The 144,179-nt window shown below is 41.0% G+C and overlaps 2 protein-coding genes, 1 long non-coding RNA gene, 1 other non-coding gene and 1 pseudogene across 8 annotated transcripts in view; 2 read left to right on the forward strand and 3 right to left on the reverse strand.

Moving 5' to 3' along the window:
• Positions 1-5,235: 5,235 nt before the first annotated feature.
• On the reverse strand, positions 5,236-51,887 carry Ccdc198 (coiled-coil domain containing 198). 3 transcript variants are annotated; one of them, XM_013155134.2, is made up of 6 exons: positions 51,326-51,887; positions 38,885-38,967; positions 25,701-25,787; positions 24,486-24,584; positions 23,158-23,317; positions 5,236-14,746 (listed from the first exon to the last, which is right to left on the reverse strand). In XM_013155134.2, the coding sequence occupies exons 1-6, from the start codon at positions 51,534-51,536 to the stop codon at positions 14,511-14,513; spliced, it is 876 nt and encodes a 291-aa protein (XP_013010588.1). In that variant the 5' UTR covers positions 51,537-51,887; the 3' UTR covers positions 5,236-14,510. The 3 variants fall into 3 exon arrangements, with proteins under 3 accessions (XP_013010588.1, XP_003472523.1, XP_063096854.1); XM_003472475.3 differs by having other exon boundaries at positions 24,486-24,587; positions 51,326-51,886; XM_063240784.1 differs by having other exon boundaries at positions 25,701-25,844; positions 51,326-51,383.
• LOC111757624 (small nucleolar RNA SNORA2/SNORA34 family) lies at positions 16,280-16,411 on the forward strand. The gene has a single exon (XR_002791926.1). It is a non-coding gene; the product is annotated as a small nucleolar RNA SNORA2/SNORA34 family (small nucleolar RNA).
• A 13,841-nt stretch (positions 51,888-65,728) lies between the features above and the next one.
• On the reverse strand, positions 65,729-77,450 carry LOC134474135 (uncharacterized). The gene is made up of 2 exons (XR_010044763.1): positions 77,204-77,450; positions 65,729-73,059 (listed from the first exon to the last, which is right to left on the reverse strand). It is a non-coding gene; the product is annotated as an uncharacterized LOC134474135 (long non-coding RNA).
• Positions 77,451-83,370: 5,920 nt separating this feature from the next.
• LOC100731476 (poly(rC)-binding protein 2-like) lies at positions 83,371-84,024 on the forward strand (annotated as a pseudogene).
• Positions 84,025-117,076: 33,052 nt separating this feature from the next.
• The window catches only part of Slc35f4 (solute carrier family 35 member F4), a 320,519-nt gene continuing 293,416 nt past the window's right edge, over positions 117,077-144,179 (reverse strand). For all 3 annotated transcript variants that reach the window (XM_063241314.1, XM_063241315.1, XM_063241313.1), the window contains 6 exons: positions 139,757-140,054; positions 134,923-135,142; positions 125,959-126,084; positions 123,691-123,883; positions 120,071-120,160; positions 117,077-117,517 (listed from right to left, as the gene is read on the reverse strand). In XM_063241314.1, coding sequence (XP_063097384.1) covers positions 117,276-117,517; positions 120,071-120,160; positions 123,691-123,883; positions 125,959-126,084; positions 134,923-135,142; positions 139,757-140,054 — 1,169 coding nt within the window. In that variant the 3' untranslated portion in view covers positions 117,077-117,275. The remainder of the gene's footprint in view (positions 117,518-120,070; positions 120,161-123,690; positions 123,884-125,958; positions 126,085-134,922; positions 135,143-139,756; positions 140,055-144,179) is intronic.

Here is a 144,179-nt window from a genome sequence, read left to right on the forward strand (position 1 = left end):
CAAATCACTGGCTCATGGAGTTTTCAAGCAGAGGTATCTGTTCATAAAATTGTGTCCTCTGCAGGCAGAGGCTTTCTAGTGGCCCTGTCCTGCTCTGTTGCCTTTTGCCTTCTCTGGGCCTCAGCCTGGCTATCAGGTAAGCTATTTCTCCTTTCTAAAGGAGATCCCACAAACTTTTCTAGTGTACCATTCTACCCCTGAAACACCCAAACAACCCCTTATACACATTGCATAATAGAAAGGTGGGATACTGTATAGGATGCTGGAGGCTGCTGTGATTAACGTTGTCAACCAGGGAGATAGAGAAAACCATCATTCAATTCTGTTCAACTTGTCTGGCTTGTTCTTGTTCCTGTAGCCACATTTAAGGCTGGCCATACTTTGTTGGATAACCCCAAAATGACTGGCATACAAGCAACAATTTTCTCCTAATGCCAGACAGAGGCCTCCTTCCTTTAGGAACAGGATATCTAGACCCCTTTGGTTTTGTAAGACCATCTCAGCCAATGAACTTAAAGAATTGTCTAATTTGGAGATAGTCTCTAAGGGCTGCTAGATCTTGGTCAATGAGTGCACTTAAGTGTCTATAATTTTGGTCTCCAACTATTAGACTGGACACTCTTAAACCTATTGACCCTGCCATCCCAATTCCCAGTAATACAAGTATGAGAATGGGATTTCTCTCCAATTGGACTGGACTCTTTAGGTCAAAGCTAAGGAACAAATGACTCCTACCATTATCTCCAGAGTACCAGTACACCTGGGGAAAGATATGCAAAGCTCAGGATGCTGGGTGAACAGGTGATGCATGGAACAAGGAGTTATACCAGAAGTACAGGCAAACCAAGTTCTGTTGGGAGCAACAAGGTGCTGATTAGCAGGATAGGAAAAATTATGAATTAAAGCTGAAGAGTTAAGATTACAAAGTGCAGCATAAGGGGAAGTGTGCAAGGAGTAGGACACAGAGTAAACACGGGTTCCTGGAGCACCTTGTACATTGTCCAGTGTGAGCAGGGGCCTAGCACCCCACCAACAAGTAAGTGGTGTCATCTACAGAGGAATTTAAAAGTTGATTTGCCATAATAGTCACAGGGGTGCCCATATAGAAGGAGGTTGAGATGGAAGGCATAGCCAGCAGTCAGCAGTGAAGTTTGGGGCACTAAGATTGAGAAACTGATAAGCAATGTTCAGAGGCAAGAAGGGGTCTAGGGATGGTGCAAAAGTGGCAGAGGGCAAAAAGTTCTCAGGAGCAGGAAGTCTAGTGGAGGAGGATGGAAGATGAGTGACAGGAAGAGATCAACGTGGCTGGGGAGCCTAAGGGCCTATGGACCTGGTGGGGGCTGTCCAAACAGGCTCAGGGAACAAACTGAATGGTAAAGGCCGTTCCTGGGTCATATCCGGAAATCCATAATATAATACCATAATGTAATCCTGCTTTCCAAACAGGATCAGTTGGGATTTTGGGTCTAAAAGTCATAAGATTACACTGGTTTAGGGTGCAGGAAGATGGGATCTCCCAAGTGAGGAAAAGGTAATGATCTCCTTTGTTTCCCTGCCAAGGAGATACGGATTCACAACCCCAATGTCTACAAAAATATTCTGTCTCTATGGACTGTGAACACCTCCTAGTGTGATCAGAGGCTGGCTGTTGCTCTTGGGAGCAAAGATACCAGCCAGAGGACTGTAATTTCTTTTGACTACGTGGGTCCCTGCAAGGCTCCATTAGCAACCAATCATGCAGCATGGCATGCAGACCGAACAATATTCTCTTCTGTCTAATTTTTGCTGGGGTGTTATTTAATAGGACACATAAATCTATCTTAATTATCCCTTGGACAGTAGTGTTGGCTACCAATAATTCACCAGTGAAATAGTCAGTAATTTTCCAAGTTCCAAACAGTGGATTATGAGGTATCTCCTTGGGGTTTCCATAAGGAAGAACACATAAGAACAAGATTATCATATACGTTTGGCAATTTTAAGCTTTAAAGAATCGTTGGAGGGAACAACAGTCCACTCATCTGTAGTTTGATCACTGTCAGAGGCTGGAACCAGCTTGAAGTGGAAATGATGAATCCAGGCAGGCTTTCTAGTGACTTTGATGGCAGTTGGAGTGCTGAGGACCACAGTGTAGGACGTGGTTCGAGAGTCTCACAGTGATGTCTCTTGATGAGGACTAGTGTCCCAGGTTCCACTGCAGGACGTTTATCCTCAGAGTGGACTGCAGGCGGAGGATGTTGTTCTTGGAATTACTGGTGGATAGAAGCCAAAACTAGCTGAAGGGCCTGGAGGGACTTAACAAGATCTTGATTAGCCAGGTTGCTAATTTTTCCTCAGATATCTTAGGAATAAGAGGAAGAGGTCTCCCATATAGAGCTTCAAAAGGGGAAACACCTGCAACATACATAGGGGGTACATTGCATGTGTGAGGGGGCAAAAGGAAGGAGACTCCCTCAGTTCTCACCAGTTTCCAATGCCATCTTAGTTATTACCATTTTTAAGGTCTTGTTCATCCTTTCTACTTGTCCTGAACTTTGAGGTCAGTAAGCACAATAGAGTTTCCAATCAATCTGCAACACTTGGGTTAGTTTTTGAGTTATCTGGGCTATAAAAGCTGGGCCATTGTCAGACCCCATGGATAAAGGGAGGCCAAATCAAGGAAACTGCTATCAGAGCTGACTCAGACTTAGTAGGAAAAGCTTTGACCCATCCAGTGAAAGTATCTACCATTACTAATAAGCACTTATTCCCTTGAAGTCCAGGCTTTCCCATTTTTGTGAAATCTATTTCCCAATGTTTTCCAGGCATAGTCCCATGATAACAAGTGGTTTCCATTTGTTGTGGTCGCTTTGGGTTCACTAACTGGCACTGAGGGCATCTAAGTCTCACAGATTGAGTAAGCTTTGATAACTGAGGGATGAAGAAATTATCTCTAAAAAGGGCAGTGAGTTTTGATGCTCTCGTGTAATGGACTGATTTCATCTCAAGGCCTCGAGGAGGAGGACTCGCTTATCAGGCAGTTGGTACCAGCCCCCAGGGATATCAGGCTTTGCTTGGAGTTGAGTTGCCAAATGCAAGTCTTTTTGAGTGTAAAAGGGCTCTGACAAAGTAGGTGGAATCAGCAGCAATGCCGGGGCTGTCTCAATCCCCACTGATTTTGTGGCCGCTTTTTGGGCAGCAGCATCTGCTAGATTATTTAATAGCCACCTTCCTTGGCATCCAAATGGCAGCTAAAAAATCCAAAATTTGGGGAGCATTTTTGATATTTTGGCCACCTGAAGTCAATGAACCCCATTCTTGATAAATGGCCTATGAACATGGGCAGTAGCAAATGCGTATCTGCTATTAATCTGACAACTTGAGGGCCTCAGTGAGGGCAGTGAGCTCAGCCCATTGGGCCAATGTTCCTGGCTCCAAGGTTTGTTCCCATAGAATCTGAGAGTCCGTAGTGACAGTAGCTCCCATGACCCACTTACCTTGATAAATGTAACTGCTTCCATCGGAGAAATATGATGGAACTCCCAACAGTGGCTCATCTGTCAAATCTGGATGAAGCCCCATGAGATTATCAATAACTTCCAGACAGGAGAGTAGCTGGGTTTAAAGTCACTGTCCCCTTGAAACTGATGGTAGTTGGATCCAGAAGTAAGGCTGAGTAAGGCATGGCTTGGGAGTTAGGCAGCCGTCTGGCAGAGCCTTGATGAGACTTTCCAGTGATTGGGAGGGGACAATTAAGAGTTTCCATCCAAAAGTCAATTTTTGAGCCTCCTTTACTAGGAAGGCCACTGAGGAAATCATCCACAGACAAGGTGGCCATCTGGCTGCCATGTTATCAAGCCCCTTGGAAAGATCTAAAGCCCATGGAAGAGCTTGGGACAGTCCTTTTGCCAGTGCCCCTCTTATTTGCAATAAGCACATTGATTTTTATCTAGGGGCAGAAGAGACTTCTCATCTGGCTGGGTGACTTTGTCGGCTAGCATTCCCAGCACTTTTGTCCGCTTCTGGTCTTTAGGGTCTTCCTGGTTGTCAAATATCTTTTAAGAAATCTCTAATAACTTACTGAGGGGCATTCCCTCAAATCCCTCAAGCCTTTGCAATTTTCGCTTAATATCAAGGGCCAACAGTTACAAAGGCAATATTAATGGCCTTTGCTTTTCAGGTGCTACAGGATCTATGGGTGTATAAATGTAATAGGCCTCTAGCAATCTTTCCAGAAACCCCGAGGAGACTCATCAGCCAATTGTCTCACCTCTGCTACCTTGGACAAATTAGCGGGGTTTTCTGGTGGCGAGCTTCCAAGAACAACTGGTGATACCGATCGAGCCTCCTTACCTTTGGTTGTCCAGTGGGGCAGGACAAAGGGAAAACACAGTTCTGGCTTTCAGTATCAGAGGATGAGTTTTCATCTGGAATGTACACTGCTTTTTATCTCACAGTGTGAATGTTTTCTCTCTCCTCTGCTGTAAACAAAACCTGCAAAATCGGGGCTGGGGATTTAGCTCAGTGGCTTAAGTGCCTGCCTTGCAAGCAGGAGGTCATGAGTTTGATCCCTGATACTGATAAAAAATAAAAAATTAAAAAAAAAACTTACAAAATCTACTGGCAGTCATCCCAAGTGGGGCAATGAGTGGAGAACACAGATTCCAGAGGAGAAATAAGGTCCTGAGGGTCCTTAGAAAAAGGGGGTTGAGGAAGTGGAGTCCGGCAATTCTGAATGCTAATGGCTCCTAGTCCAGACAGGACTGAGAATTACAGTCTTTTTTGGTTCTTATTTTCACTGACAAATATATTTTACATAATGGTCAATACTGACTTATCATCATCATATAAGCTTGGGATGACAAAGGGCTCTAGTTTGTCCTCCCCCTTTTGGAATATAATCTTATTTTAATGGAAACATTTTGCAGTACAGGTTTATTGATCCAGTTCTGTCAAATTCTGAACACATTTTTTTTCTCTGTTTTTTACTTATTACCAGTCAATTACCTTTTCTCTAGCTTTTTAGACAACATTAAAACTTTTAACAAAATCTTTGAAGTGACTTTCTTAGTAGTCTAAAATATATTGAATCATTTTATGTCTTTTTACCACCTTAAAATGTTACACTTTACAAACTGTAACTTTTTAAATTGGCTCAATAACAGTATGACCTGGCTTCACTTGATAAAGTTAATATGATTTTTAAAACCATATATATATATATATATATATATATATATATATATATATATATTTTAACCAGTAAGAAAAATACTTTTTAAAGGCATCCTGAAGTTTTAAGTAATCAGTTGAGGACTAAAACATTAAACAAGGTGCCACAAAAGACAAGACCAACATTAAAGACACAAAGGTTTTTCTGTCCGAGGTTTGGCAACCTAAAGGGAAATAAATTCATTATAACCCTTAAGTCCAATAAGCCACATGGAACCTGCAACAGTAGTTTAAAGTTTAAGAGAAATAAAAGAAACCTGAATGTTAGTACTGAGGTAACAGATTCAAACAAGCAAATGACTCCACAGTAAAAATATACCAAGTACAAAACCAAAGGACAAAAAATCCCAAATCACAAATGGGCTAGAAGCCTTTTCCTGGAGGGTGTCCCGCTCCAATGTAGAAGGGGCCAGGCTTGTCTGCAACTTCAAAGGTGCACACTCAAATTACAAAGAACAAAAGACTCAAATACTTACAGATGGTTCAAGCTGATTGATCAGTGAAAATAATGTGGAGAGTGGTCCCCATAGAATCCCAGACATGCCTCCAAATGTTGCACCCCTAAAACAAGCCCTGTGATGTTATCTGTTGTCAAGAAGGGAGCAAGACATCTAAAAAAAGAAGTGCTTTTATTTAAGATGGTATCAGCAGCACAGTGCAGATGGAGTTTGCAAAGCTGTGCAACTGGGTTAGAATTTTGACAGATTTTTATAGTTCATTTACAATTAGCTCATTGACCATTAAGTACATAGTAATAAGTAACAGAAACAAGGTGGGCCTTTGTTCCCCTTTGCTTGAGGTCAGAGGCATTTCACAGTGGGTGGTTAGCCAATTCATAGCCCTTGGTCTGCCAATTCCAGGAACATTTGTCTCTCACAAAGGGAACAATGGTTGACACAGCATCATTTGTCTCTTACAAAGGGAACAAAGGTTGACACAGCAAACAGGTTACTCGGGAGATAATGCATACAGAACAGCATGACAACGTGGTCAGTTAATCTATAACTATGTGGTTGGTGCTTCAATTACGTGGTTACTAGGGTAATAATCACAGCACAGAATGACAATTCTGCTTATAACTATCTTTTTAACTAAGTATTTTAGTTTTTTAACATTTTAGTACAACAGTGAGCACTGTATAGCTGGAGAGAAACAAATCCCTCTCTAATTGACTAGTTAACTTAGCACATAAATTAATTCAGCAAACATTAACTAATCTGTGCCAGATGTTTTTGGAAGCAGAGATGCCACAGGGAAAAGATGTGGTCTGTGTTCTCGTGTTGCTCACAGTCCAATGAGTTTGTGGAGGGAACTTTATGCAAGTTTAAGTGACAGAAATGTGACGAAGGCCTAATTTGTTCTCTTAGCTTCAGTGCTGGGGCTTTCCCGTCCCACTCTAAGGCTTCCACACCCACTGTGATGAACAAGTTGGGTTTATTGTTCCTCTTGAAGATCTCATCTTGTGAGAAAACTAGCTGTCAAACAGTGTATGTATTCCTTTACTGGAAATAAGCTTTTCATTTAGTATCAAAAAAAGGCACTCATGAAGAACTGCAGTAGATATGCTGAGGGCCTAATTGCTGTCAACTGGAGGAAAGCTAAATATTCCTTTTCTGAGGATCCAGGCATTTTATTTTCTTAGAGACTGGTCTGGATTGATTGAATGTCAAATTCACATAGTATTTTCCTTTATTTTTTCTTTTCAAAGATTTCCCATTGAAGGGTTAAAAGAATATTTTTCGGGTGCCTGACTCTCCCCCATGGGACCAGCCACCATAATGGAAGGACTTGGTAATCAGTCCTTTTCTCTCAAAAATTTCTTTTCTTTTTTATCGTTTCTTCTTCTTCTTCTTCTTCTTCTTCTTCTTCTTCTTCTTCTTCTTCTTCTTCTTCTTCTTCTACTTTTCCTCCTCCTCCTCCTCCTTCTTTTTTTTTTTGTCTTTTTTGTTTTTATCGGTACCAGGGATTGAACTCACAACTGCCTGCTTGCAAGGCAGGCACTTATGCCGCTGAGCTAAATCCCCAGCCCCCCCTCCTCCTTCTTTTCCCTTTCCTTTCTTCCTTCTTTCTTTTTTCTCTTCTAAATGGCTGGACAGAACTCCAGACACAGACAACTAATCCCATCCCCCAAACCTTGAGACCAAGCTCAGATAATCCCTCAAATATACCATACTTTCTTTTCTATCTAGTTTTTTAAAACTTTGTTCTCTGACCATCCTTTGTCCTCCATCCTTGCTTTTACTTACTTCCCAGTTATCTTTGTGTTATGGTTTGTGCCTGGATGTCCCCATAAAGCCTTATAAAGTCATGGGGGAAAGCTTCTAGAATTTGTGATTGATTCATCACCCAATGCTAGGATTATGAGTGTGAGTGTTACACTCATCTGAGGTGAGTAGCCTATATACAATATAAAGGCCAGAAAGAATCTTCTCTGAGCACTCATTCCTTTTTGTGCCCTTGCTTTTGCTGTTTTCCACAGTCAGAACCTTTTGCCCTCTGCTATGTGCCACCCTGCCTTGCAGCCAGCTGATTACGGACTGAAATCTTCACAAACTTGAGCTAAATAAACCTTTTCTTCTTAATTTGGGGTGCCAGGTAGTTTATCTCAGCAATGAGAAAAAGTAACCAACACACTTTGTTTAATTACACTATCTTCCCTAAATTTCCCCACCATAAGGTATAACCATTCTTCCAAGGGGTAACACTGCATACAAATTCCTAATTTACAACCAGTTCTGTTATATAACTATAGATTTGTTCCTATTGTCTAAAGTCAAAATCAATAGTTACCACAGGCTTTCAGTTTCTAAATTGTATTTCATGCTATTGTTATTGCTAATTTTACTATGTTAGCTAGGATGTCATATATATTATATCAGTTGTTTACCCCCTGTAACAATACTGGGAAGCTCTGGGGTAATCATCTTACCACATCCTTGCACCAAAGGACTGGGAACTGAATCATACAGATACCAACATCCTACTCTTAAATAATTGGGAAAGTAGGATTTTGGAGCAGACACAAACCAAGAATCTCCTATACACAGAAGATATCCTTGGAGACTTCCTAGAGAAGCCTTAATACTAGTGATATAGCTCTGTATCACAAAAACTCACAAGGATCATCACAGAAAACAAAATAATTTTTTAAAAATAGAAAATGACAAGATGAATAAACAAAATGCAGTCTCAGACCTCCAGCCTACCAGAACAAGTCCAGGAGACATCAACATAGAAGAAACACCTGAAATTTCTGAAATGATAACAACCAAAGAAAAGAAACAAACCAATGCGGTTATAGAGGAAATCAGATTAGAAATAATTTCTCAGGTTAAAAAAAAGAAATATCAACATTTATAAAGGAATTGCTCAGCAAATTTAGAGTAGAGCTGGATTACAGAACTAGATGATGATAGGAAGAGAACAGAGACCCTGAACAATCAATACAGGAAAGAAACACATTCAAACAGATACCCAGGAAATTAAAAATTTCATTGAGAGCTTGCAAAATTGCTTCAGTACATTGAAGACAGACTTTCTGATCTTGAAGACAGGATCACAGGTAGCAATCATGAAAGAAAAGACCTCTTGACAATGACAAAAGATCAGGAAATAATAATTCAACAGTTGCAAAATGATGCAAAGATAAATAATATAAGAATAATTGGTGTCAGTGAAAAAGCAAGAGACAACACAAATGACCTTAAAACTATTTGCAGAAGTAATAGAAAATTTCCCAAGCATGGGTAAAGAATCCTGACATACAGATAAGTGAGGCATATAAACTCCAAACATTCTAAACCAAAATAAGTCTACACCCAGACATAATAATCAAGATTCTAGAAACTCAGCACAAGAAGAGAACAGTAAAGGCTGTTAGAAAAAGAAAGGCCTACACAAGAAAGTCCATCAGAGTCATGGCAGACTTCTCCACACAAACCCTCAAGTCAAGAGGAACTTGAAGTATTTAAAGTTCTTAAAGAAAACAACTTCCAACCCAGATTGATGGACCCTGAAAAACTATGTTTCAAATTAATGGAGAAATAAGATACTTCCATGACAAATAACAACTGAAGAAATTCATGACCACCAAACCAACACTACAAAGGAAACTTAAAAGATATTCTAGACCGGAATAAAAACAACCATAATTCAAGAAACAACAACAGAAAGAAACCACTAAGCAGGTCAAGCAATTAAACAGAGAGGGGAAAGTAGGGAACTAGCAGCAGGAAAATAACGTGACAAGGATAAGTCAATACATAGCAGTTATAACTATCAATGTAAATGGCCTCAACTCACCAATCAAAATAAATAAACTAGCAGGATGGATTAAGAAACAAGTGCCAACAATATGCTGTATATAAGAAACACATTTAGCTCAAAAAGAAACTCATAGACTTAAAGATGGAAAACAATAGTTCATGCAACAGAACTCAGAAAAAAAGCAGGGGTAGCTATTCTCTTGCAGATAATGTAAACTCGAAGCTAAGACTGATCAAAACAAAGAAGGTCACTACATACTTGTTAGGATAAAAATTCAAGAGGAAGAGATAAATATATATGCACCAAATAAGGGAGCAACCAATTATATAAAACAAATATTAATAGACACGAGAAATCAAATAAGCAATAACATAATTGTAATGGGGGACCTTAACACCCCATTGTGACAAAAAAATAGATCAATTATATAAAAAAAAACAGCAAAGAAATTATAGAACTGAACCAAATCTATAAACAAATGGATTTAGTAGATGTTTACAGAGTGTTCCACCCAAAAACTTCAGAATCACATTCTTCTCAGCAGCACATGAGGCATTCTCTAACATAGATGATACACTTACTAACACATGAAACGTGCTTAAGTAATGCAAAGGGATTGAAATTATTTCATGAATATTATCTGACCACAGTGCAATGAAATTGGAAATTAATGACAACCCTCCCAAACATGGAAATTAAATAACTCTCTCTTTAGTGAGTCACAGATGAAATTAAAGAAGAAATTAAACAATATCTACAATCAAAAATGCAAATACAACTCATAGGAACCCGTGGGAGGCATTAAAGCAGTCACAAGAGGAAAATTTATAGTGATGAATTCTCACACCAGGAAAACAGAACAAGCACAACTAAACTAAAGCTGCACCTCAAGCTTCTAAAGAAGAGCAAGTCAAGATGAAAGCCCATAAAAAGGAGGAATTATAAAGATCAGAGGAGAAATTAATGCAATTGAGACTAATAAAATAATATAAAAACTTAATGAATTAAAGAGTTGGTTATTGGAAAGAGTAAGTAAAATTGATAAACCCCAAACTAACCTTATGAAAAAAAGAAAGAAAAAACTCAAATTCAAGCAATAAGGAATAAAAAGAGTGAGATCACTACAGATCCTGTGGAAATTCAGGTAACCAATTCCTGCTTTGAAAGCCTCCCTGCATAGATTGGAAAACACAGAAGAAACAGACAGATGAGAGACACATGAGATACCAAAGTTGAATCAAGAAGATATAAAACTTCTGAATAAATATCAGTTAAGAAAATTGAAAATGCTATTAAAAACCTTCCAACAAAGAAACGCCCAGGTCCTGATAAATTCATAGCTGACTTCTAAAAGAAATTTAGAGAAGATATAATGTCAGTACTCCTCAAATTTTTTAATGAAATTGAAAAGGAAGTACTTCTCTCTAACTCCTTCCTGGGCAAGTATTACCATGATATTAAAACCAGAAAAAGACCCAACCCAAAAAGAGAACTACAGACCAATCTCCTAATGAACCTAGATGCAAAAATTCTCAATAAAATATTAGCAAACAGAATGCAGCAAATCATTAAGAAGATTATATACGATGATCAAGTGGAATTCATCCCAGGAATGCAGGAATGGTTCAACATATGCAAATCAATAAATGTAATACACCATATCAATAAAATATCACATGATTATCTCAATAGATGCAGAAAAAGCTTTTGATAAAGCCCAATAGTCATTCATGACAAAAACCTTACTGAAAATTAGAATATATGTCTTTATCTTAATCTAACAAAAACCATCTATGATAAACTAACAGCCAACATTAAACTAACTGCTCAAAAGCTGAAAGCTTTCACTCCAAAATGAGGAACAAGACAAGGATGTCCACTAACACCACTCTTATTCAATATAGTTTTGGACACTTTAGCAAGAGCAGTGATATAAGAGAGATAAATAAAATGAATAAAGATAAAAAGGAACAAATTAAATAACTATTATCCATAGATGACATGATACTCTAAACAAAAGACCCTAAAAACTCTACCAAAAAACTTCTAGACTTAATAAGCAAATTCAGTAGTGTAGAGGAATATAAAGTTAATACTCAGAAATGATTAACATTCCTGTACACAAACAACAAGTTCACTGAGAGAGGAGTTAGGGAAAGAGCACCCTTCACCATACTATCTTTTTAAAAAAGGAAAATAAACAAAAACTGAGGAATCAACAGAGAAAATAAAAGATCTATGCTGAAAATTAAAGTACTTTAAAAGAAGAGATAGAGAGGATATCAGAAAATGGAAAGATACCCTTTGCTTATGGATAGGAAAAACCATTATTATGAAAATGGTCACACTCCCAAAACTGTTATACAGATTTAATGCAATTCTGATCAAAATGCCATTAGCAAACCTCAAATATCTAGAGAAAACATCCCTAAAATTCATTTGGAAAGAGGAGAGACCTAGAATACTAAAGGCAATCCTGGACAACAAAGTCAAGGCAGGAGGCATCATAACTTGAAGTTATACTACAAAACTGCTGTGATAAAATCAGCATGGTACTGGCAAAAACCAGACCTAAGGAGCAGTGGAACAGATTAGAAGATGCAGACATAAGTACAAATACATTCAGTTACCTTATCTTTAAAAGTGCAAAACATGTTCACTAGAAGAAATATAGCCTCTTTAATAAATGCTGCTGGAAAAACTGGCTTTCCATGCCAAAGACTAAAACTAGACCATGTATATCACCATGCACTAAAATAAAGTCAAACTGGATCGAGGACCTAAATATTAAAACAGAAATACTAAATCTACTGAAAAAGAAAGTAGGTAGAAACCTTGAAGACACAGAGCTAGGCAGAGACTTCATGAACAAAAACCAAACTGCATGGGAAGTACCTCAAAGAATCAATAATTGGAGCTCATCTTATTAAAGAGTTTTTCACATCACAAGAATCACCCACAGAGTAAAAAACAAACGCACAGAATAGGAAAAAGTTTTAGCTTACTGTCTCTCACACAGAGGACTTCTATCAGAATGCATAAAGAGTTAAAACATTCAAAGACCCAATCCAAAAATGGGCATCTCAGATGCATATACACTTTTCAGATGAAGAAATACAAATGGCAAATAAATACATGAAAAAGGTTCAACATCATTGGTTATTCAAGAAATGCAAATTAAAATAGCACTAAGATTCTACTTCACCCCAGAACAACTGGCTATCATCAAGAAATCAACTAATAACAAATGCTAGAGGGGCTGTGGGAAAAAAGGAACCATTTTTCACTGTTGATGGAAGTGTAGACTCTTACAACCACTGTGGAAATCAGTGGGAGAAGATTCCTCAAAAAACTAGGGTTAGAAGTCCCACTCAACCCACCTATCTCCTTTTTGGGCATTTTCCCAGGAGAATTATAAACATCATATCATAGTGATATATGTGCATCCATTTTCATAGCAGTACAATTTCTAATAGCTAGATCTTGGAAACAATCCAAATGCCCATTGACCGAAGAATGGATAAAAATTATCTGATATTTCTACACAATGGATTACTACTCAGCTATAAAGAAGGTTAAACTTGAGGATTTTATAGGTAAATGGATGCAACTAGACCATATCAGAAATAAATCAGACTTACATGCATAAATATTGTATTGTCTCACTAGTGTAAGAAACTGAAAAAGTAATTAAGATCCCAAATGCACAATAGATATAGTGAAAGGGAAAGAAACTACTCAAAAGGAAAGAACAGCTGGAATGGAGGAAAGGAGAAAAGGAAGGGAAAATCATACATATATCATGTATATGATAACTAAGGTAATTATACTACTAATTTCTATTAATTTGTTGAAAAGAATGGTTTGTACTTAATATTGTTTGATCAACTTTGCGTCTTATATCTTGCAATGTGAGCAGCTACCTTGAGGATAACAATACACATTACATTAACCACTGTTAATTTCCTATTGCCTTGTTTTGAATGTATCATTGCTTTTATTTTTGCTCTTTAAAATAAATGAGGGTGTTTTTGCTTTGTTTTAAACATTCTTGGAACCCTTCGGATTGCTTAGAACTCTTGTCAGACCATGCTGAACACAGATCTGACCTTTGCTCAAAGAAGTACTTGAAAAACTTTCCTTTAAAATCTAATTTTTATAAATGGAATAACTTTTGGATTGAAAAATTCTAAGGTTCCTTTTAATTTTAAAGAGCTGTAAGTGCCATATGAATCTAAGAGGTCTCAGTTTTGTGTTTGAATTCACAATGGCTTTCCACACTTGACATCATTCCATTCCTGTCTTGAAGCCTCTCTGTTATGGCCAACTCACAAAAATGTGGCCTAAAATGATTTCAGTGTCTAGTAGAGCATAACTGTGACTATCCTTCAAAAACTCTAATCTACTCTCTTCTTTTTCCTGTGATCTAATTCACTTGTAAAACCATGGTGTGGTGGCAGGAGTCCAATATGGATCGCAAAGGATCACACTTGGCATCTGTGCCCTCATGAAGACTCTTCATTGGCAAGCATCTGGCTGTATGTCTTGGGTTAGCCAACGGAACATGCAGGAAGTGATGCTGAGCCAGTTCTGTGACTGGACTTCTGAGTCCTCCTCTTGGGTCAGTTGCTTTCAGGAGTCCTGGGCTTATGTGAAGGAAATTTCACTACCCTGCTGTTGAGATCATGTGAAGAGGCTCGAGACCGCATGGAGAGTAGCCAGGGTCCAGCAGTGTCAGTCCTCGTCCAGCCTTCAGCTGACTCCAGTTCTAGCTGCCATCTAATTCCAACTACATGAGAGATTTCAAAGAGATCAGCAGAAGAACCACCCTGCTGACTCCAGCCACCCACAGAAAGGCGGTTTTGAGTAGCAAGTTAATAGCATAAATGACGAATTTGTTAACCAGGAACCTCCAAATGATAACCTGTTTACCAAAGTGAAATGCTTTCCTCACAGCAACTTATATATTAACTTGAAGAATTTTGTTTGAAAATCAAACGTATCCTTACCATCCATGTTCATGAGTAACTTACTTATTCCTGATCAAAAAACTCATCAAAAAGTGGAATTTTCTCTGTCCTGGTCCTCACCAGTGGCTGAGGTTTTTTCTCCTCTCTCCCTGGTTCCTCTGAGTCAGAGCTTGAACTGTCCCAGAGAAGATGCCCATCAGCCTCTTGTTCATGGAACCACATTTCCATTTTGCCCATTTTCCAAGGGCAATAGTTGTTTCTTGCTTGATAGTCCAAAAATTCGGCATCCTGTGAATTTCCTACAAACGTTGAAAAGTTATTTCAATTTAATTTTTCCTACCAATTTTTTGGGTTAGTTAAGTGCCTAGATTTTTTTTTTTTTTTTTTTTTTTGTACCAGGGATTGAACTCAAGACCTTGTGCTCACCAGGCAGTTGCTTATACCGTTGAGCTAAATCCCCAGTCTCTCAGCGCCTAGATTTTTATGAATAGAGAATAAATTAGTTTTTTTTCAAGACATATGCAAATATACATATGTATTTCCAACTGGTGTCTCTGTAAGCATCAAAAATTTTTAATTGTTATTTTGAGTATTTTTAAATCTTTTGAAAGTCACAAGAATGATATAGTACATAACAATACCCTAAGACATCCATAGCGTTTTGCACAATATTGTTCAGCTGAGCCACTTAAGATTGGTTACAGTCACACACCCTAGATATATCATCACAAATCTCATATGAACAAGGGCATTTCCCCTATATAACTATAGCATACTGATTTCACTAGAAAATTTAGTGCTGATATAATGCTATCTAATATCTTGGTTTATAAACTCAATTTGTTTTAAGATTTAAGGGAAGAGGGCTATGTTTATGTTTGTGTGGGGAAGATGGCTGAACTGTTTGCAAATAGAAGTGTTTTTGAACTGAGGTATTACTGTATATGATCCCTATTCAAATACCTATGGGGGCTCCAATAATGCTCTTTAGAGCTGGGCTTTTATTTTTTTTAGGTGCAGGATCCAAATTAGGGTCATGTCTCTATTTATTTTCCGTTTCTTTATCTTTTTTAATTAAAAGATTCTCACCTCTCCTTTTCTCTCAGTCCCTCTCTCCCCCTCCTTCTGTCTTCATTGTCTTAATTATTTTTTAACACTGACATTTTAAAGAGTCTAGGTTAATTATCTTGCAGAATGACCCAAGACTTGGGCATTTTGAAAATGTTTTCTTGTGGTTAAATTAAGGTTAAACATGTTGGACAAGAATATTGAATAAGTGCTGTTTTCAGTACTGTTTAGCATGTATTAGGTACATGATTTAACATTCACATCAACTGACTTTATAGAGAACTAGGAACTCATTCAGTTTTATATTTGTTTTTCATTTTTTCACTAGAAAAGCATTGATGTGAGATTTTACTTGTGTGAAGATATGTGTATTTAACTTTTTATTTAAGCAGCATCAAGCATCCTTAATATATTTAATTTAATTATATATTTATTTATGTATTTTTGGGAATTGAACTCAGGACCTTGCACTTTCCAGGCAGGCACTTGTGATGCTGAGTTATATCCCTAGCCCCTCTTGCATCCTTTTAGAATGTTCAGAGTAACACGGACTTTCTTGAGAAATGTTAGCTTTCAAGAAAATAAATCTTAGCTGGGTAGTGGTGCACATCTGTAACCTCAGCCTGAGAGAGACTGAGGCAAGAGGACTGATGCAAATTCAGGGCCAGCCTGGGTTGCCAGGTGAGTTCAAGGCCAGCCTAAACTGCGGAGCAAAGCCTTGTCTCAAGAAGACACACACGAAGAAACGAAAAGGAAAGAAAATCTTGGCCCTGAATCAAGGCTGGCAGTTTTCTGAAGCTGTTGGTTTCAAGCAGGAGCCTTAAATGGTATCTTCCTATGATCTGTTGGCCAGAACTTTAGAATTGTAATGGTCAGTTCATTAGAAAGAAACAACTCTCCCCTCCCCACCGGTGCCCCTGCTGCCATGGACTGAAGGAAAGGAAGCCACACTCCCAAGGCCCTGCTGCCATCAGGGAACGCTGAAGAGTAGCTGCCCACACCTCTCCACCACTCTGGGAATCTTGGATCAAAGGATGAAGGAGTCAGGCACAGTCTCGACCTCCAGCCCACGCAGAGCAAGTCCAGAAGACATAAACACAAAAGAAACTAGCAGGCACACACCTGAAATTTCTGAAATGATAGAAGTAAAGAAACCACTTGGTGCTTTCTTTGCATGCCTGTGTCTGGTGTCAGAGGATAACAATGTGCATTAGAATAACTCTAGATGATTCCTACTGTCTTGTATTTGAAATCCAATATTGTTCCCATTGTTTTGTTTTGTTTTGTTTTCTTTAAAATTAAAATTAAAAGAAAAGAAAATCTTCCCAACTACCTTTAAGCAGGAAAATAATACCAAGTTAAAGCCCCTGGTCTCCTCTACTGTAGATAAAACAGTCTGAATCATCTTAGTGATCAGTATCTATTGAAACTTTTGTCATATTTTATTTAAACTCTTGATAGCAGCAGTTACATTCTACTGTATAAGAAACCCACCATTTCTTATTTCTTTAGCCTCATTAAAAAAAACTATTGATGTGTGGCTGACATACAAAAAAACTATGCACTTTAAAAAAAAATACTGGGGGTCAAACCTAGGACGTTCACATTGAATTATATTCCCACTCTCTTATTTTTGCAGAAGTCTCACTAAATTGACATTGGGCTTGAACTTGAGATCTTTCTATTTCAGCCTCCCAGAATGCCAGAACATTTTAAATATACACAGCTTGATGAACTTAGAGTCAAGCATTTCGACGTAAAGATTTGTGCCTTGTGATTTCTCAGAGTTCCTTCAGCCTCAGGAAAGATGACTCTGCTCTTCCCTCAAGGGCCTTGGTTATTCTGATTGTTGCCTCGCTGCATAACCCTGACGGATCACTGCAGCTCACCTGTTTGCAACCCTGACCGCTCTTCTGAGCTACAGCAGGTTTTTTTAGAGCCGACGTTTCTGCTTTGCTATCCTCCTGGCCATGTGTCTGCCTCACCTCTGGACTCACAAACCTGCTCTTCGCAATGGGACCCAGCCCTGCCCTGCAGATTCTAGTTGCTGTGGGTCACAAAACAGCCCCAGCCTTGCCCCCTCACCTGCCCAGTAACTCCAGGGAACCCGGAAGTCCACCTGGCCTTCGTCCTCACTCTGTGTGCCCACCCCTGACCCATCAGTGGCGCCTGCCAACCGTGCCCCTACACATTGCTCTCTGGTTTTTCTCTCTGTTCTTACCCTGACATCGGTTCCCCAGCACCCATCCCCTCCACGTGTGCCGCTGCACTCTTAGAACGGTCTCCTGCCTCTCTTGGGTTTCGCTCTCCACAGTGTAGACACAGTGAATATTTTTTAAAAAATACCAGATTATACTGCTCCCTTGGCCTATCAATTTTCCCACTGATCTTAAGACAGAGTTCGAAATCTGTACTTGACACACCTTGCAAGGCTGCTGCTGAAGTCTTCGGAACCATCGCTGCCCATCCTCCAATCTCTGTCCAGTGTCTACGTGCATTGTGCCCCTCCCACTGCAGGGCTTCTGCACATCCCAGAAGTAGTGACATTTCTGAACATTCCAGCATCCCTGGTCTGCACAGTCACATGCACTCTTGCTCCTGCATGTCCTAGCAGAATGTCACTTCCCAATGGGACCCAGCCCTGCCCTGCAGATTACCAGCTTTTCCAGTTACACCCTGATGCCTGAACATTTTCTCATTCCTCACATGTTCTGGGAAGGCTCTGCAATTAGGAAACACATCTGCCTGGCTCCCTCCCTGTGCTGAGTGCCAAGGAATGCCTGGCACCTGTGTGTCCTCAATAGCTATGTGTTTAATAAGTAAATGAATCGACCAACACCTCAATAAAAGGTCAGAGAACTTTAGGAGGTAGAAGTAATGGTAAAATGGACCTGAGAAAGATTATTCACTGGTGCTTAGAGGTATCCATTACCTCTGCTAGGAAGATGGGCCAGGAACTGCTGGAGGCATCCCACAGAGTGAGAGGACGAATGTTCTAGAACACGTGACTAGAGGCAGAAGCTTTCAAAGAGAAAATGTTTGTTAGTCCACATGATACTAATGTGATACTAATGATAGCACACGTCCAGAACACCCTTTGTGTTAGGATAATTCAGGTCTGAAGTTATATTGTGAGCAAAATATTCAGTCAGCTTTGAAAATCAAACTTTGTCCCTCAGAAAGTCTTACGTACACAATTGTGTATACACAGCATTACAGTTTGAGAACTTCTGTGCTAGATGTTATGTTATATTTTTGTAAGATGTTTGATTTTCTGTGGTTTATAGGCTTAATATAAAAAAACACAACCTACAAAAATCTAAAAGGGTTTTGAGTGAAAAAGAGAGAAGTATGTTCTGCCAAAATTAATTTGGTGAGAGAGAAAAGCAACAGTTGCTTCTGTGTGTGTGTGTGTGTGTGTGAGTTAAGTAGTACAAAGTTATAAAATATGAAAAATATTTGGCAATTATATGTTTTATAATGTGTTTAGAAAAAGGAATCACTCTATAGTACACTCCCAATTTTATAGACAATCATATAATTTAAAAAATAAAGCTTTATAGAAAACTAGTATAGGTAGTTAGGTAAGACCAGAATTGAGCAGGTGACTTTCAAATGATGGACTTAGGTGACATTTCTGTGAAGCATTACAGTTGTTTAACTATAAACTATAAATTTCTACCTTAAAAGATTTTGTCTGTGTTTCTGTACCTTACTTAATGGCATATAAAATTTTCTAAGTGCTCTTACACATACAAGATAAATTTCTACATAAATCTTACATGGTAGACAATATTTATTTCCACTTGCACATGTGGAAACTTAGGTTCACAGAGATTCCATAACTGGAATTTAGCTGTATTCTCTCCTTAAAGGAAAAAACCATGCAGGAAAAATGTATGGTTGGTTTTTATTGGAAAACTCTAACGTGCCAGGGCCATCCTGGGCGACGAAAGCTGCCTGTTCTGGTGGAGCTCATCCAGTGAGTGCACTGCTGGGTTCCGGGAAGGACCTTGATTCTTACTCCAGTGCCTTTCTCCACTATGTTTGCACCGTGATTCTGAAAGTGTAGGGGCCACATAAACACACACGAAAACTCATAGAATTATACGCCCCAAAGAGTGAGGCTCACTTCGTGTACATGATGTGATTACATAAGTTATTTTGCTATGTTGTTGTATGAAATTTACCATGTAAATATGTGTGACATACAGAGTAGGTGATTAAAGAGGCAGCAGCAAGTTGATTTTATCTCACAAGACTGCTGTGGCTCTCATCCCACCTTCCAAAAGGGGAACAAGAAAGGGCAGCCACGTGACTGAGAGCGCCTCATCTGCCTCTTGGACGAGCCTGACTAGCCGGAAGCTCATGTCTGTGCATGATCTTGGCTCTACCCACTTGTGGGAAAAAGCAAAGTGAGCGACCTTTGGAAGGCAGAGGAAGAAGGTACAACGCTCTGCAGCAGAGAGGAGGAAGGAGTCCTTGCTAGAGCATCTGCCCAGCAAGTGCAGGGAAGTGAATGAGCTCACAGTCGGCACCCTGAACATGTGTCATCCCCTGAGCATCTTCCTGGGTCTCTGTGTGGCCTTGAACATGGATTTGTCCTCTACAGATCTGTAACAGAGAGGTGGAAAACGTCTCACTTCACAGAACCAGCATGCAGAGGGTTCTGTAATCCATTTAAAATGGTTAGAAGCACCATGTCACTAGTACCTCTGTCCACATTATCCCAATGCCCTCATGTGGATAGGACAGGACGAGAGTTAAAGCACAGAGGAGCGTGGCAGATTCTGTGCCAACACCAAAGAAACACCCACAGCTCCCTCCCGTCTACTTCAACAATTTCTCAAAAGGCGAGTGAGCTGCTGCAGCCCTCTTCCTCCATGAGACTGTGACTAAATGTAATTTCATAGGGAGACTTAGAATTTCTATCTCATACTAGGAAAATCTACCCCTTGCGGGCTCATTTTATGTGTATTCACACATGAACACACACACACACACACACACAGTCATTACAAAGAAAGATTTTTATAAAATTTAAGTGTTGAGGTAACTTTCAAGAGTTATCCAGTCCATCTAAGTTTGGCTAATCACCAATATCAATTAGAAAATTTTTAAAAAGTAGGACTTTCGCCTAAAGATCGGGTTCCTCTGACTCCTCTGTTGGTTCTGCTTCTGACCCACAGCCCTGCCACTAGTGCCACCTCCCCCCTGTCCGGTTGCTCCTGCCTGAGTTATACTTTGGGTGCCCACCCTGGGAAGGCGAGGGGCAGGAGAACATGCGGCCATCCTCTCCCAGCCCCTGCTTCCATGGGAAGGCTCAAAGTATAGCCTTCTCTGGAAAGATCAGCCAAAGATTTGCCTTATATATGAGTAGTGACCCCAGGGTTGTCCTGGATGGAGTTGCAAGTCCCTGGCCTCCTGCTGAAGCCACACCAGTGGGAAGTCAAGAGTCCTGGCCTTGAATCCTGCATCTGCCACAATGAAGTGAATAGGTACTCCTGCCTTCAAGGTTGTGAGAGGATTAAATGAGATAACACATGGTTAGGCAGACCATAGGACTGGCTTGTGAGCATTCCCCCAGACTGTGTGAACCAAAAAAGCTGCTTTAAAAAGCCTCAGGAAAGGAGAACAAAAACCACTTCCCTGTGGCCTCAGCCTTTTCCTAGTCTCTCCGGGCCATGGAGAGACTCCAACCCTCCAAAGCCAGTGCTGGTTTTTCTGGGCTTGCTCTCGAGTGATGACTTTAGCTGAGGCTGTGGTTTTGATGGTTTTACCAATATTTTTAGAAAATGTGTTTCACTATGTGACTACAAAGTGTATTTCATTCTGAAACTTGGGAGCATAAGGTTAAATGAATGCCCCAAGTAGATTTTCAATTATTCAGCCTTTTCTATTTAATTCACTTATTTTTTTAAAAATTACATATTGTTATCTTAGAAATAATTGTTCAAGCTACAAAATCAAAGCATAAAAAGTGGGCAGTCAAACAATGACAGTAAAAACTATTCTGTTGGATGAACTAATAAAAATTTAGTAGTATGCTGATGATCTTGAGGCTTTTATAGGTAAATGGAGGCAACTTGAGACCATACACGAAGTGAAATAATTCACTTATTGATTAAGCATCTTGTTGTTCTGAGCAGGGCGGCACATTTTTCAGCAGGCAGTTTTGCATTTTAGCAGTTGAGTACACCCAGGGGAGCGCTGAGGGTCCACAGCAGTGGTCAGTCAGGCTGGTGGAGGGGCAGTTTGCAGTGTGTGTGACCGACATAGCGCATCTGTAACTGCAGGTTTCCCTTGGGGACTACAAAGAGGGAACACACCACGGGCTCCCGCTAGCGAGGCAGTGCTGCACAGCGGTTAGGAAGCGGTTACCGACGTGGGTGTCTGCTGGGGAGCACGGCCTGGAGCAGTGGAGAGGCCTGGCCCCGCTGGGGTGGGAGAGCTGGTGTGTGAGGCGCAGGAGGCAAGAGTGGAAGGCGGGGAGAGCCAGGTCCTGAAAGGCCTAGGGTCCCATGTTAAGAAGCTTAGCTTTTGTCCTGAAATTGATGGAGAGTCACTGAATGATATTTTTTAAAGCAGGAGAATGATGCAGTCAGATTTTCATTTTACGAGATCCCTTGCCATTAGTGCAGCACTGGGGCACCTCAGTGCATGAGCATCCGCTGGGATTTTCCTGCCCATCCTGATTCAGTAGGTCTGGGCAGCCTGATGTTCTCATCTGGGAGGCCAAGAATGCTGGCTGTGGAGAAGCGCTCCCCATCAGGGTCCCTGAAGGGATGGCAGCGTCCCTTGGGCAAGTGGGGGTGATTTTAAACCCAGATGCTGGGCCTCACCCTGCAGCGTGTCTGGGTTCCACTAGCTGGAGCACCGATCCAGTCCCCCAGCTGATACTGACATGGAGGATAGGTGGAAGGGGGCAAGGCCTAAGGGCAGGACACTGCTCAGGTGGCCGCTGCAGGACCCTGGAGTGACTGGCTGAGGGCTCAGCCTAAGGTGACACCACTGGGAACAGAAGAAAGAGGGCAGATTTCAGCATCAGTGACCTCAGCAGGACTTTGTGACCTACCAGCTCAGCCACATGGTGAGGGAGAAGGGCTACAGAAGACCCAGAGCTCTGGCCTGTGTGGCCCTAGGCATGGAGGCCATACCCATTGAGATAGTGGATGTGACGGGAGGAGCCAGCCCAGGGAGGGCAGTGGTGCTAGGTTTATTTTAGTCATCCTGTCTGTGCCCAGGAGGGCTGACCTGCAAAGGGAAGAGTGCAGTCAGGGGCAGAATCAGCTCAGGCAAGTTTGCCTAGGGCGACGGCAATGCGACGCAGCTCCGCACGCTTCCTTCTCGCTGGCCATCAGATGAGGAGACTTTGCCTTTTCCTCATAGGGATGGGGCAAGGATTGCAATGCATGTAAGTCCTGTTAAACCCACACAGGGAAGGCAACATTTTATTGTAGAGCTTACATTTCTGTCTTTTCTGCCATGTGTCCACTGTATCCTAAGAGGGACATACCAGCAGCAAAAGTCCAAGGCTGTTTGTATCTTTTCACTGTGTTCTCTACTTCCACCCTGGGGATGTGTTTGATGAGGGTTCTAAAATGCTTGAAATATTTTACTAACAAAAGATAATATGACTCACCTAGACTTCTGCTCACAGTTTCGTCAGGCAACAGGGTTACAATGCTGCAGTCATCATTTCTGGGGAAATTTTGAAGTATTTTTTTGGCCTTATGGTCTCTCAGTTTTTGCTTATTCATTTTTGCTTCCCTGTGAAGACTTTTCTTCAGTTCCATTTGGACCTGAAAATGATCGTCCGTAAGTGGTTAAAGTTTTCCCAAGTTCCTTTTATGAGGAGAGACTAGATCGGTCACTGTGACAAGTGTAGATTGTCCATGGTCATCTGTAGCCCCCTAACCGCAACAGTTTTCTTTTTCCTGTGAGGAGCTACGAGGGGAGGGTTTCTTTATTCACAGGCTTATCAGGAGAAAGATGAGTGTGCACAGTCTCAAAAAGGTACAGCTCAACTAGGAAGAGGGTGACTATAGAAGCATTTCTCTGGAGACTGCCATGTTTGGAACTGTAGAAGGCACTAACCATAAACTTATTCTATGCAGAGAGAAATGTGGAATATGACAGTGTCGGGACATTACTACTAAGGAAGTTTGTTACAAGAGGTCTGCTTTAATTGCAGGTGTCTCACAAAATTCATGTTTTGGCAACTTAATGCCCAGATTCACACTGATGGTATTCGGAGGTGGAGCCTATAATAGATGTTTGGGTTATGAGGGCTCCTCCCTCCTTATAGACTGAGGTTAGTGTCCTGGGAGTGGGGTTAGTCCTCATGAGGGTAGATTGTTGTACAAGTGTGTTCAGTGGCTTGGGTTTCTCCTACTCCTGCCCTGTCACTGTCTTGTCAAATGCTGTCCTCTACCAAGCTAAAATATAGCAAGAAAATGTCACACACTGACCTTAGACTTCCCAGCCTCCAGAAGTGTGAGAAATGGGTTTCTTTTCTTGGTTGATTACCCAGACTATGATAGTCTGTTTTGGCAGCAGAAAATGGAGCAAGACAAAATCTTTCTTGTGAGATAATCTTGTGGCATGAGTTATAGAGAGAAAGAGAATAAAGACCAACTCCTATTCCTAGCCATCTCCCTTTCAGTTAACCAGGACAAACTGTCTACCCCATTTTCTTGCAGAGTGTCAGAGGAGTGACTTGCTTTTAAAAAGAAGACTTGAAGCACAGATACATTCCTGAGATTGCTACAAATAGGAAAGTCTTAAGAGGGCTCTTAGCAGAAGAAATCTCCCCCGTTCTTCCCAGGTATAGTAGGTGAATCTGAAGCCCCAGGTACTGCATTTGAAATGCCAAGAAAAGCTTGGACGTATAAGTTTGGCTATTTCACGTGGCAGTGTAATGACCGTGTGGTGTCAATTTGCTGAATATGATAGTACTCCCCTATTTACCTCTTGTCTTTTACGGTTCATTTCCAGCATTTGCATCTTATGTAAATACTGTCTTTTCCCAGATGTATACATTGGACTTTGCATTTTCTTTTCCAGTTCCTGCTATGAAAGATGACATAGCCATTAGTATGGAGTGATTTGTTACTGGTTCTGCAATCCACAACCTCAAATCTGTCTTGGAACAAAATGAGATCATAACCCATCATTATCCTCTGCGATCTCTTGTGATGAGAAGGTGGACCACTGTGTGCTCAGGAGAGTCCTTTGTATCATTATCAATGCTCAAGTGGCACTTTTCTGCTTTCTGCTGCTGTAGATCTCTGCAAACCCCTGCCAACAGATGACTATGACTGTCTCACAAGAAATGTGTTCTGGTTGATGAGAGCTTCCTTTTTCTCCTCACCTCTTCTAACATTTGCTGGCTGACTGGCTATGAAGTGAGAGGTAGCCTCTGAGTGTCTAAACGGAGCCTATTTTTGTGTAGTGTATTCTTTTATGAGCCCTTAGGAGAATTGCCACGGAGGATTTGACACTGATTACTTGTGACCCTGGTTATCAGAGTCATCAGCAGAGGTGACTGTGCTGTCCCTCTTCACCTGCTCTTGCAGGAGAGGGCAGGCTTGAGTTCAGAGATGCTGTTTTGCTGCCCCGGGACAGTGCTGTAAAAGCAGACGTGACCGCCAGGGAAGAGCCAACTCTTCAGTAGCGGTCAGCGCGTGGTCACTGCATGGACACGGCCCGGGCCTGGGGCACCTGATAGTGCCTGGACAGCTCTCGGCAAGAAGTAAGCTGGCTCCCAGCCGAGTCGAAAGTAGAGGATGTAGGAAGGTGCTCTTCCCTCACAGCTCCCATTTGCGCGTGCGTGTGCATGTGCACGTGTGTGGGGTCAGGAACAACCTGTAGGTGAAGTTTCTCCTACAAATTGAGGGTGAAAAGATTTAAACTGGTGAAAGAGAAGAGTTGTGTGGGATTTCCCACAGATTCTGACAGCTCCTAGAACCCCAGCCCCTTTTCCGCGCTGAATCGCTGTGATTGCGGGCGGTCTCCTCCGCGAGCTCAGCCGAGCTGCCAGCTGGGGGCGCGCGCGGGCGAGAATGTCGCTTCCAAATGCTTGTACCACGAAAGGCCTGAGCCGCGCTGACCTGCTCAGAGAAGGGAGAAGGTGGCAGCAGGGCTCTGGCTCCAAGGATTCCCTCTTCCAGACACCACACTCACCTTTGCTCTGTGCCTCATCCTGGCTTCTTGCGGGCGCGGGAGCCTTTCAGAGGTCATGACTTGTGGCAGGGCAGTGGGTTGAAGCGTCTGGAAGTTCAGCATTGAGAGTATTCAGCTTTCCATGCGCCACGAGAGCACGGGACACTAAAGCCAGACATGAAACTACCTGAATCCTCTGCAAACGCAACACTTATCCCTCCAGCATCGAGCGAGGCAGGCCTAACTGTCGCAGGCACATCTGTGCCAAAGCCTTTGACCTTGCTGGGTTCTGTATTCTTCCACCGTGCTGTTGCCAGTGACTCATGAACAGGACTCCTGGTCAGAGGACTGAGCTAAGGATCCCTTTCTGTCTGCACTGAGGGACCATGTTCAAAGGTATCGAAAAGCCGTTTTTAGCATATTACAATATTTATTTTACTCAGTCTTTAAGCACCCACCTGAGCTATTCTAGCCTGTAGGGAAGTGGCCCGTTTGTAAGATCTCTGGAGAGGCTCGCTCAGGGCCTTAGTGGTAATCACTGGTGACACTGAGTCGCACTTGGAGCTCAGGGAGAGACATCTTTCTAGCATAGCCTTGGCTTTATGGGAGAATTTGTGTAGAAATTCCCAAGGTCACTGAGACTGGGCATCAACTGACCCAGCCCTTCTCACCTTGGTCACCGCAGGCCAAGCACTGAGAAGTGACTGAGCAGACTTGGGGGGAGAAGCCTGGCTTCCCCATACTGACCTGCACTTTAGTGGTCACCTAGTGAGTGCTTACTGAAGGATCACTGCATACCAGGCCTGGGGAACAAAAATGGACACAGCACCTCAACAGATACTTTTGTGTGATTATTTGATTGACGATTATTAACAGTGATCAGTGCTTGAAGAATAAGTCTAAGAGCAGGATTATGACAGTATATAACTAGAGGATGCAACCTTGGAGATGAACAAGGGATGTTATGGGTAGAATTGTGACCCCTCTTCCCATTCATATGTTGAAGTCTTAATCCCTAGTACTCAGAAAGTGACCTTATTTGGAAATAGAGTCATTTCAGATGCAATTGGTTAAAATGAGATTTTATGAAAGTAGTGGGTCCCTAGTCTGCGGTGAGGGCTTTTTCATAAAATGGTGAAATCTGTCCCACTCACATGTGTAGGTACAGGAAAGACACCTGGTGGAGACAAAGACAGAGCTGAGGTGGTGCTTCTGTAAGCAAAGGAATGTCACAATTCCCTAGAGATGGAACAGATCCTCCCTTACAATTTCCAAAGGAGCCAGTCCTAAAGATACCTTGATCTCACACCTCCATCCTCCTGCACTGAGCTGCTGGATGGAATCTAAAGGGTCAGAAAGAAAAGTAGCTCACTGTTTGCCTATCTGCCTTCTGACTGCCTGCCGTGGGCTGTCTCTCCTCTGCCACTCCCCTCTGCCATGTGACCCCGCCTTGGAGTTAGCCAACTATGGCCTGAAACCTCTACAAACTGTGAGCTCCTTTAATTTTGGATGTCAGGTATTTTGTCTTAGCAGTGAGTAAAGTAAGACAGCAATTCTTAGGGGACTAAGTTCTTAGGGGGACTCTACCAGGCAGAGTTGACAACATGTGCCAGAGCTCTGAGGCAGAGGGCGAGTGTGATCTATTGAAGAAACTGAAAGAGGTCAACTGGCTGTGTTCAGAGCAAGGGAAAAAGCAGCCCAAAACACGGCTGGAGAGGTTGGGTGGGAGCCAGGTGTGCAGGGCTCACAGCCATTCTAAAGATGCTGGTTGGTCTCTTTAAGAGCAACGGGAAGCCACTGATGCGTACTGTGTTAAGCAAAGTAGCGATATGATTATCTATGCTTTTACCAATGATCACTCTGGTGCAGGGTGAAAATGAGATTAGAGAAGAGCAGTCATGGATGTGAAGAGGGTAGTTCCAAGACAAAGATGACAGAGGAAATTGGATGGACACGATGGATGCTTAAACCTGGGGGAAGAAGATCTGCTATGGTGGGAGAGCCAGAGTGAAATTCCCAGATGACACCCCAATAAAAAGGATGGACAGTGCTCCTGACTGAGATGGCGAATCCCAGAGGAGTGTGCTAGAGAAGAAAGATGCATTTTGGCTTGGGCAGGCTGAGCTGGGATATCTTTGAGACACGCTGGGGTAGATGCTGAATAGCTCATTACTTATACAGGCACGGAGCGCAGAGGAGAGGTCTTCTTTGGGGATGTATGTTTGCGAATAATCTCTTGGATGGAGGATGACTAAAACCAAGGTCATGGTTAAGGTCAAAAGTACCAGAAGCAGAACCAAGGGCTGCAGCCCTGAGGAGTCCGAAGTATGAGAGGCTAGTGGATGGGGATGTGATGACCAAGGAGACTCGGAAGTGACACTGTGAGGAGGAGGAATCCAGGAAGACACCGCGATACAACCAAGAGTGAGCACCTCTCTTGCCTTAGTCCAACACTACGGCAAATGATACTTTCTTAAAAAATTGTTTTTCATTTCAGTGTGCTTTGTGGCATCGTAGAGTTGGAAGACGGGCAGAAAGAGCAGGATGCTGAGGACCTCGCTCCGATAATGGGAAGCATCACCTCTTCCTGGTTCTGCTGCTGCCTTTCTATAGACCCACCGAGTCCCGGGCCTGGGCCCCGCTGTTCTGTAGGGAGCTGCCATCAGCCTTCTGATGGAGTACCCCAAAGGTGACCTGGCAAGGAAGAAAAGAAGGGTAAAGTGCGTGGAGATAGGGAAGAGACGTCGAAAGGCAGGCCTTCCTTCTGTGTTTTGGAAAGTTTGCTTTTTGTGGTGAGAAGGGGTGGAACTCTGCCATGCTCATCTCTGATGAGGAAATGGCCTTTAAACCTAATTTAGCAAGAGGCAGTGAGAAGTGACAGTACTGGTCAGGAAAGTTTGCCCTCTTTGCTGTCAATTTGCAGGACATGAAGATGCAATCAAATAGACTCAGGAGGTAGCAACTGACTGAGGCGAGCTCCAGGGAAAGGAGAAAAAGAGGAAATGGAAGGAGACCAACGAGAGGAGGCCTTCCAGGCACGCATGGTGGAAGTGTCAGCAGTGGCTGTAGGGGGGGAACAGGGAGTGGCCTTTGCAGTCCTGGTCATTGGGCAGTGGGTATTCAGGACTGGGTTTTTCTGATTAGGGCCTGTGCTGCGCACCATGCTCAGGCCTCAGTGTGTCATCCCTCCATCCTGTGTGTGATTAGAACCTGTGTTTGATGAGAAGAACTTCTGTTCCACAGAAGCCAAGGATGGGTCTGAGTTTGCCTAGCTAGAAGGTGGCATCTCCAGCACTAAAAGGCAAGTGTGCTCCTTCTCCTGCTATTTGATCCCCAAAATGGTTTAGAATCTTCTGGAATCAAGAAAAGAAATTTCTGGGAGATAGATTCAACAGTTCTGGGAGTAGCGCATTTTTAAACCTTCTGTGGCATTCTGATGGCTCCTTCCCAGATTGGACCCATTGACCTGCAAGTGGTCTTGACTGAGAACGGGAGCGGTCTGAAAACAGACCACAGAGGTTCTGCTCGTAGATTAAGGTGTTTGAAGAATTGAGTCTGAAGAAGCCGAGATATTTTTCTCATTTAAAATCATCTATGTATAAATTCTTAGGTTTTTGCTGTAATGGTATAAAAATATAAGCAGCCTTTTCTTCCACCCTCAATCTTTTTATTTAAATTCACAGTTCTGATAAGAGTTAAGTGGTAAGGGTCTTCAAGAACTCTCTCCAGGCAATTTCAAAATCACATTATTTCTCCACAAAAGCCACTAGATGGCAGCAACTGATATTGCAAATAAGATCTTGACTTGGACTTGCCCAGAGAAGCACTGCAAGAAAAGATATTAGGAAAATTGTTTCATCTCGGTAAAGGAATCAAATGGCATTACCTCATATGCACATTCCTTTGCCTTCCTTGGAACTAAAGTGCCTCAATTCATCACCTTGGAGAGAATACAGTGGAAGGAATTACTAGAAAAATGGTAAAATGACATTTTTCATTTATAACATTAAGAAATGTATTATTCATCTAACAACTCAGATTGACTGTATTTGACTTTGAAAAAAAAATAAGAATGGTAAGTAGGATCAGGTGGAGCACCTTCTAGGAGCCTGAAGAATCAACACCAAGTCATGCACAGACCACAGTCGCTAAGCTGAAATAGTTGCTTCTGTTAATGAAAGAAAGATGAGCTAGAGTAATTCACAGAAAATGTCAGAACTCTCTGCACCGTGACTTTCAAGAGTGTTCTCTGAAGGTTTTGGGAAGCAGGAAAAGTGCGTCCAGGATAGCTTTAAAATGAGAAACGGTAAGCTGAGGAGGAATTTCTGATCTAGGCATTGCAATGAGTTCACATTTCAATGATATTCTTTGCAGTGAACAGCTAGCAATGAAAAAACAAAGCATAAAATTAAAAAAAAGTATATGGCTTGGTTCCAATACAAGATGAACATCCCTCTACATTACAGAAAAACAAATATTTGGTGAAAGCGGATTCAAAAGGCACTGAGGCTCATTATCACTGTGAGTTATTTCTGTTGGTTAAAGGGGATCTAAAAATGCTCCATATAAAATGGCTCATGGTTGAAAATCAGGGGTTGTTCTCAACCGCTCCACCCAGGATGAACTAGGGGCAGGGCTTGGGTTGGGGCTCAGTGGGAGAGCACACTCTCAGCATGTGTGGGCCCTGGGTTCCACTCTTGGCACCCAAAAAACAAAACAAAAAAGAAAGGGATCAGCACATGTAAGATGGAAGGTATGTTTTACAAAAGTTGAATATGAGGAAGATCAGATTTTTATAACAGTAAATCTGAAAGCTTATCTAAACCAGTGATTTCCTGGAGACACAAACATTAGAATGAAGAGAATAAGATACCCAAATTAAGAACCATAAAAGAAACTCAGTTAGTAGAAAAATTTCTCATTTTCCTTAAAAGTCCAGGTGGCCAAAAAGGATTAAAAGGCCTATTTTAACTTGATACGAATGGATGTTAGAACTCGTGGTATAATAAATGTTTCAGAAAGTGGAAAAGAAGGAAAGGTGAACAACTCATTTAACAAGACTAATTCAATCTTAATGGTAAAGTTGGGGAGGGACTCAAGAATATCATCAATCCACTTCACTTCCTAAAACACACATGAAGCCCGAGAAAATCCATTTCAGAATCAATTTATATATGGATCTCACGATCAAGTAGGATTTATGCCAAAAATAAATGCACATATAATTCAACATGCTCCATCTGTAATGTATCAACTGTTTAAAAAGAAAATCTATATGACTGTTTTATTAGATGAGGAAAATCAATACAATTTAGCACCTTGCCCTAAGCGAAACTTGCGGTAATGAGTAAAGGGAACGTGCACAGTGACAGGCAAAGGTGCCAGGCCAGGACCTCTGTGTGTTTCTCCAGAGCCACCTGCTGTTCCCTGTTCTCCACCTGGGAGGGCTGGATAGTTCCTTGCCTCTGAGGAGGAGCCCAGCAGGAGGCCCAAGGCAGGAGGACAGGGAAGGCTCTGGCCCAATCTCTGAAAGGTCATCTAGGGGCTGGGTCCCTCTGTGGGAGGTCACTGCTACCCTCTAAGAAGCTTCCTGTGCCTGACTTACTCGTATCAGGATCTGGACATCCCTCCCTCTTGTAGTTCCTTGGTCTAGAAGGAGTCACCCTGGGCTGGCACTTGGGGCGATGGCAAAACTTTTGTGGTTTCTTGAATTCAAACCTCTGTCCCTCCATTCTCATAAAGAAAATTTTCCTGAATTATTGTAATTTGAATGCACCATGAATTTCCTTTGGGGACTCTGACTGGAACAACATCCATCCAAATCCTACTGTAAATATTGTACAGGTTGAGTATCTTGCATCTGAAACGCTTAGGACCGAAGTACTTAAGATTTTGGATACTTTTTCCCCAGATTTTGAAATATCTGCATATACATAGAGGTGCTTTGCAGATGGGATCCAAATCTAAACACAAAATTTGTAGTTTTATGTGCTTCCTGTGCACACAGCCTGAAGGTAATTTATACAATATTTTTAGTTCATCTGAATTTTGGCTGCCATACGTCACATGAGGTCAGTCATGGAATTTTCCTTTTCTGGTGAAACATTGTTTTTCAAAGAGTTTCAGGTTTTGGAGCAGTTAGATTTCAGATTTTTGAATTGGGGATGTTCCACCTGAATTTAGTTTCAGAGCTGGTCCCACAGATAAGACAAAGATGCCTGTTACTCAATATTTCAAGGGAAGTTCTTGCCAAAAAAATCACAAAAAGAAGTATAAGGAATAAGAACTGGGGCTAAAGGGACAACATTATTCTCATTTATTTATTTTTTTATTTTTATTTTGAAAAGAATAAAACCAAATGAGAAAAAAAATGGGTCATTCAAAACAAAAGGACGGACATAGTACATAATTTAAAACCACAATACCTAGGTGATCTACAGTGGTTACCATGGTGTCCATTATTCTCATTTATAAATAATATTATTTACATGGAAGTTTAGAAAAATCTATAGGCAATTAGAATTGCCAAGGTATGTCACCAAATTGTGGAACACAAAAATCATTAAGTTTGTATTCACAAATAATAATCATTTAGAAGTTTGAATGGGAAAAACACCTCATTCATAAGAGGAAGGAGAACTCCTGTAAGGTATTCGTGGGTCATTTTCATATATCTACTTGAATAGGCTACAGTCTCCTATTACGGTATCTAGGCAACCAACCTAGGTGTTGCTGGAAGTTATTTTGTAGATGTGATTAAAACCCACAGTCGGTTACATTTAAATGAACTGTTTGATGTGTTAAATAGAAATTGGCATGCTGGGAAAAAGATAAGATGGAAAAGGGTTAAGAAAACCAAGAGGGCTGGGATAAGGCTAGCAATCATCAGGGTAGGCCTCCTAGGAATGGTGAAATTTGAACACATTGTTGGAGATGAAGTATTTTCAAACTAATTGCCTAAGGTGGGGTAACCTACAGATAGGGGTAACCTTCCAACTTATGCTGGATCTAAGATGTTACATGAGAAAGCAATCAGGTCAGCTGTGGGACTGCTGACCAATTGTTCTGCACAGGCACGGGAAAATGTGATTCAAGATTCCCTGGCAAAGGTACTCAGATCTTCTCAGCTCCAAGTTAAGGAGCCAAAGTTCATGAGCTGACCCACACTTGAGAAGTAGATGTTCAGGAAGTGGTGAGTGCCAAATATGCAACTCAAACTATTTAGAATGCAATTAGATTTGGTTTAATAATTAAAAATACTTTTAGAATTTTCTTTGGCACAGAGCAGGCTATTAATTAGCATGTCATGGGAACCCAGCATTTATTATTCTCTCAAAACTCATGTGTGGGGGAAAATGTGCTGAACCTCATCTGTGAAGATAATTATAGTTGATATCTTTGGGAACATCTGCCAAGTTCCTGGTGATTTCCTCTTCTCTGGGAGCTAACTCCAGAATCTTTAGGGCAATTCCTTCACCCATGTTTTGCACACACATGTTCTCTGGTCACAGCTCTTTGAATCAGAGCTGGAATCATGAACAAAGCTGAGCCAGTAAAGTCTTGTCTCCCAAAAATCTGAAATTAGAGCCAACCAGGTCGGGCCGATCTACCCATTTGACTGGGATTATAGGTGCACTGAATATCTAATCCCCCATCTTCATAAACAAATACTGCAGAACATGAAAGATGCAATTACTACTAATACAGTCATAGTGGGGGATCTCAACACCCCACCATCATAGAGAGAGATCAACTAGACAAACAACCCCAATAAATTAATAAATCTATCAAATCTACATAGATTTAATAGATATCTACAGCATATTCCACCCCATTACAGCACAATATACATTCTTTTCTGTAACACATGGTACTTTCTTCAAAATAGATCACATATGAGTCCACAAATCTTGCTTAAATAAACATAGAGGAGTCAAAATCACCCCATGTTTACTATCAGACCATTGGCAGTGAAAATAGACATCAACCACAGAAAATTTAGAAGCACCTGGAAAATTAATAATATGCTTCTGGGTTAATGGGTCACAAAAATAAGGATTTTAAAATTTCTGGACATTAATAACAATGTCTATGCAACTCACTGGTGCCTCTGGAACACTATGAAAGCAATCTTAAGAGGAAAGCTCATTCCAGTCAGTGCTTTCATTAGGAAAACAAAACAAGCTCCAATAAATAACCTCATCAGAAACAATAAGATACCTGAGAAACAATAACAACCCAGGCCCAAACCAAAATGAAGGACAGAAATCATAAAGATTAGAACAGAAATCAGTGAGATTTAGACTAAAAAATACAAAGAATCAATGAGCAAAAGAGCTGGTTGTTTTGAAAGAATTACGAAAATACCAAGCCTGCTAAAAAACGTATACACACTTTGGGAAAAGAAAAATAGTATGTTTTTTCAATGATGGTGTTACCCTTGTGTAGGAAATCCTAGAGGCTGTTCTGTATCGTAGAAAACCCTACTACACTGCTGACAAGAAACTGATAATGCGCATGCAACGATCTCAGCGCTCACTGAGGAGTTTGCTGTACTAACAAATGTGTGGAAGCCGATGGCCATCACTCTGAGCATCTCTTGTAATTGTAGAGGCCAAAGGTATTATTCTCAAGATGTCTCAATAAATTTAGTATTAAAATATTTATACAAGGTTTTCTTTGCCAGAAGTATGTATACATGTTTTTTGGGTACTCTGACCATAAACCTTTTGCCAAATTTACCAAGAGAAAAAGAGAGAAAAGATTCACATCAATACAATTAGAAAAAGAAAAGTCACAACAGACACAGTAAAAATTCAGTCGATGGTAACTACTATGAAAAATTTTACTCCAAAAAATTGGAAAAATCTTGGAGAAATAGATTCCTAGCGCCATACAAAGTACTAAAGCTAACTTAAGAAGAAAAAAAGTGCTGAACAACCCAATAACAAGCAATGAATTTGAGCCAGTAACAAAAAGTCTACTAACTGAAGAAGTCCAGGATCAGATGGATTCACTGCTGAATTCTGCAAAACCTTTAAGGATGTTATATTACCTATACTTTCAGGCTCTTCAAAGAAATTGAAAAGGACAGAGTGTTTCCAAACTCATTCCTGGAAGCCACCATCACTTTGATCCCAAAACCAGATAAAGATCCAATTTAAAAAAACTATAAGCCAATCTAATTAATAAATATTAATGCAAAAATACTCAATAAGATATAAATGAATAAGATGCATCACATCACCAAAGAGATTGCACACCAAATAGTTTACATACCACACATATAAGGATGATTCAATATATACAAGTCAAATAAAATATACCACATAAACAAAAGCAAGGACAAAAATCACACAGGCATATCAATAGATGCATAAAGGCTTTTGACAAAAGCCAACACACATTTATGAGAAGAATCCTGAAGATAATGAGTATAGAAAGACTGTGAGCTATTATGACAAATCAATGGCTAATATTATGTTAAATGGAGAAAAACAGAATATGTTGTCTCTAAAATCAGGAAGAAGACAAGGGTGCCCCTATCACAACTTCTTTTCAACATAGTACTTGAAACATTAGCCAGAGCAATCAGGCAAGAGACAGAAATAAAAGGGATACATCTAGGAAAAACTCAAATTACCATTATTTGCAGACAACATGATACCCTCCATAGAAGACCCAAAGAATTCCACCAAAAAACCCTTAGAATCAATAACCATTTTTAGCAATGTGGCAGGATATAAAATAAACACATAAAAATCAATTGCATCTGTATACAACAATAATGAACTCATTGAGAAGAACGTATGAAAACAACACCATTTATGGTAACATCAAGAAAAATTAAGCACTTAATTTTTAATTAACCTAACCAACAATGTAAAAGACCTCTACTAAGAAAACTACAATATTCTGAAAAAGGAGATTTAAGAGGACATCAGAAAATGGAAAGATGTCCCCTGCTCATGGATAGGCAAAACCAAAATAATCAAAATGGCCATACTCCCAAATTTAATGCAATTCCAATTAAAATACCAATAACATACTTTATAGAACCAGAGAAAACAACCCTAAAATTCATGCAGACCCAGAAGAGATCTAAAAGCAAAAGCAGTCTTGGGAAATGAGAAAGCAGAAGGCTTCACATCATCAGACTTCAAGCTATACTACAAAGCAATAGTGATAAAAATAGCATGGTACTGGCACAAATGACAGACATGCAGATCACTGGGACACAATAGAGGATGCATAAACATCCCCAGGAACATTCAGTTATTTGATCTTTGACAAAAGCATATGATGGAGGAACGATAGCTAACAAATGGTGCTGGGAAAACTGGATATCTGCAAAAGACTGAAGCAGGATCCCTATCTCTCACCATGCACTAAACTAAACTAAAAATGGAACAAAGAGATAAACATTACAACAGAAATACTGACCCTAGTGGGAGACAAAATAGGCAAAACATTTGAAGTCATGAGCGTGAGAAAGGATTTTTAAAGCAGATCTCCAATGGCACAAAAAATAGTAATGAGAACCAACAAATGGGATTACATCAAATTAAAAATCTGAACAGCAAAGGAATCAGCTAGTAGAGTGATGAGACAACCAACGGAAAGGGAATTTTTTTTTTTTGCCAGCTAGTCCTCAAAATATATAAAGAACTCAAAAAAATTAGACAATCTAAAATAGAAGACCCACCCAGTCAAGACATGGGGAAGTGAGATGAACAGACACTTCTCAGAAGTACAAATGGTCAACAAGTATATGGAAAAAATGTTCAATATGCCTGGCCATCAGAGAAATTCAAATTAAAATAATGCAAAGTAAGGCAATCAGAGACAATAAAAAAGAATGGATAAGAAGGAAACAGGAGGACAGAATGAGGAGGGGTCCAGGAACAAAGGGTGAGGGGAGAAAGGGAGGGGCAGGCAATGTAAGTAGAATTAAGATATGTCACATACACCACACTGATAACCCCAATGAATGTAGCCATTACACGTCATAAACACGAGCATATAATACAGCAACAAGAATGAAATGGGGACCTTCCTTTAGAGGCAGGGGAGGGAGGAGGGGAAAGAGGACTAAAAAAGGAAGCTGGATTATGTCCATGTATGAGACAAATGTAAGCATCATGTGCAGCAAACTTGCGAAAAAGAAAAAAGAAGGTGCAAAGTCAGCATAGCAGTATTTCATCAAGCAGACTGAGAGCAGAGAAAGCTGATTTTCAGAGATTAAAGCAAATGCCCGAGGCAGAGTTTCAGAAGACCACTTAGCAAGCTCTGCCTCTCAAGTTCCAGTGCACAATTTTTCCTTGAGTCCTGGTGTCTCCTAGCTCTTGGGGTTCAATTTTAAAAACTCTATATCCATTTAACGAATGAATCGTTTGCTTTGGCTCATTCTCTGGACCTGCCACAGCGGGCAATGGGTCTGTGATGTCAAAGAGCATGAGCAGTGTGTCCCACAGGACAGGGGTCTCTGTGCTCTTCGTTCATCCATTCACTCATTCGTTCTCAAAGTTTTGTGTAGTGTATATCATTAATGGCTGAAGATTGTAATAAAAACAGTTTTTGTGCTTGCTCCAATAATTGATTTGTTTTGATTTTTCACTTTTAAGGTGGTTGGTTGTGGTTGGGGGTTGCTGATAGACTGTAAAATGCCAAAATTCTCTTTTTAGCTTTTGGGTTTTTTTGGAACTCAAAACCTAACCTTAGTTTATTTAGGGTTGATAGATACTAAAGTACTTGGAGAACTAGAGGGCTAAGCACATGTTTTTCATGGGTTGTACCTAGTACTTAGCATTTGAGTTAACTGGCTGAGAGCATTGGCAGAGATGTGTATTACATGTACTCCTTAGAAAGAAAATCCTTGGTTCAGGAATAAAAGAAGTCTTAAATCTGTTTAGTTTAGCCAGAGATGTGCTCAACAAATTTTACATTAGCTATGAATTTATTATATTGTACTTTATTCTTTGAACTAAACAATAGTTATGAGGTTTCTAATTTTAGGAAAAGATCCTCTTTTGGAACCAAAGGATAAAATCACTTCAAACAATAATTTAGAGTTTCTTAAGAAGACAAGTAAACACAAACCAGCTGAAACAGAAATAATCCTGAATAAATGAACTCCTGTGCCCCTGGGATTGGCCCGGGCATTGGGTGACTATGTGGCTGGTGAGACTTGGCTGAAATTCTGTGTCTCAAATGTCACTGACGCAAGAGAGCCTCAGATCCTCGTTTCAGAGAATGTTCATTTTCAAGGACCCAGTATGATATTTACCTTTCTAGGATGAGACTTGGAATTTATAGCTCTCTAAAAAGAAATCTGTTAAATGCTCACTGAGGTTAATGGGTTAAAAACTCCTGTTTTGTTGTCCTGGAGTCTAGTGTTTCTAATTTCGAGAACAAGATAGCATCTAGTATGATAAAAGATTAGAGACAGAAGATGTATAGAAGTCATGCTGATGATTGAGTGTAGATTTTAAACCATGCATGGTTGTACACGTCTGCAATCTCAGCATTTGGGAAGCTGAGGCAGGAGGATCACCATGAGTTCAAGGCCGGGCCAGCCTGGACTAAGCAGCCTGAATTATATAACAACACTTTGTCTCAAAGAGAAGGGAGGGGAAAGAGACAGAGAGAGGGAGAAAGAGGAAGAGAGAATACAGATTTTGGAGAGCTGGCTGGTATTTAGCCTCTGTGTGTCTTTTGGAAAGTTGCATCAGTCCCTGAATCATACGTGTAAGATAAAGGTTAAGATTTTCTTTCTCAAAGGGGACTAAGAGGATTAAATAAATGACATAAATAAATTGCCTAGTGATTTTCTCACAGTCACCCAGCTAATCAATGCTAGATCCAGGTTCCTTAGGTCCCCATGCCTCCATCCTTATTACTGTACTTGCTACTTTTTGTGGATTTTAAAAGTGAAATCAATACTAAAGGAAATCCTCAGTATTGTGGTCTTTGTAATTTGATACATTCTCTTTTTTAAGAATCATAAGGATTGAATGTAGGGCCTTATGCATGCTAGGCAAGTACTGTACCACTGAACTACATCCTCAGCCCCTGGCCATGCTCTTTTTCACATCATCTTCAATCAAAGTTTATCCAACTAACATCCCTCCTTATGACTGCAGTTAATAGGGGATATTACTGTCAATCCAAGAAATTTCTTATGAAGCCTTTTAAATTCATCTTACTTGAAGTCTTCGTGGTGGATGCCTTTTAATAATACTTGTTTCTCCAGGTTCCAGTGGAATGTCAAAACACATGGCCCTGGATGCTAGAAGGATTGGAGGAGAAACAAGTATAAACCATTAAAAATAATTAAATTAGGCACTTAGGATGATCATTAGTTAGTAGGCTTTATTAACACATTCTGTACATTTTCAATTATATATGTAACCTATAGGTTGAATGTGAAGATGAAACACATAAAGTTGGGTCTCTACATGAATGCAAACAATAACATGTGAGTCAAATTTCTGCTTTCCTCCTTTTCTGCCCAGTTATTTTTCAGAAGGAAATAAGCAGAATTGACAATGTATTTACTACAAATGTTACTCAAACACAGATTTGACCTGGGAAATAGAAACTTTAGATTCATATTAATTCCATGAAATTTTATCCCCCAAACATATAAAGTCAGAAAAAATTATTTTAAAACATAAACTACACCTTTTCAGAAGAAACAGGAAGTAGGTGGATACATGATGAGATGGAGAGAGATGTGACAAGGGAATGGAGCATGAGCATGAAGTAGGGACCCACAACGTGTAGCACTGAGTGATGACAACGAAATAGCTCCCCATCTAGGGAGAGTCCCACAAGTTCCACTATAAGACAGTACAGGAAGTATAATAATCTTTGATGAATGTTTGATTTAAAATTTATTACTTAAAAGACACATTCTCATTAATGCCCTTTATAATACCCTCTCTTGCTTCAAACACACTAAGGGAAACTGAGGTTGAATGGGAAAGGGAAGTTGGATAATGCTAGCAACAACTTCCAGTAATGCTAAATGCCATGTGACAAACGAGAATTTATATGAACTCTGAGGATTTGCAAATTAAGAAGCAGGATTAGTCACTGCTTAATAAGTGACTTCAAGGACAATGGCTCTAAGAAGTTTTTACTGAAATTCTAGGGGTGAGGATATCCAAAAGAGGCAAAGCTCATCAGATGCACAAGCTCATTGTAGGCATAAAAGACTTGAATGGCATGTGTCAAAAACAGATACACAAATTCATAGATTCCAAGCTGCAATGGGGTAAAATCATTGCTTATAAACTCCTAGGAAATGTTGGATTTTGTTATCTAACTGTAAAATCTGCTCCTGTGGCTAAAGGTGTCAGGTTAGTACTTACCACAGTTTGTCAGTAGATAGGCTGTTCTTGATGCTATTGTTATTGCTAGCTGTACTATTTTAGCCAGGATATCATACCTGTTATAATCAGTTTCTTTTCCTTGTATGACAACACTGTAACTGTTTGAGATCATAGTCATTACCATAGTTCAATAAAAATGACAGGGTATTGAATCAAATAGACAGCAAGTTCTCATCTTTAATGAATTGGGAATGTAGGTTCTTGGGATTAGACATAAAGACTAAGAACTGCCTACATCTAGAAGACCACTCTGAGGAGCAGACATTTCCCAGGGGATCCTCAATACTGGTAATAAATCTATCTACCTTAAGACATCTACAAGCATGAACACATAAAATAAAATAAAGCAGAAAATAGAAAATGGCAAGATGCAGAAGTAAAATGAACCTGCAGACCTTCAGTTCACCAAGGACAAGTCCAGAACACAATGAAAGAGAAGAAACAGGGAAGCACCCATTGGAAATTTCTGAAATGGTAGCAGCATAAGTGAAAAAAAGTGGAAGACACTGTAGAAAAAAAATAATCTCTTAGGTAAAAGAAAGAAATGATGATCAAAATGAAAGACATTAGAAGGGACACAGATTTTTAAAAATAGCATAGAAAACAGTGGATGCCATGAATTCTCAACACAGGAAAAAAATGGAATCCATGAAACAGATCCAAACAATATCAGGGAGATTTAAAAACTCCACTGAAGTATATGGGACAGATTTAACAAAGGCAAGGATAGAATATCAGATCTAGAAGACAGGAATCCAGCTAACGACCACATCCTAAAAATAGCAAGAGACCATGAAAAATCAATCCAGCATCTGCAAGGTGAAGCAAAGAGCAACATTAGATACATTGGAGTCAATGAGAAAACTGGAGTTAGCACAAAAGCCATTTAAAAAAACCTCTTCAAAGAAGTAATGGCAAAAAATGTCCCCAAACATGGATAAAGAATTTGATGTACAAATAAATGAAGCATAGAAAACTCCAAATAGCCATGACAAAAATAAATCTATACCAAGTCATATAATAATCAAGATTCCAGAAATTTAGCACAAGAACAGAATATTAAAAGTAACTAGAGAAAAGAAACAAATCACCTGTAAAGGAAAGCCCATTAGAATCACAGAAGACTTCTAAACATAACCCTCAAAACAAGGAGAGCTTGGAGTGAGGTGTTTCAATCCATAAAAGGAAACATCTCCTGTCTAGATTTGTGTACCCTGAAAAACTATCCTTCAAAATCAATGGAGAAATAAGATACTTTCATGACAAAAAAGGCTGAACAAATTCATGACAACCAAACCGGCTCTTCAAAATGCACTGGAGAATATATTAGAAAAAGAAGACCACAAGCAGAAAAACACCAACAGAAAAAGTCACCAGGCAGGGCAGACAGTTAATCAAAGGAGAAAGACACGGAACCAACAACAGGAAAATAAGATGAGAAAGATAAACTAATACATATCAGTTACTATCATCACTGTAAATATTCATAATTCACCAATCAAAAGAGACAGACTGGCAGAATGGATCAAGAAGCAAGACTTAGCAATACGCTGCATACAAGAAACACACTTATCAAAAAACAAATTCATAGACTGAAAGTCAAAAGATGGAAAGCAATACTCTACCTCACAGGAACACAGAAAAAGTGGGGATAGGTATTCTAGTCGCAGACAATGTGAACTTCAAGCCAAAACTAATCAAAAGAGATAAAGAAGGTCACTACATACTTGTTAAGGGAAAATTCGAAGAAGAAGGAATAACAATCATAAATATGTATGCACTAAATACTGGTGCACCCAAGTACATAAAATAAATATCGATGGATATGAAAGAGCAAATAAGCACTAACACACTTGTAATAGGGCATAGCAATACCCCACTATCACGGTTCGATAGATCAAGTAGATAAAAAAAATCAACAAAGAAATATGAGGACTAAACCAAACCTATGAATAAATGGACTTAGTAGATGTCTGCAGTGTATTCCATCCCACAACATTAGAATACACATTCTTCTCAGTTGCACACGGAACATTCTCCAAGATGGACCACATACTAGTCCATAGAACGTGCTTAAGTAAACGTGGAGGAACTGAAGGTATCACAGGCATATTATGTGACCATAGCTCAATGAAAATGGAAATCAACAGCAAAAGAAATTACAAAAAATACATAAACACTTGGAAATTACACAGCACCTTCTGAGCAACCAATGGGTCACAGAGGAAATTAAAGAAGAAATTAAACAGTATCTACAATTAAACAGTAATGATGATATAACATACTGTAACCTACGGGGCACAATGAAAGCAGTCCTACGAGGGAAATTTACAGCAGTGAGTTCTCATATTAGGGAAACAGAAAGAGCTCAAATAATGTAGAAAGTCAAACTTCTAGGAAAAGAAGAACAAATTAAACTCAAACATTGTATGAAAGAGGAAATTATAAAAAGAGCAGAAATTAATGCAATTGAGACTAAGAAAACAATGCAAAGAATCAACAAATTAGAGTTAGTTCTTTGAAAGATTAAATAAAATTGATAAACTTTCAGTCAACCTTATCCAAAAAAAGAAAGAAAAAGAAAAAAAAAAAAGACTCACCCTCATGCGATGAGGGACAAAAGAAGAAATCAGTGAATCCTGTGGAGATCTAGAAGATTATCAACAGCTACTACAAGAACATGTACCCCTATAAGACGGAATGCACAGAAGTGGACAGATTCCTAGACACATATGAACTGTCAAAACCAAACCAAGCAGATATAAAAACTTTAAAACTCAGTATCAGTTAGTAAAATTGAAAATGTAATTGAAAATTTACCAACAAAGGAAAGCCCAGGTCCTGATGGATTCACTGTTGAATTCTACAAGAATTTTAGAAATCCAATGCCAGTAATGCTGAAACTCTTTAATGAAGATGAAACTGAAGCAATACTTCCAAAATCACTCCTGAAGGCAAGTATTAACCCTGATACCAAAACCAGAGAAGAACCCATAGGTGCAAAAATCCTTAATAAATTCTTGACAAAGAGAATACAGTAAATCATCAAGAAGATTGTTCATCGTTACCATGTAGGATTCATCCCAGGGATGCAGTGACGGATCAACATACTCAGATCAATAAATGTAATATATCATATTAACAGAGTCAAAAACAAAAATTACATTATCTCTTTAATAGATGTACAATAAGCATTTGACAAAGTTCAGCATCCATTCATGATAAAAACCTTACAGAAAATTGAAATTGATTGTCTCTACCTCAATCTGATAAAAGCCATCTATGATAAACCAACAGCCAACATTATACTAAATGCTTAAAAGGTGAAAGCTTTCACTCTAACACCAGAAACATACAAATATGTCCACTATCATAATTCCTATTCAATATAGTTCTGGAAATATTAGCCAGAGGATTAGATAAGAAAAAGAAGTAAAAGGAATAATAATAGGAAAAAATGATGTTACATTGTCATTATTTGCAGATGACATGACATTCTATATAGAAGTCCCTAGAAACTTTACCAAAACACTTGTAGATTTAATAACCAAATTCAGTAGTATAGCTGAAGACAATATCAATACTCAAAAATCAATAGCATTCCTGTACACAAACAAACTTACTGAGAGAGAAGTTAGGGAAACAATACCTTTTGCAATCACATCCAAAATAATGAAATATTTAGGAATCACTCTAACAAAGGAAGTAAAATATCTATACATTAAAAATTACAGTAATCTGAAAGAGGAGATCAAAGAGGATATCAGAAAATGGAAAGATGACCCTTGCTTCTAGATAGGTAAAACAAACATAGTCAAAGTGGCCATTCTCCCAAAATTGTTATGCAGATTTAATGCAATCCCAATAAAAATACCATTAGCATACTTCACAGAACTAGAGAAAACAATCCTAAAATTTATTGGGAATTAGAAGAAATCAAGAACAGTAAAAGTGATTCTAGGTCACAAAGGTAATGCAGGGGGTGTCACAATCTCTGACTTGAAATTATACCACAAAGCCACTGTAATAAAAAAAAGTATGACACTGAAAAAAACCCTTAAGATCAATGAAATAGATTAGAAGATACAAATACAACTTCAAACACACTTATCTATTTTATTTTTGACAAAGGAGCCAAACACATTCAATGGAAAAAAGATAACCTCTTTCATAGGTGGTACTAGAAAAACTGGCTTTCCATATGCCAAAGACTAAAGCTAGACTCGTGTCTATCACCAACACTAAACTAAAATCAAAATGGGTCAAAGATCTAAATAGTAATACAGAAATACTAAATCTGCTGGAAGAGAGAATAGGCAGAAATTTTGAGGACATAGGGGTAGGCAAATATTTCATGAACACAACCTTGATCACGTGAGAAATAATACAAAGAATCAACAACTGAGATCTCATCCTATTAAAACACTTCCATGTAGCAAAAAAATCAACAGAGTAAAAAGACAACTCAAAGAGCTGGAAAAAATTTTATTCAGTTGTTCCTTAGATAAAGCACTTATACTTAGAATGCATAAAGAATTGAAAAAAATTAGACTTCTCAAATTTAAACACCCAATCCAAAAATGGGCATGTGAAATGAATATATACTTCTTAGATTAAGAAATACAAATGGCAAATAAATATATGAAAAAATCTTTGGCATCACAGATTAGTCAAGAGATACACATTAAAGTAACACTGAGCTTCCATCTCACTCCAGAAAGAATGGATATGAAGAAATATCAATAATGAAATCTAGAGGGGTTGTGGGGTAAAAATAAACCTTCTCCACTGTTAGTGGGAGTGTAGGCTGGTGTAACCACTGTGGAAATCAGTGTGGAGATTCCTCAAAAAACTAGGATTAGATGTCACATTTGACCCATCTATACCTTCTCACTATCTTCCCAATGAATAAAAAACATCGTACCTCAGTGATATATGTGTACCCACATTTATAGCAACACAGTTAGTAATAGTGAAATCTTTGAAACAATATAAATATTCATTAACTGAGGCATGGATAAAAATGATGTGGTCTTTTTATACAGTGGAATACTACTCAGCTATAAAGAAGGATGAGCTTGAGGCATGTCTGAGTAAATGGATGCAACTTGAAGTCATACTCTTAAGTGAAATAAATCAGATTCACATGTGCATATATTACATTCTCTCTCTTGTGTGAGAAACTCAGAGAGTAGAAAAGTTCCAAAATGTACAATAGATATTGTAAAATGGGAAGAAATTATTCAAAAGGAAAGAGGAACTAAGAAGGGGAATGGGAAAGGAAGGAAGGAAAAGGAAAAAGATGATTTAAAAAAGGGATAAAATAGAATCAAAGTTTTGTGAATAGGAAGTGGAGGAAGGCTTGAAGGGAGGAGAAGGGATTGAGAAAAAAGAGGAACCAAAATATATCTTGTACAGATAGCAATTTCCTGTAATGAATATGATCATTTTGTATACCTAAAATATTCCAATAAACTTGTTTAAAAAATTAAAAGTATAACAACAAAACTTGAGCTGGCTAGTCAGTGCAAGAAGCATCTCTGTAAAATGTGTAATAAGGGTATGCAGAAGAATCAATTTGCATAATTCAATTAAAGCAGCAACTGAATTGTTTTTGGAGGTGGTTGTTTCAGTTTCTGGTATGTAAACTTTTGTGCCCTGGGGAGTCACAGCCTCTTTACCTTGAGGCTCATACCCAGTTGACATTCCTGGAGCTAATGGTTCTAACATGCTGTGCTTATGTATTTTAGAGAAAACCCTATGTGAAGAAACAGGAGACCATCTGATGGCTCTAGAGATTCCATACCAGAACTTGGCTGGCCTTATTTGTAATATGTAGAGCCAACTGAAGAGAGATGGAAATACCATAGCCAGCTCTCTGCATATCAGTATAAGGAAATGAGTCTCCATGTAACCAAACTTGCAGCAATTGTCCTGCATTCAAGGGGAGTCCCTCGAGTTATCTCCCACACTTTCATAAAAACAAAACAACAATCATTAGCAAGATCCAGATTGATGAAACTGAAGTGGAATTTACTAGGAAATGAAGGGAGTCCCCGCAGGAGGAAATAACTATTAGGTAGTGGCAGTCAACTCTGGGATGCACTCAAATGCTTGTAATATACCCCAGTTATCCCCTTGTTCTTGCTACTTTATGAAGCAGGTCTGAAAGTCCTCTTTTGTGAGAGTCTTTATGAGATGTGATAAAAAAAATATAGTGAATGCTGCTGTCTAGTGCTGTCCAGTGGAAAGGCAGCCTCATAAAAACACCATGGTGTGTCCTCACCCACTCTATCCCCCAGATCTGCAGCCGTGAGGTTTCTGACTTTTCCCCCAAAGTCAAAATGACCATAAAAGGTAAATATTTTGAGTGGATTTATGACATCAACAGTACAACTAAAGACCCTCAGAAAAGACGACTCCAGAAAGTGCCAACAAGGGTGGGATGAGTGTGTGTGAAGTGAGAGGAAAGATTTTGAGGAGATTAATGACAATGTATTTTTTTTACTGTAATAATATTTTTCATTTAAACATCTGCCATAGTTTTTTTAAATCACAGCTGGTACTAGCATTTTTTCCCGATAAGGGAAGCTAGTCTCTGATAGGGGACAAGGAGGTACAACAGATCCACTGTGAATTTTGTATGTTAATTCAGTTATCCTGGGCTCTTGGAACTTTTACTGTAACCAAAGAGCACGAATGAAGTCCCAGCCCTAGGCTTTCATTTTTTTGCAATTTGGACACACCTCAATTTCTGGATTGTTTCCTATACTCCCTCTGCTACATTCCCACTACGAATTTTAAATGGGAAAATTCATGTGTAATTGTGAGCTTATGTTTTAAGACATTACACAACTAGTTTAAAGGCTTTGTGTTAACTTTTAGGGGGATTGAAAGTGTCCTCTTGTCCTTCACATGTTGCCATCCATGAGTAGGATGGAAATAACAAAATAAAATATTTAAAGCATAAATACATTGGCAAAAGTTTTTCAAAGGAGGAGAGGAGGAGGAGGAAGTCTTCCTCCTCATCCTCCTCCTCCTCCTTCTCCTCCTCCTTATTCTTCCTCTTCCTCTTCTTTTGAGACAGACACCAGGCTGGCCTTGAACTAAATATGTAATCCAGGCTGGCCTTCAAGTTGTGGCAGTGCTCTTGCCTCAGCCTCCCAAGTGCTGGGATTAGAGGCATGTGACATCACTTTTCATCTCTACTTTTAGGTGAAGAAAACTGATGAAGCATATTGCACAAGGTCATGTGACTTGTTATTTGACATAGCTGGGTTAGAATTCAAGTCCCTTAAAAATAGCGTTCCAAATGTTAGGAAAAAACAAAGGTAGGTAAGCTCCATTGCAGATGACAGGATCTGAGAATAATACTGGAGGGGCATACTGGCCAACAAAGACCAGAGCAGCCCGCTCTTACAGGTTCAGGGGGTTTATGTGGCATTTGTAACCTTTGATCACTAGGGTGTTACGTCTACATGTCTACATGTGTTCATCTGCTTAGCACTCAGTATTTTTTTAAATTTATTTTTAAATATTTTTACTTTAAAGAGATTAAGACTAAAGAGGACATAACAAAGCAGATCAGAACAGAACAATTTCACCACAATACAACCCAATATAACAATAGCTACCATAATGTCTCTTTCTTTGAAATAATTGAGCATACCTTCATATACATACCAAACATAACAAGATAATATAAAGCCATTCAAGAGAATGAACATATTACAGGGCATTCAGAACCAAATAACAGAAAATGAACAATGGCTACTATATTATCTCATTGTCCATAAAAAAATTGTTTATACAACACTCAGCATTTTAACAAGGGCTGGAAATGTTGGTCCTCTCATGGGGGTGGCAGTTTTGTCTCCCTTGGTTTTGACTCTTAACACGAACCACAAATCTTATGGGTTAAATCAGTTTTGACCTGGCTAAGGTGGCAGTGGTCTAATTCCTTCACAGAATGCCAAGCATTCCCTTGTTACTTATAATTTTGACTTTGGCTTTTCAAAAATAATGTGCCACATGGGCTTCAAAAGCACTAAAAACAGCTCTCACCATCCAATCACCAAAATTGCAAAACTCTGGATAGACAGTTTGGATAAAAAAAGAATCCAGTGAAACAAAGGGGAGAATTTCCACTAGTGAAATTAAGAAGACCATTCCCACTCATGTGTTTAAGCTGTGAGAGAATATTAAAAAATGGGCTGTAGAGTTGACAGTTCTATAGAAAGTAGCCATGAAGATCATTCTAGGCCATCAGGATGCTTGCTTCCTTCAGGTGACCAGTGTGGGCAGGGAGAAACAGCCAGACCTGCCCCTGTGTGTCTACCATCACTGGGATGCTTGCTTCCTTCAGGCAGCCAGTGCAGGCCAGGAGAATCAGCCAAATGCCCCTGTAAACCGGCCCCATCAGGGGAGTCATGGTGTTGCCATGAAGGCCAAAGAGAAAAATCAATCTTGCCGCCATGCAGCCATGGCCACTGGGAGAGCCTTGGTGTAACCACACGGGTCTGAAGAAGCTCACCCCATGCCCCATTGCCTCTCTAGGAACCTGGGTTTGGAGAAATCCAGGTGTCTGGCCCATTCTTCTACTCTGAAGAAGAGCAACCAACACAGGAAGCACCTGGGACCCCACAACCCACTTGTAGGGAGGAACCCAGGAAAATGTCAAAACAAGGGAGGAAAAGGCAATTTCAGACCCCCAGCCCACACAGAACTAGTCTGGGAGATATAGAGCTGGAAGAAAATAGAAGTCACACACTTGAAATATCTGAATAGATAGCAACTGAAGTAAAGAAACAACTTTCATGAGGCTATAAAGGTAATCGGATCAGAAGGAATATCTCAGATAAAAGAAGAAATCACAAGCATACTGAGAGAATTGCTGAGTATATCTAAAGAAGACATAGATAAAAAAAGATGAGCATAGGAAAATGATGGAAATACAGGGAAGAATTACAGTGCATGGAAGAGATTCAAAGAGATACTCGAGAAATTAAAAGTCCATCAAGAGCTGGCAAAACTGTGAAAGAGAGCGAAAATAAACTTTCAGACCTTGAAGACAAGATTGCAACTAGCAATCATGAAAGGAAAGATCTCTTAAAAATAACAAGGAACCAGGAAATAATAATTCAATAGTTGCAAGGTGACACAAGGAAAAAATTTAGACTGATAAGTGTCAGGAAAAACACAACAATCAACACAAATGACATAAAAAGACTTTACAGAAATAAGAGCAGAAAATTTCCTGAACATAAGGAAAGGATCTGACACACACTTAAATGAGGCATACAGAACTTCAACTGGCCGTAACTAAAACAAATCTATACCCAGACATATAATAGTCAAGATTCCAGAAATTTACACAAGAAGAGAATATTAAAGGCTATGACAGAAAAGAAACAGATCACCTATAAAGAAAAACCCATCAGAATCAAGGCAGACTTCTCAACACAAACCATCAGGTCAAGAAGAGACTGGAGTGAAGTGTTTTAGATTCTGAAAGAAAACAAATTCCAACCCAGAGTGATATACTCTGAAAAATTGTCTTTCAAAATTGATGGAGAAATAAGATACTTCCATGATAAAGAACAACGAAGGGAATTCATGACCACCAAACCAGACCTACAAAGAGCACGGAAAGATATTCTAAAGAGAGATAAAGATGACCATGGTTCCAAGAACAGCAGAGGGGGATTACCAAACAGGGCAGGCAACTGAATGGAAGAGAAAAGTGGGGAGCCAATAGCATGGCAAGGATGAGCCAGTACATGCCAGTTGTAATCATTAATGCAGACGGCCTCAATTCATCAGTAAAAAGAAACACAGGGTGAATCAAGAAACAAGATCCATCAAGATGCTGCGTAAAAGAACCACATTTAACTCAAAAGGAAATTCATAGACTGAAAGTCAAAGGAGAGAAAATAATATTTCATGTGACAGGAAACCAGAAAAAAACAGGTGTAGCTTGGATAAGAACAATGTGGCATTTTTATACAGTGGAAAGCTACTCAGCTATAAAGAAAGATAATCTCAAGGCTAAATGGATGCAACTTGAGGTTGTGCTCATGGGTGAAAGGTTCTGACATATTGGGTGAATATCATATTATCTCCCAAGCATAAAAAGCTGAAGGAGTTAGTGGGATCCAAATTGTACAATAAATATTGTAAAAGTGATGGGAGGAGGAAACAGCTGAAAAAGGAAGGTGGTAACCATTGTTAATTTCCTATTATCTTGTTTTGAATTCCTGTATTGTTTTATTAAGTTTGGTTTTATTCTATCTTGCTTTGTTTGATTTTATTATATTGATGGCATGGGCAGCTATTAGATACATTATGGTAGCTATTTTTGATTTCCTATTATCTTGTTTTGAAGTCTTGTATCATTTTCACTGGTCTGTTCTGATTGGCTTTATTCTGCTTTATTTTGTTAGGTTTTTATTTTCCTTAAGATAAAATTTACAAAGAAGAAAATCATTCTGATTTATCACCAAAAGAGTGCACAGGACATTGCAACCAAGAAGATGTAAGAAGAACTTCCTTGTTTATTGTTACAGAATGTGAAAACAGGAATACAAAATTATGTATATGGATTATACATGTACATTTCTCTTCCCTAGCTGAAATGTCTGTTTAATTGTCATTGTGGTCATCATAAAACATTTCATATATCTTACAAAATATCCCAGGATGGCTTATAACCACAATGGTCTCAGAGCTACCAGTCAGAATGGGAAAAAATTCTTAGCCCTGCAGATGATGAATACAGGGTTAGGAAGAGGTGACTCACTCACTTTGTGCTGTCGACAATCAGCTGTTTGAGGCGGTTCTAAAAATCATCTTAAAGGGCTGCTTTCAAAACCACAAAACCTGATGCATTGAACTGCACTGAAGATGATGTTCAAATAAAGAATCTAACAGAAAGATGATTACTATCATTTAATACATCAATATTTATATAATTTTAGTTGTTTGGTAAAACTAAGTATAAGCATTGAAAATACAGTAGGCTAAACTGAGACCAAGTGATTTTTCCTTCTCATTTGGATTGGTAAAAACAGTTTACACACTCAGTCTAATATGCCAAAACATTTTCAACTGGCAGACATTCAATTCCCAGTGAAAGCAGTTCTCTTACATCTCAATAAATTAAAGATTTTCTGGGCTTATGGAGACAAGTACATCTAGCAATGGCTCTCCTTGGTCCAGGTACGCCAATGTCATGCTGGGTTTTACACTTACCTCCATACCAGTTTTCCCGAAGAGGAGGCAGCTGCCCTTCCAAAGCTCTCTTCTGGCTTGGCGGTCTTGGGAACAAATGCAGATTCTCTTCTTCCAGGTTATGATGAACTACAAAGTTCAGAGGGCCAGTTGAGGGAGTCTCTGCTTCTTCGCTTTGCAAAGGTGCCACTTTGGTCACCTTATGGTGAGTCTTGGAGTAGCTCAGACCCATTTCCAGCTAAGGAAGTCCAAAGGGAAACTACCACAAAGGTAGTTCCAGGGCATTTCATGTAGCTCGTTTCAATTAAGGAATTCCAGAAGTTACCCTAGCTTTGCAAAGATGTCCTCTTCTTCATGACATGTTTCTGACTCTTTCACCACACACTAACTCTCTGGTCACTTCCTGGGAGACTGGTTTCCCTGGAGACTCCTACTTTGCCATTCCAGGCCCAAAGAATCCAGTTAAACATTGACCTGGTTAACTCTCTGAAAAACAGAGGTCGGAATACAAGACACTGTTGACCATTCGACAAATACCTAGCACCGTGAAGGCTTTTCCTGTTAACAGAAATGTAGACCAGAGATTTAAGAATGTCTTAAACTTGATCCTTTCATCACAGGTACCTTGTAAGAATGAAAAACTGAGAACAGTCAAGTTGTGCTTTGAAACAGGGGTGCACACTAATTCTGGATGCCTTCAGTAATCTTTAACTGAGATGAGAGAATGTGTCCTCCAAACACACGTGGAAGCGGTGGAGTGGCTGAAACTGTTTGACTTTTCTGTCCACAACTTGATCTAGCATGAAAGGTCATAAATACATTGCAGGAGGTGAGGAGACAGCAGGAATTATTTCCCTTGGGCAGGAGGGAATAAACTTGTTGAATAAATAGTCCAAATGTAATTGCTCCCAAAGATAGCCTATAGACCATGTTTTTAAAAAGTAGGAAAATCAAAAGACTGGAAAAAAATGTGCCAAAATGTTGAGCAGTGACTTTTGAACGATGAGGGTCTGGTTGATTTTTATTTTATTCTTTACTCTTAGAAACAGGACTCACGATGGAGTTCTAATTGTTCATGACCACATATTACATGTGTTCATCATAACTCCTTAGAGAAATTTAGATATGAACATTTCCTTGTCAGGTATGATGGCATCCGCCTGCAATTCCAGCACTCTGAAGCAGGAGGATAGAAAGTTCAAGCCCAGTCTAAGCAATTTAATGACTTACGGAAGTCTTGTGTCAAAGATAAAATAAACTAAAATAAAGTGACCAAGGATGTAGTTTAGTGTGAAAGGCCTAGGTACAATCCTTAGTAGTGTGTGTGTGTGTGTGTGTGTGTGTGTATTTTTTTCATTTTGCCAAAACCTATTTTCTCAGGATTAAAATGATCTTTGGAAAGTCTTAAAAGCAGTGAGAAGGATTTGGCTCTGATTTTTTTTCCTTAATTATTATTTAATTTTGAGAAGCTGTATCACTGTGGAATCTTATTAGCTGAGGATTGAAGAAATCTTCATATTTGTTTCTTTTCATTCTTAGCCACTTCCATGCTTTGTGACATCCTTAACTGATTCAATTTACTCATCTGTATAATGAGATTAAGATTAGTACTTCACAGAAAACAACTTATTTGGTTCCATTTCTAGCTCTGAGTGTAACACCTGGTGTGCAGGAGCTCACAGAAGCTTCAGCTGGGGTTGTCTTCATCCTAGGGAGCACTGCTCCATGGGTACTTGTCCATTAGATGGTCCTTGTTGCTTATCGGTCAGAATCCACTAAAATAGACAGATTCCTGTCTAGCAGAGTCTATACCTAAGTATAGAAAAGACCCTAGAGGGCCAAGGAGGGTAAATGCATTGAGTTTATTTAACCGAAACAAACAAACAAACAGTGCTTAAGAAATATCTTTTAAAAAACATTTTTAACCCTGAAAAATCTTCGTATGTTGAATGGGTGTTATTAAAATCTTGCTGAAATTTTTAATTTTATAAAGTGATTTCCAAACCACTAGAGTTGAAATACATTAAAAACTTCTCAACCATTGGACCCTAATCACTTCCCAAACTATCCATGATACTTTATCCATGAATTCCCCAGCCCCAAATGACTATGCCTATCTATCATTGCATGTAAAGATGATAAAATATGATGCTGTATGTAACGCAACTCTTGAGTATGAAATGAATATATGCATTTATAAATCTCTTTACATTAAGCTCAGAAAAGATTAGCTACATTTTTGTAACTTTAAAGATATGTCCAAACTTGGCATCGTGGTGTATGCCTGTAATCCTAGCTCTCTGGAGGCTGAGACAGGAGGATCGTTAAGAGTTCAGAGCCAGCCTGGGCTATATAATGAGTCCAATGCCAATTTGAACTACAATGCAAGACTCTGTCTCTCGTTCTCTCTCTTTCTCTTGAAACAGGGTGTCCCAAAATTGCCCGGGCTGCCCTTGTACTTGCAATCCTCCTGCCTCAGTATTCCCAATAACTAGGAGTACAGGCAGGTTTCATTACACCCAGCAAGGCCACTATTTCCACAGGGAGTACAGATGGCCCTGTACCAGTTCAGAGTGCTGCTGGTACCTTTCCTGTCAGGTGAAGGAAGCTCTCTCCTTTAGGACAGAGTGAGCCCAGCTTTAGGCAAAAACTGCAAATGTGGCATTTCATAGCCAGTGCTCTCAGCTTTATTGTTTTGCACATGTTTGCAGCATAAAATGCTTGTATTCCTTGTGTGGAGCTGGTATGTGTACACAAAATGTCTTCATTTGTTTTCACATCGCCCTTCCCTTCTCTGCCTCCCTCCAAACTGGCCTTGGGCAAAAACAGTTAAGCAATCTTGTTTAGTGGATTTAAATTCTACAGAAATTCATACATTCTCATAAAGAGATGTGGATTTTCCTGCTCTTTAATAAAGGAAAGTTTTGCGTTTGAATGATAAAAGATAAGATCTAGGCTTTTAAGTATAAGTTTGGTATCAGAGAGAAAGACAGAGAGAGAGAGAGAGAGAGAGAGAGAGAGAGAGAGAGAGAGAGAGAGAGAGAGTTTCCTCTGGGATTCCTTCAGTCAGTCTATGGCTGGATAATCTAGCCAGAGACAGCAAGAAGAGAGGTACCTGCTTCTGTCACAGGGCTGTGACCTGACAGACCCTGCCTTGATTTGGACGACTTGCTGGGAATGCCATGTCTCCTGGCCTCACACCGTGAGGACAAGGAGCTGCCTGAGGTAAGGAATACTTTTGTCTGGAGAGGGAAGAAAGGAGGGTTAATTTGCAGATAGCTCACCAGCTATTGTGTGAATCAAGGAGAAAACAATTGCTTGGTATCCGTAAGTTCTAAGCAGCTACATATAGAAACCCATTCCACTGAGATAAATAGGATAGTACTGGACAAATGAGATCTTCCCTCCCCCTGTCTCCTGATCACATGTGGTGTTTTATATATAGTTGCCCCTCAGTATCTTCAGGGCATTGTTTCCACAAACCTGTGGGTGCTCACATCCCTCATGTAAAATGGCACAGAATTCACACCTAATCCACCAAGAGTCCCCAACCTCAGACAGTGGAACCATACCGGCCTGCAGCCTGTTAGGGACTGGACCCCACAACTGGAGAGTGAGTTGGAGATTGAGGTTTTGTCTGCATTTGAAGCACGTGCAGTGCTGTTTGAGCTCCGCCTCCCACAGGATCAGGGGCCTTTGATTCTCATAGGAGCTCGAACCCTGCTGTGAAGGTACATACCAAGGATGTAGGCTTAAATCGTGCTGAAAGCTTCCCTGTTCATAGAAAAATGCCTCTCATGGAGCAGATTCCTGATGTCAGAAAAGTTGGGCGCTGCTGTTTGAAATCATCTTCAGAGAACTTACAATAACTAAAGCAAGACCAAGGCAGTTCGAGAGGAGTTACACTGAATCGATTAGGGAATGATGTCAAAAAACAAGCCAGAACATGTTCAGACACTTTAAAAGGTGTGTTTTTAGTCCACAGTTGATTTGATTCATGGATGCAGGTGACACGGAGGGCTGACTGTCCTTGACGGATGCCAAATACTGGGGCCATAGTCCTTAGGAGAGGCTTGTAGAACCAGAGGGTTACATTGTTTTATGCTCCTGCTTTTGAATTTCTTGGAAAAGCCTCATACAGGATTTAAAACAATGGGTACATAAATATTCCTTAGGGTGGGCTTTAATTTCACACATAGTTTAATTATTATACATTCAGTCAGGGGGTTTAAATCACGAATGTTTATAGGATTCCTAAAATTATGCTTCTAATATAGTTACAGCCCTTTCTGCAATTGATCTGCAGTGAATAAGCAATCATGGGGCCTTTTCGGCAATGTGAGTAACGTGTTTGGATGCAGCTAAGCAGAGCTGATATATGACCCAAACCTTAATTTTCCTCCCAGTGATGATTTCCCTCTGTGTTTATGTGCATGTTGGGTGTGAGGGTGGCAGGGTTGCCAAATCTACTTGGCTCAAGCAGAAGAAATGGAAAAAAGTGTTCTGAAGCTTCTTATATAAATTGCTAAATGAGATCAGTCAAATGAAATTTATATCTCTACTCTTTAAATGTAATCTTTAAGTGGATCATTGAATTAAATGCTAAAATCCGACTAACACATCCTGTGCTACTGTGAATTCAGTCACTGATGAGTTTCTTAAAATGCATTGCTAAGGGATTAACTTCAATGAAGAAACGTTCATGTATTTTATCTCTTACTGGGCACATCAATCTTCAGTTATAATACTTTCTTTTTTTTTTTTTTTTGGTACTGGGGATTGAACTCACAACCTTGCACTTGCTAGGCAAGCGCTGAGCTAAACCCCAGCCCTTATACTTTTTAAGACTTCTTTACAAAATTCCTCTCTCTCTCAAATCATACGTATTTTTCTCCTAAAAAGCCTACTTCTATTGATACCTATTAAAAACAAATCTTTTTCTTCTCCTTTTCAAGAAATTGAGACTATAGACCCAGAGATGGCCATGTGAGATTCTAGCTTCTGAGGCAGCATCAGATCAGGCTGGAGAGGACCATGCTGCATCAGATGTCTCCAAATTTGGGGTGGGTTGAGGTGGTCAAGTCAATGAAACTATATGTCAGCCTGACTGATGTTAGTGCCTGGGCTCCAGAAATCTCAATTGTCAGCCATGGGTTTTAAAATATTGGCTCTGAGACCAGTCCATGTTAGGTGTCCACCTGTTCTTGGAAAATCTCTGCTTTGATTCTTTAAAAATTTTTTTTTATTTTAAAAGCAATAAAACAGAACAAGACCAAACAGTGAGAACAATATTGGATTTCAGAAATAAATCAGAAGGAAATCCTTGTTAGTTGCTATATTGCATATTGTTATCCTCTAAATAAATGTAGACTTCAGGCCTGTACAGTCAGTCAAACAACACAAACATTAAGTTGTTTGTTTTTTTACTTCAGTTCCTGTCATCTCATCCTTCACCTGACTGCTTAGGGCTTGGGGGTGGCATTCTTTTTGTCTCCAGCCCACGCTGGCGGCTCACAGGAGGGCATGGGTTGGCTGCTTGGTTCTCCTCCCAGCCCACGATTGCTTCTGCCTCACTGAAGGGCATGTTTACTTTCATTTCTAAAAAGTCATGTTGATATAAAATTTATAGCACAACAAATAAAGAGGCAAATCTTTCAAATTCTTTTTCCATTCCTCTTTTTTTCTTTTGTTTCTCATTTAATGTAATGCTAAGCAGTATCAAGACAGCACCCTCCCTCTCTGCCCTTTATTGGGCAGTGGGATTCTTTGTTCAGGTGGCAGAGGGCCCCAGACCTGGCTCAGGTCACTCAACAGTGCAGTGAGATCAGAGGACATCCTGCTTTCTATTGTTATGGCATAGCATGTCCTCTAAGGTCTCTCAGGCTCATAGGTGGAGCTTTTTGGAGGTGACAGGATTATGGCAGTATAGCAGCTGAATGACCATTCTGACCTACTTATCTTCCCCCCATTATGTGACGTTGTCCAGTATTAACTCTGTGGTCTCTTGGGGGCTCTGCATGTTGTATTTTCTTTTGCCTTCATTTAATATAAGCAAAAAGCAAATCTAATGCTTGTTGAATAAAAGGATACAAGCAAAAGATATACGTATTTTTTGGCCAGATTCTTTGTTGGAAATTGGAGCCTGATAAAGCACAAGATATCCAAGTATATAGCTTTAGAACTGGAAAATAATAGAAGAGTGGGTTCAGTCTGCTTATCCTATCTGATTCTCATGAGAATGGGAAGCAAGGTTACATAGAAGTATAGGCGAGTCTTGGGTTCTGCTGTAAAGATTGTCTCCACCAGGCCCTACCGCTGGACACCAGCTCAGATCTTTCCCCATTCTGGAGTAGCCCAGCGGCAGTGCCCAGAGCCTTGCCTGTTCTTGACGCACTGCTGGTTGTAGCTCCCTGGCTTGTTCTGGGTCCACTCAGTGTGTTCGTGGGCATGGCTGTTTGTGGACAAGGCCAAGTGCTTACTATTTCCTGGTCTTCCATGGATCTTTTCCAGGCCTTCTTGGTCATTTTGTGGAAGGTGAGTCCCTGAACTCCCTGTCAGCTGAATGCTTGCTCAGACCACTGTCTCTTTAGATGTTTCCTGCTATTACTAGCATGGGCCCCTCTGCAGGGCTTGACATTCAGATTTCAGGCACTATCAGGCAGAAAGCAACACTTCATTTCTAGATGATTATTTGCCGATGACATAGCTAGATGCTTAGGCTCTGGATGACCAAGGTCTTGGCGGGGCGGTGGGGGGGTAACCCCAGCTTTGACTCCTGTTGCTCCCAGAGAAAAACTAAAGAGGCTGCTGGGATGGGACACCGGCCACTGCTCACTGTGCTCAGCACTACACATGGAGCTTCTGTGGTGAGTGAGGCATAGTGCTCACTGCCCTGACTGGATTCAGAATCCAGCACTGAGGGTGGAGGGCAAAGGGTGAGGGGACTCAGGTCTCGTTAGATGTTAATAGGCACAATTAGCTGTGCTCAGTGACCATCACACAGCTTCCCACCGCTCTTAATGAACAATCCCAGCTCATTAGCATGCTCTCTTGGTTTGGGTTCCCTCAAAAGCTTTCTGAAATAGGAGCAGGTGGCTTATTTGGGAGTCTTCCTAGGAAACCGAGGTGGCAGGTGGGAACATGGCTCAGGGGGACGGGGAAATGTTAATAATCACTAATCCAACCTGTTCTACTCTGAGCAGAACTTAATCCTGCTTCAGATTCCAGGACACAGTGGGGAATGCACACCTCAGAGATATCTTTCCCTCCGCAGGGCAAGGAGGTGGAACATTTGTCCCCAGCTCCTGTCAGCCCCTGGGGAAGAAGTACTGAGGGGAAAGAGCAGGAGGAGGTGCTGCCCTGGCACTTCTGGAGGGACAGGTGTGCGGGTGAGGCCAGCATGGGCCCTGCTTAGAGTAAGTCCTGAGGCACAGATGTATGCACTGGCAGCTGCCCTGAAGAAAGAGGCCCAGGAGCCAGGTGGGCCCCACAGTACCTGCTCCTGCCCTCTTACCCGTCTCCTCTCCCCTGCTTCCTCCTGACTCCGGAAGAGGGCGGCTATGAGGGGAGTTTGTGTCTAGGGAGAGGGTGTTACTGTAGGATGATGTTGTGGTTTAGAATGCACCTAAGATCTCTTGGGCTCATAGGTGGGGCTTTTGGGAGGTGATTGGATCTTGGGAGCTTATAGCTGACGTGCTGTTGGCATGGGAGTCTGGTCAGAAAAGGTGGGTCACTAGGAGTGTGACCCGGGAGACTTTCTCTCTTCCTTGCTTCTCTTTTCTCTCTCAGCAAGGCTTTCTGGAGTCCCTGATACGAGCAACTCTCCTCCACCAGATCTCTCCATCTGTGTTTAGATTAATATATTAACTTTGGGCTGAAACTTCTACAGTGTGATCCAAAATAACCACCTCCTTTAAATTTGCCGCTGTTGAATATTTTGTCTTAGTGAGGAGGAAAGAGACTAACTGCAGAGAGGGGTTACTGCTTGACTGCACCTGACCCGTGGTGCAGTCTTCAGAAGTCTTCAGCAGTGGTTCCTCCTGGTGGAACCTGTTTCTCTAGGCTCCAGACTGTGTAAGCTGGGGCAAAAGCCAATGGCTTCTCAGCTGCAGGTTCAGTCATCAGTCACACTGTGCTGGCTAGCACTGCGCTCAGACTGTGTCCTTAGATGAGCAGGCTGCATGTGAGCTGGGGACCAGATTCAGGGGACATTGATCCTTCATTGTAAGGCTTCCCTGTTTCCCTCAGGGAATCCACAGAGTGACAATACTTTGCTCCAACTGTGATTCCATAGGTCCATCTCGATGTCAATGCTGGACAATAAGACAGGGCTGTCAGGGTGCTGACTCTGAATGAGAGGGGCTGAGACTGCAGGCAGCCTTGATCTTGGTCTCAGTCTTTCTCCTCCTCCACCCCCGCTTCCTCCTTCTCTTCCTTCTTCCCTGTTTCCTCTTCTTCTTCCTTCTCCATCTCCTTTTCTTTCTCCCTTTCCTCAGTACTGGAGATTGAACCCAGGCCCTTGGCACCAAGCTACAACCCTAGCACTTTTTAAAATTTTGAGACAGGCTTTTGCTAAGTTTCTGGCTGAATTCGTGATTCTTTTGCCTCAGCCTCCCAGAGTGCTGGGATCACAGAAGCACACTTCAACACCCAGTTATAGCCTTCTTTTATACAGAAATGAAGCTGGCCATGCCCGCTTCCCTAGACGAGGCAGGTAAAGGCTTTATGACCTTATCTTTTGGGGTTCATCATGTAACAGCTGCAAGACTCATGCGGGTTTAAGGGTTTGGGCAAGCAGGAGATCGGGGCAGGGGGTGACAGCACAGCATGCTTTACCTAAGGACACCATTTCCTTCAAGGACACTCACCTTGATTCATTCCCTGAGGTTCTGGGTTCCTCTGTGTCTCTCCTGCATCTTCACAGGTCCTGAACGGTCAGCTTCCACTTGCAATGGGCCGTTATGCACCCAGTCCTGGCTGGGCCCCAGATAGACCCTCAAGTACTTAGGATTTCCCACACTTCACATTTTCCCACTGTCAGGCCTCGTGAGCTGCTTGGCAAACCCAAGTGTGTCCTGGGGTCTGGGGCCATGTGGGGACAGTCCAGGGTTGAATGGCTGCAGTTTCCTCCTGGGATCTTGGCAAGGGCTCCCCTCAGGCTGTCCCTGTAGGCTTCCCAGCATTGTCACAGTGTTTCCTGACATCAGATATCTGGGAGTGGCCCCTCTACTCCAGAGAGCAAGATGCAAGCGGTAATAACAGTCACTGTGGCTTTCCCTGCTGGCCCGCACAGGAATTGGGAGCACAGTGATGCCCGACCACCTGCCTGGACAAGACAGTTCCTGTCATTTTCCTCCCACCTGGCCCTCACCAGGTCAGCCTGGGGACATATCTGTCAGAGAGAAGAGGAATTGCCCAGACTGTTGGTCCAACACCAATATTATTTTGTTTCTGGCAGGCAGAATATGTTCTGCGTAAGAGGAAAGGGTTAGTATTAAAGAAAGATTTTAGGGGCTAAAGGAGACTGCGTTGTGAATGGTGGGGAGCTGGTAAAGTTAGCCTTGTAGTCAGCATATCAAGAAACTCTAGGAAAGCTCTTTTGGGTGTGAGAGGACCTAGCCCTAGGGAGGAAGGGCCAGGGCTCTGGGCGAGGTCAGCAGGAAGACACAGCGGGGCTCGGATGTGTGCAGTCTCAAAGTGGCCGCAAAACAGGCAGCATTGAAGAGAAAGTCATCCTTGGTTTGGGAGACTACATGGCTACTATTTGTTCTCAGATGGTTTTTTAAAAAACCTTCAATCTTAAAAGGGACTAAACTCTATCAAAGTATATCCCTATTTAAAAACTAGTTTTTGCCTTTATGAATAGCCGTAATTAAATGATTTTTATCTGCTTTTGGTTATTGCTAATGATAAGATATAACATATAAGGAGCTCCAGCTGTGCACTTGGCACTCCACAGAACTTTTAAAATACACGCTTTTATTTAATTTGTACAACCCTGTTATGACAGTAGGTCTGTCTTATATTAACAATGAGGAAATAGAACCTGAGGGACATCAGGTCACCAAGCCAGAGTCACACAGCAGGTAACTCAATAGAATTTGAATCTAGCAGTCTGGCGGTCTGGAGTCCCCGTTTGCTCTGTGCTGTCTTATGTAGAAAATCATGGATTCCAGAGGGCAAAGATTATATGGTCTCTCCTCTTTAGTCCATTTCCCACGTCCTCCTTCATTACAGTGCGGAACCCTCCGATCCAGGAGCTTTGAAGTATTTATTAGAAGAATAACTCTAACTCTTCCCCTCTCTTCTGCCCCAGACTCTAGGGAAACAATTCTGGGCTTCCAGTTGGAGTTAAATCCTCAGAATAACATAGAAAAAAAATTCCTTTGGTTCTCATTAAGCTCCTAATGAGTTTTATTGGAGACACAAGTGAGGAGAGGAGCAGTGGCCATTTTAGATCTTGCCACTGTGGATTTACAGTTGTCCTTACCATCACTTACTGCAGTGTCTCAAGTGAAGACTTTGGAGCCCTTTCCTTTGAGAAAATCTCTCTGGGAACAGTGGCTGCTGTTAAGAAGCCCCGCTGCACCCCGGGAGATGTGTGGTTAGGAGCAGTGCACTGGCCTTTCCTGGAGAGCGGAAGTGCATCTCCCTCCCACAGATGCTCTGTGCCTTCTGGACCTGCAGGTTGGCACTGCAGCTTTTGCCTCCATCTTAGGGCTGCTGCTGAGGGTGCTAAGTACTTCTGCACAGCAGAAACCTCATTCCTCGGATGAGGAAGGGAAGGATGCTGCGGGGCCCCCTCAATCATTCAGCAGAGTGCCTCACCATAGCTCCCCAGCTGTGTGGACCTGCTTACTGGAAACCCAGTGTCTTAGTTACGTTATGCTCGTCGCTGAGACAAAATACCTGAAGCCCAAGTTGGGAAAGGAAAGGTTTATTTCTTACAGTTTTTGGAGGTTTCAGTCCACGCTCAGTTGGCTCCCAGGCAGGTGGGCTTTGCTGGGCCGCAGTTCATGGCGGCTGTAAACAGCAAGTGGAACCAGCAAAGAGCAAGACACACCTTCTTCCTGCCATTACATCACATCCTGGCTCCACCCCTATGTGGGTGGAGCACTGACACCATCAATCCAAGCACTAGACAATGCACCATCACAAATGAACAATGCAAACTCATGAGGCCTGGGGGGCACAGACATAAACCATGACACCCAGCAAGGCCTGGAGCCACTGGGTCAGTTTTGAACATCTATGGTGAGCTCATCACTGTAGGTACATGAATCATTAGCAGGACCCCGGGACCAGAAAGACTTCTAACCCGGTCTAGTTATGTAGTACTTGACTTGGCTCAGTTCTATCAGAGAAAAGGAACTCAGAATATGTCTTAGATGTGTTTTGACTCTTAGGCAAAGAAGTCTCTCCCTGCTCTTGGGAAGCTCTTGTTCTGAGTCATGTGGGCCCTGATTCATCTGCTGAGACAGTGTTTGTTTCTTCTTGTTTTTCCTGTCTTTACCAGAGAAGCTCCAAACTAGGTGACCAACACGGCCTCATGTAAAGAAAGGGACCTGTATACCAGCAAGCTGCGCTCTAGCACCAGGCCATGCTCTAACTACAGTAGCTGCTTTTGCATCTTTTGCACGTGCAAGGCATTCTGTGACTGCATGCGTTATGCGCCCTGAATGAGCAGGCTGAGTGATTGAGAGCTCAGGTTCAGGAGCCAGCTGGCTGCTTTGAAGCCTGGTTGCGTTACTTTCTAGCTGTGTAACTTCGGTCTTGCTCTGGGATGTGAGACAGGTAGTACTAACAGCTCACCTCTGAGTGTTAGATGAGTCCTACATGTGAAGCACAAAAGCGACTGGCATGGTAGATGCTGCCACATTCATTAGCAATAGCAATAATAACAACAGAAAGAGCTTCACAACTCTTTGAAGCAGGCAGCTTTTATAGCTATCTCAAAGATTTGGAAAAAGCGGTTCAAAACACTTTCCAAGCTACGGAGAGAAGGAGTCAGGATTCAAGACCTTGATCACACCCAGAAGGCCTCCCTGGCTGTCAGTCTCCTGGACTGTAAGATACAGGGTCTGAGGGACTTTGAGATCTTTAAAACTCAGAGATTCTGCAAACTCACTGCCCTCAACCTTGGTCTGTCCATCAAACCTGCAACAGTTCTCTCTTCCAAGTCAAACAGACCCATCCCTCTCGTGTCTAAAACTGGTCATTGTACCCTTCTGTCTGACCCAGTTTCCTGTTCCTCTGGCATTTGAAAGGCCAGTTTCGAAGGCGCAGACACTGCTGCATCTGCCATTGTCCCTCCCCTTGGCAGTGCTGTGGCGCTTTCCTGAGGGCAGGATGACTCCCTCCTTTCCCATTCACACCGTTTTTCTTTGTTCTTCTCTGACTCAGAATCTTTTCAGAATGAGAACTGGCACAAGGTAATGGTCCTTTTTGTTCTGTCAGATTTCCCCTCCTCTAAAATCCTACATTAACCAAGTCTCTTTCTCTCTCCCTCTTTTGCCCCTCATACACACACAAAGCCATACACACATTTTCACCTAGTTTGTGATATAGTGACACTTCCCCTCCTGTTCACTCTACATTATATATTGGAGCCTTTCCCATATTTGCCCATGCTGGCTATACTTAATTCAGCATGTACACATATGTGTGACTGTTGTCTTCTGGGCAGACAGTAAGGATATTTCCAGTATTTTGACTACAAACAACACCAAAACAAATATGCCTGAATACACTTCTTGTACATAGATAAATTTTTTCTATCATAAACACCAAGGTAAAAAATTTCCATGTTATAAAGTTTTAGACTTTGATATATTAGTTTTCTTTACTTTAGCTGACACCTCTGAGCTCACCCTAGCTCAAAGCTAGGATTCAGAGTTGCTGTGAGAAGGGCCGGTTGTTAGGAGGTCACACTGCATGCAGCTGGGGAGTCACCAGAACTCTCAGAAGCTAATTTGGCTGCTGCCCACATCTGAGTGTGAGAACTCATCTGTCTGAGCTCCTACCTTCTTTTCTGCATGTCCGTGACTCTGAACTCTGTATCTGCCCCTGTGAGACACCCAGCTTTCACTGACAGGAGTCCCCTTCAATGACTGTTGAGCCTGCAGTCCTTCATGGACTCATCAGTTCTTGGCTCTGGCCTTGACTTAGAGGATTCTGACCCCATTTGTGCTTTTTACTTATGCCATCGTGCTGATACCATAGGTCCCATTAGAGTCCACATTTCCCAACTCCTGCTGTGAGATTAGTATCCTAAGATGACCCTGTTTGGCATCATGCCCTCTTCTGACATTTTGCTGGACTTTACCACTTACCAGCATGGTGGTTGCCCAGGCTCACAGCCTGCTTACTGGTTTTCACATTGTTGTACAATACTGATTATTTTTCATTTCTAACCATATTTCTGCCTCCCTTATCCCTGTTTAAAAAAGGACACCTTTCTTTTTCCTATATCTATTCTTTGATATTCTTTGAGACTGGTTTTTTCCTAAGCATTCAGCTCTGTAATATTTACCGACTCATACTTACCTAATATACTCAAACACCGCTGACTTCCAAGTCTACATACCAGCCTTCTTCCTTCTTTGTGCTCCAGGAATGTATTTCCAGTTGTCTCCATAACGTTCCATGTGGATGCTTCCGATCACTGCATTTTCAATATGCCTAAACTCACAGAGCCATCTGCTGCCACCCCACCCAATCTGTTCCCTTTCCACTTTTCCCTATCTCTGTAAATGACACCACATTTTCCTAATCACACAGACTGTAAATCTCAGAATTACGTCTGATTTCCTTCTTTCTTCACCTCCTCTGTGCAATCGATCACTAAATCCTCCTTTTTCCTCTTCAAAAACAACACATGGGTAGCTTCCAGTTGAAACAGGAATTACATGCACGCATTTGGTTCTGCTTCCTTCTGAAACATCACTTGAGTGGCTTTCAAAGTATTTTTTAAAAGCAAAAATTTATTCCAAAAACAAAAAGAAGAAAACCACAAGTTGGAGAGTAGATACATGACCGATAATTGATTTAGCAAACCTGAAAAACTTGGATTGTAAGGCAAGAACACAAAGATCATAGGAATATCCCAGTTTTATATCTCTGAACAATTCAATGGCCCAGAAATTAGAGGAACTATGGCACATTAAGAAGTGGGATATGTGGCTGCTAATCCTGACATGTCAACATCGTTGGATTACAAAACTAGCAGGAGCCCCCTCCAGGGCATGGCCTTGATCACTACAGCCATTCCTCACTCATTCCTCTGTGGAGCTGATTCCTTGCTCGGGTTTCTGGCAGCCATGAACTAAGCAGCTTTGATCCACCACACCTCTCTACCATGTTGTTTCTGCCTTGGAACCAGCCAACCACGGACTTATTCTCCCAAACCATGAGATTAATTAAATATTTTCTTCTTTAAATTGTGGGTGTTGGGTTTTGTGTCTCAGCAAAAGGAAAGCTACTAATACAGGGATCAGGGACTAAAGAGAAAGATAATCTGAATGCCTTTTTGATGCAAGGAGAGTCCTAATTGCTCTTCCCTTTTGCCCCTACCCCAGCCAAAGATTGGAAGTTCATTCTCTGGAATAGTGGCTTTATGGCCCCAAACACCGTAACGATGACAGGTGGTGTTCTAAACAGAGGTGGCTGGTGAGAAGCTTATGTGCTAGTGCCAAGGCCTTAGGTTGTCTGCTCCTGCCAACACTCAGAGATCAAGCTTTTTAAAGGCAGAAAGTGAAAAGTACCTGTCTGGAGACTCAGCCAGCTTAAGAGAAAAGACCTAGGGACACTGACACCAGATAAACCCTAGTGACTGACCATGTCACTTCCTAGAAAATCCCTCAGGCCCCCCCCCACACCACCCACCTTTAAAGCTTACAACATAGAGATTTATTGTCTCAGTTCTAGATTTAATAGCTGTTATAGTTAGATCTAAAATGTCCCCTACAGTCTCATGTGTTCAAAGGCGGGCTTTTGGATGGTGATTGGACCATGGGGCTTCTTATTGTATCAGTGGTAAATCTGCTTATGAGAGTGCAGTTTCGTAGCTCTATTGGCAGGTGATGGGGACAGGAGTGAAGGCTGGCAGAAGGGAATGGGTCACGGTGGTGTGACACTGAGGACTCTATCTTGTCCCTGGCCCCTTCCTCTTGAATTATTTCCTTTTACTTCTGCTTCTTGGTTGCCACTAGTGAGGGGCTTTATTCTGCCACACCGTTTAGCAGTGATATTTTTTCCTCACCACAGATGCAAAAGCAGTGTTGCCAGCTGACCATGGACTGAGCCCTTTTAAATCATGAGCCAAAACAAATCTTTCCTCCTTTATTTATAGTGCTGAAAAGCTAACACAGTGTCTAAAATCCACATGTCATCAAGGCATCTTTCTCTTAAATCTCCTATTTTAAAAATCTGCCTTCTGAATAAATAGAAAAGGATTACCAGACTTTTCAGGAAAGTCTTCAATATGAAAGAAACCAAAACACAGAGAAATTAAAAGAAACAGATCATGTAAGAGAGAAGAAAGCTGGAAAAAATATCTCAGCTTTCTATTATTATTCTTAAAATCCATATGAATATTTTACACTATGAAATAAGAATAGAAGTGCTAAGCTAAAAAAAACAAATGGAAATGTTCAGAGAACAAAAAAAGAGCTCTTGGAAGTTAAAAATGTGAGAAAAATTTAAAACTCGCTAGAAATTGTAGAAAATAAATTTCTAAAAGAAAAACTAAGGTGGAAAATAGATAAATGCTGGAGACCAGAAGAAGCAAAAACAGAAAAGAGGAAAATATTAAAGAAATAATTTGTGAAAATATCCCAGAACTACAGGACATGGGTGGCTGGACTGACAGGGTCCACTGAATGCCACATGATTTAGAGCACAAAGTATGGTCACTGTGAAACTCAAAGTGTGTGGGAACATTTGACTACTTCAGGAACAAAAACAAAGCAAAACCTTGTTTAAAACGATAAGAAACAACATGGCACTAAACTTCATTACAGAGTAGTTGGAAGCTAAAAGACAATGGAAAAATGTCTTAAAATTTTTAAAGGAATGTGATTTAAAACCTAGAATATTATACTTAATCAAACTAGCAAATTTTAATGTGAGATTATAATAAGACCTTTTCAGGCATGTCATGTTCCAAAAAATTGAATGCAGTTTTAAAAATAAGGATAATGGTGGATGCAACATACAAACATAAGTGAAAAAATGAAGAGAGATGAAGAACTGGAACCCAGGCAAGAGCGATCCAATGTATGACACAGACTAAAGTGTGTGCCGTGAAGCAGACCCGTCATCCTAGCACTGCTGGGAGGCTGAGCAGGAGGATCAAGACTGAGGCCAGTATGGACAACCTAGTGGGACTCGGTCTCGAAATCGATCAATCAGGTTCTGCTTCAGAATAAAATAAATAAATAAGAAATGGAATGGGGATGCAGCTCATTGTGAAGATCCTTGGTTCAATCCCCAGCACACACACATGCACACGCAGAGAGAGAGAGAGAGAGAGAGAGAGAGAGAGAGAGAGAGAGAGAGAGAATGAATGAATGAAGGAATTGGGATAAACATGATAGGAAAACTGCAGGTAAGAGTTGGGCAACATGTATGGAGCAGCCAGTCTAATTTGGAGCAAATCTGGGGGCTTAAGCAGAAACATCGCCAAGATAAAATTGATAGCTACTTTTATCCCCTTCCTCTTTTTCATCCTCTTCCTCTTGCTCTCCTTGTATTATGACACAAATCCTCTTAAATTATTTGCCATGAAATATTTTTCTTTCATTATTTCAAAACACTAGTTGACATTGTAACATATCAAGCAAAGACTAATAGCTCAAATGTTTGCTAAGTATTAAACACTTAAGTACATTTTATGTATTATCTCAATTAATATTCACCTGAATCCTATGAGTTAAGAATTTTGTGATCTCCACTAAGAAGATAGAATAAGACACAAAGAGGGTAAGTACTGACACCTATGAGAATCGGTAGAGTTGGCACTGAAACCAAACCTGACTCTGGAGTCCATGATCTTAACTGCAATATTATGTATTAAAGGGAAGCTGAATTCTCTGCATTGCTTTAAATTCATGAGGCAATCCTTGATTACAGTTTAGTGTGCATCTTGTCACACTTTTTAAGTTTATATGAATATATGAACATACATATATATAGAATTCTTTTCCATCTTAAAATAGTGAATGATGATGCATGTTTTTATTTTATTTCAACTGTCACTTACTGAGCATACATTTTGTGCTGACACCATAGTTAGATATTGAGATGAAAAAAGTTATAAAGCTTGTTTTCAAGATTAGTAGACTGAATATCCTGGCTTATTGAGAGTTATCATCATAAACACTATTTTTCAAAGAATGAAAGTGTAATCAGTATATTCAGTGGTAAGTTATACTAAATGCAACCTTCCACTGTAGGAACAGATCAAAATTTGTTCATCCATTTGCCTTTTGATGGGGTTGTTTTGGGCTGTTCTAGTCATTGGCTATTATGGCTACTGCTACTATGAATATTTGAGTTCAAGTTTTTGTGTGGACACAGATTTACTTTCCCTTGGGTGAATGTTTAAAAGCAGAATTACTGAGTTAGAGTGTTGAGTGTATGTTTAACTTTTTAAGAAGCCGTCAACTGATTTTTCAAATTTGTACCATTTTATAGTCCTACGAATAATATATGAGAGTTCTACGTACTCTCATATTCTTACCAATATTTGCTACTTTGAGTCTCTTAAATTTGAGGCATTTGAATGGGTGTGTAGTGGTATCTCATTGTAATTTTTGGGCATTGGAATGGGTATGTAGTGGTATCTCATTGTAATTTTAGTTCTAAGTTCCATTTGATTATTTTATGTCTTTGGTGAAGTATGTATTCCAAATCTGTTGCCCATGTCAAATCACTTCTGTCCATTAAAATGTTTTGGTTATCTTGTTCTTGTGCTCTGAGTGTTTTTATGTATTCTGAATGAAAGTATATTTTTATCAGAAATATACTTTTCTTCTATTCTGTATTAATCTTTCCATTGTCTTAGTAGTATCTTTTGAAAAGCAATAATCCTTAGATATCAATGATGTTTAATCTTTTTGAACTTATTCTTTTGGTATTATGGGCAATTTTTGCCTATTCTGCTATTTTAAGTATTTCTTTTATTGATTAAAATAAATTATTCATATGTGATATAACCATGTACTTAGAACAAAATAATCAATTTAATAACTGTGAGAGCTTAGGGGAAAATTAAATAAGGAAAGTATAATGGAATTCAGATCTTAACTTCCTTATGTAAGTATTGGTCCAAGAGCTTTCAGAATGGCCCGTATGTCAAAAGAGTCAGCTGAAGAGAGTTTGATGAAGAAAAAAATACTTACATCAGAGCATGTAAGGACCAACTTTCTAGCCACAGGAATTCATTACAAATTGTGGGGCTGAAGGATCAAAAGAATAACACAGTTTTTAGAATTCAAGGAGATCAATAGCTAAAGGTGAGGTCCATCCAGCAGAAGATGTGGTCTTTGGTGGAGGAATATGGCCACCGCTGGTCCACGATCCACCAGGGAGGGAGTCTGAATAACTGCACCAGTCTCTCCCCACTTTGAATCTTCTTTTCCTCCTAGTAGCTAAACTAAACTGGAAGCAGAGAGCAGGAAAGCTCAGCAAATGCTATCCATGAAGAGCAGTCCCTCAGAGATGACTGTTGGTTCATTGGTATAACAAAGCCAAACTGATTAGGGGAAACCCTCCAATTCCAATGTAAAGAATACTGACTGTGTTTACTGCTGTCGCTATTTCTCTCTTGGGCAGGGTGCCTTGTAGAACCACTAAGCTCAAAATTGCTGTGTCAGTGTAAGAAACAAAAATTTCTCATATGGGTTGTTAAACCAATTGGTAAGAGTAGCTACAACCCATTTCCATCCCTTACGTCCCAATCATGATCATTCTAGTTAGGAATGGATGGCGCTGTGTGTTGGCCTGGTCTAGTACATGTAGTAGGAAGGCATCCCACCTGCAAGACTTTCATTCTGAGCCTGGCTTTCAGAAATCTCAGCTCTGTAGCTACAAGAGAAATGGTACCTTTTAGAGTGCTTGTCAAAGTTTTCCAATAACCTTAGTGAATTTTTAGCTGGAAACATGACACTCTAACCTCATCCTTTCTCCTCTGAAAGTTCTTTGACTCTTAGAAACAAGCAACTTGTTACCTCTATCTCTTACTTTGTGGCTACTCTTTAAGGCAGGAAAGGCAAGGATAGGCTGTTTGAGGCTGGCATTTTTGATCTCTAGTTTTCAAGGTTAATTGTTTTCCAGCTAACTCTTATTTTTGTGGAAATGGTATCTTCTTTACCATTCTATAACAACTACTTGGATACTCAAAACTTTATCTTTTTTAGGATCTTGGCTTCAGCTAACTGTAGATAGTAGTCTAGGTAACTATTTTGTCAACCTATGCATGGATTATCTACTATCACATTTTACTAGTGGTAACATAGCCACTAATATCTTAAAATCTGTCTGGAACAGAGAAGCAATTCCAGATTCCTACCTCCACCATTTCATTCTCCTGAAACCAATTCCTGTATTTGAAGTTTTTCAACCAAATTTAGGCAGAAGAACAGAGGTCCTGTGAGACCAATGGGACAGGGCTTATTACGGGAATGTGCTCTTATGCAGCTATATAGGAAAGTAGAGAAATGGAAATCTGGAATAAGTTGGGGAATGGAACTCAGAGAAGGAGTCACCTTCCAGGCACTTTGAGAAGTAAGCACTTCCAGCTGCAAGACTTGTCACTAATAGGGAGTGTGTGAAGAGGCTCTGTCTGGCCAGCACCTCTGCTGGTCCAAAGCCAAGCCCTTGCCTGAAGTTGATGTTGGTCATCAGGACTGTCTAGTGGGAAGAAAAGCTGGCTGTGCATGGCCTGGGTACCTCCATGTCTAACTAACATAAAAGAAAACATTCAGAGAATAATGACTATGAGTTTACTTCTAGCTTCCAAATTTCTCATATACATCTCTCTTGTCTAATTCTAAAATAATACAGTAGAGAAAGGGGATTCTGGAAAATATAATTCCAAAACTGACCATGTTGACATCATAACACAAGCCACCATACATACAGACAGGTTTTTATAAAGTCAGCCCAGTGATGATTAGACTTTTGTCTTCTCAGATCAGTAAATTATTTTTAAATGAATATTATTTTTAAATGAATAGGGGTGAGGAATTGTGAAACCATTCTATTCTATAAAAGAAAGAACATTTTTAGTACCAAAATTAATGGAGGAAGTAATATCATAATATAAAATAATCCCTTAAATGGAAAACAATATAAATTTATGAAAATTCATTACTATTCTCTTCATTATTTTATACCAAAACTTCATTTCAGACCCATCCAGGGGAATGGATTAGATAATATCAGGGATTTTTTTTTTGGCCTCACACTAAAGCAATAACAAATTCAGTAATATTTCTGTCTTCATAAAGACCATTTCTTTAGTCCATTACTTGTGCAGAAGATGGGTAAGTTAACTGAACTTACCAGTATGATTTTAAATTTTTTGTCTCTAGGGCAATGGTAAGACTTCTCAGGCTAACTCGATTTTAGTAATCTAGAAAAGAAGACTGAGAAATAGATACAACTGATAAGCTCAACTCCTACTCAAGAGCATGTAATTATGTGTTTTTACCACCAGAACTATTCAAAATTGCAAAACTGGAGCATTTGAACTGGAAATTGTTCAATGGTTTTCTGACACCTCATCTCTCATGTGTCAATTGATCTGACTTCAGATTTCCAACTCTGGTATTAACATTTTTTAAAAACAAGAACATTTGCTTTGTTGTTGTATTTTGGAAGACAGGGTAGCCCATAGCATGAAAATGTGAAGCTATGGAGTTGTCCTAATTTTTCAAGGGGTCCTTCAGGATGGAACTTTTTGTCTCTAGGATATTCTTCTCTTTGTTCTCTGCTGAGGGCAGCTCTTGGTGGCCTGCTCAGGGTCCTGTTTTCTGTGTATCAGCGAAAGGACTCTCTTCTGCAGCCAGTGGAAGGCCTGCTCCACGTGGAGACAGGCAAGTGGCCTGTGGTTTGGGAGCATCCTCTTCTAGCTGTGCTGCAGAGGCCGAGGGCTCTGTGATGCCTGACACATGGCTGCTGCTCTCTTTACCTGCCATCTGGGCAAATTTCTGTTCTTTACATATCACAGGCAGCTCTGGAAATGGGACATCATCTTGTCTGCTAATTTGCAGGTGGGTGAGTCTTGGCATACCTCCTGTCTCTGAGGACTCACCTGAACCCAGTGTGAAGGAGAACTGCTGTTGAGTTGAAGACTTTCAATCAGATCAAGTTCAAAGGAATCCCAGTCATCATTTTTCATCTTTCTCTTGTTTTTTGTTTTGTGATTTACTTTGTGTTTTGATTTTCATCATTATCCTTTTGGATTTCTTCATTATCCATTTGACCACCCTGAAATGTTTTCAGCAGTTTCACAAGACCATTCAGTGTGCCTTCGGTAAGTTTTGGTTCATCTTTGGGGTACCTGTCTGGCAATCCCTTGCCTCCACGTATATTTTTGTGAGCAGTTGATTCTCCAAAGTCATTAGGCCAGGCTCCGGTGACACCTAGTTTGTAGATCTGATGTGGGTCATCCTGAAGTAGCTTTTGTAGGTTTGGCCCTCTCTTTTTCCCTTTAGGACCTCATGTGCCTTGGATAGGAAGGATGAGGTCACCTGAAAAACACACATTGCGTGACATGTCATCAAGAAGGATGATGTCCTCACAGAATGAGGAATCGTCACAGGATAAATAGTCCCTAGAGAGACTTGGTGTGGATTTGGCTTCAGAACTACAGTCCTCAGAGGGATCACTGCTAGAGGATGAGAATGCCGTGCAATTGAGAAGCATTTCTGTCAACACAGGAAGCTTCCAAAGGAGAAAAATTGGAGATATTGAGGAGAAACTTCACTGCCAACTCCTAGAGCATAAACAGGAAATGTGAGAAAATCTTCAGGTCCCAAGTCTCTGGGTAATTATCTAATAGGTTATAAACTATCTTCTATGACTTTTGGTTACCATGGCAACATCCAAACTATAGCCCGGTAGTGGGAATAGTGAAAACAAGGATAGGAAACCACAGTATATTCCCTTCCAAAAACACTGTGATCACACTCATTGCAGGCTAAGGAGTACCTCCTGAGGCCAGAAGGAACACTGCCCCAGGGTGGGGATTACTTTCCTCATGTCTTGGGATGTCTGAGGTCATTCCTGTCCTCAGAGAACTGAAGCCTTCTTTGGGGAAATCCACATAAACAACCCAGTCTCAGATAGGGTGGTTAGTGTAACAGAAGAGCCTAAAACTTGTGTTCTGATGATAGAGGAGAAATAAAACTCCCCGATAGATGTGCAATGTGCTGAGTTGTGTATCCTGAAGTCAAAGAATGAATTCAAAAAGAAAGGAGGTTAACAGTACAAAAGATTTACTGGGAAATGGGAATAGCTCCTGAGAGACAAGAGGGGTCTAAGAAATGATTGCCACCGAGGCCCTTTGGCAGAGGTAATTTATGCAGCAAAGTCACAAATGGGGAGACAACATGGGCCAAACTATAATCAATGTACAGGATTATAAATATCATTGTTTAGCTAATATTAATCCAATAGAGAAGCAGGGCATGTAGCAAGAGCATGTAGATGGCATCATTAAACTTGGCCTGTCAATGACTTCTAAAAAGGAGCATTTTGGAGAAAGGATGAGCCCAGGTGTTCTGGTCACCCACCCAGCTGTATATCTGGATTTAATGGACTCGGTGGTATAATCTAAAGTTTTGATTCAGCCCCTAGGAAAATATGTAAGTCTGGTCATTGCAATTTTAACTCAGCCTTGTCTTCTTCAGATGCCACAATTCTGATGTCTCTACCTTCACCGACTTCCTTGAGAGAGCCCAGTCCCTTTCGGACTGCGTATTAGTTTTTACCTAACTTAGTTATCTATACTATTCCGCCCTGTGAAGAGGTATCCCAAAGCACAGTTAGGGGAGAACGGGCAAAGTTTCAGTCTAGCTTTTTCAAACAGAGAAGGGTCAGTGTAGGGCCCTTCTCCAGGAAGTTAATCCATGGTGGGGTTAGTATTATAAGGTCACTCTTGTGGGACCCAGTAACAGCTTATTGCTGGTTACATTTGCATGCTCATTTAGAGTCTGGCAGTTTCTAGGCAAAAATAGACAATTTTTTCTAAGAGATAAAAGCATGTATGATCAAAGCGAAGCACTAGAATGGACAAGCAGACCAAGGGAAGTGTCACATCCAGACCCTGCTTTCAAGAGACTGGATAATGATTGTAACCAGCTAGCACAAGGTTTAAATTTTATGATCTCATCTAGGGATTGAGCACCTGGAAGTATATAGTATAACCAATGAACTGTTATTACTTTGCCAACCATGCTTGTCTTAGAAGTTGAATCTCTGTAGAATATTAGCAGATAATAATTACAAAGCTTTATAGAGAAAATTTGAGGTTTAGGGCCACATACTATTTCAACATGACAATCATGATGACATTGTATCTCCAAAAGCACATTTAAGTTCCATTTTAGTATAAAACAGCTTTTTGTCAGTTATCTTTATCTACTTGTAAGATATTAAGTGACATAAAGAAATTTTTTATCTAATTTATTACCTTTTAACCATGTTTTGGTAAGAGCAATACTTCAATAGAATGTATTTGTTCACAGATGTACTTTATAGATTATTACTGTCTATCTATCTCTAGTCATTAGAGTACATTGTCTGGGCTGCACATGTTAAGGTACCTTTCACTGTTACAATGCAATTACATAACAAAAGCACCAGCATGAATCTGGAAATTTACTGCATTATCTGGCTGGTGGCTCATGCCAGGTACATTTTATCACAGACGGCTGGAATACAAGTAAGGGAATGCCAGATATCTTGCCTACCACCATAAACAAGAGGGTTGGCCAGTATTACTAACATTTGGGACTGAATACTCTTTGTAGTGGGTGGTTATTGATGCATTGAAGACAAAGAGCGCATTCTTGCCCCTCTGCTCAGTAAAGGCCAGTAGCATTTTTCCTCTAGTTATGACAACCAAAATATATCCCCAGCATTGGTGGAAATAAAGCAGCCTCTTCTTCCTCACTGAGAACCAGTGATCTAACTTTAACCTGAATGCAAATATAAAAATATGGGGGAGGGTACATGAGCATCCTAGACAGAGATGGAGAAATCACTTCAGGCTGCTGCCCTTAGCAAAGAAAGGAGAAGAGTAGGCACAATGATTAACTGTTGAAGTGGACCAGGCACTTTCTGATGTCTGGTTCACGGTCCCTCGGCCTGGTTCTGATGGCAAACACAGTGGACAGTCCTATTGCTGCAGGCAGCTGAATTAGTTAGAAATATTATAGGCAGCAAGACAGGGCTGGGTCCTCCAAGGAGAACCTTACAACTATGGGGGAGACAGACACCTCCTGCTGTAGTCCAGGCCTCAAGACAAAGGATCAAACAAATGCACCCATGTCCTATGGACTGATATTCTAAGTAGTTCCCTGTCACCCTGAGGAAGTCAGGAGTCACCATTCCAATCTCCTAGGGAAGAGTCACTGCTCTCTAAGCATGCCTGCTTTCTACACAACTTGCTTCCCCATTTGTCTCTAATTTAGTCAATTTTACCGCAACTATTAATCTTATTGGTTAACCATAGTTCTGTCCCACCTTATGCCCATCTGCCTTGTGAGTTACCAGTTTTCCCTGCCTTAAACCTGTCTCACCCCGTATCACAGTCTCTGGCAACCAGCCCGGGACCCCTTCTGTCTCTCTCAGACAGAAGCTTTCTTTCTCTCAGTAAATACGTTCTGCTCTTAACCTTTGTTGTTCCTAAAATTCATTCTTCAATTTTAGAGAACATGAACTCGTACTGGATATAGTAGGTCAGGAGTTTCATTGCCCTGTTTCAGTATGTGAGTGCAGACTCAACTTTAACGATGTTGTCCCATCTCTGGACACACCCTGTAACTTTCCATGTGCTTTCTCACAGCTCCTAGGAGCATGTGTGTGGTGTGTTGAGAGAAGGGGAACCATGTTAGCAGTGCTGGGTAGCTAATAGACTCAGAAGCAGGCCCTATACCCTTTGTCTCCTCGTTCTTTGGGCAGACAATCTGGGAGGCACTCTAGATTTTTCTCTAGAATAGAACCCCGATGCCCTGTCCAGACACCTCAGTGTTGCACCCTCATGGTAGGTGGCTCTGTCTTTCTCATCTCTCCCTCCTCACCCTCAGATCACCTTAGGTTTAACCTAAGCTCTATTTTAGGGAAACCAAAACTAAGACAACAGGCTTTGTGGTTTGTATAGTGAGTTATATCCACCATACTTCCATTCAAAGTTCAGTTCACAGAGGAAATTGTATGTTGTTGTTCTTCAGCTAATTTCCACAGCAAACAGAAAGGTTCTGCCAATGAGATAAAATGACATTGTTTTTCTTTACCCTTTCAACCTACTGCAAGTCATCAAATCCATCTATTCATCCAATAAATATTTCTTAGGCACGTACTGGCCTAGGAGCTGGGGGATATACACTATTAAATGAGGTAAGCAAAAATATGTCTTCTGCAGCTTGCAGTCTGGTAAGCAAAACTGTAATCCATGCAGTTCAGTCATGGTTGTAGGTTGGACAGTGGAAGAGGCTGTTGGAAGCGAGACTAATTGGCCTGGAACTCAAATCTCCAGCTCAGTGTTTCTCTACCTATCTGTGTTGGTCTCCTGCCCGCTTGCCCAGTCTTTCCTGGCATGCCCCATCTTTGACACAACCCCACATTTCTGTCAGATGTGTGTTTTTCTCCCTGTTTTTCCAATAGCGTTACCTTTCCTGCAGATTGAAGGTCCCCCCTCCTCTAGCAGTTTCAGCAGCTCCCAGCTTCAGCCACTCCCAGGGACTCCTTGAACCCTGCTCAGTTGTTCTGTGAGCTGTGATGAAGCTTCAGCCTCCTGTATTCCCAGTACATTCCCTTCTGCCGCCAGGCCCCTCTCGCCTCTGTCTCTCGCCTCTGTCACATGCATGCACCACTGATGACACAGCCCTTGCTTTGGATCCTGATTCGTGAGTTTACATTTTCCAGGGAGTGAATCTTGAGCTGGGTGAACTGCATGAAGCAGTAATATCTCACTTGATAAGAATTGTGCCAGGCTTCTGGGCCAAGGGGAACATGCACAGTTGGGATCTATAAATAGAAACAGCAGCAGGAAATAGACTGACCTGGGGGCAGGCAGTGATTTGCAAGTAGACCTCACATATTTTCCTTAGGGAAATTAGCAGGTCTCATTTCTGTGCCCAGTGGGATTTTAGAATTAATTCTGTCTTAGAAACAAAGGATGATTGTCAAGGTAAAGATCAATCAATGTCCTCTCCTCCTTGACTGGGGAAATTGGTGTTTTGTGTGCCCTGACAAGGGTGAGCTTAGTAGTGGTTTGAACTGTGGGTTCACATTTTACATGCTCAGGACCCATGGAAATGGATGCTGTCCTGTGTATGACAGCAAGCTTCCGGGTAGTGCAGGGCAAAGCTCACTGGGTGGCTGGAATTATGCTTTGGAACTTGTCTAGCCCTGTCACTCGGGGTGACTGGGGCCAGCACACAAGAGCGGTGTGGAATGGGGTGGGAAGGCAGCTGGGCCTCCCTGACAGCCCAGGTCTCGATGTTCACAACCATGACACTCAGTGGGAGTGGAGGGAAGCGTCCCAGGCTCAGGCTCGCTTTTGAGTTATCTCTTGTCTGATTCCCACAGTGGGGGCACATCTCTACCCCACCTCCGGCTCAGAGCATTCTCCTGGAAGCCTGAGGAAACGGCGAAGTCATCGGCACAGGCTATGTTCCTGTTCGTAGCTCTTACTGATGTCTGCAGAATGCTCCTAGCAGCTGTGATTTATTTCATAGTTCAACCCTGGGATAGCTTTTCAGATGAGGAACTGGGTCTAAGAGATCATAAAGGGAGTATATAGAAGATTTAGGACTTCAGATCTAAATCTGACCCCAGAGTCTGAGCTTTCTACACCACATCACACCACATTTTGCCTAAATATTTTCCAGTCATTCATTCTGAGGCTGTTATTTTGTCTAGGAGTTTGTCATTCTGATGTGTCAGAAATCTTTTTTGCAGGAGGAGAAGCATGTTCTATTTTAAAGTGCATTACATTTAAAGTCCCGAGTCTCAAATTCAAGTACTATTTTGGCCACTACATGGCTGTGTGACCATGAACCAGTCTCTTAACCTCTTTGGCCTTACATCTGTTAACCAAGAGGCTGAAACCTGATGTTGTTTTGGGTTTTCACAATTCATATACTCTCGGGGAGCTCCATTGTATTAGGGAACACCCCACGGGGCCAGGAGGACATTTCTTTCTGAAAAATAAGCCCTGGCTCTGAGGGTCTCTCGAGGATTGATTTGTATCAAGCAAAGGTTCTGACTGATCATCCTGGCCAGTTTTAGTTACCTGGCGCTTTGTAACCCAGTGTGGCTTAAACACAGAAAGGATCGGCATCCTCCCTTGGGCCCTTGTGTGTCCACGCTCACTGGTGTGTTCATGATGGTCTCGGGCCCACACTGGATTCTGTCTGGCTGCTAGCTGGGGCTGCAGGGCTCCCTCGTTGGCTTGTTTATCAAGCAGGTTAGCTGACTTCTTTCCATCGGCAGATCAGAGGGAAAGGGCAAGCCAGCTACAGGGTCTCCTAGGGTCTGGGCTTAGCAGTCATGCAGCGTCATGTCTGTGCATTCAAGGTAGCTGGAGCCACATCAGGTGAGAGAGAAGGAGACGGGGGATGGGGGGTGGTACACTGATACCTTTACCTTTTTTCTACCTCTTGGTGGAAATGGTGATTTAGGACCATTTCAGAAGAGTGAGAAGTGTGTCATCCTTTAAAACAGTGAGCAAAAGGAGAAGGAAAACATCCCTGAAAGAATGGGTATTACAGCATGGGAGATGGGGGGAGGGGGGAGCTGCATGTGCACCACCCGGGACAGTGATGATGAACTTTCAGAACCAAGCACCCAAACTGCAAGCCCAACCCCATTATTTATCACAAAGTGTCAGCATGCAATTAACCTGAATACTGAGGTTTTAGTTCAGAAAAAAATGACTCATACATTAAGACAAATAACATACATGCCACAGGTCCACCACCCCTGACCTAAATTGTCCTTGCAGCACACGATGAGGACCTGACAGCTCTGTGGGCTCTGGAGTGATGGATGCAGGGTGATCAGAGCCACCTGACAGCTCTGTGGGCCCTGGAGTGATGGATGCAGGGTGTCAGAGCCACCTCATCTCCCCATGTGGACCTTCCCCTCTCTTCTCTCCTTTCTGAGAGAATTTTGGGGTGGCTGAAAAGATAAGAAGTATGAAATATAAATGACCTTTATTTTAAGAATGTGGGGAGAGACACCCCCACCCCCACCCTCAGGGTCCAGCATTCTCTCCCCCGGTGTGGGGATCTCTCCCTTGCACATTTGGGGTGGAGCCTAAGGGGCATTAGGGATGTGTAGGAAGCCCATTGGTATTCATTTCTCGACACAGGTAAATTGCCTAGGGGCCAGGAAGGTGGAGCCACAGGTAAATTCTTAGGGGCGGGGAAGACAGAGCTCCTTGGTGCCGCCTCCAAGGCTTTACGGGCTACAGTGTCTGGCCTAGGCCAAAATCCTTTCACTTTCTCCTGAGTTTTTCCCCCTCCAGTCACCACTGATTTTCCCAAACCATGCACTTAATTTTTCTGAGGAAGAAAAGGTCTGGTGGACAGTCACCTCCTCTACACCCCAAATCTGTGCTCACGCACACAAGACTGAGGTCCTTGGCCTGTCCATGCAGAAAGCCACCTGGGAGCCATTTGCAGGGGGTTTCTTTGTGAACATTGGGATTTGGGTTCTTTGGCTGTCAAATTATGACATGATCCTGAACAAAGGCTATTGTCTTACACTCAGGCCAACTCTCTTTCATTTGTTTTTGCTATCTGGCAGCCTCTGGAGGTAATTATACTTGTATCATAGATTCAGTCCAACACACAAGTTTACAGACAGGTAAGAGAAATGAAGCACAAAGAGGTAAAATGATCAGCTTTTCAGAACAACAAGAACCTGACCTCGCTTTCTTATTCATTACCTATCTTTATTCTTTCACAACCCCGTGGTCAAGCCCATAGATGAGGAAGTCAGTATTTGGGGAATTAAAACCCTAGCCCTCCCGACTCCTCTTTGTAGTATACTTTTCAGCACAGAATGTGGGGTTGGCTTGCAGTTTAAGGGAGAACATATTTGCCACCATTTTCCTGGAATCCCATGTGACACAGGGACCTTTGTTATCAGAACCTCTACATATGATATTAGGAAAGTATTGTAAGTCCAACCTGTAAGAGTTTGTCTTCTCTAAAATCGAGGAATGAATTCTAGGAATAACAGAGATTGCAAGTAGAAATACATATTGAGGAATAGAAAGCTCCTGCCAGAGGAATAGAAGCGGACACCTGGAAAGTGGGTTGCCTGAGGACCCCACTTATCAGGGGAAGTTTTAAGGTGATCAACTATGTGGGTACAACATGGGTTACAGCTGTGATCAACCAATAAGATTATAAGTCTAGCTGCTCAGGTGAAGTTGATCCAGTGACGAAACAAGTCATGTAGCCAAGTGGGCATGGAAAGAACAAAGAACTTCTCAGGAAGGTGACAGATCCTGGGCTCTTGGTTGCCCACTGAGGTGACTGATACATCTACACTTTGTTAGACCTGGTATTACCACTTACCTCACCCCTGTGGAGTGTGTAGGCCTTACACACTTACACACCTTTACTGACACTCTCTAGTCACAGTTGTAGTGTGTTTCCCCCTTTTGTCTAGACTCTCCCTTGAGAGCCCAGGCCTCCCTGGCTGCCTGTAACATTCTTACTTAAATTAGGGTCTATAATGATGGAAGCATCGTATGTCTTCAGAGGCCTAAACTTTTGCTACAGAGCAGATATCATTTGGTGTCCTTGAAAAACCCTAAGCAAATAAAATTGTTTGCAGATGATCACCTTATTATCTTGAAGCAAATAAAGCAAGCCTGAGACTGAAAAGGGCAGTATTACTCTGTGCGTACACGGCAGGATATGGTGTTTCATCTTGTTACAGGAAAAACTGCTTGGGGAAAGGAGAGGGACTTGTCCACTGCAGGATCCCAGGGCGACATCAGGACCCCATATATAGGATTTCTCGCAAGCTCACACGAGGACCTGGATGGCACAGGAAGAGGACTGGGCATCTTGGAGAGACGCTGTCCTGTGTGAGTACACAGTAATCCACGCTGCCTGTCTCAGAAACGGTGTGTACTTTTATTTTTGTTTTTTATGATCTTTTTTCTTTGTTCAGCCCACGTTCTCTCTGCAGAGTTAGTTTTTCCCATACCTTTTTACCCTACCTTCTTTGAAATAAATGTTTTGACACCATTATTGGCTTGTGTTTTCCAATTCTTTGAAACAAGAAGGCCTTGGAGTATTTTTGATTGGTGAGCCTCTTCCAAAGGAATTGCCCTGTACTAGTTGTTGGAAGCCAGCCAAGAGAGTACATTTTGGCACAACCAGTCCCCACCAAAAAGAACATTTTGGTGTGGCAAGGAATGGCAGTAAGGCTCAAGTGAGGCCTGTGTGGGCACACTTGCGGTTTCTTTCTCAAATGCCTGAGATTTCTTTTCTCCTTCTCCTGGGAATCAGAGGGCTCCCCTCGAGGCACCAGAGAGAGGCTTCCAGGGCAGCCACGGAGATGGGGAAGGGTACACAGGTGTTTGTTTTTCTTTCTAGCTGCTTGAGTTCGCTCCACAGGTATGCCTCGTCTGTGAGTTTCTCGTATGTTAAATTCACCTGGTCTCTGTGTATTTGTAGATGGCTTTTTCCTTGGTTTGTGCTTTGGTTGGGAATGCTGCCGTGTTGCTGTGCCCTGTGGCCAGTAGGTGTCTTGTCTTCCTGCCTAACTATGCGTGACTGGCACCAGCTGCGGCCATCTTTTTTCTCTTTCTTTTTCTTGCTTTCTTTCTGCTTTTTTTTCTTTCTTGCTTGCTTTTTTTTTTTTTTTTTTTGCTTCCTTCCTTTTGTCCTTCTTTAAAAATAACTGACTTTGTGAATTAAGCCTCTGATTTTGGAGGGCATATAGGCTTATGAAAAGTAAGAGAAGGAAAGTTTTTCTTTCTCCCAAAGCTAAAAGTAAAAATAGTGTACTATCCCTTTAAGAACACATAAGTTGAAGGAGGAAACTTTAGCCACTGCAGCCCAGGGCAAGTGTGGGTGCTACTGGGCAGATGCCAGTCTGCAGGCAAAACCACAGGCTCACTTCCGTCTAGGGGTGTGTTTAAGTCTTACCCCAAGGGTGTGTGTGTGTGTGTGTGTGTGTGTGTTTGTGTGTGTGCGTGTGAAATAGAAACTCAAGAAAAAAACCTTGTTTTAAAAGCAGAACCAGGGATATGGCTCTGTGGCACAGCACCTGCCTGGCAAATGTGAGATCCTGAGTTCAAGTTCCAGTTAAAGAGAAAAAAAACAGAATCAAGCAGGCCAGCAACACTCTGGTCCAAGAGCCTGCCAGAGGCTATCCTCTCCTAGATTTTGTGCTTCCCTGTTTAAATGCAGATAAGATAAAGACCCATGTCTGATGCCCGAACAGCTAATTAAAGCAGCAAAACACATTTTTTCCCTAAAGTTTCATAAACATGAGTGCATCAAACCCACTTTACTCTTGAGATCAGCTTAGGTGCAGCCAGAAGAGCTGCAGCCGCACCCTCCACTGCCTTCCTGCGGCCCTGACGGCTCTCTCCCCTTTCCTTCTCCTCCACCCTACTCTTCCTCCTCACCTGCCTGAGGGGCCCCCTTGCCTTCCCCTCCATCCCTGGACTCCTACACTTCCTCTTCCTACCCCTCGTCTTTACCCCTCAGTTGCCAGGAGCCTGCAGTTACTGGCTTTGACCCCCATCAGAGACCAAAGACTTGACCACTCAAAAAGTCCAGCTCCCCATAATACCCAACATGGACACTGGTGTGATTCAACATGGATTAAACGTCATTCTCACCATCCAGCCACTTCCTGTCATCGGAAAGAAAGGAGAGTCAGTTAAGAAGGTAGGTGAGAATAGTGCACATACCAACACCTCAGAAGGGAACTGTCCTGAGCAAATTATCACTTTGGCTGGACCCACTAATGCCATCTTCAAAGTCTTTGCTATGATCAGTGACAAATGGGAAGAGGACATCAGCATCTCTGTGACCTTCCTTCTGGCATAGCTGCCATTAGGCCCCGGTGACTCTGAGGCTGGTGGTCCCTGCTAGTCAATATGGTTCTCTCATTGGAAAAAGTGGTTGGAAGAACAAGGAAATATGAGAGAATACAGGGGCTCAGGTCCAGCTGGTGGGAGATATGCTTCCCAACTCAACTGAATGGACCATCACTATTGCTGGCAATCCATCACTGAGTGTGTCAAACAGGTCTGCATGGTCATGTTGGAGACTTTCTTCCGGTACCCACTGAAGGGTGTAAGCATACCAAACCAGCCCAAAACATCATGTTCTACAGTTATCTTTGCAAGTGGTCAGGCCTATACCTTTCAAGGACAGTGTGCTATTCCACAGCCAGATTTGACGAGGCTTCACAGTTGGAAATGCAACAGTGCATGGCAACATTGAATTCAGGAGCACTGAATCTAGCTCTCCAGAGGTGAAAGGCTATTAGGGTTTGGGTGTGACTGCTTCTCTTTACTTCTATTGCTATTATCTCAAAATTTCAGGTGTGATTTCTAATTTCATCTATGTGTATGTCTCCTATACTAGATCTAGATAGGGTAGTAGTTTGAGATTGCATTTTATTCTTTCATTTTGGTATTTTCCTGTGTTCTTCCTATTCAGCTGGATAAGTCCTAGTTGCTTCCTGTGCTGGTAGCCCATCCAGCAGGCCTCACTGAGGGTTCCCAGGTGACTGTGGGTCACTTCTGTGGACTCCTGATCCCTACAAACTGCAGGGATAGTTCCCAGGTCTGGGTATGTTGCTGGGCTAAGGCTCCCAAACCCCATGGGCCTCAGTGAGGATTTCCAGATGACTATTAGTCACTGGATGCAGCTTCCTAGTCCTCAAGAGTCTCACCTATAGCTCCTGGGTGGCAGGGGGATCACATAGCTGCCCGGTCCCTGTGGACCTCACTGTGGGTTCCTGATGACCACAGGTCTCTGAGTACAGCTCAGACCACTTCTAATGAATTCACCATTCCAAATGAATTTGATTGACCGCATAATTGGCTGTCAAGGCACCAAAATTAATGAGTTCTGTCAGATGTCTGGAGGCACAGATCAAAACTGCAAGGCCAGTGGAAAGATCTACTGATAGACAGGTTACCATCACTGGATCTGCTGCCAGGATTAGCCTGGCTCAATATCTAATCAATGTCAGGCTTTTCTCAGAGATACATGGCATGAGGAGATGATAGAACAATGCAGATTCACCCATCACCCTTTCTGTTCATCGCCACCCATGATCCATCTGTGTAGTTTCTGAACAGTCAGCAATTCCAGATTTTAAATAGTTTATAAATTTTCAGTTTCTACACACTTTGTCACCCACTCATGACTTTTTAAAGTGTTTTTAATTTCTTTTTTAAAAACCCATTTTATTTTTTAGAATTTTTCCATTGATGAATTATTAAACTATGAGCACTTAACAGGAAAAATATCACAAAATTGCTTGCTGGCGAATGTCTCTGGGTCCAGGGAGCACTGCCATCCCAGCCAACGTTGAGAGGAGGGAGCTACCCTGCGGAGGCCTGCTCGGGTCTTGCTGGCAACCGTCTCTCAATCCGGGGAGTGCCACTGCCACTGCTGCTGTCTGGAGGAGGGAGCTGTGCTGTGGAGAAGGTTTGGGGCCTATATAGGCCACATGGGTGACCTTTCAGCTCCGGGGAGCTTTGCCACCGAGGAGCTGGATGCCTGGGCAATATCCGATCCTGGGAGAGTTTGAGATCCTTGCTCTGGGTGGTTGGGGACCCACCCGGCTTGCAGCCACACTAGATTGGGCTTGGCAGGATTCAGGCCTGCCTGGACCTTGTCTGGTAGCCATTTTTTTTCAGTCTGTTTTGCTGTTGGAAGGGGGAGCTGCACAGCTTGAGGAGGCTTTAGGCCTGCTTGAGCTTCCCCTGGTAACCTTCTTTTAATCTGGGGGCCTCACTGCCCAAGGAGGGAGCTATGCTACCAGAGGAGTCCCAGGAGCCCAGGACAGAGGAGACAATTTCCAACATGCCCAGGGGAAGCTTTGGAACAACACTTGAAACACAGGAAAATGACAAAATGAAAGACCAAAATGCAATCTCAAACATCCAGCCAATCGCAAGAAAGCCTAGGAGCCTTAAATATATGTCATATGCCTGAAATACCTGAAATAATGGTAACTGAAATAAAGAAGCAACTTCAGGGAAGCTTTAAAGGAATTCAAACTAGAAATAATCTCCTAGGTAAAAGAAGAAATGATAAAAATAGTGAAAGAGATGCTGAACACATCTAAAGAAGACACAGTTAAAAAATTAGAGGAACAAAACAAAAAGATAGAGTCCCTGGATGAGCAATATAAGAAACAAACAGAATACATAAATCAGATTCAAAAAGATATACAGGAAATCAAAAATTCCATTGAAAGTTGTCAAAACCACCTCAATGAAAGTGAAGATAGAATTTCAGATCTCAAAGACAAGATTGCAGCTAGTGAACAGGAAAGGAAAGATCTTTTAAAAATAACAAGAAATCAGGAAATAATCCAACAGCTGCAAGATAATATAAAGAAAAACAACATAAGACTGATAGGGATAAAGGAAAAAGAAGGGGACAACACAAATGATATCAAGAGGCTATTCACAGAGGTAATAGCTGAAAATTTCCCAAACATGAGAATGAAAACTGACATCAGAATTAGTGAAGCATATAGAACTCCAGATAGCCATAACCAAAACAAAACTACACCCAGACATTTACTAATCACCATTCCAGAAATCCAACATCAAAATAGAATATTAAAAGCTACTAGAGAGAAGAGACAGATCACTTATAAAGGAAAGCCTATCAGAATCACAGCAGACTTCTCAACACAAACAGTGAACTCAAGAAGAGCACGGAGTGAAGTATTTCAGATCCTAAAGGAAAATGATTTCCAACCTAGACTGATGTACCTTCCAAAAACAGTCCTTCAAAATTGATGGAGAAATAAGATACTTCCATGACAAAGAACAGCCAAAGAACTTCATGATCACTAAGCCAACCCTGCAAAGAATAATGAAAGACAGTTTAGATACACATAGGAAAAACCACTTAAACAAGGCACACAATTAAACAGAATGAAAAGATAAAGATACAACAGCAAACAGATAACATGTCAACAATAAATCAATATATAACAGTTATAACCATTAATGTAAATGGTCACAATTCACCAATTAAAAGAAACAGACTGGCAGAATGGATCAAGAAACAACATCCAACCTTATGCTGTCTACAAGAAACCCATCTAACGCAAAAGGATACTCACAAACTGAAAGTCAAATGATGGAAAACAATACTACATGCAACAGGAACCCCCCAAAATGCGGGGGTAGCTATTCTGTTTGCAGACAATGTGAACTTCAAACCAAGAATGATCCTAAAAGATAAAGGAGGTCATTACATACTGGTTAGGGGAAAACTTCAAGAGGAGGAGGTAACAATCTTAAATATATATGCACCAAATTCCAGAACACCCAGTTACATAAAACAAGTATTAATAGAAATGAAAAATCACATAAACAATACCACAATTATAACAGGAGATCTTAACACACCATCGACACCAAGGAACAGGTCAACCAGACAGAAAATCAGCAAAGAAATAACAGAACTGAACTGTATTCGTGAACAAATGGACTTGATAGACATATACAGAGTGCTCCATCCAACAACATCAGAATATACATTCTTCTCAGCAGTACATGGAACATTCTCTAAAATAAACCACATACTAACTTACAGAACATATTTAAATAAATGCAAAAGAATTGAAATTATCACATGCATGTTATCAGATCGTAGCGCCATGAAACTAGAAATTAATGATAAAAGAAACTGGAAAAAACCCTCAAACACGTGGAAATTGAATAATACACTCGAGCAATCAGAGGGTTATAGGGGAAATTAAAGAAGAAATTAAACAATACCTACAAGCAAATGAAAATACAAATACAACTTACCAGAATTTGTGGGATGCAATGAAAGTAGTCCTCAGAGGAAACTTTATTTATTTATTTATTTATTTATTTATTTATTTATTGTCTTTTTCCTTTTTATTGGTACCGGGGATCAAACTCACGACTGCCTGCTTGCAAGGCAGGTGCTTAGCTGCTGAGCTAAATCCCCAGCCCCAGAGGAAAATTTATTGCACTGAGTTCCCACATCAGGAAAACAGAACACATACAAATAAACCACCTGATGCTACACCTCAAACATCTGAGAACAGCAAGTCAAGCCCAAAACCAAAAGAAGAGAGGAAATTATAAAAATCAGAGCAGAAATTAATGCAATAGAGACTAAGAAAACAATCCAAAGAATCAGTGAATCAAAGAGTTGGTTCTTTGAAAGAATAAATAAAATTGATAAGCCCCTAGCCAACCTTATTTAAAAAAGGAAAGAAACAGCTCAAATTCATGCAATAAGGAATGAAAAAGGTGAAGTCACTAAGAATTCTGTGGAAATACAGAAGATCATCAACACCATTTCAAAAACCTCTACTCCCACAGATTCGATAACAGAAGAAATGGAAAGATTCCTAGAAACACATGAAGTGTCAAAGCTAGGTCAAGAAGATGTAAAACTGCTGAATAACCCAATTTCTATTAATGAAATTGAAAATGTAATTAAGACCTTACCTACAAAGAAGAGCCCAGACCCAGATAGATTCACTGTGGAATTTTACAAGAAATACAAAGACTTAATACTGACACTCCTCAAATTCTTCAGTGAAATCAAAAGAGAAGCAATCCTTCCTCAGCCATTCCTGGAAGCAAATATTACTCCAGTACCAAAACCTGAGAAAGACCTGACTAAAAAAGAGAACTACAGGCCAATCTCCCTAATGAACACAGATGCAAAAATGCTCAATAAAATATTGGCAAACAGGATGCAGAAAATCAAGAAGATTATACACCATGACCAAGTAGGATTCATCCCAGGCATGCAAGGATGGTTCAACATACATAAATCAATAAACGTAATCCACCGTATCAATAAAACCAAAAATAAGAATCGCATGATCATTTCTATAGATGCAGAGAAAGCTTTTGATAGGATCCAACACTCATTCATGCTAGGAACCTTACAGAAAATTGGAATAGATGGTCTTTCCCTCAATATGATAAAGGCCATCTATGACAAACCAAGAGCCAGCATCATATTTTTTTTTAACTTTTTAAAATTTTTATTTAAGGTTAAAAAGACACAGAAAAGAAAAGCAATACAGACAAGCAACAACAGAAACCAAGTACATAGCTGTGTAGGTTTAACAAGATGATAGGAATTTGACATTGGTTGTAATATTGCATATTGTTTCCTTCAAGAGGGTTGCTTAGATTAACGGATGAGAATTTTAACTTTCATTATTAGTGATAATGGTAATTTTTTCAGTCCTCCAAATATTGTTAGAAGCAAGTTGCTTTCTGTATATGGGAAGACTACTTTATAAATACAGAAACAGAAAATGTCTTTTTATGTTTAGTTCTATTTCACATTCCTTTAAATGTTAAAGAAACTGAATAGGTTTTTTTCTTTTCTTTTTTTTAAAATTTCATTTAAGAAGAAAAAGAAAAAAAAGCCAGAAAAAGGGTACAAGTTATACAGAATTTCAGAAAGAATGAACAGCAGGAAATCACTAGTTAGTAGATTACATATTGTTATCTTAGAAATATTTGTTCAAGTTATAAAATTAAAGCATATAAAGTGGACTTTCAAACAGCGAGACTGCAAACAGTTCTGTTCAATGATGCAACAAAACTCAGTAATATGGTTATCTATCTTACACACTTAAATTTATATGCAATTATATCCTTTAGAGCACTTTCTTTTGTATAATGACAATTACACATTTTGGGTTTTATTACTCCCACAGTTCTTATTACTTTTTTGAAGAGAGTAAAACCAAATGTGACATAACAGAACAGAGTCAGTCAAATCAAAAGGATGGACATAATAGATAATGTAAAAACAAAATACAAGGTGATCAACAATGGTTACCATACTGCCTCTTGCTATCTTAAAAAGAATTGCCTATATCATCAGTTATAATAAAATTGAACAAAACAGTAAAGAATAAAACCAAAACATTGGAGACATTGCAGGATTTTAAAAGAAAATAATAGTCAACCAGAATGGGCATCATAATGATTCTTATTGTGTTCACAGTTATGCCTATACTTTCGAACTTGGTACTATCAAGCAAAGCAGAATAGAGGAAAATCAGTCAAAACAAGATGGTGAGGGCAATACAGGGTTTCAAATCAAGTTAATAGGAAATCAAAATGGGTTACTATAATGTATCCTGCTATTTTTTATTTATTTTTCCCTTAATTAAAAAGATAAAAATAAAAAAGTAAATAATTTTAAAAAGGAGATTGAGATAAAAGAGGGCATAACAACAAAACAGTGCAGTTCAAAGCATAACCATTTAAGCAAAATAGTGTTTCACCACAAGATATCCTGACATAAAAGTAGTTACCTTAGTGTCTCTTTCCTTGAATTCTTTGAGTATAACTTCGTGTACTGTAGCACCAAACATATCAAAACAATGTAAAACCATTCTCTTGAATGACAGTATTATAGGGTATTTAGAACCAACTATCAGAAAATGAACAATGGTTTCTGTATAATCTCCTTGTCTATAAAAGTTTTTGCTTATATTATCACGTATAATAAAATCCAATAAGATACAACCTGTTAAGACCGATGGAGACAGAAGAATAAAAGCTTGATGGGACTTCAAAACAAGATGATACTAAATCAGTACTAGCTATTATGATGTCTTATTTTCTCCAAAATAGCTGTTCCTATCATCCAATCTTCTCTGCCTCGTTTCTGTTGAGCTCTTTTTCTGTTGTTTGTTGTCAGTTTGTCTTCTTCATTTCGCTTTCTGCTCCATTCATTGTGGCCTCTCTGCCACTGTTTCTGGAATCTTGGTATTTTCCTTTTTTAGAATATCCTGCAGTATTGTCTGTAGAGTTGAATTAGTGGTGGCAAATTCCCCTAGTTCCTCTTTATCCTGGAAGCACCTTGTTTTTCCATCAATTTCTAGGCACAGTTGTGCAGGCTATATCAATCTTGGCTGGAAGTAATTATCTTTCAAAGCTTTAATTATTTCCCCCAATGCTATTCGTGATTTGATGGTTTGTGCTGAGAAGTCTGCTGTAATTCTGATGGGTATGCCCTTGTAAGTGATCTGTTTCTGGTCTCTGACGGCTTTTGATATTCTGTTGTTATATGGGATTTCTGGAATTTTGATTATTATATGCCTGGGTGTAGCTCCGTTTGGGTTGTAGGTGGCTGGAGTCCTGTATGCCTCATATTAAATGGCCAAAAACTGAAGACCTTTACCTTAAAATCAGGCACAAGACAAGGATGTCCCTTATCACCACTCTGCTTAAATGTTGTACTGGAAATACTAGCCAGAGCAATTAAACAAGAGAGAGAAATAAAAGGGATAAAGATAGGAAAAGAGGAAGTTAAATTATCATTATTTGCAGATGACATGATACTCTACATAGAAGACCCCCGAAACTCCATTGAAAGACTCCTAGATATAATAAATAAATTCAGCAATGTAGCTGGATACAAAATCAATGTTCAAAGATCAATAGCATATATATACACTAACAACACAAAATTATGGAGATAGAAACAAGAGAAGCCACACCCTTCACACTAGCTTTCAAAAAAATGAAATACTTAGAAATTAATGTCATGAAAGAAGTAAAATATCTATACAGGGAAAACTATAATACCCTGAAAAAAGAAATTGAAGGTAATCTCAGAAAATGGAAAGACATCCCTTATTCATGGATAGGGGGAATAAATATTGTGAAAATGGCCATCCTCCCAAAACTGTTATACAGATTCAATACAATCTTAATGAAAATACCATCAACATACCTCATAGACCTAAAAAAATCACTCCTAAAATTCATCTGGAACCAGAAGAGACCTAGAATAGCAAAGGCAATTTTAGGCAGAAAAGGCAAGGCAGGAGGCATCACAGTCCCTGACTTGAAGTTATACTACAAAGCTACTGTTATAAAATCAACATGGTACTGGAATAAAAACAGATCTGAAGATCAATGGAATAGACTAGAAGATACAACCACAACTACAAACATGCTCAACCATCTTTGTCAAAAATGTTCACTGGAAAAACGACAGTCTCTTTAATAAATGGTGCTGGAAAAACTGGCTCTCCATTTGTTGAAAACTAAAACTAGACCCATGCCTATCACCATATCCTAAACTAAAATCTAAATGGATCAAAGATCTGAATGTTAAAACTGAAACACTAAATCTGTTGGAAGACAAAGTAGGTAAACATCTTGAAGACACTGGGGTAGGTAGAGAATTCATAAACAGGAATCAAACTACACGGGAACTACTTCTCAGAATCAATAACTAGGATCACATCTTATTAAAATGTTTCTGCATGTCAAAAGAAATCTCTAGCAGAGTGAAAAGAAAACCTACAAACTGGGAAAAAAATCTTAGTGAACTGTCCCTCAGACAAAGGACTTCTGTTTAAAGCATATAAAAATTTTTTAAAAATCAGATCCCCAAGATTCAAAGACCCAACCCAAAAATGGGCATCTGAGATGAATACACAATTCTCAGATGAAGAAATACAAATGGCAAATAAATACATGAAAAAATGTTCATCATCATTGGTCATTAGAGAAATGCTAATTAAAACAACACTGAGATTCCATCTCACTCCTGAAAGAATGGCCAGGATCAAGAAAACTACCAACAACAAATGCTGGAGAGGCTGTGGGGAAAAAGGAACTCTCCTGCACTGTTGGGAGTGTAGACTGGTACAACCACTGTGGAGTTCAGTCTGGAGATTTCTCAAAAAACTGGGATTGGAGGTCACATTTGACCCAGCTATTCCACTTCTGGGCATATTCCCAGAAGAACTGAAAATATCATACCACAATGATATATGTGTACCCATGTTTATAGCAGCACAATTTGTAATAGCCAGATCTTGGAACCAACCTAAGTGTCCATCAAATGCGGAATGGATAAAAAAAAAAACTGGTATTTTTATACAATGGAGTACTACTCAGCTATAAAGCATGATCACATTGAGGTATTTATGGGCACAACTTGAGACCATACTCATAAGTGAAATAAATCAAACTCACATGTATAAATACTGTATAGTATCCCTAGTATAAGAAATAGTAAGAGTACCTTAGAGTTTATGATAATCATGATTCCCCATTACATTGTTTTGAAACCTTAACATGATCACATTGTGAGTTGAAAGGGATTTGTCCTTGTTTGTTTGATTTTATTAACTGTGATGGTATGAACAGCTAATTTGAGGGCAACAAGTCATTATAACAGCCAGTACTGGTATAACATCATCTTACTATGAAGTCCTACCCTGCTTTTGCTCTTCTATTTCCATTGGTTCTATCATGTTGTACATTTAGTATAACAAATTTTCTATGGAAAATGATATAATATAGTAGCTATTGTTTGTTTTCTGTTATTTGGTTCTGAATGCCCTGTGATACTCTCATTCTCTTGAATGTTTTAATACTATTTTGTTATGTTTGATACTATTGTATATGAAGTTATACTCAATTATTTCAAAGAAAGAGACATTGTGGTAGTTATTGTTAATTACGGGTTGTCTTCTAGTGAAATTCTGTGTTGCTTACATTGTACTGTTCTGATCTGCTTTGTTATGTCCTGTTTTGTCTTAATCTCTTTAAAAAGTATCACAAAACTAAAGTATTATATTTTTAATATTATTGTTTATAAAAAAGCATCAAAATTTTCAACATTGATGTACAGAATCTAAAAATGAACAAAAAATAAATTCTTACATCAACCATAATGAAAATACCAATAGTATTGTGCCAGTTACTTTTTTCTCATTGCCGAGACAAAATACCGAACACCCAAAATTAAGGAAGAGAAGGTTTATTTAGCTCACAGTTTGTGGAGGTTTCAGTCTATAAGCAGCTAGCTCCATGGCAGGGAGGCATGGCTCAGGGGCAACAGTTCACGGCAGCAGGAGATAGAAAAAGCAGCAAGAGCAAAAAGGAGGGAGAAGCAGCCTCTTTTCCTCCCTCGTCTTGTAGGCAGGCCACCTCTGTAGGTGTAGAACTCACACCACCTCCATGCCTCTCCTCTTGCACAGGCTGAAGATGTTTGCAAAGTGAGGACTCTGGATCATTGCTGAGTCACTTAGCTAAACTTCTAAACTTGTCAAGTTGACAGAATGTATCAACCATTACAAGCACTCTACAAAAAATTAATGTTTACTTCAATTATCACATGTAAGGCAATGTTCACATGTCAGCAGCATGTTCCATACACACATATCACTTACATTTACAGCATATGTGTTTTATTTATCTGGACTTTTTGTAGGACATACTTGATAGCTTTCTGGTCTTGCTATTTTTTCATGAGTTTCCTATTATCCAATGTATAATTAATAGGAACAGAAAACATCAATAAAGTATTAAATTCTGAATAGGTATTGTGCATTTAAAATGAACATTTTCACATCAGTTACTTTAAGAGATAACATTAGAAATAAAAACCTATGTGACCTACAATGTAAACACAAACAAATGTCTGCCACAGAAATAATCTTTGGTTCAACTGCCATACTCATGGCAGCCTTCACATATGAAAACTGCATGTTTCATACACAAGTATCACTTATACTGACAGCATGCATGTTGCCATCATTGTTTTTTCCCTGTCCTTTTATATAAGGCCCACTGACATCTTTTTTATTTTCCTACTGTCACAGTAGGTCTTTGAGATATTGTGCCTGCCTATTCACTTTTCAGCTCACCAATGAGGTCCACAATTTGTGTTTTGCATAGTTCTCTAGGCAGAAACATTTTGTTTCTTCCTGTGATGTAAATGATCTCTTATGAGTTCCAGTTCCAGTCCTCCAAGAAAATTGCTCTGTGATATTTTTTACTTGTTATTTTCTATGTAAACTATCAAACTCTTTATGCCACATGTATTTAGGATTGAGTAAATACAACCATTGGCCAATACTTTGTGTTTTGCGTGACATCACAATTGTTGCATAACTCATCAGTAGCATCTCCTCTGCCTTTGGTTTTGTTGTAGAAAGGTTTCAACTCAGGCTTCCATTTTGTTGAGGTTTTCCTATCAATATTTCCATCATGGTGCAGTGTTGACCTCATCAATACCAATTTTATTTATTTTTTGTCTTATATGAAGCCAGTGTAAGTCTTCCTGAAATTCAAAGGTTGTACTGTACAATTGTCTGTTTTGAAATTGCAACTTTTCACTTGGAATTTCTGCTTTATTCCTGTGTATAGTTTCTGCATTGGTCAACTTATTCTCTGTTAGCAAATGTAACATCAATTGGAAACTGGTAAACTGATTGTCAAATATACATTCTATTAGTTTGGGAGATTGAAGCAATGAATCTGTTCACAACATCATTTGATTTATTACTGTGTGAATGGGGACCTGACGGCTGAGTTTCAGGATAATTTCTAAATTTAAAGCATAATAAGTCTTTGCATCTTCAAGGGCATACATTTTTATGCCATATTTTGACCAATCACTTTTCCATAAGTTTTTTACGATCCTGCAATTACCATGAGATAATCCTTGCTAAGTTCAGCAGACCTATGAATGCTTTCACTTCAACTCATGAGGTGTTATAATAGATACATTTTTGAATGTGACCATTGGTGCATACAGAATGTTTTAATTATAGTTCAACTTTTGTGTATTTCACAGCATCTTGTAGCATTTAATCTGTTATAATTTCCAACACTGAATGGCAGTCCTGGGGTTCTGTTCAGTACTTTTGACCCCTGCCAAGATCCTCATTTTATATTTGGACTTAGTTCTGACATTGAATCATTCCATTTGGTTGTGGGACCATTTCACCTAATCAAATATGTACATTGCTATTTCCTTCATCAGCTGAATCGAGAAGGTCTACATTTCCGGTGTCTGTATCAGACCATCCTTGCTCAATTTTACTGTCACAGGAACTTTGGCTCATATGACTAATGTCATGGTCATCATCATCATCATCATCATCAGACACCCACATCGCTCTTCTGTGTAAACATAATGGGTAATCTTCATCATCCATACATGAGTAATCTGATGATTCACTTTTGACCGCCTCCAAAACTTGCAGATCTTGTTTTGCATGCATCAGTGTACTGAACTGGGCTACTTCCAGAAAAATCAAAAGAAAGCTGTTTTAAAAAACACCAACAGCAGCAACAACAACAACAAAACATAAATCCTAGAGCATGGTGGGTATATTACACCTTTTCTGATAGTCAGACCTGTTCTAGATGAAGCATAATATCGGTGAAAATCCTGGTTTGACACTTCTGCACATGTGTGCACACCTTACCTTTTATAGTACCAATGGGTAAACACAAAGATTGCTTCCTGTATCCCTCAGGCAAATATACTGAGATGCACAGCCAGTTACTATTATGCTAAAGTAACAATTTACAGTAGAAAAGTAAGGGATGTGTTTGTGGAACCCAGTGATATGTATTGTTGGTTAAAGTAATCGTGACTGTAAAAACAAAGCCATCCCAACTGTTAGCACTTCTTTCTGCAAGAGACACTGTTTCCATATGGCTTCTAAGTGCAAGTTGAACCATCAAGTAAGAGGTTCAACTAGTGGTTAAAAGAACTTTGGGAAAATTCTGTCGCTACTTTATGGGAATTTGGACTAGGCAAGGCCAGCAGATGGCCCATCCTCTTTCTTCCTAATGAGTTAATGGGTCCAAGTATGAAGATAAAAGCCCTTAGAGAGGGGTCTTTCTGCTGTGGTTCGTGATAAAATGATACTAGCATCACTCCAAAGTTCTCGGATAGAGACATCTGCCAGGTTTTGTAAAGTTACACAAGGGGCACCTTATGGACTTTGGGTCTCCTCTTTGTGCGTGGGATATTGCCTTAAGGAGCAGAGGCCTTGTTCTTTCCTTTCTCTCCAATCCCATAACAAGCATAAGCAATCTACTGGACTCCATCACCATGCAGATTTCACCAGCTTCACCACTAGGTCATATTCTTGTTGAACAGAACAGCACTGATCTTGACAATTTAAAACAAGAATAACTTATACACTATTGTATTATGGTCTGAGTTCAGTATGAACTGGGAAGTGCCAAACATGAGTACAGGTTGGCACTCTAGACTATGAGACTATTGTCCGGTTACAGTGTTTCTGCTTGAAACATAAAAGGTGGAGTGAAATGTCTTATGTTTGGGCTTGGTTTTTTTATAAGAGGGTTCAAACTCATGACCTCAGGCTTGCCAGGCAGGCGCTTGTGCCGCTGAGGTATAGCTCCAGCCCTATGTTCAGGCTTTTATGACTTTTTATCAAAGGGAAGGTTCAAAACTTAGCACAAGTCTCCAAGGAAGACAAAGTTAGCCTGCATGACCTCACTCTAAGGATCTCATTTGTCTCTCAGGGGGATCTCTGCCATGCTGGTCTTTCTTTAGGGAAGATCACATACAAAGAAGTCACCTTGATCTCTCTCTTATAATCCTCAGAGCAATAGATTAGGTCTATTCCCTCAAAATAACCAGGAGACTTCACTAGAGCCCAGTACTCTAGAGGAGCCCAGCATTATTCTGCTTTCTCGACAGCCTCCTTAGACAGCCCTAATTCTCACTGGAATCACACAGATGGCTTTGAACCCCACAGATGGAACCCAAAGTGGTGCTTCTTACTATTCTAGTTCACAACTTGTCCTGCCAGGGCCAAGAGAAGTCCCAGGGATGAAAGGAAATACTCAGCTACAGATTCCTTTCTCTGTTGTAGATGTCCAACTGTGCAAGGAACAATACAACAGCTATCAGAACACCCTAGTAAGGTTGCAGACAGGCTTCAAACTTTGGTCCTTGCTTTTATCATGGTGAGATGCCCAGTGCATCTTGGCCACTTGCTATACCTCAAATGAAAAACAAAGAATCCTGAAAGAGGCTAGAGACTATGCAAGTGAGAAATGTGCCTTGAAAAGGGAAAGAAACCACCCTGGAGAGGCTATTCTCACTTTAAAAGGGACAAACCGGGACTATTATTCAGCAGGGACTAGAAATGACGTCTAGTATGGTAGCTGCTCAGAGTATTGTGAGGATAAAAAGGTAAATAAAAAATCTGCTAATTATGATAAAGTGAATAGGGTTTTACAGAGCACAGGAGAGAATCTAATTTTGTTTCATGACTGATTAGCAGAAGCCTTTCACAACTATATTAATATAGATTCATCTTCTAGGGAGGGGTAGACAGTAATGGGATAACATTTCATTTATCAGCCAGCCACAGATATTCAGTGTAAGCTATAAAAAACTTCAGATTTTCTGTATTGAACAATCAGGACCCAGAGGAGAGAAAAAAAGAGGAAGGCTAGAATTGTGGCTGTTGAAATTGGTGATGCTGTGAATCCACTCAGGTCATCTAAGGAAAAATCCAGTGACAACTGAGGGAAGGGGTCCCGTTTCAGTGCAAGAAGCCTGGACACTCGACAGTGAGACTACACCAAACCCTTTCCTGGACTCTGCTCCTCATGGGAAGCAGCAAATAAGTCTGACTCCTGACCCTGGAAGATTGACTGACCCCACTCCCAGAGAGAGAGCATAGGCCAGCCAGAACCCTCATTTCCTGCTCTGATGACTGAAGAGGACTAGGGGAACCTGCAACGCCACTGGCCCTGGACATCACCATCTCCTGCTCGGAACCCTGGGTAAATGTAGACAACAGGGATAAGTTAATTCAACTGCTTATTGGCACAGGGGCAGCTCTTTCTGTTTTGATTTCTTTCTATGGAAAACTCTGCTCTAAGTCTGTAGCCATAGTTGGGGGGGGGATTCTTTATTCCTCCCCAATGTGCCACTTTGTCAAATGTTTGCCCTAAGTTTCCAATTATCCCACACTGTACTACTTTCTTGCTAAGAAGAGATTTACTAATAAAACTGGGGACAATTCTCAAATTTCAGCAAAGACCAAAAAGAATTTTACCTATTGAGACTACACCAGGTCTCCCTGATCAAATTAGCCAACAGCTAAATCCTAAAGTTTGATATAAAAAATACCTGGTAAGGCAAATTCAGCTGTGTCAGTCATTGTAAGTCATCTTCTTAAGCAGGTCACAGTCATGCACTGTAAAAGACACCAGAGAAATATCTGAAACCTTGGAAAATCGGAAGGCTGATAGAGAGGCAAAAAGGACAGCCCTATGGCCCCTCTACTCCAGCCCTTTTCCCAATACCTAAGGAACCATCAAAACCCACCTATACTCCTAAGAGGACAAAGAGGACTTAGGACCAGACGGAATTAAAAAGGGATTCTGGTGGTATTTTGGAAGCAAACTGGCCCTTCCCCAAGGGACCAAGCAGGAGGCTGTTTCCTTACATATGGAAGAGAGACTGCATTGCAAATGGTCATTTGAGTTTTCACAGGACTAGGACCTGTGATAACCACTGCACAGGTCTGCAAACTCACCCACTCTGTACCTCCAACAACTCAGAGAAGCCCAAACCACCTCCTCCATTAGAACCTGCACTGAGGAGAGGAGCAGGCCCTTGAGAGGACTGATAACTAGACCTTACCCACATGCCATGTTTGGAAGCTTTAAACAGATGCCTGCCCTAACTGACCCCTTCACAGGGTGGATTGAAGCCCTTCCTACCAGTTTAGAAGAGGCTACAAAAGTGAGCAAGGTGCTTCTGAGAGAAATCACTCCTAGATTTGGACCACCCCAGTCTCTCCAGAATGACAAGGAGCTGCTTTTGCCTCCCAGATAACTCGAGGAGTGACAAGGCTTTAGGAACAAAGTCCCACTTTCATTTTGCTGAGGAAAGCTCTATCTGGAAAGGTAGAAAGAGCCAACCAGACCCTTAAGTGAGCTCTGGCAAAACTTTGGAAACTCCAGAAGACTACTTAAAGAAACACTGGAAAGGCACCTTTTCAATGATCTTGCAACACTCACTGCAGTAAAAGCAGCAAAGACAGATAATTGGATTCATCTTTCAAGAGTAAAGCTATTTGCAGCAGGACTGTCTAAAGAACAAAACCACCCAGCTACCCCTGTGAGTCTCTCTTCAGAAAGCAAAGCTCCCACACTGCTACAGATGAGTAAACAATACCGTGGAGGACGCGGCTCTCACTTTTTGATAATCTATCTAACCTCTCTAACAGACTTTCTTCTCCACAGGCAGCATGGAAATCCGACTTGCTCCTCCCATCTGGGCTACTGGTCAAGTTTCTTCTGTCTATCAGACAGCTTGAGTGTCACTAACTCTTTTCTCATTATTTTCTGGCAGGATTTTCTTCCCTCAACCCAGCCAATGAGCCACAATGCCCCAAGGTAGCTGGAGAGGTGAAGTGTACAGCCCTTCCAGCAGGCGGAAGCTACAAAAGACAAAGACCCCTCAGCACCCCATAAAGCTGTATAGGATTCACGTCTGGGGTGGGGACGTTACAAGAGATAGAGCATGGCAAGGCTGGCTAGGGAAAGAGGCGGGATTTGTTAAGTGCAAGCTCCTAGGGCAGTGCGGGGACCCCTTTGCAGGACTTCTTCCAAGCTCATGTGAAGATGCAGATGGCATAAAGGAAGAGCGGCTGTCACGTAAACCCACTATTGTGCGTGAGTCTGTGCAGCAGCCCACATCAAATGATGCGTACTTTTATTTCTGCTTTTTACTTGCTTTTTTTCTGTGGCCTAAGTTCACTGCAGAGCTGGTTTTTCCCCTGCACATTTTCCCCAGGTTTTTTCCATAAACTTTTTGGCATTGTGATGTTTGTCATGTCCAATTCTTTGAGACAAGAAGAGCCTGGAGTCCTTTGGACTGGCGAGCCTTCTCTAAAGGAACGAATGGCTCTACTTTGTTCTTGCATTGTACACACAGAGGAGGAGCTGGGTGAACGTTATTTGCATTTATAAGCAGAAGATAGACAATAATAGATGCTTGCTAAGGATCTGAATGCATGGATGAAATTTAGAAGCCCTCTGAGGAGACTTCTTGTCTCCTCTATGGGTATGTAGTTACAGACGTGGGGTACTGACCGGCTCCTCCTGCAGTTGGCCGTAATTGGAGACAACACATTTAACTCCCCTGAGCCTCTGGTCTCTAAAATAAGAAGGCTATAGAAAATAATCTCTTGTGCTCTCTTAGGTTCAAAGTTTTATAACTTTCATAAACTATTGGTCAGGGAAATGGGAAAAGTATTTTCTAAGTTTCAATGTCAGTTTCTCATTGCATGAAGTTTGGAGTTGAAACTCTCCTACCTAAGAGAAAAACCAACCAGTGATCCTGACAGACACCTTTGGTAAATGGTGCTCAAGGTAAAGAAGCACATTGCCTCATGGTAGCTATTTGAGCAATGTTCTTGTTTCCCTCTTTTTTTTTCATTTTTATTTCATTCACCCAAATTTTGAAAAAATGAGAGTTTGAGAAAAGAAAAGAGCCCATGAATTTGTATAATAGTTCCACTCCTGGCAATACTGCACCTACGACAAGAACAGCTGTCAAACTGGCAAAAAGTTTAGACCAGTAAGTTTATAAACTAGAAAAAATTATGTCTAATTATTCTGGATGAATGAAATAGGTGCTTGTTGAGTGTGCTAATGTGAATAGGGCACAATGCCAGGGACCTATCTGGCCTTCAAGAAAAAAGACTGCTGAGTGAACACTTGCGTTAAGGAACAATCTATGCAATTCATTCTTTTCTTCTACTTTAAGTAGGACTGAACAGATTAAGTTTTCTTCACTCTTCCTGTCTTTTTCTCTTTCCTGGTCTGAAACTGGTTTTCCTGACATCTGATTACTTTTTTTTGTAGATACAGAAAAATGTAAATCTTCTTAAATTTGATTTCCAATTTTACACTCTCCTCCAAAAAGACAAGCAATCATTATTTTTCTGTGAGAAACAGAGTAGCTTTTTTTTGAGGCAGGACCTCACTCTGTAGTGCAGACTGGCCTTGACCTCTCAGGGGTCTTCTGCCCCAGCTCCCAAGTGCTGGGTGGTGTTTGCCACCATGCTGGCCAGAAGTAGATTTTCCATGTTTCCAATGAAGCTGACATTCAGGGCCTTTATATTTAGCACGATTTAACAAGTGCAAAGCTAATTACCATATCTATTCTCTTGCCTTGAGGAGGTGTAACGCACATGTGAATAGCTCCGCGAGGTTCGTCAGTTTATATAGACAGAAATCTTGAGAATATGTGTGGGTGTGGATATTGAGAGAGTGTGATTAAGGTAGTAGAAATATAAAGTTGGAAAACATTGCAAATAAGACTGAGGTTTCAGAAAGAGAAGGAGAAGGGAAGAAGAGGAAATGGAGAGAACAGAGGACAGAGGAAGAGAAAGGAGGGGAGGGGAGTAAAAAGTGGTCCTTTTTGACCACGACCATGTCCTGGGCCCACAGATTCCAGCCCACCCAGGATCTTCCCTTCCTGATTGTCTTCCCTATGGATTTTGTACTTACTTATCAAACAACCAGGTTCTGGTGAGGAAATTCTTATTATGTCTTAGTGACCTGGCTTTCCTGATTGCAGATGGGTCAAAGTCCAACCTGTCCCCTAACTTCAAAGTACATGTATCCAAACTCTTCTATTCCTGCTTTATGGTTCTTTTCTACTTGATTAAGCTCTTCAAACATTCAGAACATTTTTATTTAGGAGTCTTTAACAAACTATTCCCTTATTTTGTGTTGTTGATTGTGAATTCTCCCATAGCTGAGCTGAACTCCTTTCCGGCATGGTGTGTGACGTGTGTGACTGGAACTACAACAGCAATTGTTCTGCGTTCAGTAGTAGAGCTACCTTCTTCCTGAGTCACCTCTAGAGAGGCTTTACCAGGGACCCAATGAGTTCTCAACTGTTCAGACCATTTCATACAAGTAAATTGCCCCTGAATGTCTGCATTCTTGCAAGCAGGCCCATATTGGCCACAAACTTGGTCTCCAGTATTTATGGTCTCTTCCTACTCACAGAGTTCCAGGCAGATGGGAAGATTCCTTCTTCTGTCTTAGGTTAGGGGACAGAATTTTTATTTGGGATTTTGAGTGTGGTTTTAGCCAGGTAGTTCAATTTTAAGTTCAACTACCCATGGGACCTGGGACTGGAACCCTCTTCTCAGAGTTTTGGAACCCAAATCTGGTAACTTGGCAAGTTTCTTGGATTCAACTTCTCACACCTCTGACTTTTTGTTCATTATTTTAGACATCTGTGGATTCTCTTTCTTGTTTTCAAGTCATTATAGTGTAGTGATTGAGAAACAGCTGGATTTTTCACATTAGTTTGATCCACTATATTTACTAGAAATTGCTCTCAGTGTAGTCCAAGGAAAATTATAGCACATCCTTAATACTATTTATGCTCGTTTACAATTATGTCTATGAACATTATTTCTTATTTATGTTTATGGGTCATTTCAAAGGTTTTCTTGGAAAAACCTCTCCTTATTTCCCTGATAGTCTGCCCTTTCCTCCTCGCAACATACTCTTCATCCAGAAAGTATTTATCACTCTCAGACATGCAAAGAGTACAGAATTGATTTTGGAAAGCGGGGATGATCTTCCTCTTGCTCCCAGTGCTCGTCGCCCTCAGACTTAGGAATAAGGCCTGGCAGCGCACTAATCATTTGAAGAACCAGAGGTCAATTTTATCCTTATGCCCAGGGCCAGTTTGACCCTTTTTTACCCTTCGAGGAACTTGTGCTCTGATTATCTTCCCCTCTGTGAAGGCAACAGCACACTGAGAGGGTCAGAGACTGAGCGGGAGGTAGCTTGTATTCCTTTCTGCTCTCCTGTCCTCTCCCAAACTTCAGACCCTTCCTTCCCACACTGGGAACAGATCCTCTGGTGTGGAGGGAGGTCCCTTAAAATCCTACTAACTCAGAAGCCTTGAAGCTTAAATGAGCATTTTTATTCTTCCACTTAGGTTTATCCCCAAATGACAAGGCCATAGCAATGGGAGAACTTTAGAGCACAGCTCAACGCCAGGAAGAAGAGAGAAACTCTGGGATTTAGTTCTTTTAACTAAATGGCTTTCAGATATTTTTCCTGAGGGCTTCTTTCATTTCCTTTACTACCATGAAAGTGTGAATTGGTCCCTCCATTCCCATCCACTTAGGGGCACTGGAAAACACTGAAGGAACAAGACAGGTGAGATGCAGGCAAATCAGAACTCTGGCAAGGAAGATGAGGCAAGGAATTGGGAGTGGTGGGAGGGACAGAGAATATGAGGAGAAGAGAAGAGAGTAAACTGATAGAGATTCTCCTCAAGAGAGTAGCACTGAGATCATGTGCCCAGGAGCATGCAGAGACACAGTGAACAGCCGAGATGTCAGCCTGTGGACCTCATAGAGTTAGGACTTGTGGGCTTTTTTTCTTGAAGCAAAGACTGAACTTTCTCTAGGATTCTGTAGATGTACTTTACTGGAGACAGTAAGATCATTTTGTTTTATGTTTAACTATCTCTTCCTTTATAATGAAGATCACACTGGCAAGGTTATAGCTGAAAAAGAGATGCTATATTTCAGAGTACAACAGCATAGGTCTGGAAGCTTCTATGTCAGTCACACAGCTTCCAATACCAATCCCACTTGATGATTTAGAGCCCTGCCATCAAGGGAAACATGCCAGATCTTATGGATGTGAGCACCTGGCGTAGAGTTGTGCTGTATTCACCCTCTGCTCCTGCCAGCACCGACATGAATAATTTGTGCAGCACTTAACACTCAGGAAAGAATGCAAGAGTTCATTTTCTGCAAAGCCTAAGAGAGACTTTTTGGTCAGTCAGCTATTATTTGATCAATTGATCCCTTAGTTAACCATGTGCATGGTTTAAAAAAGTTAATGGTGAACCTATACTGGAATGTTTCATGGATCAAGCCACTCACATCAGAAAATCTTCACAAAGTGCAAGACTTTCATAAATTACTCCTAAGCAAATACGTCCTTGTAAAAATATTTTTATGGACTGTAGCCAAAATCTTCACCTTTCTGTATTTTAATTTTATAAGTGGCATTTTTTAAGGGTCATGGTACTTTACTTACATTGCTTGGTATGAAACTTTCCTGTTCTATCTCTAATAGCAGATTTTTTCCTACTTTCTCATTCAATTAGAAGGAGTAAAAAAGAGGAGAAGAGAAGGGGAGTACGGAAAATTAGGATAGAAACAAGCAATATGCAAGGATTAAAGATGAAACTACCAACATGTGCTTATCAGTTTGCCATTTTTTGGAGTACATGTTGGTACTGAAATGTGACAAATGTAATTTGGAGGAAAGACTGAACGCTGCTACACATTTCTATCTTTATCTTGCCCAGTGTCACAGTTATATGTAGATAAACCCAATGCCTAACATGCGTACAGGTGGGGCTTTTGGGATGTGATTGGATTATGGCTGCCACTATGTCACTGGTGTGTGACCCTGGATGGTGTGGTATTGGAAGGTGGAGCCTGGTGGGTAGAGGTGGGTTACTGTGCACAGCCTCCTACAATGTATGCCCTTCCTCCTGCCTCGGTCTGGTTCTCACTGCCACACCACGGGCTGTTTCTCCTCTGCTGTGTCATCTTGCACTGGATCCAGCCAACTACGGACTCAAACCTCTACAAGGCATGAGTCAAAACAAACTTCTCTTCTTTTAACTTGTGGATATCAGATGTTTTGTCCCAGTAATGAGAAGTAACTAAGAAACTCAGAATGAGGTGGAAAGTTATCCATGGTGAAAGAGCGTGGACTGAGTGTCAGACTGGGCTCAAGCCAGAGAAGGACCGTGAGTCTTGGGAGACCATGTCTCTCCCCTGAGTTTCCATTCTCTGTAGGGTAAGGTGGGAGGACTGACTCTGACATGGTCTAAGAGTCTTTCTTACTCTGACATCCTAAAGTTCCTTGTGACGGATCCAGGTTTCTCAACATTCCCGCACTCTGAGTCGTAAGTGTGGGAATGGACAGCATGTGTGTGCGTGCATGTGTATGATTACCCACGTATACTTTTCTTTCTTAGCTCCTTTATCCTTTTTTGTTGTTCTGGCAACTGAACACAGGGCCTTTGCCCTGTGTTCTGGCAACTGGCCTTTGCCCTGTGTTCTGCGCCCTGGCAATTGAACACAGGGCCCCTCTCCCTTAATAGTTAAGACAGTATCTCACTAAGACACTGACTTAACTTGTCCAGGCTAACCTTGAACTTGAAGTTCCCTAACTTCTGGGACTATAAGTGTGTGTCACCTTCCCTGCTCCTGCACCTTCTTAGCAAGATGACATAGCCTCCCTGGCGTAGGCAGCTTCTAAGGTGATCCCTGATGTCATGCTCTGCCTCCCAGGGGGCTGCATTTACTGATCACCTCTAACAAATAGAATGCAGCTAGAGGAGTAGAACGTCCTTCCTGATAGCAGATTACTGAGAGCCTGGGGCTTCTGTCTTGCTCATCCTTCTTGCTCAGAAAAGCCAATGAGCACAGTGGGGTCTGCCCTAGGTGAGGCTCATGCGTGGCACAAGGGACGAGCAAGGACTCCAGCCTGCTGGAGGTGCCTGATCCTGGAAGCAGACTTTCTCTGTGCACCAGGCTCCTGACCATGAAACCCTGAATTGCACAAATGTCTGTTGTGTTAAATCACTAAGTTTTGGAGTGATTTTTTTTGGTGAATATGTAAAATTAGTTAACTAATATCTGCACTAAAGGCTTTATGTTCTTTGATTCATCATCATTTTTAAGACTTTATTCTTAAATCAAATCGAGTTTATTTACAGGCAAGGGAAAATATTGGAGAGTGAAAAAATAATCTTATATTCTAAATTTTTAATGAGAATAATAACTTACTTTTATTGAGTATTTCTTAGGTGCAAAGCACTAGTGATGACTCATTGCAGTTTTTTGAGGATTAGTAGTATTAATAACCTCATTTAACAGATATGGAAATGGCGACTTGGAGAGGATAAAAAAATGTAGGATGAGCAAGATCTCAAATAAGCATGAAGTGAGGGCAGTGTGATACGGATGAGGGAAACCACACAATTTTTACATGAAGGCTGCATGGCTGCAGCACCAGGACAGCTCGCAGGGGGCTTGGGCATTGGGCACAGCTGCACGGGCATTTATTGAGGAGTTCTCCAAATAAGGCTTTATGCTGGGGGATGTTAACTGGAGTTGTGATGAAGTGCTTGGACTTACAGAGTCCAAGGAGGAAGGCCAAGAGAAGGTGTGGCTCTTCCTCTTGGTCCACATTCAGATGAATCAGTCTTCCCTTCCTCCCCTCATACACCCCCAGCCAGGACTCTTCCAAAGGCACTAAACTAAATGTCCTGTCTGAGAATTCCATCTCGCTGTGGGCTGGTTCATGAACTCTGGGCTAGATCAGAAATAGGCTGTGTCTGTGAAGAGATCTGGGGCCGTTCTTCCACATCAGCCTGGGCTGCTGCATGGAGAGCAGCCAGTTCTCTGGACCAACTGTGTGTTCATTATTTTTAGCCTTTGTCTTTACTCTCTTTCTCTCTCTTTTTATGACCCTGGTTCTTGCCAACACAATGAGAGATGGAATTATACGCACTATAAAAATATCAGTAAAGATTTGCTTAGAAAATAGATCCTTGACTTGGCAGGCTAAGATTTCTTTCTTCCTTCCTCCTACTTCTTTCCCTTTCACTGAATACCTACTATGAGCTATTGCTGGGCATGAAAAGATGAACAGAGTCTCTCTTCTCAAAAGAAAATGGCAAAAGCAATTACTTAGTCCCATAGGTGTTGGTTATTAAGCTGTCAACAAATGTCAGAAAAGATAGAAGGCGGTTTAACAAGGTAACGAGGTGACTGAATCTTAGTGTCATACGATATATTCTATAATTACAGCATAAGCTGTCATTTTTTGTGGATCAGCAATGGATTATTTCCATTAAGTAAATATTCTCCTTACTCTAAATGGTTCTCATTTAGAAGGGCTGGATTACCAGTTCTAAGAATTATAGTCCATTCAAATAGATCAACTCCAAAACTATAGTGAACAGCAGATTTTCTTGCTTCAGAAGAGCCTCTGGATTTATGCATAGAACCATAGGAAAACTGCCAAATGAGGAAATGAGGGTGAAGAGATACAGTGATGGGGCTGGGGATGTAGCTTGGTGGTAGAGTTTTGCCTTGCATGCTCTAGGTCCTGGGTTTGACTCCCAGCACCACACATACACAAAATAAAATAAAATAATAGATAAGATACAGATGTGCCAGAGAGGCCCTGGGGAAACTGAGCATGAAAAGTTAACACAGTTATCCTGATTAGATATTAACAGTGACATCCTGAAGACTGAATTCTTTCCAGCCCATGAACAGGAAGGACTGCAGGTTCTGGCTCAGGTACAATGGGATTCACACTTCACGGAAACAGACCTCTCAGCCAGGGGCGTGTGACTGGCAAGGAGCAGTGAGCACTGCAGCTTCATCCAGCAGCTCTCGGCTGCTAGCTTGTACCTAGGAGTGAGTGAAGAAGAGGCGAATCTTATGTGGAAGGAGGAAATTGCACAGGTGTTAAGTCAAAATGTGGGTTAAGTTTTAAAAGCTCAAATCATAATTGGGTTTTGTAGAAAGCTTTGTGAAAGACTATGGAAACTGGAAATATTTCAATATAAACATTTAATGGAAATAGAAACATAACGATGTGGAAATCTTGGTGAAAGTGGAGAGCTAAAACACGTAAGATACAATCTGTTGGAAATGGAGAATACCTATGTTTATGGAACTTTAGAGTGGGGGCTACTAAGGACACCAAGGGGAGCAGAGCAGAGGTCTGGACAGAGACTGAATTTTAATGTGTCGATGTCAGTGGTCTAGGTTAATGGAGCATCTAGTTGGGTTATAACAAGAAAACTCATATGTAAGGGAAGCAATGAAGTATCATGTGTACTTGCGTCGACCACATGGGTCATAACCAGCGTCTATAATCAAGTATTGGCAAATCTATGCTATCTACCTGCTAATGTCTTTAGCTTAGATCTGGTAGAACATGTTCTTTTAGTGGGTGTGTGACTGGAAAGAGTTGCCCAGTTTGTTCTTCAGATTTTTCTCCCTATCACTTATTATCCCACTGGCACAAACCTATCACCACAAGAAGGTAGGAATTGAAATGGAAACAAAATTTAAAAAGGGGAAAATTTGAATCACACCTGACACTCCATGTTTAGTTTCAGGCTCAAAAAGCAATCTTTACATTAATATTCAATTTTCCAAGTACATTTGCCTCTTAAGTGGAGATTGTACTATCCTTACTTATGTAAGGATTTTGATCCAGGCAATTGTTCAATTTGTGACTGTCAACATCTACTTCATGCTTATGGACTAATGGCCATTCATCGGTTGATTTTAGGCTTTATCAGACACTGGAATCTCCTGTGTAATGTGAGCATGAGTTTAACTGTGTTTGTTGGACTGTTTGAGACTAGGTTAGTGCCAACACCAAGCTGATGCTGATTGCCACTGGTCTAGGAATCACACTTAGGGACCCCTGGGCTAGTCATTAGGGCACAAACAAGACAATTTCTGGTCCCCCAGTGCAGAGGACCAGACCCAAAATATTGGTAATTTCTGGATAGATGTCACATTACGAAGTTTTCTAATGTCGAGCTAGCCAGTCTCTGGAGGCTGCCCTACCTGAAGGAGAACCTTCCAATCACTGGCCAGAGTTAAGTTACTACCTATTGGTCAAATCCGTGCTGATCTTATGATTATACCAGGAACTGTGTGGTACATATAAGCAATGGGAAACTCTTAGTTGTAAAAAGGAATACAGTCCTGTTATTTGCTACAACATGGATGAAACTGAAGGACATTGCATAAAGTGAAATAAGCCAGGCACAGAACACAAGTGTCACATGCTGTCACTCGCACGTGGAATCTAAACACATTGAGATCATTTCTGAGAATAAAATAGTGGCCACCAGAATGTGAAGAGAGTACTGAGGAGGGAGAGACAGGGTAAGGTTGATTAATGGGCACTAGATTACAATTAGATAAGGAAGAGAACCTCTGGTACACGGCAGATTGATTAGCGGTCACAGTAATGTACTATTATTTTAAAAAGCTACAAGGGAATTAGAAATTTTTTACCATAAAGAAAAGATAAAATGTTTGAGGAGATAGTTATTTTTATACATGAATACACATAGCAAAACATCCTATAATTTCTCATTAATATGTGCAATTTTTATATATCTTTGAAATATAAATCTAAATTAAAAATTAATAATTTTCTTTTTTTTTTTTTTGGAGACAGAGTCTTGCTTTATAGTTCAGGCAAAACTTGAACTTACTATGTAGCCCAGACTGGCCTCAAACTTACTGCAAACATGTCTCAGCCTCTGGAGTGCTAGGATTACAGGTGTGAGCCGTCACCAGGTCAAAAACTAATAAATTCTTGACTTTATTTATTTATTTATTTATGTCTTTTTGAGACAGGGTCTCACTATGCAGTCCAGGCTGGCCTTAAGCTCATTTTGTAGCCCAGGCTGGTCTCGAACTCACAACAACCCTCCTGCCTCAGCCTCCGGAGTGCTGGGATCACAGGTGTAAGTCACCACATCTGGTTCATCTTGACTTTAACCTTGAGTATTTACATTTGCTGTCATAAGTAGGAACTCTATTACAGTAACTTCTGAGGAATATGATCTAGCATCTTTCCTGCAAGTTAACTGACATATCTGAGTCTTCTGCTTTTCACTCTAATCCTCAATATGATCTTTTTACTTTTCATTATTTAAAGCAGCTTCTAAGCCTTCTGCGTTAGAAGAATTGGTATCAGCTGAAGTTTCCTTGCTAGTTTCAACACACTTCAGCTCTTCCCCATTTCTTGCTTGGTCGACAATTTGAAACGCCCTCTATGGCCACTAACGATGACATGGCAACCTGCTTGGCTTGGAAGCCAGCCCGGGGACCTGTGGGGATGTACTGGGTGTGACCTTGGCGTATATATCAGATTCCTGGACCTTTCCTCCCTGGAAGTTTCCCTAGCTCTGCTCCCCAGTCACCACGAACTAAGCAACTGTACTTTGTCATGCCTTTCTACCATGCTGCTCTGCCTTGGAGCCAGCCTAGCATGAACTGAGTCCCCTGAAAGCCTGAGCTGCTTTAAACCTGGCCTCCTCTAAACTGCAGGTGTCGGGAAGTCTGTTCAGCAATGGAAAGTGACTAACATGCTGTCTTTCGAGGTCTTCCCTCGGCCCTGGCAGTCCTCACTTGCTTGACATAAGAAGTCAATATATTTTGTCTTGACTGACAAAATAGGACCAACTAATTATTTCCTTCCAAAGCTGTTCTGCCTCTCTAAGCTTTCCACTATTTTTTCCATCCTTCTGCTGCGGTCTGAGTGTTTGTGTCTCACCCCAACTCACCTGTTGAAATGCTAACACTGAAAGTGATGACTGTAGGAGGCAGGCCCTTGAAGGTGATTAGGCCTGAGAACTCGCCTTCATAAATGGGATTAGGGCCCTTAGAAAACAGGCTTGGGGGCTCTTCTGCCATACGCAGACTCTGAGAAAATGTCTTCTGTGAGGCAGGAAGCAGGCCCTCATCACACAGAGAAGTGCAGCCCCATTTGCCAGCCTTGGGAACTCAAAATTACACATTTGCTTTTTTGATCCACTGAGGCAAAAATATTTTGTTACAGTAACAAAAGAGATGATCCAGTGATTGCTACGGGAGTAGTGCTACTCATGGAAATATAATTTGAGCTGCAACATACGAAAACATTCTCATTCCAGTATACAACAAGTATTAAATAACAACTTAACTTTTTTGGGGGTTTGTGAAGTCTTCAGAATCTAGTGTGCTTGACCCAACACATCTCAGTTGATACTTGTGCCACAATTCAAGAGCCTCATGTGGCTTGTGTCTAGTAGAGGACAGTGTAGTTTTAGGGTCATTGCGTTCTTGGAATTGATTCCTTCAGAATAAAGCAACAAGTTCCTATTGTTTTGAAAACTGTCAAAAGAGTCTTGCAACAGCCTTGAAGCCTTTATGTGCAGCTCTGGTCAACAACTTGCTCTTCAGAGTCCTGAAACCCTGAAGGGTATGGTGTTCCTGCCCCCACCAAGCCATCTTCCTTTGGTGGCTCCCATGTGGGGCAGCCTGGCTGATCAGCGCTGAAGCGTGTGCTGTGCTCTTTCGGCCTCTGTGATCTGGGCTCTAGCACCTCCTGGTATCTCTGCTCTTACTTTCACTCGAATTGCCACAGAGGGGGAGGAAATGAGAACAAAGAAATAAAAAGCATTAGAATTAATAGAGACTTCTTGTTCTAGCCTGCCAGACAAACAGCACGGCCTGTGCTGCGTGTTCTTTGTGGTTCTGACAGGGGTTTATGGATAAATGAGAAAGAGGATTTGTACCTAGATATCAGACACATCCAAACGCTTGACTGGCCACCCCGCTCATTCTTTTGTCTCTTGCATTATCCTTCTCCAAATCATTTGTCCTCTGTATCTTGACAAAGTGCCTGCACAAATTAAAAGGCATGCAAAGCCTGGATGAGCAAAATTGATTTGCTTATAATCTGTTTGTGAAGAGATCAGGACGTGGTTGAAATGATTTTAATTTCAGAGCCAAGTTGCTAGTCTGTCTTTTTTGTCAGGCAATTAGTTCCAATGACTGGGCCAGAATGCTAAATGCAAAATACCAAGGGAGCCAGGCAGATGGAGACGGCAGAGCTCTGCTGCTTCCTTGGCCTGGTCCTCGTGCCGGGCTGCTTTTGTCTCTCTGGTTTATTTTGGGTAGAATTCCATGCTCAGTGCCAGCGCTGTGACTTTGTGAGGGCAGGGTGGTGAAATTGAGGTCCAAGGAAAGGCCCAGGAGTCAAATCTATTTCTGAAAATTCTTGATGAGGACCTGGGGGAAGTGGCAGGATTATTGGTCTGGTTTGGACCTTCTGGGAGTGTGATAAAATTGTCATACATTATTTTGTGTAGTTTTTGCAACAATCCTAAGTGACATTAATATCCTCACTCATTTATGTTGACATGGAGGAGCACGTAAGAGGCTGGCACTTTCCAAAGCCACACTTAGAAGAAGTGCAGGCTGGCTTTGATGTGTGGGTGCTCTTCAACCATGAACCACCTGGGCTACTCATAAAAGCCGCTACTTCCTGCACCTAGAATGAATAAGATTCAGAAAAAGAGGCAGAGCAATAGTGGCCACAGCAAGGGCGGGGGTTTTGTCTTGCTCCTTGTGGTGATCGACATTGATCTGTCAACTTCGTTGGACTCGGAAATGCAAGAGCACGTTCCTGGGTGTGTGCCACGTGGTCACAGAGGCAGAGTCCTGGGTGCTGGGTATGGTTCCTGCCCCTTCCTCGGGCACTGCTCCCTGCTCTGCTCCCGGCTCCCATGAAGTAAGCAGCTTTGGCTGCATCTTTCAGTGTGATGTTCCTGCCTGGGAGTCAGACAGCCGTGAACTGAATTCACCTGAACTGTGAGGTAAATTAAACTTTTCCTCCTTTAAATTGTGAGTGTTGGATATTGTGTCTGAAAATGGGAAAGCTGACTGATATAGTGAAGTTCTTCAGTATCATCCAGATCCATATAGATTTGACTTCCTGAAAACACAACATAGTCACAATCATATTTGTTCAGTGACTGAAATACCTTATCCGATTTGATTTGCATGATGACAGAAGAAACAACAAGGAAAGATATTGACTTTATTTATGGCTTTTGCGTGAATTAAAGGTAACACTTCACATTCCCACAGCTGATTTAAATAAACATCTATGTTATTTTAATTGTCAAAGAGACAACTTACCTGGAAAGGTTGTAAGCTCCCACAGGCAGGGATCCTTTTTAATATTTGTGTACTGTCTCTCCCAGCATCCCACCCATATCCCCTACACAGTTAAGACCACTCCTGTGGTCACAAAATTTGGTACATAGTGTTCCTCTAGGGGCAAATAGGATCCACTTAGTGACATTCTCACATTATATCCCACTATAAAGCCAGATGTACAATTTAATAATTTTTAATGAATAAATGAATGAATAGCATAATGGAAATATTTTCTTAATATAGACTGAGCTAATTATGGTGGTCAGTCAGTTGAATTAGTGTTTGCCAGGCTGGCTGACTCTATTTTTCAAAATGAATCATCAAAAATAGCAAAACAACTCATTTCTCATTTTGACAAAAATGTCAAAATGCAATTTTAAATGTCATGTTAAGTAGTGGCAAGATGTCGGAGAGGGTTAGTCAGTGCTTATTGCTATTTCACAGTCATTTAAAAGCAAGACAAGAGCAATGTTTATACAAATAGGGCATTTAAATAGCAAAATCCAACTCCACTTAGATAACAGATTAATTCATATTTACTAATAACATATTGCATTTACTTTGTACCATTCTTTGTGAAGCTGAAAATGTGTCATGAAGTTTAAAATGTGTGTGTTGCTTTAGTTAAAATCATGTCATCTATCTATGCCAGAAAACTGGCAGCACCTCTTCTAAAAATGACAGAGAGATCAAATGCTTGGCAGGTTGAGACTTTTATTTCTTGTGATGCCTGGCCAGCAAGTGTGACTCTCTGAGTTCCCTTCTCTTGCCTCATGGTGGTGTCACCTTGTACTTTTAGGGATTCCTGAATACAAGACAAGATATTAAGACAGATGCCACCAAGTCTTGCTTCTTGTACCACATTCCCTAGAAAGTGCAGGAATCTTCAGTTGCTGGGTTCTCTAACCACCCTTTCAGGGAAGGGTGCCTTCTGTCAGTTCAGTGTGTCGGTGTTTTATGGAAACATGATAAAGGATGGGACACATTTTCCACTATCCTATTCTTACTTTCACCAGTCTTAATCATGAGAATGCCTGTCTATCACCTCTTGATCTCATGCAATTCAGGAGTGGTTTATACGAGTGTGGAGCTACTCATTTGCTCATGGATAGAATGTCTGTAAGTACTGGTGTTGGTGCACAGTGGTGACGCCACATACCCCTGTTCTCTGAGAGCTTATAGTCTTCTGAAAATTCTGACAAATAGGCCAGAAATGATGATGGGCTGTGCTGTACCTTGAATAAGGCTATGTGCTCCTTAAAAGGCTAATGTGCTCAAGTTTGGTTCCTAACATATGGTGCTTTTGGAAGGTGAGGACACTTTAGGATGTGTTACCTATTTGGAGGAACTTCAGTCACTGGGAGAGTGATCTTGAAAGGGATATTGGGACCTTAGCCTCTTCTCTTCCTGCGTCCTTGTCTCCATGAGGTGAGGTGGCTCTTCGCCACATGCTTTCTCCATGTGCTCTGTGTCACCACAGGCCCAAAGTGACAGGGCCAAGCATCCATGGACTGGAACCTCTGAAGCCGTGAGCCCAAAATATCTTCCCTTTGTCAAACTGAGAATCTCAGCTGTCTTGTTACAGCAATGAGTAGGGCAATCATTGCTATAAGGAAGCTAAACATTAACTGTGAAGAAATCACATAAAAGACTTCCCAGGATAATTGACAGTGAAAAGTGTTATGAGGCCCAGACAAAGGTTACTCAGTGGGCAAGAGAGGGAAAGAGAATCATGCAAGACAGAACAGCTTGAGAAAAGAACTGTAAAAAGTGAATGTCAATGAGAATAGAGATCGTGAGGACCACAGCTCTAGAACTGTACTTTCTAATATGGTAAACACGTTAAAATGAAAAAAAAATTAGAATGCAGCACCTCATTTGCACTAGCTATATGTAGGGTACTCAGGAGCCAGGTGTGGCTGTCTAGGACAGCACACATGTGGAATAGTCCCATTGTCACAGAAAGTCTAACAGACACTGGTGCTCTAGAGTCTGGGAGGGGCCAGGCAGCGAGCACAGAATAACACTCCAAGGTGTTTCCATGTTGTTTTGCGGACAGTGAGATGCTGCTGAAGTATTTTATGTAGAGGAAAATAGAATAATCAAATTTATATGTCAGAAAAGTCCCTCTGAGCAATGAGAGAGAGACTAGGTCAGGAGTTAGAAAGACCAGGGAAGCAAGTACTTTGTTAATCATGATGAGGAGAGGTGGGAGCCAGGAACAGGCAGGGAGGAGCACAGACTAAGAAATACTGAGAAAGAGGATCAGCAGGTCACATAAACCAATATGGAAGCTGAAGCACTGTGCATGGTGAGGAAGCAGAAGTTGACACTGCCGTGGGGCTCAGGTACCTGGAAAATGATGACATTAAACCACACGTGAAAAAAAGAGAGGAGCAGGGCTGAGAAAAAGTGGTGATAAGTTCTCCTTTACTACATGTAAGTATACAAAGAGGCAGCCAAGCGAACTGCAGAAGGCACTTAAGTAGTTAGATCTGAAGCTCAGGGACGCTTACGGGCTGCCAATAGGGGTTTGCAGTTGAAGCCGTGGAAGAGGCTGAGCCCATAGAAGGCAGAGTAAGTGGGAAATGTTAAGAAAGGGTGAGGACAACCTGGAGATACGGATGTGACTGTCTTGGAAAAAGTACCCAGAGACATCTGTGAGGTAGAAAGAGGGTTAGGAGAAAGTGATGGACATGATTTCACTTACATGACAAACACAGAATGAAAATAGAGCCAAAAAGAAGGGATAAAGGAAGCAGGGAGACAGATCATTCTCAAAGGTGAAGGGCTCAAGGGGTGGAGGAGGGGAAGGAGGGAGTGACAGAGGATGGGCAAGGAAACACAGACGTGTTATGTACACATACCACCTGCCCACAAGGAGTGTGAGTGTGTACTACACCTGTGTACTAATAAGCTAAAGTTTGAAAAACAGAGAAAGTGACAGGATCCAAGGAAAGGGAGTGTTTTAGGAAAAGGAGAAAGCACAGTCATGTCAAATACTTCTGAGAACACCCCGAGGTAAGGGTAGAAAGGTATCAGCATGCCTTGCGAGAGAAGGGTCATTAGTGACTTTTGTGAGATCACCTCTGGAGGAGCGAGAGGACGGACGGTCCAGGCAGAGGGCTGAGGAGTGAATGGGAGTTGAAGATGGCATGACAGCAAATATAAACAACTCCTTCATAAAGCATGGTAGCGAAGGACTTAAGGTGTAACCAGTGTCCTCTCTGTCCACTTACGCCTTTATCAGTGTCTGCCCTGTAGTGCAGACACTTGTGACCTGAACGATGCTCTGTGCCTCTTAGAGCACATTGAAACTACACACGAGTCTTCCCCATCTTTACACCTTCATTGGTCCTCGTGTAGGTCTCATGTGTAGCGGATGTTCTCCTGATATTTGTTTAATGATTTTCCAGCTTGCAAACTCTCATGCTCCTATTGGACTTAAATATAGTGTGAATCTTTGCATTTGTTTTCCTATAGGCAACTTTTTCTGATTGAATGAAAAGTTCTTAGTTCCTGGTGAGAAAATGTGATACTACAACTTAACTGATTTTCCTGTTTTCAAGACAATTTGTGAATTGGGAGGAACTCCCCCTTTCCAAAAAGAATAAATAGGATGATAAATATGTTTTAATAAAAAATTTTATTATGATGATTTACACCAGCTCCTTGGTAAGCATATAAATGTAAACTTTTCTTGGCATTATTTCACATATGGTTTATCCAAATTCCGAGTGAATATTGTCATTTGAATGTACAGGTAGTGAGAAAAGTTTATTATATTCACAGAATATACATACGCGTGCATTCAGATTGTGTCTCTCTACGCCAGTGGTATAGACACTGTCCCATTGGCCCTGCTTCTGCTCCGCAGGTGCACACTGGGATCAGTCATGTCCTCCATGTGCTCCTCACTCTTCTTCTCCTTTAGGCTGTTGATGAATCTCAGGGTGATTTCATCCCACTCCTCAGGCAACAGCATTAGCAGGAACCCGAGGCAGATGATGATGGTGGCAGCCAGGCGGACAACATTGAATATCACCTCCTGCTTCAGGAGGTCCACAGCTGTGGAAGAAAAAGCTCTTCAGTCACGGTCTATGAATGTTTCTAAACTTCTCTGAAAACCAATGACCAAGTCAGAACCACTTCTCAAGGTTTTCCCAAAGACTTCAAGCTAGTGTTTCCTTTTTCCATATTAAATCTATGTTTGTTGTCCATTTCTTTTCTCTAAGTTATACTTACCCGAAGGCTTAGCTCAAATTCCATGTTATCTGACTTAATGACCTCTCTAGTTTTTTCTCAATATTTTCCTAAAGCCTTTCATCCTTCTCCAGTTTTGTCATCAAAGATTTTTCAAATGAATCAAATTTGTATATGCTGTTCTTTTACAAGATTTAATTGAGGTGAAATTCATAGAATATAAATTAGCATACTGAAGTGAATTTGGTGGCCTTCAACATAATTACAATATTGTGCAATAACCATTTATCTGGTTCCAAAATATCTCTATCATTTCAAAATACAGTGCTGTGTTGTAGCTCAGTCTAGAATGTCTCTGATTAAAACCTCCTATGTTCAGAGCTTACTGAAGGTGATTGGATCATGCAGTGCTTTAGCTAATTTGCTATAGGGAGGTGGGGCCTGGTTGGAGGGAGGTCTCTGGAGTTCACCCTGGGAAGGCTCTGCCTCCTTCCCTGGCTCCTCCCTTCACTGTTTACTTCCTAGTCATTATGAGGTGAATAGCTTTTCTCTGTCAGACCTTTCCACCATGCCTTTCCTCCATTGGGCCTGCTCAACATGGATTAAGTCCTCTAAAAGCTCTGAGCCAAAATAAACCTCTCCTTAAGTCGTGAGTGTCTAGTATTTTGTCCTAGGAAAGTGATTAAGACAGATTTTGGTAATCAGAGAAGTAGAGTCATTGCTGTGACTGTACCTGACCATGTGGTTTAGAAGCTGTTGGAACTGATTTGTGGGAGCAGGTCACAAATGTTTGGAGACACAGACCAAAGAACACTTAGAATGCTATAATTCAAGCTTGATGGGAGATTATGGTCAGAGCTTGGAAGACCAGAACGCTGATAAAACTGGAAGTAGTAAGGGTCTAACTCAAGAGGCTTCAGCTGGGAACAAGAACTCCATGGGTTTGGATTTCAAGGCGGATGTATTATGCTCTGGAAGAAAATTTGTCTACATTTGCCCATGTCCAAAGACTTTGTGAACGACTGAGCTAATTAATCCTGTAGAGGAAATTTTAAGGCAGCCCAGTGCCAAGGCTGTGGTGTGATATGGTTTCTTGCTTTTAGTCAGATTTATAATGAGAATCAGGAGTAATAAAGGTTTAAGTTTTTCCAGAAAATAAAAGGGTGGTTTTTTTTGGTATTTTTGGAACAGGGTTTCACTGTGCAGTTTAGGCTGGCCTTGAACTCACTATGTAGCCCAGGCTGGCCTTGAACTGGCAGCAATTCTGCCTCAGCATCCCAAATGCTGAGATTACAGACATGTACCACCATGCCTGGTTTAAAAGTTTTAAATTTTGTTGGAAAGGGAGTATCTATAAATTTGGAGCAATGCAGACTACAGTTGCTAAAAAGATCAGTATTAGAAAGAAATCAAGTAGTTTGCATCAGGACAATAAAAAAGATGCCTTGATAGCATCTCAAGAATCAGAAAGAGCCCATCCTTCACAGACTCTGAGGTGTAAAAGTGGAAGACTTTGCTTTGAGAAGAGATCCCCAGGGATTCCATCTCATTGAGGGTTAACTAGGAAAGAGGTTCCTGGAATTCAGCTATCCAAGAATTCAGAGACTTCTGCAGCCATGATCCAAAGGGACCAATCTACTGCTTGACCTTGCAGTGGATGTTGGTGTCATCCAGGTGGTACGTCTTTGGTTTTCTTTTCCAAATTGAAGTGTAAGCTTCTTAAGAGGAGAACAATGTAATTTCTTTGTTGTCTTATTTATAATCTTATAACCTAATAAGAGCTCAATAAACATTTGCTGATTGTCCTGAAAGAAAGAAAGGTGGCTTTTCAAGAATTGGAATCACAGAATTTTAGAGTTGAAAGACATGAACTGTTATCCAGATCGTGCATTTTCATTGCCAGTTTCACTAGAAAGATTATCCTGGGAAAATAACACCTCATCTTGCCCCTGAAGAGAGTCAAATTGCTTTTCCTAGAGGATCACCTATTCTGCCCAAGGTGAAGCTTCCGCAGCACCCCATGGGTAGTGTAATAGGGAGCCCATGTCCTGCTCACTGCTTGCACTTTCATTAGGCATATGTTTTCACAGTCGTATGCTGGGTTTCTTTTGTTTCCATAGGACTTCCTCTAAAAATACCATAAAATTAGGTTGTCAGGAGATTACATGAAACCCAAATGATACATTTGGCATTTAATTCCAAAAACACAGCCAAGTAAAAACAGTGTTTACAAAACTGCAATTTTAAAATCTGCTGCATAGTTATTCTGTTTCTGCCACCTTCATGATATTTAAAAACATCTTCTGAGACGTGGGGCATAATTCACAATTGCTAGAAGAAACAAGTCAGAGCATAAAGTAAACATGAACAGGAGACTTGTAGTGGTCAGAAACTGCGTGTACCAAGCTGGACCAGTACCTGCATTTCCAGGGACGCTGAGCACCGTCCCAATGGAGATCAAGATTGGGTATGTCAGCACCACACCGACATTCACTAGGATGTTGAAAGCTGTAAAATAAAGGCAGATATACAGGGTGAGGAGAATTGAGATGCTCCTTGTTACATACATAGGCAGCAGAGATCACCACGCTCGTGTAAAGGCAGCATGACATGGAATTTATTATGAGCATAGTAAGACTTTCTGCCCTGAACAAAGAGAACTGTGTCCCTTTTATAGGGATGAAGAGAAGGCAGGGAACATTAGGAAGGGAACAGAAGGAAGATCCTAATGAATATCTGTGGTTAAAGTTTTCTGGCAGTCCTGCATCTCGGTGGGTTGAGTCCTTTGGAGTGTTCGATGCAAATTTTTGGGTGTCTCCACGATGTGTCCAGGACCTGAACACTCTCTTGTCCTGTGTTAACTCCTTTCCTGTGTTTGCCAATGACATCCTCATCTGGTGCTGAGCTGAGTTCCCTGCAGAGTCTACTGCTTCTGCTGGCAAGCAGGCTGGCGACTGGGAGAGTCAGGCCAGATTAGAGACTTACACTTCTCTCTTTTCTTCAGTAATGTAGTAGAATCAATGTCTTTGCTCAGTGCACCTTTTCAAGTTCCTGCACCTTGGGCCAGTTTATCCTCTGATTTGGGAGATGGATGCGTGCATAATTGGCAAATTAGTCAGATTCTTTTCCATATTTTTGCCTCAGGTCTTACCAATGGCCTGGCAACAGATGTATAGAGCAAATGCAGTGAGGTATACTACTCTACTTATTACATTATGAGAGTAAGTTGAGGTGAGCGAGGGGTTGAAAGCAGTGACTGGTTAAAGTTGGTGCTTTATCTTTGTTACTTTTCTATATTATGTTGTACTGCTGGGTGATTAAAAGGCTTTTTATTACTATTTTTTAAAAGTATAACCAGTGACAGCCTGTTCTACTCTTTCCCCTGGAGTGAACATCATATGGACAAAACAAGAGTGGATTCAATGTAATTCACTCAATCCTGGGGAGCCGTTCGCAAGTCCTGAGTGTCCACAGGCAGCCAGAAGGCGGGAGCATACAACTGACTGCAGATGTGGCTTGATTTTCTATAACTAACACCTCTTGATCTCATTAAATAGAAAATTATTTAAAATAATCATTATCTCCTTAAAATTTATCAAATATATGTTTTTCATAGGAAAAAGTTATAAAATGGATGCAGGTTGCCCATAACTCTCTAGAATCAAAGAAGCTTCTAGAACTATTTCAGCAGGATAAATGAAGGTTCTAGAACCATTCCAGTAGCTCAAAGAAGATTGTAGAATCATTCCTATTATCCTTGCTTTAACTAAGACCACTAACTCAGGTATCTGGAGTCACTTATATTTCATAGTTAGAGGCAACAGGATTGGTCTTCACAAGGCTTGTTTAGACAACAGCTTTGGCAATATGGACCTGCACTGGTGCCTGCTTCTTCCCCCTCCGTGTGCACTGTCTCTCTTTAGACTCCAGGAGTCAAATATGGCACATTGTGACAGGTCAGGAATTTATTAAATGTATTAAAGCTCTGCTGTGCTTCTTAATAGTCATTTTATTGGCTGAACTGAATATTTTAGCAAATGCAATGAAAGTAGTGGTGCTTTGGTACAGTGGCACTCACTCAGCATAAGTCAAGTGGTTTTGCTGAAATGTGTTGCCTGTTTTCCTTTATATGAAATAATTACATTCTCATTTGGCAACTTAAGGAAAAGAACATCTAATTCAGTGTATTACAATAGCTCGGGGACCATCCCAAGTTTATGTGCAATTAGACATGATGGACAAATGGGCAAAGCTAACCTGCCTTTAGGCTAAGGCACTCCCCAGAGGCTAGGTCCCTGCAGAACAGGTCTCAGCTGCAGCTGCAGGAGAAGTGAGCAGCTTGCAGCACAGACTAGTATTCATCTCTTAGCCCTGGTCCTCAGACCAGCCCCAGCAAGCTCATAGGAGACAGGGAAGAAAATAAAATCTTCACCACAGAAGCACTGAAGTTTTGGATTGGAAATGCCTGGAGTGTGTGACACAGTCAGAAGAGAGGCTGTCTCTTCCATTTGCCATGACACAGCTTGGGCCGAAGGGAGCTCTGTTGTGCCCTGGGCTGGGTCTTGTGGAGCAGCTGTAATGCCAGGTGGCACTTTATGCAGTATAGTGTGGAGACCACACCACTTGGCAGCTCCAGGGTCTGGCTAGCATGGGAGGTCCCTGGCTGGAGCAGGCTCCTTCAGGAGCATGCAGTAGCTGTATCAGTGTCGAAGAATATACACATCTTGATGGAGGACTACTTTGCTGCATGGTGGGAGCCATGTGTGCATAGGGGGAGTCACAAGCCAGTAACACTTTGCTTGATTGTTCTGAGATAGGTTATTTTGGCCAGGAAATTATTGGGGCCCTTTTAATTAGGATATTTTGGTTTTATGGAAATACTGCATATTGACTCCTACTCAACTGACCAGAGATAATGAGAGATGATAACCATACAATTTTGGTCTGGAAAAAAAGAGCTCAGGGGACTGCCAATGAATGCTTGATTCTTCTCTTCAATGTTCCTGCCTAAGATCTCCCCTTAGGGGCCTAGGCGGAACAGAGTAAGATAACCCACCCAATACCCTTGCTGGAATCAGGACATTCTTCTCCCAGGAACTGCAGTGGAGTCACACCACCTTGGCAAAGAGGGTCAGCCGGGGGCTAATGGAGGTCCTCAGGCTGCCTGTGATGGGAGAATGAGGAGTAGGCAGAGACAGTGTGTGGGAAAAGCAGCAGAGCAAGAATGTTGTGATTCTAGCTAAACAGACACCCGGCCCTGGGCTGCCTGCTTAGTGAGAGAAGAGCAGGCTTGCTATTTTCCAGGTTCCTCTCAGGTCAAGTGCAGCTTCAAATTAGGAACCCTGGGCACGACAGAGAGCTTCTGAGCTCTGGGGAGCGGGGAGCAAGGGTGTACAAAGATTCCACATGACTTCTCCTTGGCTCCTGACGGCACAGTCTAGCAAATTTAGTTCATATGTTTTCTTCTCCCTCCTGGTAAGGGTTTCCTACTAAAAAGTCATTGTGCGTACTCTGAAGAGGGAGCAGTTTCCTAGGCAGAGGTGAGTTCACCATTTTTCTACTTAAAAATTGGGTGTAAAATCTAAACCCTCGATGTGGCTTCCATACACTTCATGAGCCATTTCCCTCTCAAATGCCAAATCCTGCCTTCCTTTCCTCTCACCTGCACTGGGTGCTCTGGCATTCCAAATCACTCGAATATTGGATGCATGGCCCACTATCTTATGCTGTGGCTTACATGGAACATACATACGACACAGCCCAACATGGAGACTGCTGAAGGCCATGTGAAGTCCAGGACCAAGCAGAGTGGCCTGGGCTACCAATTACATACATTAAATCATGGCAAAAATACACCAGCTGGAAAGTTCAGATCTAATCAACACAAACATGCAAAGAATCTTCTAGACATTCAATGACAATGAAGGAGGGCAGTAGAGCATGGAGGAACCCAAGGGCAAATGATCCTACTACTAAAATGTGTCCAAGGAAAGCTCAAGTGACAGACAAAATGGAAGCTGAAACCAGAGACCACCTACCCAGCCACAGTCCTGCCATCCCACAGAGACAGCCCCATGGCAGAGCTGCAAAAGAAGACCAGTGCTCCACCTTGGTGAAGTACAAGATGACGGGGGTGAAGGAGATGAAGATCAAATTGAAGAAACCCAAGGTGGAGACAAAGTGTGCGGCTTCACCAAAGTTGGCACTTCCAAGAAACATCTTAAACAGAACCTGGAATGAGAAAAAACTCTTCAGCCACATGTTTGGAGACTTTGGGGAAGCAGGTGAGTTATACTGGTATATGTAAAGAACTAATTGACCCAGAGCTCCAGGTCTCTTTGCCCTGCCATTTCCCTGGTACTATATGGGGTCTTGGGGGAAGAAGTTAAAATGCCCTATGTCCTTCAAGTAGAAAACAACCACCACCAAATAAATTCTTCATGGTGTTGAAAATTACTGTGGGACTCTATACTATGTAAAGCAAAACCATCAGGGTGGATATAGGGAGAATGACTATTAAGAGTGTAGGCAAGCCTAGAAAAATCTAGGACTGAGATGTCATCATTTCTTCCTTTCAAACACAGGATTCATGGCATCCTTTTTTTGGACAGATATTGAAAAGTAAATTGGACAGAGAACTTGTCAGTATGTAGCTGACAGAAATAATGAGGCCTTGAGTCTATAAGCACATTTCTTAAAATGTCTTCACAAATATTGCATTATCTTCTGAGTTAAGAACATTTTGTTTTGTTTTTCTGACTTTTAAGCCACGTAGAGGAAAAAGACGGCAAAGAGAGGCAAATGGCTAAGTCACAGAGCTGGTTGGGGCAGGAGGCCAGATCTGAAGCCCACATTTCTCAGCTTCTTAGTCTTTTTCCTTTGTTAATCCTCTAATAAAAATGGAACAGATTGTTTCTGCCAAGAATTATGATACAGATACAATTCTGAGGATGCTCGCAAATATCATCAGTCCAAAAATGAATGTAACTCAAGTCAGGAGAATTCTGACAGTCTCAGTCAGGAGATATCTATAAGATAATCAGCCTGGTTTCATAGTAACTTCAAGTACATTGCTTTTTTTTTAACTAAAATGATCAGTTTTTCTCTTGGAAGACTTATTTGAGGGGAATTGAGCACATGTTGGCTTTTGGCCACATCAGACATTTTGTTAGCATTCCTGAGGGACCAAGTTAGACACTAATAACCAGTGAGTGAACATTTGTCAAGCTTGTCACTCAGAATCAGTGGGCCAGGAAATGCCAGTATGGAAATGGTCTTCATACTCCCTGGGCCACAGTGGTGGTGAATAGTCAAAACAGGCCTCCAGGAAGTAACCAAGGGTATTTTCTGTCTTTCAAAGACTATTTTTTTTTTATTGAAACACCAGGAGAGGTGACATTGGAATCGTTCAGAAAGTTTGCTCTTAAAAAGCAGAGCTTTGGGAAATGACCTTTTAGATCTGCTTTCTGATTCCTTGCTTCTGAAGTCAGGTGCAATGACCCTGAATAAAATTTTCACCCTGGGAAAGCACAGTGCAGAACCAACGGTGAGAACACAGTAGACGCGGAGCCTGCCTCATCAGGGGACTCCTGAGCCAGGTTTGCACTGTGTGGAGTGCTGTTCATGCCCCTCCCGGCTGCAGGCCAGCCCATACCCACCTCCTCTGGAAGCAGTACTATTTATTTAGGATGATTATCTTATGGGCAGAATTCTCTGGGTCCAATTATGGAGTGTATTCATTTGCTAACATGCATAAAATCAGATACCTCAGAGAAAAAGGGTGTCCTCATTTTGCTAATGACCTGGGCTCCTATGATATGAGGTCAATGTGTAACAAAGAGTGACTCTCAAGTGACAGTTTATTATTTCTAGCATTGTGTGGAAGTTAGAATAATGACCATCAGTAATTAAATAAAAATAACACAAGGAGAGAAGAAGCCTTTCTCACATTCTGCTATAATTGCCTGATAATTAGGGTGGGGCAGACTTAGGAGTTGTCTAGTCCAACTTCAGTGTTGGTTCTAGCATTAACTGGCTGCTGGTCCTTGGGAAGGTTACTAAATCTTTGAAAGCCCATTTCCTCATCTGTAAAATTGGAAAAAATCATCTATGCCTCCTAAGATTGTGTTAGGTGAACGTCTCTGGCAGACACTACCACATAGCAAGCACTCAATAAATGCTATTTCAACTGTTCTTTAAACACATTTATTCTTTTTCTAATAAAGTTTCCATTGCCCTTTCTTACCTTATCACTTAAATCTAAACCCTGGGTGATAACTGACTACAGAAGGAGATGCACAGCATACCTTGTACAACGCAGATGTAGAGGCGGAGCCCACGGCAAAGGCCACGCCTATGATGGAGTCAGCGTGGAAGTTGTCTGCGTAGGCCATCATGACAATGCCGGTGATCGCCATTATTGCAGCGACTATCTGTTGAATGCAATGGCAAGAAGCAGAAAGAAATTATGACGCTGTGTCCCCGGCCAGTCTTTCATTTCAAGACATCATGAAAGTCGGTATGTATTTCCTTAAGTCTAATTACCTCTTCTCTACCACTGTTTTAAGTGTAAGAAGAGTCTATTAAAAATAAATCAGGATGCTCACAAGACATCACACACAAGTTATAAAAGCTGCTATTAAGGAATAGTTTAACTTTTAGCTCAGCTTCTAGAGACTAATGTCTATATTAGTGACATGGGTTTAATAGGAAGTTATTTCCAAGGATTTCCAGCTATAATGTATTCTTTTCCTTCAAACAGTTCAGTATACATCTTAATCAGTCCTTGGGTCGGTGCATGTTTCTAATGACCTCCACAGAACCAGGACTTGGTTAGGAAGACACATAATTTTGATGTAGCTAAGAAGCAAAACTTAGGTCAAGGGCAAAAAAAAATCAAATAAGGTCTTGTAGTGATTTATAAAGCAGAAAATGGAATCTGCAACATCACTTGGAAAGTTATACAGAGGACATTTCTTCTTTTTATTTACAGGCAAGCTAATTCCATTTTTAAAGGTAAATCAGAATAAGATAATTTCAGTTGATTGCACTAGAGCATTCATTAATTACATAATATGAAATATTAATAATTTGAGGTCATAATGACTTGATATGAAATATTAGAATTCTTGGTATGTTCAAACAGGAGTTCACTGCTCTAATGTATACTGGTTTGCCTGTTTTTTAAATTACCATACACTGGTTCTACTGGGAAGCACTTCAAAACTGCAGCAACAGTAAACTAATAACCCTAAAATAGGAAATGTATGTCATTTCCTCATTAACTTTAAGACTAGTATTAAAATTTAGGTGAATTTAAACCTACATAGCAATTAATTTTGTTAAGCTTCAGTTCCGAGTATTCCTGAATAAATAAACTCCTCCATTAAATAGCTTTTCCATACCTGTGATATTTGGGGCCCTTCTGAACATTATTCATGAGTTACTTAATATCAACGAAAGTAGATTAATAATTATTAACACATGACTTGAGGCCCAGACATGCTGCTGGGGTATGCGGTGCAGGTGCTGCTCGTATGATACTTTTGCTAATGCCACAAAGGCAAGTACCCTGGTGGTCTCAGAGTTGCCGCACACCCAGGTGCTTTGTAAAAGGCAGTAAGGGGTTTGGATTGCAGCCGCCAGGCCGGGCTGGGCCAGCAGGCAGCAGTGAAGAGCGAAGAGCATCTCCAGAGTGCTATCTGGGAAGGCTGCGTGGTGGCAGTGTTTCCCCTGCTGAGTGGATATCAGTTCTTTGATGCTGCCAGGTGTGTATTCCTGTTGGGTTCTGCCTCAAACCACGGGGAGTAGAATTTAGTACACATATCTGGGGTGTCAAAGAGATCTGCCTAACAGTAGACTCATAAACAAGCACGGCGAGGGGGGAATGTAGACTTGGAAATCCTGTGAGGCTCATCATTTCCCTTGATTCGAGGATTTATAGTTCAACCAGGAATTTGTGACCATTTTTGGGTTACATAGTTTCACAGAAATGAAAAGGCCATTAGACCCTGGTATCTGGTTTTTGTCTTTAAATGCTGTTCATAAGTGTTCATGTGCGGAGTGCTTTTTTCTCACAAGACTAAACTCAGAAGGTAGCATATTTAAATTGATATTCATAATCAATTGTATTTTCTTGGATAATAATCATGAGGTTACTTTGAGGTCAGGGTAATGGAACTCCATGTTAATTTTAGTGAACTTTAACACAATGTGCTTTTTTATAGTTTGAATTATTAAAGTTATTTTATGTTGTATTATGTTTATATTTAGGCTATTGTAAGCAATATATAATTCTAAGCCTAGAGAAGTATGCAAACAGCCCGTATAAAACGAGCAAAAAGCAACAACAACAACAAAAACCATCTGGAAAGTGACAAATGTGACATTATTATCCCCAGATTTGGCCACAGGGTTGGGGCTGGGGTTTTCATTTCTGAATCAGCCATTAGTTTAAAAAAAAAAAAAAATATATATATATATATATATATATATATATATGAAATTTCTATGCTGAGTTTTCTCAAGATGGGAATGAGATATGACTAAAGATTGCCTAATTTTATAGAAATGCAAAATTATAATCATAGCAACGTTCTTCAAGATCTCCATCAATTGCTGTATTTAAGTGCTTGTGAAAATCCTTGCCCGGACCACTTAAACACACATAGCAATTGCATCAGTGTCTCTTTCAATTGCTCTCACGCAGAGAAGCATTTTTCACTTTAGGGGGCCAAACAGTAAGGTTAGTTACACACTGAAAGTAAGAAAATCTGAATATTTGAGACGTTAACACAACTTTTCTTCACACTATGGGCAGTAATTTATAGGCTATATGTAGGTGCATGGGGTAAGTTCAATTATTTGTCACATTTTTATTTAACAGCTATCAGGGTAAATTCTCGACGGCGTGTTTTACGAAATCCTCAGTGTATTTTCTGTCTACACAGCTGGAACTAAAGGAACAGATCCTCGGAACTGTGGGAAAAGGTCAGGTGGAAGTCCTGTTTGGAGTGATAGCATAATCCCAGAAGTGCTCTGCTTGGCATTGTTAGGTCTAACTGCAGAGTAAATACTCTTTAAATATCCCTAGAACAAGTATCTTATGCTTCCATTCACACCTAAGTCGCAAGCATTTTCAGAATCAGTCATCAAGGAAGAATGAGCAGAAACTCACAAGATGATTCTTTTGAGCTCAGCACCTGGAAATGTATCTTCAAGAAGCCAGTGCCATAAATTGTGGGTCACCAGTGCTCATGGTGCTCGTTTATATGGTTACCACTACAAAATTACTTCTGGAATGTGTCAGCACCCTGAAGGGACCTCACTTGCTAAAAATTACCATGAAGGGCTGCTACCTGCTTGGATTCTGAAAAGCTTGGCTCTTCTGTGACTTCTGGTTCTGGCCTCTTTATCCAGCCGTGTCCAGGCAAGGTGGAACAGCTGCCTTTACTATCTATCTTATTTGGGTAAGAGTATTAATAACTATGGTGACCTCAAAACTGCCCATACTCCATTTCCAACTCATATTCTGGTGTGCCCACCCAGGGTGAGGGCCCTAGGAGGTAGATTTATTTATTTAATCGGACGGTGACAGGGTATCCAAGCTGGCCTGTTCAGATTACGCCCCTTGGAACAGCCACATTCAGGGCCAACTGGAAAGGGACCATGAGGCCATTTGAGTCTGTTCCAAAGGGCTGAGAGACAACTGGTCCCTGTGCTAAATGCCATCTATGGCCTGCATGAAAGCTATGCTTATTTTACCTTTTAAAGAATTCGTTTGTACAGATAATGGCTAGAAAAGCATCTAGCTTTTGGCTGGTTTTGATTTTGCGTATCTTCACTTTTTCTTTTTCCATTCAGTTCTCAGAGGCCACAGGGTCTGACCTCTCCATCACCTTGAGGGTTCCTAGGTTCACCCCATCCCCTGAGTTTGCCATAGTTAAATGGACTCCAGAATCATTATTTGCCCTGCAATAGCAGCTCTTTTAGGACCCAAGACACTGAAATGAATCTTCAATTTGATTCCCCTACAGTGTTTCTCTGAGGGTCTTCCAGCTCTGAATGAGTGGTTGTAACCTGAACTTTTATGCTCCCTTTGCCACAAGGTTAATACTGCAGTGTGTTTAGAAGCTGGACAATTGCAGAGGAGTTTCACTAGCTCGCAGGGGAACCCTTCAATCTCAGAGCCAACAGCAGCCACACTGCTGGCTACAGCTGCACTCACCCTCAAGGCTAGAGGTCAGCAGAGGAGGTCAAAACACTAATGAGCATCTCCTTTCCCCTCTAAGTAGTTTAGATAGATTTGTATTCAGGGAACTGTGGTTGCCTAGAATTCTTGAACTTGTAACACATTGTTATAACTAAGGTTCTGTGAAGAACTGGCTCTTCCTCAGACTCAATTAATCCTTTTATGCTTAGTATTCCTGTTTTAGAATATCACAGAACAAAGGAATACAATAAAAATGTTCTCTTTAAATTCTTGTTCCTTGAATTTTTCTAGGTAACATGTATGAATTTCGTGCAAAAACTTAAAACTCTTCAGCATAAATGGGTTACAATGAACAGAAGCTGAAATCGACAAAACACAGTGATGTGATGATCTCTAGCCACCCAGCTGCTGCACAGGAGGAGGAGAAAAGGGGGCATCAGCAAACTCAAAGAAGTGGTGGGCCTCTGAACTCCTAGTCCCTGATATCTGTTTTTCTATGCATAAAATCCATCTGAAAATCATCTCAAAGAAGATCAGGATAGAACAGAGGGAAAGAAACCCCACAGGGGAGAACTGGGTGGATGTAAGCAGCAGACATTGGTTGCAACTTGAGGAGGAGGACTGAGTCCCATTTGGGCTGCAGTCTCAAAGTTATAAACCAGCATTCTCCTCTCTTTGCTATACTTACAAGGGATTGACTGATCCAGGAGAGGAGAGAACAGCCCTCCTTTTCCCCTGGGAAGCAAGGAAGCTGCTGATGCCAAAGTCTGGTCTACATATGAATGGGCAGTTCCCAAAGGCAACAGGGAAACAGAAGTCCATCTTATCTGTCATCTTAGTAGCATCAGCCCAAGTCAGTAGGGACTCAGCTCTCCTGCCCTGTTTCAGAGTTTAGAAAGAAATTTAGGCGAGGCGATGAAGGAGCTCATTTAACTGAAGTACTCAGGTCAGTCCTTGGTAGATAGATATAAGAAAGTCTTCAAGATAGCTCAGGTTTAGAAATTTAACTTCTGGGACCCACGTATGTGCTGGAAAACACATGGGTTCCAGGTTGTTGAATGACACAAATTCACTTCCTAAATCTGCTAAAAAGCTTGGAGGTTTTCTCTGACCACCAATTTTCTCCATATCATAAAAGGAATCAGAAAATTTAAGAAGTCTGAAATAATGATACAAAAGAAAAGGGAGTGACCAACTCGGGAAGAAGGGTTTTAGAGCTTCTAGTCTGACATCTAATTGTCACTGTAGTGAATCAACAGAGAAGTTAACGCTCAGCCGGGGCTTGTTCCCTTGGGAAGAAGCTTTGCTGTTCTCACTGTTGGGGTGTGGCTCTTTTGTAGTGCTGGGGAGCAAAGCCAGGGTCTTGTGCACAGCTAAGCGCCCTGCCACTGAGCTGCACCCCCAGCCAAAGAACGTTTACTACTGCAATGGTGGTTTTTCTTTCTCATGGCTTTACAGATTGTAACTAAGTAAGACAGGACCTCAAGATAGGAAAACACCTCATTTAAAGCTGCAAGAGCTAGATGATCATTTTCCAACATTTTTGCAATGTCTTGAAAAAATACAATCTTCTAAAAATATTTATTAATTTACATGGGATGACCAAAAATGAGCTGCAAAGAATTGCTCATAAAAGAGCTCACTCTAACACACAAGAGATCATTAGTAAATTAGTGGAAATGACTTTATAATTGAGAAGTATAGCAGATTATGTTTCCATCTTTAATTCAGTATTCCACAGAAACAAAGTTGTTCATAATGCATAATTCACTTTTACATTAGTATTGCCTGGTGGTGATCCAGATAGACCCATATTTACTGATGCTATGTGACACTTTTTAAAAATCCTGTCCATGGTATTATTTTGACATGAAAAAGTACAAGCAAAAGATCATATCTTCTCATATTAAATATGACCATGCTTGGGGTGAAGCAAACAAGAATTAAAAGCCAGTATATGTTTCTAAACTCCCAATGATTTAGCATGAGCAAGAAAGATGAATTTTACCATGAAGATGGAGAGAGGCCCTTTAATTTTTTTTTTTTCCCTAAGAGAAGCCAGGGGGTAACGTCTGGAGGGACTGTGTCCCAGATCACTTATAGATGACAGTCATGTGAGCAGCATTTGTGTTGCTGGTGCTAGATTTGTCCTCCTTTAATTTCTCACATGACCTAATTACACATGTTCTCTGTATGTCTCCAGAGGACAAGAATTGCTGATGCATCAGAGGAAAAATGCTGAGTGTGTTTGGTGCTTTTCCGATTGCATGGCCTGATTATGGCCATCATTAAAATCCCACTTTCGAGAACATGGTATTAAACAGAAATTAGTGTTTCTGAGTGAGAAATAAACCATTTCCTGTCACTTAAAAAGAAAAAAAAATACCTCTATGAAGCCTAACATACAATTTTTATTTTGCCATCTGTGATGTCTTCATTTAGATTTATTAATAAATATCAACTACTTAACATTTCTTCTCTCAGGTCTTATTGCTTATAGATTTCATATTAGTTTCCTGAGACTGATGGGATAAATACCACAAGTTATTTAAACACCAGATTCTCTCATAGCACTGGAGGCCAGATGTCCACACTCCAGTAGGGCCACGCTTCCAGCAATGTCTGCAGTGGAAGACACACCCCTTCCAGTGTTAGTGCTGCCGTGGCAAAGTTTCCTTTTCTATAGCAACCTATTTCTGTCCCTGTGATCACATTTCCCCTCATCTTCTATTGTCTTTTCTGTGTGGGCCTCTTAAAGAGCACTTGTTGTTGGGTCAGGTCACACAGGGAACTCTCTTGAAGATGCTAAAGTAATGACATCTGTAAAGACTCTTTCCAAGTAAGATCACATTGCCAGGCTTTGGAAGTTAGGACACAGGTTGATCTTCTTTGGGAGCCGCCATTCAACCCATTGCATATGACAGATTTAAAGTGGCAATGGCTAGGAGCCTGTAGGAAGGTTTCTTAAGTCTGTGTTGCACAGCTGGGATTTCTTTCTTTGCACGATCTCAAACGTACCTTTTTTGATGTGTGACTGACCTCTCTCATTAGTGACCTCATGGTTAAGTGCATCCATTCGTTCTAATACAAGTGTTTTTTCCACTGGTGTATGTAATAGTGAAAGTATTCAGTTACTATTTGTATTCACTTGCCACTGATTGAGTAGAAAAGCCCCTCAAATATCCTCCCCTCTCCCTCTTCTGAGAAGATCCTTCATGTCCTCATGGATGATTCATGGTCATAGTGAAGAGAACAACTCATAAGCATGAATTCATTCATGGTATCTTCAAATAGTAATTATATCCTTACTTCATGCATAGCATAAGTCTAGGTCAGTGGTGGCAGACCTATGGCACACTGTGTCCTCATAAACGGATGTTTATATCAGTGAAACTCGAAGAGGTTTGCCATCACTAGGACATAAGAAATAGAGTCACAACTCATCCAAAACACCACACCACAAAGAGCACCGCACTTAGCTCAATGTTTTGTTGTTAACCATCTTGAAATTATTAATAATTCAAACAAAAATCTTGGGTCTTAATTTCATGCTGTCCCCCCAAATAAAAACAAAAATGATGCAGCCCATCTCAAATGGGAACAGTAAAGAGTCCCTATTCTGAAGGACATGTCAGGATGCCTGAAGGTAGATAGCCAGCACCAGTGCTCCAGGTATTGTGCATTATGCTAAGCCTTTCAGATGTCAAATTTAAGACAGATGGTAGCTAGTAGAACAAGTAATATCACATCTGGCCTATTCTAATGGTATCATGAACTGACTCAGAGACCCTCAATTTGTCTTCTGTGAAAGTTTTCATCTTATTGTTCATGACAAGCTTCAGTTCTGAATTTCTGAGTGGCATCTCTCAATCAGAATTTTCTAGTTGGTGATGATTTTGTAAAGAGTTAGAATCTTCCTGGCCCCTGAATTCCTGGATTCAAGTGATCTTCTTGCCTCTCTCTCTCATACAGTTGAGACTACAGGCAGGTGCCATTGTGTCTGGATTTTAATTGACTATTTAGTCTCAAGGCTAATGATCGTCATAAACTCTCTCTCTCTCTCTCTCTCTCTCTCTCTCTCTCTGTGTGTGTGTGTGTGTGTGTGTGTGTGTGTGTCTGTCTTTCTCTCTGTCTCTCTCTTTCCTTTCCTCCTCCAAAAAATAATTTCAGTTTTTAGGAAGAAGGACCTTGAAATTATTGCCAACAAGATCAATGTTTTGATTGCAAAATATACCTCAAATTCAATCTGGACCTCTTTTTCAGAGACGAGCAAGTCATATAACATTAATACCCTGGGAAAAGGCTATTCACTTGGACCTTCTTCTAGAGTTGTGTCAATATTTTCATCACATGACAGCATGCCAGACGACATGAATGAGATCTGCCTCCTGAAACCTGCATGGTTTCCAAGCAGTCTATTTCTGATATAGAACAAGCAAAATTTAAAAATTCCTTTTTAAAATCCATGTTACTGTGGGAGGGGATAAGCTCAGAATTGAAGTGGTTGTTATACATTTAACATAGTTCAAATAAGGATTTGTACCCCAAAGTAGAAGTTGTTGCTTTTAGTTCCATTTCTAGATTAGTCACTCTAGAGGTACAGCCACTTTTAATAGCATCATGCCATTCACAGTGACTTTAATTATTGTTTGGTAACCTTATCTACTTACACCAATATTAATTAAATCCATCTGGGTGGGGATAAAAGGGAGTTGTCCCAAAATATATTGACTGAAAAAACCAAATCATACTCTTTAGTGGAGCTAATTTTCACAGACCCTTCTTTCCTGAGGACAGAGGAGTTGGTTACGTGAATTCTAAATGTGGAGCCTATTTTCTCCATCTGTTTTAGTGCTCTATCACAGTCAGCTGACTCTCAAGCAGAAACGATCCCTTTGTCCCTTCATGACTCTGGGACTGCTGGGACTCCTCCATGCCTCTTCGCGTCTCCCTCTGTACTCAGAAGCAGTGGAGAAGCTTACAGAGGCTCTATGAGACGGGGCAGCTGACGGGAGTCACCATGGGGCCGCGCTGCACATGGAATGAAGTGTGCCATTACCCTCACTCCCATGAACCTGTCTTTCAGCACAATCCAGGACAGCAAGAAGACAAAGGCTTTGTTACAACAGAACAGGGCGGAGACATCCGTGGCCGTCAGCTTCTTCAAAGCCAGTAAATACAGGTAATTTGTCAAAGTCCACAGAATAGAAAAGGGAGCAGTTCTTTTAAGAAAGAGCTTCAGTGTCAGACCATCTTCACCAAAAATCCGACTGCATTCCCTAGGAGAGACAAAGAGGTTAATACGTAGATGGCTGACGGTCACCGTCTCGCGTGGCTGATTCCTCACAGCTATTTTAGCAGATCGCAGCACTGGAGGCTGTCAGACATCTGTGGGACGCAGCGAACCGGTTTCACAGAGCAAGGCGCCCTCCTACCCAGATACTCTCTTGGGAAGACAAGGGCAGCCATCCCGCTGTTTTGAACACTCTTGAGGAAGCCTGGAGAGGCACAGGGAAGAGCACTTGCTGAAATCACTAGTGACTTCAAGAGGTTCAAAGCTTTTCCCCAGTAGGTAAATATGACTGGGCCAAGATGGCTGCTACTGTGTGACCTGGCCTCGAATGGCTTGGAACTCTGCGCGATGGGGACTGTCATTGGTGTGTGAAGCCACATACACCTGGAGCTTTGTGATTCCTCAGTCACTGTGCTGCTTCCTAATGTGTCTGCTCAGTTGACTAATGTCTTTTCCTACCAGTATTTTTAAGACACAACAGTGATGAAAGTGTCTGTGATAACTAAAACAAGTAAAAGCTAAGTATGAAGCTCAGGTTATACTTGTATACAAGCACTAGCCATTTGGAACAACTCACCTGAATTCACTGTGTGAGAATAATCCCTGCAATTTAATCTTAATTAGTCTGATACCTGATTAAATTGGCTCTTTAGCTCAAGGACTCATTTTAATCAAAATATTCAGCCCAGCAATAAGCAGGCAATACTGGAAGTGATAGAGTGACAATGTTTGTACTATTGACTGAAAAAAACTTGCTAATGAGCAAATTTAGCTTTTTTTTTTAACCTCTTGGTTATTCATAAACATTTAAACAAGTGTCATGTGCCAGGCATTATATTTTCAAGAGTAGAGAGTACATTTCATGTTCAAAGCAACAAGCTACTAACATGTGAACATGTTTGTGACAGAAATTCTTTACGTAACTCTAGATAGTACTGCTACTAGTTTCTCTTCCAGCCTTTCTGCTTTTGTGCTTATGTGTGTGTTGGGGGACCCTGGGGGCTGACCCCAGGACCTTTGCATTGAGCTACTTTCCCAGACACTCCTCTGAATTTGTTTTGAAACAGGGTCTCCCCACGTCCCTAAGTTGCCCAGTGTGGGCTCCTACTTGCGATCCTCCTGTCTCATCTCTCAGAATGCTAGGATTACAGGAATCCATGCCAGTTTTTTTCCCCAGGTTTACTGGAAAGATATCATTGCATCTCAAAGAATTGAAAATCAAAGCAATTGCTACCTAGGGTTTCCTCTTGTTGACAAGGTAGCCTCCCCCACAGGAGGACCTCACAGTGAGGGTGAAGGCAGCATAGGAAGCCGAGCTTTCCATACTGAGTCTTGGAAAAGCCTGCTTCAAATGGCTGAGGGCGCTTGGAGTTGTGTGCCTGCAATTCCTAGAGGGTTAAAAATGCACATTGTACACACACTCTGATTGTGGTTTTGCTTTCAGATGAGATAGAGGAAAGGAGGATTTCATAAAGTGAAAATGAGATTTCTCAAAGGTAAATTTTAAATTAGCAGACACATAACTTCAGTAAAGGGATTAAGTAACTTAAAGGCAAAGCTTCCTTTAAAGGGTACAGACATTTCTTGTGGTCACATGAACAGGAACATGAATGACTGCTCTGAAACCCAACAGCTGCTGGGAATTCTGGGGCAGCCTCACACTTAGGACAAGCAGCTGAGTTCCTAGACCAACCTGGGTCCAAGGCTAGTGTTCACTCTCAGAGGAATGTGTACCATGAGAAAGCTGTCGCGTAGAGCTGGAGCTGGGAGTTGTTGGTTTATTCTGTAAGCTTTTGTCAGTATACTTTTACCAGTGAGCACAGCCAATCTCATTTCTGATGAAAGGGTTTCTTTTTCTTGTTGCTGGCCCCACCCGGTCATTGTTTTCCCTGCTGGGAGTCCACCACGTGTTGGCTCGAGTGCTCTCACACAGCTTTGTGCTGGAGGTGAGGGACTCACGGGGCCACAGTCAGACCACAGGAGTCTGTGGAGAAGCTCCTGGCAGATGGATGGGAAACGCTCCTCCCAGCAAGGCCTGGGCCTCAGGTGCCCCCTTCCTCCTTTCTTTTCCCATTTGCTCCATTGCTAACGTCCTCCTTGTTTGTCACTACTCTTGGAGGAATTAAAATAATCTATCCAAAGGCCAGGTCACCTATGTGAAACCCTATGCTATAGGTGTACTAAGTGCTAAGAAACGTAAGCACTGCAGATGGATTTTTATGGGAAAGACTTCACAGTAGGTCTCTCGGTGGGATGATGAGATCAGAACTTTTGGACAAGAGGTATTGACAGGTGGCAAATCTTGGAATGAAGCATGGGAAGGTGAGAGAGCACTAATCACTTAATCAACAGCCACCATTGTAGCAGCATGTTGGTTGTTGAATCCTTTCTGTACACCAGGCAGTACCCTAAGCACACTGGATAGGCGCCTGACAGAGAGTAGTATGTCTTTGGCCCCAATTCATTCTTCCGAAAAACATTTTCCCTAAGAAAGTATCCATATTAAAAAGTAATGTATAATCTTTACTTTCTAAATTTCAGATTCACCTAAGCACTTGAATTCAGTCAGTATTTAATTGGAATAATTGAATCATCAAAACTACTTCTAAATTGACAACCCTTACCATCTAGATTTGATACTTTATTGAAAATTCTTTTGATGTCGGAGATGAGAAAAAAATCTGAAGTGCTTTCATACGGTTCAAGAGAAAAATAGTCAGAAGTTCTTGTGCTAGGGAACAAAATCTGCTTCCAGTCTTATATACTAACTCTACTTCCCTTCATTCAGCCACGAGAGTTTTGGAACTACCTTCTCTGCAGATGGTATTAACGAGTCTACAGGGAAAAAGATCAAGGATCTAAGAATTTCTGACAATGTTTGCTTCTCACTTCGCTCTCACTGGAGACCAGTCCTTTCAAAGATAATGTTCTCAGACGATAGAAGCTCTTTGATTTGATTTCAGAAATGGCCAATTTTACTCTACCCTCACTAACAGATGGAGATGTCTTGTCAAATCACAAAATTTGCAAAGTTCAGAGTTGTCCACCAAGAAAAATGGGGAGAAGATGAAGCTTATTTCCCTACACAACCCTCCCATCAGCAGCAGCCTCTCATAAGTGTGTTATTTTGGATACCAGCGTGGCTTTCTCCAGATGTTCTCGAGGTCCTCTCCCTCAGGACATCTTTTTGATTTTATACCCGTATGTGTCAAACGTACAGTGCAGCCTTTGGTAGAGCAGGTATCCTATCTGGGACATGCAACCATGTTCAAACAGGGACAGTCACAGTCTGATAACCACAGTCCCCCGCTCTTATTTATTAAATGCTGTCTTTAAAACACATTTGCACCAGCGTCATGACTGTTTGATGGGACCCAAACACAAAATGTCTTTAGAGATACAGGTTTGGTTTCTTCCAAACTGGTCAATAGTTATTCTTTCTAAGAATTCTTAAATTATGATTGAATTTTCATGGGTGCCCATAGAAAATCAGTTCAAGGGTGACTTTAGTACTTGCAAATTAGTGACAGAAACAGTTCACGTTTTTAAGAATAGTCTTTATAAGTCACTTCTTACATTTGTTATTGTGAGTGAGTTAGGTGTAGGAATGAAAGAGAAAGGTTATCTTGGCTTCTGCAAGACAAATTTGTTGTCATTGTGCCAAAGGCAATAAACTTCTCTCTGCCACCTGAGGTCCCTGCTTCCTCTGAGAGTCAGTCTGGGAGATTGACTTTGCTCAAAGGTATCCCCTATTCTTGGGCTTTTCCTTCTGGGACAGCGTTCCTAACAAAACACTTCTGCTCCCAAGTGCTGCTGCTTTTGCTTCCCTTGGGTTCTGCACAGGCCGGGCTGCGTTAGTCCTGCTGACCTCCCTGAGGTGGGGCTGCCGAAGCTCGACTTAGCATGGAGCAGTCACTAGAACTAGACGACCCCAGCATGCCCAGCATGCTCAGCAGCGCTGGTGCACAGACAAGTTCCTGTGCTCTGAGTCAGCAGGGAATGAACTTGTCAGTGTTTCCCAGGGCCAGACCTCCCTGAGCATGAAATCAGATCCTTCTCCTGCTCAGGTACCAGAGTCGTGGGAATACTGAGCAAATGTTTGTGTAGCAAGTATTCTTATGAGCATATATATATATACATATATATGTATATATATGTACATTTTTGGGGGGGATTTGGGCCACTGGCTGTTCTTTTGAAATATAGATTTCAAAGATAAAAAGATACAGATGGAAAATGGAGTTCCATTATTTATAACTGTTTGAATTTGGAGGAGTCATTTAACCTTTCTGTATCTGTTTGCTGTTGTATTAAAATGGGGCTGATGGTACCATCTCAGAAAGTGAATGTTGTTGTTGCCAACAATGATGAAATCAGATGAGAGATACAGAAGCACCAGCACAGTGTCTGGAAAGCTGTAGACACGAGCTGATGAAGTGATGACTGATTCTGTCTCTGAGCATTTATTTACCAATCCTAGTTCCTGTTCCTCCACCTTCCCACGGTGAAAGCACCTCACATTTCGAAGAGGTGAGAATGTGCATATTTGTATAAAAATATATTCAAACGTTTCCCAGTGAGCATTTAACATTTTACTTACCTGAATTTTTTCATTGGCGATTGCTTTACTTGAGCGGTGGCCAGATGCCCAGAATAATAGACTGGGAAAAACATAATGTTCCAGTTTGTTGAAAACCATGTCATGAAAAATGGACAGTAGAAGTTCTTATAAGTGATTTTTACAATCTGTGTGGTTCCAACCCAAGATGATGACACTGACAAGATGATCAAGAGTCCCCAGACGGCCTTCAGAAGCACCGCGGTGCAGGCCAGGCAGCGAGCCTTGAGTCTGTTTCGTTGGCTGCTGTTCTCAGGATGAGTCTGCTTTCCATCGTCCCCTGCAAACAAGCAGGGAATACAAATGGGTGAGAATCAGATTGTGAAACAGCAACCAAACGCACCAGCCTTCAACAAGATGATGCAACTAGAGAATCACTCATGCTGTCTCTGCAATCTCTGCCCTGCAGGTGCAGTGCGGATCTCAGCTGTCACCAGCATGCCAGGCTGCTGCACAGGCAGATGCTGTGCTCTTCCCCAGGGCACCAGCCCTGTCCTTGGAGGAGCATTCCACACTCAGCTCTTACAAACTTTGGCCTTGGCATGTGATGCGCTTTATGCAGTCCTATGTGAGCAGATGAGAGCTGTGCTACGATCCAGTAGAAACTCTAAACAGGCATCAGGAGACCCCACTGTGTCCTTACTGCTCGCCTCCATCACTGAGTGGAAAATTCTGAATGGAAGTGGTTCTTGAAGTCCATGTGAAGAAATGAGCAGAACCCAGCTAAATAAGCCTGTGTCCACCAACATGAAAAGCAAAAAAGAAATGTTGTCCACATCGAGCTACATTATTAGTCTTTTTTTTTGACACAAGGACTTGCTATGTTGGTCAGTTGCCCAGGCTGGGGTTGACCTTTTAGCTTCCTGCCTCAGCCTTCCATAGTGCTGGACAAATGATACACATCACCAAATCAGATTCACTGACATCTTTTTTAAATGACTGCGAAGGTGATTATTAAATTGAAAAGCAATGTGCTCTACACACAGAGCAAGTCTTCACTACACAAAGTCATTTCCCATCTCATAACAAATTGCAATTTGATGTATTCCTAAGAGCAGAATAGGCTCTGCTCTGTATTTCCACATTTGCTAAGAAAATTTAGAAGCATTTTTCGCATTAAAATAACTAAAACTCTCTGAAACTGGCAATTATAAAAGCCTAATAGAGAAAAAAAGTTTGTCATAATGAACTCCTGTACTATCAGGAAGCTGAGTGGGATTAGAAGTGCTCTGAGTCCTGGAGCTGAGATCCAGGTGGTAGTCTCTGGGGAAGGAAGGCAGGATGATCTGCAGTATTCTCCTGGGCCTCCAGAAACCACCTTGAGCACAGGAACTATGCGGTGGTGAGAAAGCCTGCCAGTGACAGGAAGCAGGCTTCTCACTCTACCTCTCCAGAACCCACTGATATGTAGCCAACTGAGCTTGGTCTAGACGTGACTGATATCCTGGGTTACAAACTGCTGCCCAGAAAGGCTTTCTGATGTCAGCATTTGGGGATGCAAGCTTGCAAAGTGAACTGTTCCTCTGGGAATATGAAATAAGTATAAACACAGTAAATCTGACATGACCCTAAGTCTTATACATAGCACTAAATTCTCAAGGCATAGGCTTCTGGAAGATGAAATCTACCACTCTTTTATCTAGTCAACAAACCTTTTGGAGACGACCAGGAACTGGTTAGTTAGGTGGATCCTGGGGGTTCGAAGATGTAAGACTTTAGCTCCCGGACTAGTGGAAAATGAGAAAACACATCCAATAACAGAGGATGAGGCCTGTTCCAAAGATGTGAAGCCACATAAGGCAGAGAAGCACTTTTTAAGGGCTGGGATGGACATAGTCAGGGGAGACTTCCATGAAGCAGTGAGGTGGAGCTGGGTGTGGAGGCGGGAGAAAGTCCAAGCCTGTAGGACTGGGTGCAGATCGGATACTTCCTCCCCTTGATGATAGTGATGGAAACATCTTTTAAGCTCAGAGAGCAGAGGGAAAAAGGAAGGATAAATAGGGAGGTAGATAGGATGGGGGACTACTGTGTTGGGAGGCTGGAAAGGGAACCCACACCTACCATATTCAGTAGGTACTGCTATTCCCACACTAGATGAAGAGACTGAGACTTGCTTTACGGGTTCCCAAAGTTGCACCCAAGTCAGTTCAGTATGACCACAAGGCCCCAGATATTTTTACTATGAACACACACTGTTCAGATTTTCAGCCTTTCACTTTCTATTGGAGCACTAGAAGTGTCACAAATGGTATAGAGAGAAATTTTCTTTCTGGCTAGCATGGCAGTCTTTCTTTTAACAGTAGTGATACCTCAGAGGAAGAAAGCGTGACCCACTACACTGCAGGCCTCATGTGTATCTGGGACTGTCTCATGAAGCAGGAATGGCTCTCTACAGATTTTAAGTGTCATGCAGAGATACAGTATGCTGGAGGCAGAACACTGTATCTCCTTGAAGACTGCTTCTGTAACACCATCACACAGCAGACAGGACTTTTAGTGACATCAGTACTCACCAGTATCCCTCCATATTTTTGACCAGTGGTTTTTTTTTTTTGGTAGGAAGATTTAATTATTATCAATTCTGCAATTTTAAAGCATAGAAATATTGATTTCCAAGAACTCTTACTTTTCTGTACATTTTTAAAGCATGATTTCCTACAGTTTTGCTTACAGTTTTGTATATATCATTAAAATTGATTTCCTAGAAATTCCAATCATTTCTATGATGCTTTATTGAGATCACACAAATTGATGGCAGAGGCCAGGAAAACATGAGTTTAAGTCCTTCTCTGCCATTATGTGGTCCCGAGCATGTGTTTAATTATTATCTTAGTATTTTTACCTGTTATGCAGTGGTAAGATCTATCTGATGACATTCATTTTGATGTTAAGAACCACAAGAGTCGTGAAAGGAGGGTGAGCTGCTTTTCAGCGTATTCTCCCTTTTCTTCATTTATTTGGTACACTAGGATAGCTCCAAGTTCCTTCTAAGCTTCTCAGAAAGTACATTATGTTCCATGTGACCCATAATGGCCTAGCTTAGAAATTTGTAATGCATGTATGACAGACAGGCCACGTCTTTATTACCCAGTGTGTTTAACTGAGTGGAACACTCTGTTTTATAAACCACTGGGATAACAGGAATATGACTGCAATTTATTGAAGCCAATTAAGACTTTAAAGATTCAAGAAAATGTCATTTTCTTCATTTAAAAAAATACAGTTTTGGCCTTGGGACCTAGAATCTTGCTGAAATGACAATCAAAAAGTCTGTTCTGAAAAATAATCTTTTCTCATATAGGTATAAAAAGTCTGTTAACAAATTAGCAGAATCCCAGAAATCTTCCTCATCTCCCACATCCCAGCTCTTTGTGCTCCCGCCCCTAACTGAGTCCCTTCCATTGCTTTATCCCTCTGCCTTTCCTTCTTCCAAAGCCTTGTGTTTTCAGCATTCTGGCACTTTTGTTTGTTTGTTTGTTTTTAACTACCCAGGTGGGTTTTTTTAATGTTTGCTTTTACAGTTATTATTCTCATTTTTAAAGATGAGAGAGATTTTACTATGGTGCCAACCAAGCTGAAGAAACAAATATTGAGAGATAAGGGTGACTTAAGAAAAGCAGGTGGAGAAGATGTGGTGGACTGTAGATGCAGGTGGAGGAATTGATATCAGACAGACAGACAGACAGACGGAATGGGCCAGAAGGGATACTGTAGTGATGATAACTGGTGAACAAACACATAGAGGCTTTCTGAGGTGAGAGGAAAATGTCAGTTAGCACACAGCAGTTTCCTCTTTGGAGAAAGTGATGGGGAAGGTGATGATATAGTTATAGGATGGGGGAAGTCATGGTTATAAATTTGGAATTTGGAATTTGGAATTTGAGTGTATGCTCCCAACAGAAAGTAAGATGTCCACCACCAGAAACAGGCAGCAATCTTATGGGCCCAGCTGCACTTAGAAATTTAAAATTTGCTGGGAAACTCATGGGCATTGCTCTGAGGTATGTCTAGAAGTTCCAGTAACTCAGGAGTTGGTTAGAGGCCAGTTTTCCCAAGGAAAGGCTAAAAGTCTCTGATCAGAAAATGCTAGTCATGGAGGTAAACAAAGCTTCTGGCAGGAAGCATAAGACTAGGGCACTGCAAGGGCAGCAGGAATGGCGGTCCTGATGAAAGCTCAGATTCCATGATTTTACTGATTCTTAAGCTCTCTTTAGAATGGATGCAATGTATTACTACTGAATCCCAGAGGTGAGACAGAAGATGCTGGATTTAGACACTTCAAAGATGAAGAGTCTAGCTTACCATGTGAACTTCATTAGAAGTCATCATGTGTGTTAAATCCTTCAACCAAAGGTTTTGGAATTCAGTTTCTTTGAGACACTGTGTACCCCAATAGATTCCTATC

The sequence above is a fragment of the Cavia porcellus genome, unplaced genomic scaffold, assembly GCF_034190915.1.
Source record: "Cavia porcellus strain 051 isolate PalLab524CR breed Dunkin Hartley unplaced genomic scaffold, mCavPor4.1 scaffold_31, whole genome shotgun sequence".
Lineage (NCBI taxonomy): Eukaryota > Metazoa > Chordata > Mammalia > Rodentia > Caviidae > Cavia > Cavia porcellus.

Coding starts and splice junctions, on each gene's coding strand:
- Ccdc198 (XM_003472475.3), bottom strand. CDS start 51,536: ATGGGTCTGAGCTACTCCAAGACTCACCATAAGGTGACCAAAGTGGCA. Junction 38,968..51,325: donor TCGGGAAAACTGGTATGGAG/GTAAGTGTAAAA, acceptor CAATCCTTCTAG/CATCCAGGGCCATGTGTTTT. Junction 24,588..25,700: donor GGATGAGGCACAGAGCAAAG/GTGAGTGTGGTG, acceptor CATCTTTCATAG/CAGGAACTGGAAAAGAAAAT.